This window comes from Myodes glareolus, chromosome 22 (genome assembly GCF_982192425.1).
Source record: "Myodes glareolus chromosome 22, mMyoGla1.1, whole genome shotgun sequence".
NCBI classification, from domain to species: Eukaryota; Metazoa; Chordata; class Mammalia; order Rodentia; family Cricetidae; genus Myodes; species Myodes glareolus.
This window is the reverse complement of record NC_142047.1, coordinates 13,878,587-14,005,255: the sequence shown is the minus strand read 5'-3', so window position 1 is coordinate 14,005,255 and position 126,669 is coordinate 13,878,587. Positions and strand designations below refer to the sequence as shown.

General features: G+C 42.8%; 1 long non-coding RNA gene and 1 pseudogene across 2 annotated transcripts; both read left to right on the top strand.

The window, feature by feature from the left end:
* The first annotated feature begins 8,817 nt into the window (after positions 1-8,817).
* LOC146890265 (carboxylesterase 1D-like) lies at positions 8,818-99,174 on the top strand (annotated as a pseudogene). The gene is made up of 15 exons (XR_015736049.1): positions 8,818-9,095; positions 11,273-11,421; positions 17,454-17,583; positions 77,358-77,514; positions 79,829-79,933; positions 81,223-81,327; positions 84,515-84,553; positions 88,216-88,356; positions 89,172-89,252; positions 90,373-90,520; positions 91,682-91,708; positions 93,468-93,474; positions 96,006-96,106; positions 96,435-96,508; positions 98,806-99,174. The product of XR_015736049.1 is annotated as a carboxylesterase 1D-like (transcript).
* LOC125400574 (uncharacterized) lies at positions 46,389-50,342 on the top strand. Its single transcript, XR_007232000.3, has 3 exons — positions 46,389-46,898; positions 47,416-47,572; positions 49,416-50,342. It is a non-coding gene; the product is annotated as an uncharacterized LOC125400574 (long non-coding RNA).
* Positions 99,175-126,669: the final 27,495 nt, after the last annotated feature.

The window sequence follows — 126,669 nt, the reverse complement described above, 5'->3', positions numbered from 1 at the left end:
GTTTTCACTAGCATCAGGTTTTTTTGTTTTTTTTGTTTTTTTTTTTTTTTGGTTTTGGGTCTTTTTCATCTCCTCAGTGGTACACCTTGAAAGCCAGAGTGAAGACTTCTACGTGTGGAGTCCTTTCTCTAGATGTTTAAGTTTGGACCTAATGTTTGGGAAAATCTGGGAGAAGTAGGTCATAAGTTGTTTTGTGTGGAGTCTGAGGATCCAGGTTTGGAATATTGCAAGAGCGCTTTTGTAAGGCAGTCTAGGAATTGCGCTGGATTTTCATGTTTGTCCTGGAGGACCTCTTGGGTTTTTTTCATAATTTACTATTTGAAGTGTGGCCCTTTGAAGACCTGCGAGAAAGCAAGTTACAAATTGCTCCCTAGCAAGGATGGGCTGTCAGGGAACCACCTCAGCACTGACTGGAAGGGCAGCCTGTAACTGAGAAGGGAGAAAGGGAAACCAGAGAGGCTGGAGAAAAAGAGAAGAAATTGTGGGTTGAGGTGCATGAGGAGGAGGCTGTGAGTGTAGTTGAAAATAGAGGAAAAATCATCTGGTTTGGAGCTCACCGCTAGGAGTTTCAGCTCTGGCTATAGACAGAGGACGCTTGGGGAGAGAGCTGAGAGATGCACCAGTCTGTGAAGATTCAGTGTAGGTTGTGTGCCTGATACAACTGACCCTTTCCTTTGCTTCCTCCCCTTCTTGCTGTGTCTGGCTACTGGGCCCACTTTGCAACAAACTTACAGATCTGTCCTTGGTAAATTGAAAGACCCGACATTCACACGGTGTGTGGTGCAAAGACTAGACAAAAACAAACAGCACTTGGAGCTGAGAAATGAGAAATGGGGAATTTCTTTCCGTTTGCACGGATCACTCACAATATTTGTAAAGGTCCCACAATATTAGGATCTAAGGTGTCATTAGGTGGCCCTTTGGATTGATTATCTAAGGGATACTGAAGCTAAATTTGATTAAAAGAGTAAATAAATTTAGGGCCTTTCAGGTCAGGTGCCAGGTGTAGAGGTTACAGATTTTCTAAGAAGCATCCAAGGGGAAAAGAGAGGGTATGGAAGACACAGTCTTACGGATGAGAGAGAAGGAAAATGTTACTGCAGACTGTAGTTGCGGGTATAGTACTCAGGAATGACCAAGCCTTTCAGTGGGTTGTCCCCACACTTGACGAGGGGTCAGGCGCTTAGCCTTGCTAAGCCAGTGGGGATACTCGGTGCCTGGTACCAGGGCTTTTGTAGAGACTGGAAGGTGAGGACAAAAACTGAGCTCCAGGAGGAGGGGTCTCGTCCACAGCAAAGGGTTGGGAACAGGATCCCAACCAGAGGACATAGATGAGCTGTGGGATTATGGGCAACTCTGAAGGGACAGCTTTCCCAGCTGGCGTGTTAGAGTTTTGTTCCAGGCGGGGAGGCCTCCCCAGCAAAGCGTTAAAAGTTCTGCTCCAGTGAAAGTTACTGCTCTGCTCTGGAAAAAGCCACTGATTGCCCTGCTCCACTCTCCTCCGAAGGGAAGATGGGAGAAGAGGCAGGAAGGGGGCAATAGCCTGACATGTCCTAAGGAAACTGCAGGATCGCAGCTCCAAGGGTGGGGGGGATTGTCAGGTGAAGATGGTCAGCAGGGAACCCCTGCCTCCAGAGTATCAGAGCGGTCCGGAATACTCAACAGTCACTTCCTCTGACAGGGAAACATTTATACCACTGTTTGGGAAATCCTCATGCTCAGAGCTCACCACCGAGGGCACAGGCGTCTTCCCTGTGTGGTCAGCATGTATCCTGCTTCGGATGAGTGGCTCCTACTCCCCTTGGTGACTCTCAGGTGCCCTCGGCACTGTAGAGCTTCTCTATAGGGACAGTTTGAACTGGACTCAGCGCCCATTTTCCATTGTCAGGGGGGCTTGAAATGATATGTTTTAAAAACATAGTGGGCAGCGAGCCTGAAAGTCAGAAGTCAAGCACTTTTATAGCTATGTTTCTTTAAGTCAGTAAAACAAATCAGCTCCAGTTAGAATCTCATTTTGGTGAATTCTCCAAATAACTAATGTGCAAGTCAACTGTATTTATGTGTCTTTCATGTGAATGGACACACAAAACAAAGGTGAATGGTATGAATGTCCCTACTAGAGCCTTCCAGGGCCTAACTTTGGAATTATTCTTAACTAGTAGTATTGTTCATTCAGGACTCACTGAACTTTTACACCCTCAGCTACAATTTAAGGTGTGTGTCCATGTGTATTTTCCTACAGGTGTGTGTGTGTGTGTGTGTGTGTGTGTGTGTGTGTGTGTGTGCTATTTCACTTTGGCCAAGCCTCCATAGCCCTTCCCTACCACTATTACTTTATCACTGCTGGCTCCCCAGTTGTGGTCCTATTGTTGGTGAGTCATAGACTAAGCCCCGTTCAGGACCTAGAGTTTCTGTGATCACAGGAGTCAATTGCTGACTAAGGCCTGAGTCGGGCACAGGACAGAAACAGTTGTTACCTGGGCAGAGTAATCTCATCCACTCCCTTCATCCCTTCCCGTACATAGGAAACGATGGGGTGGTACCGCTGAAGACACCAGAAGAAATCCTGGCTGAGAAGAATTTCATCACTGTCCCCTGCTGCCACATCCACGGCTGTCACGCCGGTGTAGCAGAAATGCTGACTGGACGGGCTGTTGCCGTAGGATCGGGGCCTGAGCTCCACAGAGCTGTGCCCCAGGCTGTCCCTTGGCAATCAGCTGTGGTCATGATGCCACCTGAGTTGCCACCTGCACTGACTCGACCTCGCTGCCCTTGGCGCCGATATGGCTGTCTTTTCCTTGTCTTTCTGTTCTTTGTGATTCTTACATCTTGCCAACAGATCAGACTATTCCAGGAAGTTGCTGATACAAACAAGACTGCTGAGGACATTTTGAGCTCTGCCCCACCATTCTTTAAAGCCTTTAAGGAAGTAGTCAGTTCTGGGAATTGGGGGTCATCGTTAGGACAATTCTTTGATGATGTGGAGCAAAAGGAGTTGCTCTTATCAGGAGAAACCTTAGAAGCCTTCTGTAGGAAAACAGTTGCAGCAGTCCCCACTAGGCACCTGCCTGGGGGATATGTGCAGTTGCAAACAGGAGGCAGATGGTGGTCGCCCCCACGCTGACCCCAGAGTCTGGTAATTACCTTGATCCACTCCCATACACAGGAGGCCTATGAAGCCTTTCTTGTGGGCAGAAAAGACCTAGGCTGATAACAACATCTGAGCCTGAGAATCAGGAAGGGAGGAGAGTTGAGGTCAATGGTATGAGATGAGTTTCAGAGAAGTTTGAGATCATGTCTTTGAGCAATAACCACAACTGACATTTAGAATAGACAATGGATACATAAATTTGCTGATTCTTGTTAAATGAAAATGCTGTTTCTTTTGTTTCTATTTTATGATCTGATGATGTATGCCTTTGTCAAGTTCTTTGATTGTAAAAGAATATAAACCTTGCGCTGATTGAAGTAAAGTTGCAGCAGCATATTCAACCACATTGAATGTGTCTGTCTGTCATTTCCTCGCCAATTCCTGAATTCTCCTGAGCCTTCGCCCTTGTTCTCCCTCGGTCTGTGGTCTCCACGAGAGGCGGTCCGTGGCACCCTGCATCATTGGTATTAACAAACAAGAGTTTGGCTCCTTCCCGTGGTGAGAACATACTGGCCTCTTAGACATACACACCACCAGAGCCTCACTCTCTGCTCCCATAGGTCCATTCTACTCCCAGCCTCCTCTGAGCTCAGGGCAGCTCCATCCATGGTCACAACTAGATAATTCTGTGGAATTACTCTCCAGAACAGCCCAGGTGTTCTCTGAATATCACAGGCCTGGAAGCCCACTCCCACAGCCCTGTCTTTCCTTAAAGAACCCTGACCTTCCTGGGCTGAGAGAACTAGAGACCTAAATATAGGATGGAGCAACCAGAGACATCTAGAAAGGAGAAGGAAGCACAGCTTAGGAAAGACAGGCTGGAGCAAAGCAGCTTCGACTTTGATCTCAGGGGTCCCAGAGACACCCACGTGTGTTCTCAGGAGGCTCACCGAAGAAAAGATTAATTCTGGTTGAGTTGACATTGGGTTCAGAAAGGTAAAGAGAATCTTTTCCTTTATCGAAGATAGAATCCCACATGGAGTGAGACAGTGAGTGGTTTTACTCAGAAGGGTGGCTGCAGAGGGAGAAGGGAAAGCACGGCCTGAGTTCAGGTCCCCACAGCAGGAGCTCCAGAGTTCTGAGGCTCTGGTGAGCTCTGAGAGAAACAGCGAGTAGGCTGAGGTGCGATGAGGGAAGAGTTTGCTTCATGAGGTCACTGAATTTCATGTTCACCTGCTAGAGGAACATATTTTGCATCATGACCGGAGCAAATCTGGAAGTTGAAGATAGCTCTTGACAAATTAGGCCTTATTCCACCACAGGGTCTGGAAAAGAGATTAACAGTCATCTCCCCCAGATGTTCTATTTCCAATAGACATTTAGGTGTTCCAAGAAAACCTTCTCTTAAGTCCTTGATGAAATAATTCGGGTGGGGAATTTGTAATTTGTGGAGAAGTTAGGGGACTAATAATTGCAAGTTCTCTAATGCAGCTTTCTAAGAGAGGACTCAGGGGTCAGTCTGCCCATCACCAGATTAAGCTGAATTCTATTGAATGTCCCAGGCTTTCCCAGACAGCCATGGGCTGGGGACTGGCACCATGCTAAGGTGTGTGTTTGATTGCTGTAAGCTGGCCCAGTGTTAGATGAAGTCTCTGTTCCCTGGGTCTTGGACTGAGCTTGGATTTATAGATTGTTCTGCAGTTCTCTTGACAAAAGAATTCCAGAGACCATCAAAACAGCATGGCCACAATGGTTGAGTTTGGTTTCCTTGGTCACTTGAGACTGGGGGAGGGCATGGGATCTGTGTCCTCTGGGCCTGAACTCTCACTTCTACACCATCCTGTCTGAATGTTGCTTCACTGCCTGGAGACTACTGTGTGTGTGAAATACATTATGGATAGTCTGTATCCAGGGATGAGCTCCAATCCAAAGCAGGATAAGGAAGACTCTTTAATACATATATAATGCATAATACATTTTACTACAAACAATATAAATTATATAAAATATATACTATATATACAATATACATGCATTCTCAATATGTGTACTATGTATTCATATATAGTATCCATTACATTCAATAATTATATGTTATTAATATATACAAATATCCTCTTTACTCCCTAAGTTTCTAGATCTAAGCACATTAATTTTATTGACTATGGTTTTCAAACATTCAGTTTCACACCTGATAGACCCAGTAAAGAAGTTTCCTTCTGCACTGTTTTGGTGGCCTGGCTATTTGTTTCTTGTTATGTCAGCATAATTCACAAATATTTAATGATTTTAACATAATTTTTATTGGTTCTCTGGGAATTTCATATTATGTGCCATAATCACACTCATTTCCCAGCCCCTCCAGAGCTGCTCTTCACCCTTAGAGTGACCCTTCAAAGGAAACTTAAGAAGAAATAATAAAAATAAAATAGCAATAAGAAATAAAAATAAGAATATCAGCTTTAAAACAACTAAAAATATCCACTTCATGCCTTCATCTTTCCCACCTCTCCATTGCCTCTTCATTCATCTTAGCATCACTAGAAGCTGCTGTGTGTCATGCAGTAGACACGTTTGTCCAAACAGCTTTACTTGCGAATGTTCATTGTGTAATGTGTTGTTGGTCAGGTTCAAGGCCTCTGGTCTGATACACCATCAATACTGGATCCTCACTAAAACTCCTCTTGAACAGCCTGTATATCAAGTCAAGTCATGAAGACTTATGGGGGTCACTATCCCAGGGCCTGTGAGTGGCGAGGTCAGCTCTCTGGTGGAGGAGGGGACAACTCTCCTCAGACCCTGGCTATGTGGGACCATGGATCCAGACATTCCCCTGGCCACAGCTCAGACTTGGAGGTCCACAAGGCTCTGGGTGGCAGCACAGGCCACCCAATCTGTATGGCCCTGGTGGCAGTATGACCCTGAGGCACCAACATGGCCTCAGCTGCAAGCCCAGACCCGGGGAATCTGCACAGCCTTTATGGTAACAGGACCCGTGGATATCAACACATATCCTAGCTACAGTGGGGCCACAAACCCAAACATGGCCCTCTGCAGCAGATCGGACATGAACAAAACCATTGCCCTGGGTAGCAACACAGACCACTCAGATTGGCACAGCCCCTGTGGTGGCATGGACCTTGTCCACCACGTGGCCACATCTGGAGGCCCAGACCCCTGACGTCTTCACGGCCCTGAGGGTAACAGAAGCCACAGACATCAACACAGACTGCAGCTACAGCAGGGCCATGGACCTGTACCAGTCCTGGACGACACCATGGCCGCCAGTGACAGTCAGGCCGCTGATGAACTGAATCTCCATCAGCCATACAAAGGTGTAGTTATTGATTGTTACACCAAGTTGCTTTCCAGGCAAAGTGAACCAAGTTCCCTATGCTAATTCATATGTCTCTCTAAAGGAAAGCACCACACGCCCCTGCTTCTTTAGTCCTTACTGTGTACCGTTTGCAGTACACAATAATCCAAGAGCTTCAGGTGTGACCAAAGCCATCTTGGGACCAAAGTCATGCAAAGGTTGTAACGCCCCCTCAGAAAAGCAATTCTACAAACCACAGGGAACAGTCACTGTTTTCCACAATGACTCTTCAAAGTGCTTCTAGAAACCAGCTATTCACTCCGGTGTTTCTCCTAGATACAGTGACTCTGCTAGATTCCTACCTCACTTGTTCCTCCCTGTCTTCTCCCTCCACAGCACATGAACTGCTCTGTCTCTCTCTCTCCCATCCCCCACCACATGTTTGCTCACTGTGCTGGCTCCTGTGGTTTCTTCTGCTCACCAGGGTAGCTGGCCCCAGGCAGGCTTTTAGGTGTCCATCACCCGCCCAGTCCTAATGATTCATGGCAGGCCATGCTAAATACTTTTTAACAGTTGATGGGTTTTCTGTGGCTGGGGGCAAATAGACCAGAAGATGGCTGCTTCCCTCCATTCTTGTGAGAGCTTGAGGGATCACGGGAATTGGTTGAGAAATGAAGGTGAATGTTTCCCCTAAAGCACAAGCTAATATAGTGGTTGAATATGTGCTTAGATGTTGGGCTTGGTCCTAGTTTTCTGCTTTTTATATTTTACAACCATCTTGGAAAAAAACTCACATTTATGTCAAAAATCCCAGTGACAGCAGGACGAGTTGCTGGGAAAAGATTTCTTTGGAAAGCCAGGAACAAAAGAAGACAGCGGCTGTCATCAGCAAAGGCCTGAGCTTAGGGCAGCGGTTCTCAACCTGTGGATCGCAGCCCCCTTGGGGGTCACATGTCAGATATTTTGCATGTTATATTCATAACATTATAATTCATAACAGTAGAAAATATATTATGAAGTAACAATAAAATAATTTTATGGTTGGGAGTCACCAAACATGAGGAACTATATCGAAGGGTCACAGAATTAGGAAGACTGAGAACCAATGATAGGAATTGGAAGCATCTGTAGGTAGCTATTCTGATGCAGACTTATGTAGGTAGCTGTGGCTTATGTAGACTTATGCAGGCAGCTATCCTCATGTAGACTTATGTAGGCAGATATCCTTATGGAGACTTATGTAGGTAGTTTTCCTTATGTAGACTTATGTAGGTAGTTTTCCTTAGTAGACCTTATGTAGGTAGTTTTCCTTATAAAGGCTTATGTAGGATGTTTTCCTTAAGCAGACTTATGTAGGTAGCTATGGCTTATGTAGACTTATGTAGGTAGTTTTCCTTATGAAGGCTTATGTAGGATGTTTTCCTTAAGCAGATTTATATTGGTAACTATGGCTTATGTAGACTTATGCACGTTATTTTCCTTATGCAGACTTATGTAGGTAGCTATGGCTAATGTAGACTTATCAGGGCAGCTATCTTTATGCAGACTTATGTAGGTAGTTTTCCTTATGCAGACTTATGTAGGTACCTAGTGCTTATGTAGACTTATGAAGTAGTTATGAGAAGGCGCTGCAGGTAGGGGGCACTGTGGTGATTATAATTGTGGGTACTTTTCTCTTTGACACATGGGTAACTGATCTGCAGGTCCCTGGGTATTTTGTGCTTTGTGAGGGTAGAGGAAAGTTATTTAACAACCAATCTTAGTACTCCTTTCTTTTTTTTATTGCATTTCCCAGGTTTATTCTGAAGTTAATTATTAAGATTCAAAAAGTATCATTTCACCAGAGAACAGGGAGAAATCATGAAAATTTGCTTTTCTTCAGATTATGAAGCATTAGACCAAGTGTGTCTATGGTCCTTTCCTATAAGGTCAGACTTCTGAGAGGAGAAAATACCTTTTGTCCATCCTCTTGTCCTCCACAAAGCTCAGCCCTGGGCTCTTCTTTTATTACTATGTTTTAAAGACACGATCCGGCTATTCAGCTCTGTCTGTTCTGGAACTCTCTATGTACAACCTGCTATCCTTGATCTCACAGATATCCATCTGCCTCTGCCTCCTGGGTTTATGAATCAAAGATCTGAGCCACCATGCAGGGCCAGCATCAGGTTCTTAACAGATACATGTTTCCAGACACCTTTGAGGTTGACACTGAAGGTCTCAAACTTTTCTGGCAGCCACCGCTCTTTCACATTGATTTCTGTTTAAATTCTCTTCTGTGTACAATTCCATCCAGCATGTCCCTTTATCAGCCCTCTAAGATAAGGACTGTTCTCTTCATTGCTGTCAAAGGTGAGAAGATACTGAGGCAGACAAGGCTGAGGCAATTCATTAAAGACCTCGTGCTTAGCAAATGGGAAAACCCATTAGAAATCCAGGTCCTATCTTTCCCCTCTGGTGTGTCCTCCTGTTCTCTTGTCCAGCAGGACACCCATCCTCACCATCCATTGCGGACACTCTTCATGGCAAAGTCCTGGGTAAATATGTCTCCTTAGAAGGATTAGCACAGCCTGTGTCCATCTTTCTGGGAGTCTCCTTTGCCGAGCTTCCTCTTGGATCCCCGAGGTTTGATCCACCACAGCTTGCAGAGTCCTGGAACTTCATGAAGACTGCCAGTTTCTAGCCTCCTATGTAAGCCACTGGGGTGAGCTTGGGTCTCTTTTGGAGGAAACCTGTCTCAGAGTGACATAGGAGGGGGTCAGCTCAGTACTCTAAAACTCCTTGTTCTGGAATCAAGAACATTGTGGAGGATTTCAGCTTCCTGAGTCTCCACTATTTTACAGAGAGTCTTTTTCTCTGTGTGCCTGCAGTGTGTGTATGTTTCCTCTCCCCTTACAAAAGTCTTTCAACTGCTAAGGAAAACAACAACAACAACAACAAAACAAAACAAGGAACTGTGGAATCTTGAAACATTCAGGACTGCCCAGTTTTCTAGAACCCTTTTTCCGCTGTTTTACCTAACTACTTAACTCCTGCTGATTTGCATTTGGGTGATTTATGCAATGAATACTCAGTACAGTGAAGTTAGGAAACACAAGATGCAAAGCAGAGGAAAGCAAACCCACAGGACTTGCTACTCAGAGACAATGTTACTACCATCTGACATGTTTACAGTCTCTTGTCCACCACAGGGCTCTACAGTTCCAGCAAATGCCTATCTCGCTCATGAGAATGCTGGAAGCCAACCTCTGCTACTGGATAGCACTGTGTTACTATCAGTGTTCTTAATTTTAGCATCACCACTGCATTACACTTACCCAGTCTTTAACTTCTGGGGTCAAAGTGGTATAACTGACATACACATATGACCGTGAAGAAGTGTTGGGACTAAATTATTCCACATATTCATGAGTTCTTTAGAATAAGTTCCAAGAAATAGCATTATTTAAACAAATACTATGAACCTATTCATAAATTTTCTCCAAAAAGTCTCCTAAACAAACTCTGCCTAAACCCTAGTCTTACTGAAATAATTTTACCCTGCTCTTGGGGAAATAAATACTATGTAATAATCACAGCAATGATAAATGTAATCTCAGCCAGGTGCTGGTGGCACATGGCCTTATTTCCAGTACTCAGGAGGCAATGGCAAGTGGATCTCTGTGAGTTCAAGGTCAGCCTAGTCTACAAAGTGAGTTCCAGAACAGCCAGGACAACACAGAAAAATGCTCTCTCAAAACGCCATCATCATCATCATCATCACAGTAATCTTAATCTTTATTTTCTATTGAAATTAACTGTTTCCTTTTTTTGAAATTTGAGTTTCTGCTTTTATGACTATTAAACCCTTACCCTTAATAATGTCGGAAAAGTTCTCAGAATGAAACACAGAATCGTTTTTGTTGATTCACTTCTGCCCCCGACATCTGCCTCATCCTGACATCTGAGGACCTCAGTTGTTGGTCTAAAGCCAGTAGCAGTAGATGCTGGGCTCCTGGGTCCATTGTGATCCGGGACGTGGCTGGTAATGCACTGGGGATATAAGCACTGCACAGCGGGGTCCCCAAGTGGTGAGATGTCTAATTGGTTCTCTGGCTTCCCTGTGTCTTGTTTTCTCATCTCTAAAATGAAGATGAAGGTGGATCCCACCTCTGGAGCTGACCTAAGGCTTTGATGAGTGAGCACATAATGTAAAACAGTCACCAGTAATATTACTAACCCTAATCCTGAGTGGCATGGGAAGACTTTATGAAGGTAAGAGTGATTGTTTCAGTAACTGATGGTAGAACCTTAGCGGGTCAGGGCTGCAAGGATCTTAGACATAGCAGTCTCTTTGTGGAGACCTGGAAGGTTAGAACCCAGATCAAGAAATTGCCCAAGGTGGTCCAGCATATCAGTGGATGAAGCTGACCAGGAAAGCAAGTCTCCTGAGGTCCCTGATAGTTTGGTGGTTTGTATACAGCTCTGCCACTTGAAGGAATTTCTGTGACTGATGGTAGTCACCCCAGGACTAGAGCATATTCACCTGGTAGGAAACTCAGCCAACTTTGCAGCCCACTGAATAGAGCCCAGCAGAGAGTAGGGAGTGTCATCTCTAAGGGCAAGCCAACATATGAGCACCTAGGTCCTTAGCCAGGGCAGAGCTAAGATTCTGTGAAGGGAGACAGTAAATTATCCTTCTGCTGTAGGGCAAGAAGAGTGCATCCCTGGAGTTCCCATGGGATCATGGGGTATCTCCATTCTGGGGTGTCCCCATCAGGTGACAGTAACCCACCTACAGAATTACATCTTTCTGTGCAAGATTGGTGCCAGCGAATGTTTCCAGGTTGCATCTGGTGGAAACTCAGATGTTCACTCTCCCCTCTCAGGTGCTCCCAAGACTCAGTGACAGGGCGGATAGTCAATAATCTCCTAACCAATAGAAAGGAGAGCGTTCCTCTCCAGTTTTCTGAAGACTGTCTCTACCTAAATATTTACACTCCTGCGGACTTGACAAGAAGTCATAGGCTGCCGGTAAGTGGTGGGGCTTCTCTAACCTTCTGAGTTTCCACATCTGGCTCCTCTGTGCAAACAGAAGGACTTTAGGACAGCTAGGGGCAGGGACACCAAAGGCAAGAACTGATCCAGAGGCCCAGAGCTTCTGTCTATCACAGAAGACAACTTCCTTATTTTTTCCCAGGGACATCAGACAACAGTGCTTGCCTCCTGGGTCCACTGGATCTGGGGATGTGGCTTGTGATGTATTCTTCATTGCTTGAGTCTCCAAAACAGTGAAGCACTGAGTAGCTTCTCTACCCTCTGTGTCTTTATTTCCTCATCTAGGGAACTGGTGCTTGGGGAAGATGGCCTTACAGTTAGAATTCTATCTTCCCTGGTTTTCTCACACAGAAGGAGGAAAACTGGTATATAGTAGTAGAGTACAGCTGGGCATCCGGCCACAGTTCCTTTGCCCTGGGAGCCGTGGGTCAGTGAGAAGAGGAACTACTTCTCCACCTCTGTGGCAGTGGTCCACAGCTGGGGCAGCAGGTGGCATCCTGCTCTGTACAGGTGTTGAGAAGTCTTACAGAGCTCTTAGCCCTATGGTGACAAATATGCTACAGTTCTTGGCAGTTATAGAAGTCAAGGGTCTCTTGCCCCTGAGAGTAGCTTCCAGGAGACACTCCTTGCTCTGGGCATGGATTAGCACTGCAATTTCAATTTTTAACTAGATATTAGGATTCCCCAGCATTAGGCTACAATAAGCATTACAGCTGTCAGGCCTGGATATCAGGATTCCCAGCCTCTGATACCAGTCAACTCCAATCAGAAACAAGGGTGGCTGAGATGCTGGGTCCTTAAGAACAGGCAGCTCTCTGGGCTCTGCTGACAACCAAGACCTGCAGTTTTCTTCTTTAGCTTTTGTAGCCCTGTTCCTCTCTGAGTCTCAGCTCTCCACTCTCTCTCCTCTTAGCTTCTGCCGTTCCTCTTGTGTCTGTCCTTGCTACTCTCTTGGACATTTCAGCTCTCTCTCACCGCTATAGCCACTATTGTGACTGCCATTTCTAGGGTGGTAGCAACCACTGCATTTGCTACTACTGATGCTTCTGTTGTCATTGCTAAGGTCATGACCTCTCCTGCTGCTGACTCTGTTACTGCTGTGTTGTTGGCTTCTGATGCTGATGTCAACTCTGCCATTCTGCCGACACAGCTGTGCTGTCCCCAACTGCTATTGTCCCTGCCTCTGCCACTGTAGCAGCTGTGGGATGTTCCACTGTCCACTGTAGCAGCTGTGGGATGTTCCTCTGCCGCTGTAGCAGCTGTGGGATGTTCCTCTGCCACTGTAGCAGCTGTGGGATGTTCCTCTGTCCACTGTAGCAGCTGTGGGATGTTCCTCTGCCACTGTAGCAGCTGTGGGATGTTCCTCTGCCACTGTAGCAGCTTTGGGATGTTCCTCTGCCACTGTAGCAGCTGTGGGATGTTCCTCTGCCACTGTAGCAGCTGTGGGATGTTCCTCTGCCGCTGTAGCAGCTGTGGGATGTTCCTCTGCCACTGTAGCAGCTGTGGGATGTTCCTCTGTCCACTGTAGCAGCTGTGGGATGTTCCTCTGCCACTGTAGCAGCTGTGGGATGTTCCTCTGCCACTGTAGCAGCTGTGGGATGTTCCTCTGCCACTGTAGCAGCTGTGGGATGTTCCTCTGTCCACTGTAGCAGCTGTGGGATGTTCCTCTGCCGCTGTAGCAGCTGTGGGATGTTTCTCTGTCCACTGTAGCAGCTGTGGAATGTTCCTCTGCCGCTGTAGCAGCTGTGGGATGTTTCTCTGCCGCTGTAGCAGCTGTGGGATGTTCCTCTGCCGCTGTAGCAGCTGTGGGATGTTCCTCTGCCGCTGTAGCAGCTGTGGGATGTTCCTCTGCCGCTGTAGCAGCTGTGGGATGTTCCTCTGCCGCTGTAGCAGCTGTGGGATGTTCCTCTGCCACTGTAGCAGCTGTGGGATGTTCCTCTGCCACTGTAGCAGCTGTGGGATGTTCCTCTGTCCACTGTAGCAGCTGTGGGATGTTCCTCTGCCGCTGTAGCAGCTGTGGGATGTTCCTCTGCCGCTGTAGCAGCTGTGGGATGTTTTTCTGCCACTGTAGCAGCTGTGGGATGTTCCTCTGTCACTGTAGCAGCTGTATGATGTTCCTCTGGCTTTGATGCTGTTGTTTCCACTGTCATTGATTCTGCTCCTGTCTTCAGATCACAGCCTCAGCCTGCTGCGCTAATGGTGGATATCAAGATAGACAGCAGGAACCACAGTGTAGCTCAGTGGTAAAGTAGGTGTCTTGATGCTCAAGGCCTTGAGTTTGATCCCCTGCATCAGAAGAAAATCAAAAAGACTAGTCAAGTAAAGTTCACTCAAGAGAAGCCTTTGGTTCACATATGTAATACCAGCACAGAAAAGGCTGAGATAAAAGGATCTGGGCAAGTTTGATGTCAGCCTAGGCTATATAGCAAGTACCAGGTCATCCGTGGTTACACTGTCCTTTAAAAAATTCATACACTTATCTCAAAGGGGGGAGGAAGAGAAGAAGGAAGAGGAAATTAAGAAGAGGACAGGGAAGGGGAGGAAATCAGGAGGAAGGGAAGAGGAGAAAAGAGAGAGACCTTTAACTGGGTCTAAGGTAGAGGCACAGGGTGGGACTGTCACTCATTCATCCTATTGTGGCGCTCAGTGTCACCATATACACAGTCAGACATAGAGTCTGAGAAAGCTAAACACGAGCCATTCACATAAACACTGACATGAAGAGGATGGAGTGTTGTGTGAGCATTACATCACTGGCCTTGGATGTTTCCATGGTGATGATTTCAGTTTAAGGAGCCCTGTAAAGACAGGGCCCATGAGTATTGAAGGATAGGTGAGAAATGAGCAAGATGACTCACCCCAGCTGAGGGAACTGGTGAAGAAAGGCTGCCTACTACAGCCTGGTGTAGGAGCTTCTTCTGTCTATGTGTTGCTCTCATTGATTGAATAAAGAAACTGCCTTGCCCTTTTGTTAGGGCAGGACTTAGGTAGGTGGAATAGACAGAACTGAATGCTGGGATGAAGGGCAGAGAGAGCTGCCATAGAGCTGCTAGGTCAGGCCATTTCTCCTTCAACAATTGGCACTCCAACATGGTAAACTGACTCCACATAAAACCTTAGAGGGCTTTAAAAGGAATTTTAAAGCCTTTAATCTGAATGCTTTGTGTTTTGATTATTATATGGCGAGGGGATTTTTTTCTGATCCAGTCTATTCGGTGTTCTGTATGCTTCTTGAACCTTCATGGGAATACCGTTCTTTAGGTTGGGAAAGTTTTCTTCTATAATTTTGTTGAATATATTTTCTGGACCTTTGATCTGCAATTCTTCTCCTTCTTCTACTCCTATTATTCTTAGATTTGGTTTTTTTTATTAAGTCCCATATTTCCTGAATGTTTTGTGATGAGAATTTGTTGGATTTGCTCTTTTCTTTGGTCAGAGCGTTTATTTTCTCTATGGTGTCTTCATAATCTGAGATTCGTTCTTCTATCTCTTTTATTCTATTGGTTATGCTTGTTCCTGAAGTCTCTGTTTACCTAGATTTTCCATATCCAGCAGGCCCTCAGTTTGTATTTTCTTCATTGCCTCCATTTCAGTTTTCAATTCTTGAACTGATTCCTTTACCTGTTTGATTATTTTTTCTCGGTTTCCCAGGGTTTCATTTACGAATTTACTTATTTCTTCAAACTTTTTGTTATATTTCTCTTCTATTTCTTTAAGTGAGTTATTCATACCCTGTTTAAGAGACTCTATTGCTTTCATAATGACACTGTTTTCCACTTCTTCCGGAATAGGGTGTTCAAGTCCTTCTGTCGTAAGATCGCTGGAATCTGATGTTTTCATGTTGTTTTTCAGATTGTTGGAGGAATTCTTGCCTTGGCGCCTGCCCATCTCTTCCTTCAGATGCTCTCCAATGGCTCTTCCCTCCGCTGGGTCTTCTGCTACCGGATTAGTGCCCCTTGCTATCCAGGAATCACTTTGCCTGCAGTCCTACCTTGCTGCAGGCAGGCTATTAAAACAAAGGAACTCCCTCCCGTTTGCACTCACCGCCCTGTCCTGGCAGCACCCACACAGGCTGAGTTGAAGGATTTTAAGCCCCGAAAAAGGGGGATTGGAAGGGTAGGGATTCCAGGCAGAAAGCCAGGATGGGGTAGGAGGAGAGAGGGTTTAGCTGGAGGAAGCCGCCCCTTTGGAGTAGCCAGGGAGATAAGGATGGCAGGAAGATTGTGTGTTCCCTTACCGGACTTGTGTGGCGGTCAGGAACACACTTACCCCTCCATTGTATCTTCTGTAGCTGTAATTCTTGCTTCACAACTGTTTTGTTATTTGTAATTTTAGTATGTTAAAGTAAAAGCCTTCCTTTTTGTTTAAACAGAAAAGGGGAAATTGTGTAGGAGGTTCTTCTGTCTATGTGTTGCCTTCATTCGTTGAATAAAGAAACTGCCTTGGCCTTTTGACAGGGCAGCACTTAGGTAGGCAGAGTGGACAGAACTGAGTGCTGGGAAGAAGGGCAGAAAGAGAGCCGCCATTCACCTGCCAGGTCAGACATACTGAATCTTTTTCAATAAGCCACGACCTCGTGGTAACATGCAGATTATTAAAAATGGATTAAATCAATATGTGAGAGTTAGTTAATAAGAGGCTAGAGATAATGGGCCAGGCAGTGTTTAAATGAATACAGTTTTTGTGGGGTTTTTTTTGGTGTAAGCTAGCTGGGCAGCCAGGACCAAAGGCAGGCCCTCTATTTTTTTTTACTTTCTTTTTTTTATTAAATTATAAAAGTTTCCATTTACGCCCCTCCTCCCAACACCCTCCCACTCCCCCCACTCCCTCTCCTCCTCCCTCTCCATCCCCTAGAGCAGTCAGGGTTTCCTGCCCTGTGGGGAGTTCAAGTTCCTCCCCCCTCCCTCCAGGTCCAGGGAAGGTAAGAGTCCAAACAGACTGGAGCGCCAAAATCCAGTATATGCAGAGGAAGCAAGTCCCAGTGTCATTGTCAATGGCTTTTCAAAAAGGCTCCGGGCCAGCCACATTCAGAGAATCTGGTTGGATCACGTCCTCGTTCAGTCCCAGTCCAACAGGCCTTGGTGAACTCTCATTATATCAGTCCCGTTGTATCAGTGGGTGCTCGCATCCCTCGCAGTCCTGATTACTTTTTTTATTTTCTTCATCCTTCTGTTCCTCATTTGGACTGTGGAGTGCTCAGTTCGGTGTTCCAATATGGGTCTCCATCTGTATCGCCATCCAACGTCGGATGAAGGTTTCCTGTGCCCTTGCCTTCTTTGCTCACGATCTCTTTCCTTCTGCCTCTCATTTGGACCTAGGGAGCTAGGTCCAGTGTTCCAACGTGGTTCTCCGCCTCCATCTCCATCCATCGCCAGATGAGGGTTCTATGGTGACATGCAAAATATTCATCAGTATGGTTGTGGGCCAAGGCCGGTTCAGGCACCCTCTCCTCTGTCCAGAGAACCATCTGGGGATCTCTCCTTGGACCGGGGATCCCCTTTATAATCAAGTCTCTTGTAAACCCTAAAATGATTCCCTTAGTTGAGGTATATACTTGCCTGATCCCATATCCATCCTTCCTCCCTCCCCCCCATCCCAGTCCCCCGATCTTTCCCCAACCCTCCCCTACTTCCTTCTCTCTAACCCTCTCCCTTTCCAACAACCCTCCCACCCTCCCCATGCACCCAAGGTTACCTGGGACTCTTGTCTATTTCCTACCTCCTGGCGGATAGCTAAATAATCTTCATCAGGTTCATCTTCTTATTTAGCTTCTCTAGGATCACGAATAATAGGCTCAAATACCTTTAATTATGGTTAGAATCCACTTATGAGTGAATACATACCGTGTTCCTCTTTTTGCAGGCCCTCTATTTTTCAACAACAGCCTTGCTAGGTACTTCTGTGGCTTGGGGGATGCTCCATGCGGCCTATATATAGGCAATCAAACTAGACAACTTTTGTGACCTTCCAGAGGAGGCTTCTGATAACCAGTGTTGTTGTGTCCTTTTTCAGGTGATGTTGTGATTCATGGATGTGGATTAGTGTTGGGTGGGGCATCAACATATGATGGACTGGCCCTGTCTACCCATGAAAATGTGGTAGTGGTGGTCCTTTGATACCATCTGGGTATCTGGGGATTCTTCAGATGGAGTTTTGGACTTTTTTCTACACATTAGCCCCCATATTAGTCTGTTTTCTGATTATATATCAGAACACCAGATTATGATATTTATAAGAAAAATATTTATTGAGTTTAGGATTTAAGAGGCTAACAAGCAGGATAGGAGTCTTTCTTCTGTTTGAGGTCTGGTGAGGGCCCTTATTGAGATCAACATGGCAAAGGGACAGAAATAAAATCTGCAACAAGCAGAAGAGATTGCTTGATGAGACACAAAGCTGGAGGGAGGAGTTGGGAAGTCTTGCTGTTTTTATAACTAGTTCACTAGGGAACTAACCCTAGCCCAGTGAGTTCAATACCTCTAAGGGCAGTGGACCCAGCATCTTAATGACATTTCACAGGACCTCACATTTTATAGGATCTGCTACTCCATAATCCTTTCTTTCATATGAGCACATCCAAAATGTAACATCTTCCAGGTCAAAGATGCCAGGACCCAGCTCCAGTAATGGCTTGCATTTTAGAGGACTCTGCTAGGCTCCTTCACAAAGCATCCTGGTCCTTCAGTAATGGGCCTCACCTGTCAGCTAATTCTCCACTCACTACACTTGCTTCTGAGCAGATTTGTGTGTTGTTGTCTATGCTGTCCCAAACTTAGGTAATAGCATGTTTTGGTGAGTGGTCACCGTGCTCTCAGAGGTAGATTGAGTCATGCCAAACTTCTTCTAATCCAGGCAGAAAGAACAGAACAAAACCTTACTCCTTTTCCTGCAACTGTTGAGCAGGTACTGGTCATTCCACCTCCTGTATGCTCAACATAAAAGCTGTGGGAACATTTGGAACTCCTCTTTTTTTGTCACTCAACCTGTCAGTCCATTTGACTCCACCTTCCAAACAAAATCTGTCCTCTTCTCATCTGCTCCCTGCTCCACTCTAACCAGAGTCTTACAGTTTGGACTGGTTTGTTGTTATAATCACTGTTCTACTTTGCTTTTAATAAACCCGTTAATTTTAAGACATGTATTTTCTGCAGAGCAGCCAGAGCGCTGTGAGAGACACAGGCTGAATCACATCTTGTTTCTCTGCAGACAGCTCCCACTCACTTTTAACAATAAAGAACTTACCAAGGCTGGCAGCACCTGCTCTGCCTGTGTCTGCTACTAGCTACCCTCACACTCCTGTTCCCAGAGGTCTTTACACCTGCTGCTTCTTTTAACAGGAATAATATTTTATGATATTCATAAACCTCCATGCTCATTTTGCTTAGGTCTCTAGTAATGCCCCCTTCTTCCAAGAGGGGCATCTCTTGGTCCTGCAATAGGAAAATATCACCTGTGGTCCCCATCCCTGCATCTTTTGTAAGCTGGTTTAGTCTTCAAATTACTTTCATTACTTGATAATAAAATTTCTTCACACCTCTTTCCTATGCGAACTAAATACACCCAGAAGTTGAAGGGTTTGTCTGTCGTGTTTCCTCACGAACTCTTAGGCTACACAGTTTCTGGAAGATGAGCGTAGAGTCCCAGACAGAGCATTTCTGGAGAGATGTGAGGTGGTGAAGACATGTGTCAGGAATTCAGGACTCAGTTTGTTTCACTAAGAGCCCCAGCCTCTCCCTCGCTCTGAGAGTTCAACCAGGATGTATCAACTTCACCCTGTTTCCTTGCAGCACAGGCAATAAACACAGCCTGGAGAATTGGGGTCACTTGGACCAGGTGGCTGCACTGCACTGGGTCCAGGACAACACTGTCAACTTTGGAGGAGACCCAGGCTCTGTGACAATCTTTGGAGAGTCAGCAGGAGGTGAAAGTGTCTCTGTTCTTGTGAGTGTCCCAGCACCAGGCCTTATCCAGGCGTGATAACAGCTGCTAAGGTTCCTTGGAGACCAGTCAATATAGCCATGGGAACTTAACTTTCAGTATCTGGATTCAGGTTGGCTCTTCTATTGTTCAGCATTAGACAGTGGAACACTAAAGCCAAACCCTCCTTGGCCCCTGGGAGGCACTTGTATGCCCCACCATAAAAAGTTCCTGCTATGTATTATCTCTTTTCTCACTTAACTGAATTCTCTTTCTCTTTCACACTAGGGTAGAATCTACTGTTGGCAAGGAGCTTTGGAAGTAAACAGCAGGGGTAAAGGGAAGGGTGTGCATGCAGCAGAGCAGGTTGACTGTTTGGCTCCAGGCTAGACCTACGCAGAGGGAACTGCAGCACTGGGAGCTGTCAGGGGTCTTCTGAGATGGTCTCATGGCTCTGCAAACCCAATAAGGAGGCCAGCAATATCTGGGACTGAGGGTCCAGTTGGGAAACGAGATGGCTGTGAGAAAGGACAGACACACAATGCAACAGAGAGAGGAGGGACAGAGAATGTAGTTCACAGACCCCTCTGATGGCCTGGGGAGTCTTCTTGGTGTGGAGATGAGGAGCAGAAGGCACCAAGGGAATCTATGGAAACTTCTAGGTGTCACGAGTGGTCTTCCAGCTCCCTGAAATTGGTCAGAGTTTCACCTCATCACCATATTTTCAAATTTGTTGGTACAGTAGCTAAATGTTTAGAGGGATTTTTTTTCCCTTAGAGATAAGGAAAAGTGCAGATAAATCCAAGGAGGACATTGGGACCTGTATTTCTGTAGTACTCCAAGGAGGACCCTGGGACCCATATTTCTGTAGTACTCCAAGGAGGACATTGGGACCTGTATTTCTCTAGTATGCCCACATTTTTTTTATTGATCTCTGCACGCATCTATCAGCTGACTTCTGTCTACCAACTATCCAGCATCTCTCCTTCCACCCAGGGTGTGTGTTCTTATTTCTCTTCTGCTTATTATGTGTAATAATAACACTTTTCATCTTTCTAGTTTAGTTTAATTCTACTATGATTTTCCATACATGACAATTATAGATTTATAACTTCTTTCTTCTATTGTCGCCCTACGGCAAGCCTAAAATTGCTTTGGGCTTATACATTCTCTTCTTGAATACTTCTGCACATGGGTCATTTTGTGTAGCATGAGGGGGTCTGCTTGTTTGTGGGATTTTTTGTATGTCCTGCCTGGCCCCCCAGCTGTTTAGTCCCAGAGAAAAATCACACTGAGATCTCTATAAGTTATAATGCTGATTGGCCCATTAGGTCAGGCTTCTTACTGGCTAACTCTCACATCATGATTAACCCATTTTTTCTGATCTATTTTAGCCATGTGGCTCAGTACCTTTTTCAGTGGGGCAGCTCACATCCTGCTGCTTCGGTGATCTGGGCAGGAGTGGGAGGAATCAACTTCCTCCTCCCCAGAATTCTCCTGCTCTCCTTGCATCATTTCCACTTCCTGTCTGGTTTTCTCACCTGCACCTCCTGCCTGGACAATCAGCATTTATTTAAAACATGATTGACAGAATACAGACAATTTTCCCACACCACTTCCCCCTCTTTTTTAAAAAAAACAAACAAAGGAAAATATCCATAGTCCATTTTTTGGGAATGTGGGCGTAGTATTCCAGGCTACTTCCTACTGGTTGGGGGCGCTGATAATCTTATGGGGAACCTAAAGAAAATTTAGAGTTATGATCAAGTCCTGACTGAAGTATCCTGTGAGTCTTGATCATCTCAGGCAGCAGTCTTGAACCTGTTCTGGATGAAGAACTCAGACATCTGGGCCATCTGTTCCTACCAGAGATTGCTCAGGTGGTCTCCCTTGGTCAAAGATGATTTTTCTTAACTCTGAATAAATCCAGAGCCTCTCATTTTCTGTGGAAACAAAAGCAAAATCTCTTCTCCAAAGTAGCATACCTTTTGACTTCAGTTTTGAAGCCAAGGTATTTTCAAAATACCTATCTTGGATTAATTCTGCAGCATTTATAAGCAAATATCTTTTAGCAGCTGTTGCTCCTTCCTCAGCATTTAAACAATTTAAAGAGAGCATAATAGCATACAGTATCAAGATTCTCTATGTATTTTCCATCTTTACGTGGCTTTATTTTAACCTCTATTTCTTTTATTTTTACTCTTAACTTTTGGCTTTTTGAGACAGATTCTCTGCATATCTTTGTCCTGGAATTCCCTCTGTAAACCAGGCTATCTTCGAACTCCCAGAGATCCGTCTGTCTCTGCCTCCCAGGCTACTCGTTCTTTCTTTTTTTCTTTCTTTTTTTTTTTTTACTCTGAGAACTTTATCCTTTAGCCTGTATATATTTTTAACACAATGTAAACCATTTAGAGGTTTTTTTACCCTTTGAATCTCTCTTTACTGTATATCTCTCTTTTTCTGACCACATGGGTCTTTAATTTGCTAAGGAATATGGAGAAAACAACATTCAAAAGCTCCTGTGGCTTTTCAAGGTCCTTGCCAGGAAGCAAGCTGCAACATTGTATCCATCCGAACAGCCTGCTTGAAAGTCAAGAGTTTTCCCTGGCAGGATAGCCTAGAAAGCCGGCATTTTAAAACAGCATAGCATTTTTCCTACCATGGCTAAAAACCAAAATGCTTCACTCTAGTCTTTCTCAAGCTCTCTCAGGCTTTCTGTGGATGCAGTTATCCATTCTGTAACATGAGGGGAGACGGCTTGCTTGTGTTTTTCTGTCCCACCCAGTTGTTTAGTCCCAAAGTAAAATCAACCAAGAGATCTCTATAAGTTATAATGCTGATTGGCCCATTAGGTCAGGCTTCTTACTGGCTAACTCTCACATCATGATTAACCCATTTTTCTGATCTATTTTAGCCATGTGGCTCAGTACCTTTTTCAGTGGGGCAGCTCACATCCTGCTGCTTCGGTGATCTGGGCAGGAGTGGGAGGAATCAACTTCCTCCTCCCCAGAATTCTCCTGCTCTCCTTTCATCATTTCCACTTCCTGTCTGGTTTTCTCACCTGCACCTCCTGCCTGGCCAATCAGCATTTATTTAAAACATGATTGACAGAATACAGACAATTCTCCCGCACCAATTTTGGATATGTTAGTACATAGGGTTTCTTTTTGAATATCTTCACATGGAGTCATTTTGGATACTTTAGCACACAGGATCATTTTTGATACTTCTGTAATTAGGCTCGTTTTGGATACTTCTGCAGGTAGACCTATTTTGTTCACTAACTGAAATGTTTTGCCTCTAAGAAAAGAGCCCAAGGTCTCTTTCATGCTAGCTTCTTGATGAAATAAATAAATATTACAAATAACCTTCTCATTTATACAAAAAGTCATTGCAATTCATTTTCTTCCATTAATTTCTTGATTCCAATGTTTTTCATATGCTACTTTTTTTCATGCCTACATCTAACAACTTCAGTTTCCTCCATATATTAGTTAAAACCTGATAACAAAATGAAATGTGTCTATGAACAAATTTAATTAACTTTACTATATTTGTATGCATATTGATTTTGTAATATTTCTGGGCTCCTTACAATAATAACTTTAAATACTTATCATTGGTTTCTGCTATTATTTCATTGAGATCTCATTAGATCATGGGGATAATTTCAATTTCTTTGTACTTTTAAAGGTTTTATTTGTGTGCTATGGTATGATTGGCTTGAAGAAATTTCCATTTGTAGCTAAGATTGGTTTTGGAGAAGGTTCCAATTGCAGCAAAAAGGCATTTGTTGCTATATTCTGTCTAAATTTGCTAAGTCCATATTGATCCATCCTGAATTTTAGCTCCGAAATTTCTTTGCTTAGGTTTAGTTTGGAAGATATTTCTAAATATGAGAGTTGGGAGTTGAAACCCTCCAGTATTATTGTGTTATGTCCTAGATGGCTTTTTATGCCTTTTAGCAATTGTTCCATGAACTTATGAGGCCCCATGATGACAATTAAGGTAGTCATCACTACTGGTGAAAGAAGGCCAGTTCAGGCACCTTCTTCACTATTGCTTAGAGTTTTAGCTGCGGTCATCCTGGTGGGTTCCTTGGGATTTCTTGGGTGCCAGTTTTCACGGTAGCCCCATGATGGCTCCCACAATGAAGATATTTCTTTCCATGCTATCTTAATTGTCATCATAGAACCTTCATCCAGCATATGATGGAAACAGATGCAGAGATCCATAGCTCAGTACTGGGCTGAGATTCCAGAGACCAGTTCAAGAGAGGGAGGAGTGATAATATGAGCAAAGTGGTAAAGACCATGATGTGGACACCCATAGGAACAGCTGACAGGAGTGAGTGGGAGCTCACTGACTCTGGACGGACAGTGTGGGAACCTGCATAGGAACAAATTGGACCCTCTGAATGTGGGTGACAATCTTTATGGCCATTGGTAGTGGAACCAGGATTTATTCCTATTACCTGAACTGGCTTTTTGGTGTTCATTATTTTTGGAGGGATACCTTGCTCAACCTAAATGTAGATGGGAAGGCTTTTGTCCCGCCTCAAAGTAATGTGTCAGACTTTGTTGACCCCATGAGAAGCCTTACCCTCTCTGAGGAGTAAATGGCAGGTAGAAAGGTGGGAGGATGGAGGGAACAGGAGGAGGGGAGGGAGTGGGTGTAAGATAGGTATGTACAATGAGAAAAGATAGTTTTAAAAATAATTTAATGGATTTAACATAAAAGAGATTATGAGGCTCCAAATGTTTGCTTCATAATTGCAGTATGTACTAGCTGAATTGCTCCGTTTATTAATATGTAGTGTTCTGCTATCTCTTCTAATTAGTTTTAGTTGAAGCATACTCTATCAGCTCTAAGGATAGTTATGCCTTCTTGCTTACAGTTTCCATTTGCTTAGTAGTCTCTTTTCTCTGCTTTGACACCCAGTGTGTGAACACCTGTCTGTTGGAATGGATTTGTCTTTCAGTTTTGCCTTCTTCTGAATATTTGAATGTTTTCTGTAAATCTTTCTAGAGGGATGTCCAAATGAAGTTCAGCTACAGGGCCAGATAAAATTTGGTGCGCTGACTGCCATGTGGGGCCACTAAAGTCATGCCACGTTGGTTAGGAGTCAACAGAACCAAGCTTGAGGCTTCATGTTTGTCATCAGGTGATCATATGAAGTTCAAACCCTGGTCCTACAGAAGTCTATGAGTCACTATGAGTATAAAGTCTCCTCTCCTTTCTTCTATGAGGTGCTGTCTCCCTTGGCCAAGAATCTCTTCCACAGGGCTACTTCTAAAAGTGAAGTGGCCCTCACTGCAGGCCTATTCAAAAAGAATGCCAGGTCATTGGCTGAGGTAAATTCCATGCTGGGCAGTTTCTGTGCCTGTTTGTCTTCTCTCCTCATGGATCTTTCTTGCCATGGGAAGCGGTTGACAAGGTCAATGGATAGAGTTTGTTAGGGGCTCACATCTAGACCAAGCTTTACAAGTTCTGGAGTGATCTTGTGTGAATCGTGTTCCTTAGACACACTGCACTCTTGTGTAAGTTTTGGTGTGAATAAAGAGTCACCTTCCTGAGCACATCACATGCATAACTTCTCCTCATAAGACAGATACAATCCACACGTGGGTGGTAAAGCCACCTGGTCAGAGCATAGGGGAAGCAGCTCTGCACCAGACAGTTAGAATTCTCAGGTTTTTTCTTCACCACATTGCACGTGGCTTCTTTTAACCCACCCACATTCACAATGGTGTGCTCACTTACCAGATGATTTGTTTGTGTTTTTGAAGACAGGGTCTCACTATGTAACCCTGACTGTCCTGCAGCTCACTCCGGAGACCTGATTGGCATAAAACTCACAGAGATCTGCTTGCCTCTGCCTCCCATGTTCTGGGATTAAAGTGTGTGCCACCATGCCCTGCTCCATTTTAAAAATTATAAAGTTAACACAGGCTCCAGTATTTAAATGGTCTGCATCAAATTCCAATCAGACACAGATGCAAAACTCTGAGGGACCTAGAACCCACACCTGCTGGTATTGCATGCTTTGGGCAAACATGTACTATCATTAAAAAGTAGGTATTGGCAGAATTCTGGGCTATATTGACAGAGGTATAAATATTATTTTTGCTTTGCTGTGACTTATGAAGTACTGAAGAAAATTTCTCTTACGGCTGGTTGTAAAAACACATCAGCTGCCATGGTTCACTGCCTTCACCGGAAGACAGAGAAGAGCTCTGGGAAGCTGTACTGAAATCGGCAGGGGCACCTGTCCTAGGGGCACCCAGCCTTTTCCCTAGGTGTCATCTCTTCTGTAGTTTTAAAGAAGCTATCTGGGACATTTTCTTGACTCTTGGAAACAGTATTAGCCTTCTAATATTATTGAGATTGGTTTTATCTCTCTTTTTTATAATAAAAAATATCAAATGTCATAAAACACACAATAAAAGTATAATGAAAGTTGTATAACAATGCCGTAGTTCCTTCCAAATTTAATATGTGATAGTCTTATTTCCAAATGTATTTGAAGAATTTAAAATTCTACATTCCCACATTACCATTCTGAATACTGAGGATGGAGACAGTGTGTACAAAGATTTTTATGAAAGATTTCATAACTCATGTTGTCTTATTACAGGCTATCTAAATTATAACAGTTACAACCTACTTTTCTGTTTTCAGAGACAATTTCTGTGAAGAGTCAAAGATAATTAACTACCTATCCATTTATTGCCTTCCGTCTATTCATCCCTCCATCCAATTCATTGAAACCGTTCTCTTGATCTAATATAGAGCCACCAGAACTTGTCAATAACTTTCAATTTGATCATAATCTATGAGACACTCAGTCAGCATCTGTAACTTTTCACCCAATCATCTAAGTAGTTGTTGGTGAATCTTTACAACTCACAATAGTTCGTATATTGGCCAGCTCCATCCATCCATCCATGATAATTTTGGAAACATGGTATCTGGGAGGAGATGCAGGAATAAACTAAACATTCTCTCTGTTCACCAGGACAATCTAAAGACAAAAACAATCACATAACTCATGGGTTATACGTGTTGGGAGTACAGAAAGGAGACATATTAATGAGCGTCAGCATACTCAACAAATGTATTGAGGTATTTGAGGACCGACTGAGCTTTGAGTAGTTTATTATCACATGGAACCTCCCAGGACATATATTTAAAACTAGAGGATATAGGGATGTGGGAACTACTCCCTTTGTAAGGATAAATACAGATGATGTCTTAGGATTCAGCACATTGTACATTGTACACTAGAGTAACTCCTGGATCCCCATAGACTACCTCTAGCATTCTGTTCTTGTACATCCATGGATTGAGTCCAATTTGACTTTGGGTTTTGGATTATGGTTCATCAGGCTCAAAAGATAATGAAGTTCAAACATTTCAGAGTTAAGAACAGCTGCTTTCTTTTTCTCTTTGGATTTTTGAGATGGCCTCACTATGTGCCTGTCTGACCCCTCAATTCTCCTGTTTCACCATCTTCAGTGGTGGGATTATAGGTTTTCTCCTTTATGTCTGTTTCACAAATGTTTTTGTATGTATACCCAGAATGGAAAAATATTTCTTCCATCCATAGGAATGCCCATCACATACAAGATTATTTTCTATCTTTAGGAAACTCCAGAAAACCTAAGATCATATGACATATTTCTAAGAGTTTCGAAGATGATTCTATGGGAAGAGAGAGAACCTGATTGCCTGAGAAAGAGCCTAAGACCCTTGGATGATAGAGCTCTAACTCATAACGGAGTTGCTTTCCGTACATGGGTCAGATCCATTAGCTAAGTGTCACGTTGTAATTGCTTTGAAGATGATGAACATACAGCACAGGAAAGTACAGAGTAGAATGACTTTCAGTGAGCAGAGGCATCAGAGTTTCCCAACCAAGACTGACTCTTTCACTTTATGAATGTGTTGTGATAGAATCTTCAGGTAACTAAGACCAGAGACACTCAGGAGCAAGGGACTCAGGATGCAGCTGAATCCAGGTGCTGAGAACGTATTTGGTGTCTGCCAGTCTCTATCCCTCTATTTGCCCTCTATCTGGCTGACTTCTCTATGTAGCAGGTTTGTTCCCTGGGAGGTTGAATACAGCAACACTCCAGATGTAAATGGCATCTGTTAGGAAGCCAGCTTTCTCCAAACTTTATCAATATATAGGTGTAAACTCTGTCTTGGAGGTATCTTTGAACTGCTATTTATATTTAGGGGCATGGTAACTCCATGTCACATGTAGTTACCTAAACTCATGACATCCGGATAAGGAAGAAGACGTGAGGGCTGGGACGTGTTTTCTTCGGCCACTCCAGATCGTCTCAGCCCTCCCTCCCTCCCTTCCAGTTACCATATGCACCACTTGCAATCATGCTGTTTTCACTGGTCCTGCCGAGGAACTTGGGGTGTTGTGGCGAGAGAGAACAAGTAGGGGGGAAGATGAAGGGAAGGTCAGGCTTTTCCAGAGCACCAGTGACCCTGACTCTGCTTCCCCCCCACACACATTCATACTCACACTCAGACACCTACACACTTGCACCCAGACACACACACACTCAGACATTCACAGTCACACTCAGATACACACTCACACTCAGACACAATCACACTCAAACACACACTCATACTCAGACACACACACTCATACTCAGACACACACACACACACACACACACAGTGCCCATGCACAGAGGACACTGTAGGAATCAGAAAGGAAAGGTTGATTAAGCACCAAACACAGCTCAGAGACTTGGCTTTGTACAGGGAAGGCTTCTTAACACATTCTCTGTTTTGTCTTCACAGAATGTTTTTAAGATGGGTTTGCACAGAGACTCCAGACAGGTAAGGACCATTGCTTTCTGGGTTAGACTCTTTTGAGTCTTTTTTTTTTCTTTTTTTTTTTTTGAAAGTAATTTTATTAAATTATAAAAGTTTCCATTTACGCCCCTCTTCCCAACACCCTCCCACTCCCCCCCCCTCTCCTCCTCCCTCTTTGCCCCTAAGGGCAGTCAGGGTTTCCAGCCCTGTGGGAAGTTCAAGTTCGTCCCCCCTCCCTCCAGGTCCAGGAAGGTGAGTATCCAAACCGACTGGATCCCAAAAATCCAGTATATGCAGAGGAAACTAGTCCCAGTGTCATTGTCTATGGCTTCTCAGAAAGACTCTGGGCCAGCCACATTCAGAGAATCCGGCCACATTCAGAGAATCTGGTTGGATCACGTGCTCGTTCAGTCGCAGTCCAACTGCCCTTGGTAAACTCTCATTAGATCCGACCCCTTGTATCAGTGAGTGATAGCATCCCTCGCAGTCCTTCGTCATTTTCTTCGTCCTTCTGCTCCTCATTTGGATCTTGGGGGGCTCAGGCCGGTGCTCCAATGTGGATCTCCGTCTGTATCGCCATCCATGTCCAGATGAAGGATCTATGGTGATAAGCAAAATATTCATCAGTATGGTTATGGGCCAGGGCCGGTTCAGGCACCCTCTCCTCTGTCCAGAGAACAATCTGGGGATCTCTCCTTGGACCTGGGATCCCATATATAATCAAGTTTCCTATAAACCCTAAAATGACTCCCTTAGTTGAAATATATTCTTCCCTGATCCCTTATTCATCCTTCCTCCCTTCCCCCCATCCCGGACAACCGAGCTTTCTCCATTCCTCCCCTACTCCCTTCTCTCTAACCCTCTCCCCTTCCAACAACCCTCCCACCCGCCCCCATGCACCCAAGGTTACCTGGGACTCTTGACTATTTCCTACCTCCTGGCGGATAGCTAAATAATCTTCATCAGGATCGTCTTCTTATTTAGCTTCTCTAGGATCACGAAAAATAGGCTCAAAGACCTTTAAATTATGGTTAGAATCCACTTATGAGTGAATACATACCGTGTTCCTCTTTTTGGGTCTGGCTTACCTCACACAGTAAAGCGTTTTCTATGTCCATCCATTTGCATGCAAAATTCAAGATGTCATTATTTTTTACCGCTGAGTAAAACTCTAATGTGTATATGTTCCACACCTTTTTTAACCATTCTTCTATTGAGGGGCACCTCGGCTGTTTCCAGGTTCTGGCTATTACAAAGCAAAGGACACTGTCAGTAAGACAAAAAGGCTGCCTTCTGACTGGGAGAAGATCTTCACCAACCCCTCATCAGACAAAGGTCTGATCTCCAAAATATACAAAGAATTCAAGAAACTAGGCACTAAATCTCTAAATAACCCAATTAAAAAATGGGGTACTGAACTGAACAGAGAATTCACAACAGATGAACTTCGAATGGCCAGAAGACACTTAAGGTCATGCTCAACCTCCTTAGTGATCAGGGAAATGCAAATCAAAACAACTTTGAGATACCATCTTACACCTGTCAGAATAGCTAAAGTCAAAAACACTAAGGATAGCCTATGCTGGAGAGGATGTGGGGTGAGGGGAACACTCATCCATTGTTGGTGGGAATGCAAACTTGTGCAGACACTGTGGAAATCAGTGTGGCAGTTTCTCAGGAAACTGGGAGTCAACCTCCCTCAGGACCCAGCAATTCCACTCTTGGGAATTTACTCTAGAGATTCCCTAGCATACAACAAAAGCATTTGTTCAACTATGTTCATAGCAGCACTATTTGTAATAGCCAGAACCTCTTTTGAGTCTTAACAGCGCTTTTACTTCAAATAACTCTGAGTAATCCTTCTGTTTGTGGAACTCCGGTTATTCCTGTGTTGGCATTGTAGAGACCCAAAGGTGGAAATATTGTCAGTTAGCACAGACAGAGGGATCAGAGGCAGGGATTGAATTTACTCACAACTCCCTGTAGAGTGCTCCTGGTCAGCAACTCAGCGCCCTGGGCTTATTCCTCCCTTCTCATCCATATTCATCACTCTCAGAATGAGCCTGCAGGGAGAGGCTCCACTAGAACTCTCCTCTCCTGGGAGGCAGAGATGCCCAGCTGGAGGTTCCCTGGGAGGAGCAGAGTCGAAGCTGTACAGAAAGGAGCCTAGACTGCTGTTCTCCTCTGACCTAGGAAAGTCCAACATCCCCCTCCATCTCCTCCCTCCCACCTCTCCAATGCCCAGCTATGCCAGCCACAGTCCTGTCCTCTCTGTTTAAACCCTGGGAGATCCCAGAACTTCCTTACAGGGTATTATGGGAGACAAACGAGGTTCTTTCAGTCATCCAGAAATGATTTTCTGAAGATTCGCTTTGTGTCAGCGGCTGACTCAGCAGCTGGGACATAACAGTGAAGTATGTACAATCTCCTGTTTTTTTGGAGGCTTTTGTCCTAGTAGGTGAAGTGCATAGCAGAATAAAAAATAATGTGTATGTATATAAATGTGTGTATGTGTGTGTTTTATCAATTATAGTTAAATTTAAAATTGGGAGGGGTGGCAAGAGTTGGCCAGTAATTTTCTGTAAATAGCACAATCAGAGATGTCTTTTATGTATCTGTGGCTGAAGTTCATGAGTGAAGCTCTGGAGGGAGCAAGGAAGTAAGCTCTCAGGAAACCTGGAGGAAGAATGCCACAGGCAGAGGGAAGAACAGCTGCAAGACTCGAAGAAGGAGGCTTGGGGATTTCAGGTTGGGGTAAGGAGGAAGAAAGAGGTCTGAAGCTGGGCTGGTCAGAGATGAGGGAAGGGAAACCCCACAGACATGATTTGGCTTGTGACCCCACATGAAGCCGTGCGCATGCCCAGAGGTCTCTGGCAGAGCAATGACCTGATGGAGTCGCAAAAGTCCCCTCAGCTGCAGCGTGGAAATACTGCAGTGTGTAGGAAAGAGCCAGGGCAGATGCTGGGCACACTGGGAGGACATGCATAGCAGTTGTACAGGCAGAGGGTCTCGGTGGGTTACACCAGCCTAGAGCAGTGGGGTGGTATTGGGGGTCTGGACCGTTTTGAAGGGGTATTTGGCATGACTTGACAGTGGATATGGTGTTTACGTAGTTCATGCTTCTCTCTTTCAGCAGTATTTTCTCTTAGTTCTCTATAGTTAATTTTTAACTATAACATAGTTTATTGATATCACAACCAGCTAGAGTCTAGTTGTTTTCAAAATTCACTAATTTAGACTATTAATACAGAGATGCAGGTCACTGTCAGTCATAGATATTATCAATTATGAAATTAGTCATTTGCTAAAGTGAACATGGAAGTCCTAGGTCCGCAGGTGTGAAGTTAGTGTGGTCATCCACAATACCTGCACAGAACAATGAGAGGTTTGACAAGCTAACTGTGAGTCACATAGTCCTAGCATCCCATTTGGAATAAAGTTTTATCATCTTGTCTCACCATTCATAATGACACATGTCCAGTTTTGTGGCTGTTTTTGCCCAATTTTTAGTGTTTGCTGCTTTGCTTAGGACGCTTTAGAGCATAGTGATGCTAATATGTCCCGGGCCCCTGCAGAAGACAGGCTGTGAGGATCCTTATGAAGAAAACACTCCTGCCAGGCTTGATGTACAGTGCTTCTCAATCTTGCATCAATGTTGATGAGACAACATGACAAAACACCCAAAACAGGGAGAAAATTGCCTAGATCTTAGGGAAACCATGCTAAAGAATGGTCAAGTGATACCTTTAGTGTGTGACAAAGCCAGGAAGAGATGAAAAATTAGGTAAATTAGTGGATTCAAGAGACAACATATTTATAAATCATAGTAGACTTCATAATTGTGACTCTGAAGCCAAAGAAATTTATTCTTGTGAGACTGGTGCTTGGGGAAATGCTAAGTCCTATCAATCTGGTATTTTATTATAATATTTCTACATACACTAATTCTTCATAATAATTTTTGTTATATGAGGCATCTTTAAACCTGGGACCCACATGTAATACAAGGGTGATGGTAATGTTGTGAACAGAGGTTCCTAGGATCTTAGCTCTGAAATCCCCCAGCAGTATTGGCTGGGGATTCACTAATGTCGCATTTACAGGCCTAACTGTCAGGAATAGTGAGACTCATTCTGGATGATACAATCTACTTAAGATAGAAATACATATTCTACAATGATATATGTTTAATTACAGCTAAGGGACCCTCTGATCCTTCCTTGCCTCCCTCGACTTCTCACTGAGAGATACCCCAAATTAGGCCTTAGTGGCCCATATTCCCTTAATTTCCGTCTTAGGACCCCAAGTTACTTTGTTCCACACCCAAGCCATGGGGTTTATGTTATAGACGCTCCCTTAGAAAGTCATAGAGGGATATGGGTTACTCCTGGCATTATGTGCTCTCTTCCCCTTTTTAATTGATGGAGTGGTGCTGCCAAAGATGCCAGAAGAGATCCTGGCTGAGAAGAACTTCAACACTGTGCCCTACATCATGGGAATCAACAAGCAGGAGTTTGGCTGAATTCTGTCAACTGTGAGCATAAACAGACTTCTTAGTTAAGACACACCCATCACTTGCCCATCATTCTTCCAACATGAGTTCTTTCTTCCCCAACCTCTGCTTGTGTCTAGGGTAACTGTCTCATTTATTATCCATGGATCCTTACATTGAGACATTTTCTTCCCGAGCTAAGGGAAGAAAATAAGTGGATGGTCCACTCCTGGAAAGCCTAACTCAATAACCCCTTTGTTATTCCATTAAATTTTGGTGCTTGATGTGTCTAGGCTGAAGGAGACTACAGAGATAAGGTTCAGGCAATCAAACAAACATGGGGTCTCTCAATGGGAAATGGCTGCAAGTGCAAGAGAGTCAGACTGGGGAACCACAGCTCCCACCATGGACTTGAACACGACCCCCATAAATCTCCACACATGCTCTCATTACACATCATTGAGAGATTCAAGATCACTTCCCCAAGTTAAAATACACTTTTAAAGGGGAAGAAGGGTTTTCCTTTCCTTTTCAAAGATAAAAATAAAATTGAGACATTAGGTTAAAGAGTAGGAGAGTTTACCTTGGCGAAGAGGGTGGTGAAAGGGAGAAGTTCAAACATGACTTGAACTCAAGACCCAGATAGAAACATCTCTAACCCTGTGAGGTTTCAAGGCTACGGAGCTTGGAGAGAAACTGCAGAGTTCCGGTAGAGTCTTTACAGCCAGACATTGGATTCCTTATTCAAAACTCAACTGCGGGAGAAACACATTTCACGGTAGATAGAAGTTCAAGATGAAGTAAAGTCACAACTGTAGTTAGAACGTTGGAGACTGGAAGATAAAAACAAGAATTGCCACCTCCTGTGTTTATATTACAAAAAGGTCACACAGAGATTAATGATACTTATTCTCACATACTTGGGTGTGAAGTTTCCATGGGCAGAGAAGTGAGGATAATCTCTGGGTTTCTGTAGCAAGTTCCCTGAGGCAGATGTCAAGGGCTGTCTATCTACAACCACGTTTTAACTGAAGAACAATTTCTCCTGAATGCAGCAGGCTTTTCCAGCAGTGGTTATCTGGAGACTGGAGCCACCTTGTCATGGGGCTTTCAGTTGCTAGAAGCTATGCTGGAATTAGACCAAGTAACTGAATAGGCCTGATAAAGGCTGAAAATTCCACAGCTCTCACGGCAGAAGGGTTTTGTAGATATCAGGGAATAAAATGGATAATTTTTGATTTTCCTGCTATGTCTGTGAGGTATTGTTTCCTACATGCTTTGAGGATTATTTGACCCTTGGCCTGATCAATACACACATTTAGAGTATCTTATCTTTTTCATGCCTGGATTTCTATACAAGCCTATCTGTTTAATTGGTGTTTTAAAACTTATAAACAACCATGCCCATCGAAGCCCAGCACAATACCTTAATTCTTCTCTGCCCTAATTACTTGGTGTCTTAGTTAGGGTTTCTGTGCCACAACAAAACACCATGACTAAAACGCAAGTTGTGGAGGAAGGGGTTTATTCAGCTCACACTTCCATATTGCTATCCATCTTGGAAGACAATCAGGAGAAGAACCTGGAGGCAGGAGCTGATACAGAGGTGCCGCTTGCTGGCTTGCTTTTCCTGACTTGTTCAGTGTGCTTTCTTTTAGAACCCAGGACCACCAGTCCAAGGATGGCATGGCCCACCATGGTCGCTAATTAAGAAAATGCCTTACAGCTGGATTTCACGGAGGCATTTCCTCAACTTGTGAAGTTGACACAAAACCAGCCAGTACACTTGGCCTATTTGGTTCCTTCTGCTAACTGCTGGGGATTCACCGGTGTTTCACCATGTTTTTAAACAGATGATGAACTATCCGGCCTTTAAAGTGAAACTGGACCAGAAGACAGCTACATCCCTTTTGAAGAAGTCTTCTTTTATTCTTGGGGAATTATGTCAGCTTGTTAATTATATCACATCTTTGAAACAAAGAAAAACTGTGAATTTGTCCCAGAGCACAAACCTACTGAATGTCATGAGATGACTGGGGTCTTCCTTCTGTCCCCATTTTTCTGATCTTCCCACATCACCACCCAGGAGGGATTTGTTCAGGGCTCAAGAGGTTCATAGTCAATGAACTGAAGAAGTCACATAAATCACATAATGGTCCTTTTCCTCATCCATTCTAGAACCTTCCTGAAAGACATCAACATTAATCCGACCACTTTGAACCTGATAGAAGAGAAAGTGGGAAGTAGTCTGCAACACATGGTCACAGGAGACCACTTCCTAAGTAGAACCCCAGGAGCGCAGACAATAAGAGAGACAATGAATAAGTGGGACCTACTGAAACTGAGAAGCTTCTGTAAAGCAAAGGACACTGTCAGTAAGACAAAAAGGCTACCTTCGCACTGGGAGAAGATCTTCACCAACCCCTCATCAGACAAAGGTCTGATCTCCAAAATATACAAAGAACTCAAGAAACTAGACACTAAAACTCTAATTAACCCAATTAAAAATTGGGGTACTGAACTGAACAGAGAATTCACAACAGATGGACTTCGAATGGCCAGAAGACACTTAAGGTCATGCTCAACCTCCTTAGCGATCAGGGAAATGCAAATCAAAACAACTTTGAGATATCATCTTACACCTGTCAGAATAGCCAAACTCAAAAACACCAATGATAGCCTATGCTGGAGAGGATGTGAAATGAGGGGAACACTCATCCTTTGTTGGTGGGAATGCAAACTTGTGCAGCCACTGTGGAAATCAGTGTGGCGGTTTCTCAGGAAACTGGGAGTCAACCTCCCTCAGGGCCCAGCAGTTCCATTCTTGGGAATATACCCAAGAGATTCCCTAACATACTACAAAAGCATTTGTTCAACTATGTTCATAGCAGCACTATTTATAATAGCCAGAACCTGGAAACAACCTAGGTGCCCCTCAATAGAAGAATGGTTTAAAAAGGTGTGGAACATATACACATTAGAGTTTTACTCAGCGATAAAAAACAATGACAACTTGAATTTTGCATGCAAATGGATGGAAATAGAAAACGCTTTACTGAGTGAAGTAAGCCAGACCCAAAAAGAGGAATATGGTATGTATTCACTCATAAGTGGATTCTAACCATAATTAAAAGTCTTTGAGCCTATTATTCGTGATCCTAGAGAAGCTAAATAAGAAGGTGAACCTGATGAAAATCATGTAGCTATCCTCCTGGAGATTGGAAATAGACAAGAGTCCCAGGTAACCTCGGGAGCTTGGGGGGGGGAGGGTTGTTGGAAGGGGAGAGGGTTAGAGAGAAGGGAGTAGGGGAGGAATGGGGAAAGCTCGGTGGACTGGGATGGGGGGAGGGAGGAAGGATGGATATGGGATCAGGGAAGAATATATTTCAACTAAGGGAGTCATTTTAGGGTTTACAGGAGACTTGGTTATAAATGGGATCCCAGGTCCAAGGAGAGATCCCCAGATTGTTCTCTGGACAGAGGAGAGGGTGCCTGAACTGGCCTTGGCCCATAACCATACTGATGAATATTTTGCTTATCACCATAGAACCTTCATCTGGCGATGGATGGAGATAGAGACAGAGACCCAGATTGGAACACTGGACTTAACTCCCTAGGTCCAAACGAGAAGCAGAAGGAAAGAGAACGTGAGCAAAGAAGGCAAGACCAGAGGGAACCTTCATCCGACGATGGATGGCGATACAGACGGAGACCCATATTGGAGCACCGGACTGAGCCCCCCAAGGTCCAGATGAGGAGCAGAAGGAGGAAGAACATGAAAAAGGAAATCAGGACTGCGAGGGATGCGATCACTCACTGATACAAGGGGACGGATCTAATGAGAGTTTACCAAGGCCAGTTGGACTGGGACTGAACGAGGACGCGATCCAACCAGATACTCTGAATGTGACCGAATTCTCTGAATGTGGCTGGCCCGGAGTCTTTCTGAAAAGCCATTGACAATGACACTGGGACTTGTTTCCTCTGCATATACTGGATTTTGGGGATCCAGTCTCTCTGGACACTCACCTTCCTGGACCTGGAGGGAGGGGGGAGGAACTTGAACTTCCCACAGGGCAGGAAACCCTGACTGCTCTTAGGGATGGAGAGGGAGGAGGAGAGGGAGTGGGGGGAGTGGTAGGGTGTTGGGAGGAGGGGCGGAAAAGGAAGCTTTTATAATTTAATAAAATTACTTTCTCATAAAAAAAAATTCCAGTTGCCATTGAGAAGTATTTAAGAGACACAGATGACCAAGTTGGAAGTAAAAACCACCTTCTGGAGCTGATTGGAGATGTGGTGTTTGGTGTCCCATCTGTGTTTTGTCCCATGTGCATAGAAGTGAGTCCCAGAGGCTGGACAGACGATGGCCCTTAATTTAACACTTTCCTCTCTGACTGACTTACCTCTTGGCATATACAAATCTGAAAACTGTGGGCACCAAGCCGCTTGCTTAGCCTTATCTTGGCACTGTCCTCTTTGATTTGTGCCAATGACATTATCTTGGGAAAGAATTGAAATGCAAGGGAGTAAAAGGGTGTTGGTTCCAGAAAACCTGAGTTAGGAGAAGAGAAGACAATGCTGGAAGGAAGTGGAAGCCAATGAATGACAACTACGCATCTATTCACCAGAGGTGGAGCTGGGAAGGGCTGGGAAACAAGCAGAACTTGTATCTCAAGGCAATCTCACCTGAGTAGTAGGGACTCAGGGTATTTATCCATCATTGACCACTTGCCATGAGGCTAATCCTGGTCCAAATGGCTGCTGTTTCTGTTGAGTGTTAGGCTCCTGTGCAGATAGTGTGTAGCAGCCAGACAAAGAGCCCTCAGGTAAAGAGCAACAGAGGTGGAGGCAGACAGGAGTCAGGCTGCAAACAGGAACAAGTGACACGCCACCTGTCACAGGCCTCCTTATCTGAAGTTATGCTGGCACATGTGGTTATAGATCAACTACTAGGTGAAGTTTTAGAAGGGGGTTTGGGGTCAGAGCTAGTTTTACAGTATTAGCAGTGGAACCATGGAAGAATAGGAATGAGGTAAAATACCAGGAAGGCTGTTTGCCACCAAGGAGGCCAACAAGGGAGGAGACCTGGGTAGGATAAGAGTGTAGACACTCTCAGTGTTCTTTGCTGATTTCTGTCCACCTCAGTGTGCCAGTATGTGCAGGCTGAGGTCGGTCACAGAACTTTCCGGTGTGACTCAGTGCTGAGCATGGCTATGAGGCTAAGGGAGATGAGTTCACCCTAGGGATGATGATCTGCACAGTAGCAATTGTGGAGCCCGTCTTCTCTCCCAGCTTTCACCCATGAAATTCAAGCAAGTGAATAATTCTCTCTTCCGGATTACTCTCCCTAACTTTCTTGGAGTTTTTTTTTTAAGTTTTTATTTATGTGCAAGTGTGTTTCTGTGTGTGTGCATTCGTGTATGTGTCTGTGTGTATATGTCATGTTTCTGCTGGTTCCTGCAAAGGCAGGAAGACTGTCATGGGAACCAAACCAGGGTCCTTTAGAAGACAAGCAAGTACCCTTCATCACCGAGACATCTGTACAGTCTTCCAAGAGAGATCTTAAATTCATATTTGCAACCATGATGTAAATTAGCTATAGTAGCCACCTGTTGATAATTCAGTTCCCCTAGTTTCAGGTTAGAAGACAGGGGGTGAACACAGTGCTATATTGAGGAGACAGATACAGAAAGAGGGAGGTTATGTAAGAGTATTGGTGATCTATATACACACCAATACATATTATAGCAAATGTGATGATAATAATAAATATGTAATAATATAAATAAAAACACAAAGTGATATTGCAGTTTATGTGTTCAATGAAAAACAATTACTGCAACTTTGCTAAGATTACTGTAATCTTGCTTGAAAACCTGACATTTCCTCTCAGCATTTTAAAATGCTCTTTATTAACAGTACTTATTATGTTGCACAATGTCACTCAAAATGAAAAATGAAGGGACCATGAGATGATGGCTCAGCAGATAAGACACTTGCTGCCAGGCTTGATGGCCTGAGTTCAATCCTTGGGCTTCATATTGCTGTCCTCTGACCACACATGTGCACTGTGGCCTGCCCATCCAACACAAAAACTGGATTGACCTGTCACATGTCAATTCCATTTTTAACCTGCTTTAAACACTGTCCTACCTAGTGTTTTGTAGCACAAATTGTATGAGTGAGTTTCCTTTTCTCCTCACTCTTGCCAACACTACTTGTTTTTATAAGGTTCTTATAAAATACATTCGGACTTGGAAAGACACTATCTCATTGTGATTTTTATTTGCGGTGATCATTGATGCTATACTTATGGAAGATATGGTGTATCTGCTATTGAATTGTTCTTATTTTAGTTTGGAGGCAATGCTCTCCTGGACTTCTCCCACTTTCTTGATTTCTAAAGAAATTTGGGGAAAATGACAGCTGACACTAGTTCTTCTCTGTGGCGTCATCTGTGAAGTTATCAGAATGTGCACTGTTGATTCATAAATAGGAGGCTTATCTTATCACTGGGAAGTCATCAGAATGTGGACTGTTTTTTCATAGATAGGAGGTTTACATCAACACTGGGAGGTCATCAGAATGTGGACTGTTTAATCATAGATAGGAGGCTTACATCTTCACTAACTGAGTCTATTTGTTGTGTGTGTGTGTGTGTGCGTGTGTGTGCGTGTGTGTGTGTGTGTGCACGCACATATGCACAGGTGCTGTATAAGTCAGAAGCGTGTACTGGATCTCTTGAAGCTGTGGTTACTGGTGGTTGTGAGCTTCCCGATGCTATGAACAAACTCTGGTCCTCAGAAAGAGCATCGTTCTTTCACCTAACCACTGGTCTAATTCTCCAGACCTACGTCATTCTCCGTAGACTACACTGGTTGGAAAACATCTTTTTGTCTCTTAGGTAATCCAGGTTGTGTGTATTAAACAGTCTGAATACTCTGACTTTCCCCTGACCTCTGTGGTGGCGTTTACAACACCAGGGCTTTCATGTCTTTCATGCATATAAGTCTTCTCTTTTTTGTAGTTTCATTAAAGTTTTGTTAGTTTTGGTTTTATTTAAAAAGAAAAAGAAACTCTTTATTTCTCTTATTTTATAGTTTCAGAAATCACTTTTTTAAAATACTCTTATGTAATTAGTTTTATGTTTGTGGGTGTTTTGCCATCATGCATGTCTGTGCACCATGTGTGTGCCTTGTGCCCACAGAAGCTGGAGGAGGTACTGGATCCCCTGGAGCTGTGTATGCTTATTGGGAGCCTCCTCGTCGGAGATGAGAATTGGATGCTAAGGATTGAAGGCAGGTCCTCTAGAAGAGCAGTGATCTGAACTGCTGGGCTGAATGCAGAGAGATCTGGTGCTTAATAAAAGGAATCTCATACTAGCTCAGAACTAAAAAATATACAGGTATTTATTAATAAATAAAACTTACAAATCAGGATTCTCTGTGTGAACGATGGATAAAGAGGAGATCCAAACAAACCGAACCAGCAAAATCGGGGTCCAGGGGGAAAGGCAGAGAGGAGGAGGGCCGGACGCACTTCCACACCCAAGTAAATAGTCTATGAGGCCATGCCCCAGTAGGCGGGTAGTTGTTAACTAAACACCTTCCCGCAGCACCTCCCCTTTTGTTTAAGTAAAAGAGTTCTAAACCTACTACAAAATTATATACAGTAAGAACAAATATTCTATTTTAACTAGCTTAAGTCTTATATAATAAATAACTTGACCAGGTCATGAGAGAAATGTAACTACATTTATCTAGTCTTCAACCCCATCAAAGATCCAAGAAGGGAAATAATGTTACGTGAGTGATTAGGAAGTGCAGTCAGACAACTTCCAAAACATGCAACAAATCACAGAGACAACTGGCTACCTGGGCAATCACCCAAAGTCACGTTTGCAACGTTGAAGCAACCAACTTTGGCTAAGGCCTATAATAACTGACAGATTATTTTTAAAGGCAAGAAAATTTTCAAAACCATCTTACCCTGTCTTGGCAAGATTTGACAGTTCTGATTATCCATTTCCGGATACTATGTATTTTGACAGTGATTGAGGTATGGGCAGTTCCTTGCCCAGAGGCCAGTTTTGTCAAGAAAACAAGCTCCAAGTGGAGTGTCTTTGGTGCTCAACAATCTCTCAGGAATAGATCAGTGTTGCCAGGAGCGATTGTGTCACACTACCACAGAACTCTAAGTTAAATTAAATGCCATTTTCTACAGCTCTTTGAAGAGGTTGAAGATTATCTATTTATACAGAATATAATCTCTATGTATCTAAAGAACCTGATTAGTCTAACTATAAATATGACAAACATAGATGACTGACTATTGAACTATAATTCTCAATACCTATCTAACTTAAAAACTAAGACAATAAACAAGTGTGCAATAAATTAAGACAATGACCTCCAAATGTAAACAATGTATAAGTATCTTGATCAGAGGTATAAATGTACACTGCAATATGGTAAATATATGTATATGTCAATACATAAAAATGTTTTAAACAGAGGTTGAAGCATGCATTCATACAATATTCAAAATAATTTAACTTTGTATCCATATACAAGAATCTATACCAATGTAATTGTCTATAAACAACTCAAAAATACCAATATATTATTCCATCATCCAATTTTCCCTCTTTTTTAATTTTATTTTTCAAAAAGATCCCTGAACTTAAAAAATTTCTCCTCCAACCCTCAATCATATACCAATTATAATCAACCCCTAAATGATGTCCCTAATCCTGAGGACAAACTTTGCTGGGAGAGGGAACGTCATCCTCTAGAATTACTTCCAACTTCATGGGGACAACGTTCTTTCTAGGGGATCCTTTGAAAGTAAAATGATGGTTAAATTTCAAGATTAATGTCTGGTAAGATTGCAAATAGTCTCTGAGTATTTGGTGGAGGTCTGGTCAGAATGTTGTAAAAGATGTGCACCATTTCAACTAACCAAGTTGGAACTGTCTTGTGCAACTGGTACCCAAAACAGGTCTTGTAGTAGCACTAACAGTATCATGACGTCATATCAACCAGGTGGAGTTGTTATGGGGCCCCATCTTCTTCCTGGAAACTTCAAAGATTACTGCAGGAAAATTCATTGTTCATTGTGGAAAACTTATACATTAATTATATAGACATTTACAGACATGTATTTTCAATGAAAGGGATGATAGATATGAAGGAAAGCAAAGATGTTTTCTAAATTCTTTTTATCTTCTGTCCCATATCATGGCTCCTGATATGAGACAGAAACTCTGGGTTTTTCTCTTAAGAACAGGCTTGGAATTAAAGAGGGACTGAGCCAGAGTTTGACTCCAAAACCAGCTCTATATACTTATGAATATAAATATACAAAGGTATATTTTTTTGAACTTTTTTTTATTTACGGAACATATTTTATTTTCTTGTTGATCCTTATTGGGTAGTAATGTTTTCCATCTGTCAGTATTCAAGCATTCAGGGTCCCTTGAATTTTTTGAAGATGAGTGTTTCCTGCATAGATAAGGACAGAACCCTGCCCCCATCCTATGTCTTTCTTACTACCTGTATGAGTATCATCATTGTGGATGAGCTGTCATGTCTGCTTTCCAAGAGGTTTCTCCTCTTCAAACCAAACCTTTTTTAATTTTGATGGTATCCACAATTTTTCTTCTCCTGTGGAAACAAGAGCAAAACCCCTTCCCCAATGCAGCACATCTCCTGGCTTCCATTGTGAGGTCAGCACATTCTTGAAATAAACCGGTTGATTTAGTTCAGCAGATTTTTCCATTCTCCAATGTCTTTCTGAGGTTCTTTCTCATTAGCGTCACAAGGCTAATAAGACATTATATAATCTATTTTGGGGGCATTTTCCATCCCTTTCTGTTTGTTTAACATATCCTTCATAATTCAATTTGATCTTTCTGTAACTGCTTGACCTGTAGGATTGTGTGGTATACCTGTAACATGCTTAATATTATAATAAGCAAAAAACATTTTATTTTCCTAGAGATAAAAGCTGGACCATTATCTGTCTTTATTTGTGCAGGTATACCCACAATGGCCATAAACTCTAATAAATGTGTGATTACTGAATCAGCTTTTTCTGAGCTTAAAGCAGTTGGCCACTGAAAACTTGAATAAGTATCAATGGTGTGATGTACATATTTTAATTTTCCAAATTCTGAAAAGTGGAACACATCCATCTGCCAGATTTCATTCCTTTGAGTATCCTTCAGGTTACTCCCTGCAGGTAGCAGTGTTTGGTTATATAAAGAGCAAGTAGGGCATCTCTTTATAATCTCCTTAGCTTGTTGCCATGTAATAGAAAACTCTTTTTTTATGAAATTCTGAGGCATGCAACATGCTTCCAATCAATAATTGATCAATTTCTTCATTACCTTGTGCTAGAGGACCTGGCAGACCCGTATGGGATCAGATATGTGTTATGTACATTGGAAAAAGCCTATTCCTGATTATGTCTTGCACCTGGATAAACAATGAAGTCAATTCTGTATCATCTGGTATAAAGTCAGCGGTTTCAAAATGCAAAATAACTCTTTCTGCATATTGTGAATCAGTAACTATATTAAGAGGTTCTTTAAAATCCCTTAGCACCATAAGAATGGCATATAATTCTGCCTTCTGGACAGAATTATAAGGACTTTGCTCCACCTTATTCAATTCATCTGATTTGTAAACTGTCTTCCCTGATTTATTAGCATCAGTATAAATGTATGGGTTCCAGTTATTGGAGCATCACATACAATATGGGGAAGAATCCAAGAAGTCCTCTTTAAAAGGTTAAGTCTATCTTTTTGGGATAGTTGCTATTAATTTCTCCCAAAAGAATTAGCACAAGCCCTTTGCCATGGTTCATTGTCTTCCCATAACTTTTTACTTCATCAGTAGTGAAAAGCACTGTAATTTCTGTTGGGTCTATACCTGCTAGTTGACAAAGTCTCAGTTTACCTTTTATAATTAATTCAGAGACCTCTTCCACATAATTTTTTAATTTTTTACTTGGTTTGTGTGGTAAAAAAAAAAGATCCATTAGAAAATAATAATCTTCCCTCTGCATTAAAGTTCCTGAAGGAGAAATTCTGGAAGGAAATATGACTAGAATACAACTAAGATTTGGATTTACCCTATCCACATTTGCCTCCTGTAATTTTCCCTCAAACATTGTCAGTTCCTTTTCTCCTTCAGCTGTTAATTCTCTAGGACTATCCAAATCTTTATCACCATCTAAGATTTAGTTTAAATGAATTATTAAATCAGGTGTTATCCCAACAGCCAGTCATAGACTGGAAATGTCCCCTAACAATCTTTAAAAGTGATTAACAGTCTGTAACTGGTCTCTCCCAATTTGTGCCTTTTGTGTTCTCATTTTCTGTAAGTCTATTCTGTAACCTAGGTAATTAACAGAATCTCTTCTTTGAATCTTTTTTGGGAGCAATTTGTAATCCCCATTTATGCAAGACTTTCTTTACTTCTTCAAACATCCTTTCTAAAGTATCTATATTTTAATCAGATAACAAAATGTCATCCATGTAATGGTAGATTATAGACTTAGGAAATTGCTTATGAATTATTTCCAATGGTTGGCTGACAAAGTATGGCACAGGTTGGGGCTATTGAACATTCCTTGTGAGAAGATAGTCCATTGATATCTCCTAGTAGGCTGAGAATTATTATAAGTAGGCACTGTGAAGGCAAACTTTTCTCTATCCTTTTCTTGTAAAGGTTATGTGAAGATACAATCTTTAAATCAATAACTATGAGAGGCCATCCCTTTGGTAACAGAGAAGGCAGAGGAATTCCAGAGTGTAGAGGGACCATGGATTGAGTAACCTTGTTGATAGCCCTTAGATCTATCACCATTCTCCATTTTCCAGATTTCTTTTTAACAACAAATACAGGAGAATTCCTAGGGCTAGTAGATTCTTCTATATGTCGAGCATCTAATTTCTCTTGTACCAGCTGTTCTAAAGCCTGCAACTTTTCCTCAGCTAGAGGCCACTGCTTAACCTATATTGGTTTCTCAGTTAACTATTTTAAAGGTAGGGCTGTTGGTACCTCTGAATGTTTATCAATTGCTTTGTGTTCTTGTGCAGCCCGAATGGCTGGTGTCTGTTGTCCATAATATCTTCCAATATTTTCCTCAGAAACATAAGTTTTGGGGGCTGCAGGAATGTTAATCTGGGTATTCCATTGTTGCAATAGGTCACAATCCCACAAATCCACTGCAATATTGGTTATATATGGCCTTAGTCTTCCTATTTGCCCTTTAGGCTCTATGCATTCAACCCCTCTTGTGCTTTGTTTTACCCTAGGTAGTGTTCCAATTCCCAGGAACTGAACATCTACCTCTTGAAGAGGCCAATTCAGATTCCAAGATTCTGGAGTAATGATACTTACATCTTCACCCGTGTCTAATAAGCATTCAATAAAAATGCCATTTATACAAACTCTTAGCTTTGGTCTTTGATTATTAGTAGAAGTCTGCCAAAATATACATTTCTCTGTCCTACTGGATTTTTTTACTCATCCTCCACATTTAACCCATCATTCAGACCAGTATTGCTTTCTACAGCAGGCATTGGATTTTTTAATTTCCTTGGTGAAACACGTTCTCCACTGTACCTGGGAATGACTGGTCCACTTTTGGCTTGGGGACCTTCTAGAGGCCCCTCAAGAAGTTTCCTGACGGTATCAGGTTGCCTTGTCTATCTGTTGTTGTCCTGCATTCATTGGTCCAATGTCGGCCTTTACCACACCTTCTACATATACCTGAGTGGTGTGAGACAATTCTGTATTCTGTCAATTATGTTTTAAATAAACACTGATTGGTCAGTAGCCAGTCAAGAATTATGGGCAAGACAACCAGACATAGAGGTGGGGCAATGAGTACAGGAGAATTCTGGGAAGGAGGAAGCCCATTCCTGCCCAGTCCTGTCCAGACACCAAAGAAGGAAGATGTGACCTACCCTACTGTAAAAGGTACCGAGCCATATGGATAACATACTAGAATAATGGGCTGTATTTACATGCAAGGTGGACATCCAAACACTTATTCACACTCTTGTGTGTTGACTGAGGTTTCTGTCCTGCCCAGTTCCCACATACATTACATCCAAAAAAAAATCACACAGAGGTCTACATAAATTATAAACTGATTGGCTCATTAGCTCAGGCTTCTTATTAACTCTTATAACTTATTAGCTAAAAAAGACCAGTGAAAGAAACACAGTTTTGCCATGAAGGCAGAGTCACCTCTGCCTGCTCAACTGCCCAACTGAACCAACCAATCCCAGGGCAGGAAACTGACCAATCACTGAGCACCCTGAGTCTAAACCCAGAGTCAAAGAAACACACCTTATATTTGAGGCCTGAGCCAGGAAAGAAACATCTTTATCCCTGAACCCAGGACTAAAGACATGTGCCCTGGCTCTGAAACTAGTGTCATAGAAACACACTTTGTCCCTAGAATCAGAGCCAGTGAAAGGAATATGCCCTGGTCCTAAGATTAGAGTCAAAAAGCTAAAAAAGACCAGTGAAAGAAACACAGTTTGGCCATGAAGTCAGAGCCATCTCTGCCCCTGAACTGCTATATTGGCCAATCCCTGGGCAGGGGAAAAATTAACCAATCCCCTTTCTCCCTGGGAAAACTCCACCCCTAAGAGGCCCTATATAAGCCTCTCCACTGCTTCAGTTGAGAGCTGCCGTTAATCCCTCCCTGGAAGAGGATCAGCTTTCCTGAACTCCTCCATCCCAAATGAATCTCTTTCTCAAAAGAGTCTTGGGTGAAAACCTTCATTCACCAGCACGCAGCAGAAGAACCTGGCTGGGAAGTCCTTTAGGGGACTGAGCTGAAATGCCTTGCTGAGACGCTCCACAGGGGGCCTCAGCAAGGCAGAGCAGAGCCGAAGAAACTTGCTAGGATGCTCCTTAAAGGGGGCTGAGCAAGGCCAGCTGAGGAAAAGTAACAACTTTTTGTTGGAGCAGGAGGAGATTGCTACATTTCTGCAGGGGGCTTCCCTTTCGCAGAGTACTAGCAGAAGAAACATCTTGGGACAGAGAAGAGGCATATAGCTCTGCTAGGACGCTCTAGTAAGGGAGCAGAGCAGAACTCAGCTGTAGCTGCTCTCCAGGAGAGGAGCAGGATTCCTATATCCTGCAGGAAGACCATCCCCCACTGCACCCCAGCTTCAGGTAGGCTGGCTTCCCGATGGTCAGGACACCTTTCCTCCAGTGCTGAGCAGTCTCATTGCAGCTCCGGCCTACAGAGCTGTACTATTTTGGCTTTACCCCTGCCCTCCCAGCTGTCTTATTGTGGCTCACCTCTCCCCCGCAGAGCTGTCCTACTGTGGCTCTACCCCTTCAGAGCTGTCCTATTTTGGCTTTACCCCCCCCCCTCCGCCAGCTCAAGGCCCTTGAGAGGTTTGGGCTTGGGGATCTCCCTTCCCCAAGCCCAAACCCCTCTCCTTCCCTCCATAGCCCCTGGTTGCACCCTCTGATTGTCTGCTTCAGGCTCAACTTTCCCAGAATCTATATAAAGGAGTAGAGTGGGAAAGCTTCTTCTGGGGTCACAGACATTAGGGTTTGTGTCCTATAAATGGTGCAGCATATCAGTGGCAAAAGCAAAGATCAAATGCACAAGAAGTCCCTGGGTGTGCCTACCTGGTCTCATTGGGACTCCATGTCTCCCTGTCCCTCACCTGGGGACTAGGTCTTCTTCCTTTGGAGTGAGGAGGCAGAGAATCAACAGCAACACAGATGACGGATTTGCTTCCTCACCCTTTTCCAGTGCCTTCTCTGCTTCTTGGAGGATATGGCTGCCTGTAGGGACTGGTCCTCGCCAGTCTACCGATGGCAACTCTTCAAAGGTTATTATCTCGTTGTTTTCATAGTCAGTGTTCTGGTTCATGGACGCATGCCAGTGCCTATGCTGTCTTCATTCTCAACTTTCTGGACGGGGGTGCAGCCATGCTGCTGTCATCGTTAGCCTACTGATCGGAGGACCGTCCACGCTGTTGTCATAGTCAGCGTTCTGGTTCGGGGTAGAGACCACGGTGTTGATAGTGTCATGTGACAGCTCCCTGAACTCCTGAGGAAATTCATTCAGGTCTTTAGGTGTGCTGATGCTCTTGGTGACCTCAGCATCATCCTGTGGATCTGGGATGGGGTTGCAGATGTGTCTTCTAGGACACACATACATCATGGGATGACTCGATGACCATGATGGAGCTGCCCATCTCCTGGACACGGAGCACATGGAGGGATGGCTGGAGGAGCATGATGTTTTTTCCTTAAAACACTTTCATTTGGGCTTGGGCGTTTTGCCTGTATGTGTATCTGTGCACCCGTGGGCATGCCTGGTGCCTGAGCTGGTTAGAACAGGACACTAAATTTCTCAGAACTACAGTTACATGGTTGTGAGCTACCATGTTGGTACTGGAAATCAATCCTGGGTCCTCTGGGAGAGCAACTAGTGTTCTAGTGCTCTTAACCACCGAGTCAACTCTCCAGCCACCGCTCTCGACCACTGAGTTCTCTTAACAACTCTTTCTTAGGCATAGGGTATGTTGTATATGTGTGTTTCTCACTATGTTGCTCAGGCTAATCTTAAACATGGGGCTCAAATGACCCTTCTGCCTTAGCCTCATATGCTGGGATGACAGGGACATGAATCATGGCACCTAGCTTGTATTTCAAATCAGGATGGACCATGTGTCCAACTTTCCTCAGAAGTGGTTTGGCCTTTTTTTTTTTTAAATATTTCTACATGAGTTTTAGGATTGTTCACCTGAATGCCACTAAGATTCTGCTGCCAGTTGTACTGAATCTATATATTCCTATGGGTAATGTGGGCTTTCTGATAAGATTTATTTGGATTCACAGTGTGTCCTTCCATTTTCTCTTCCTTTGACCAGTGATTTGTTTTTATTTTTGGACTAGACCAGGCTGTACTGGAACTTATTAAGTCCTGCCACCTCTGCCTCCTGAGTGCTGGTTATACCATTAAGTTTGGCTCAAAAAAAATTTGGACTTCTAATCAAGAAATTTTTGCTAAAGCTTTAAGAATTTATGTTTAAAGAATAAGACACAGCCAAGTGGTTCAGCATATTTCTAGTTCCAGCACTCAGAAGGCATAGGCAGGCTGTTCTGAGTTCAAGGTCAGCCTGGTCTACAGAAGGAGTTCCAAGACAGCCAGAAATACATAAAGAAACTGTGTCTCAATAAGAAAACAAGAAACAAAACAAAGAAAAAAAGAGAAAAAGGAGTAAAAAAATAAGACATATAAGAGATTCAGAAAACAGTACTAGATTTATTGAAAGACATGTAATTGAAGTATAATTATGTAAACTTAAATGGCACATGATTATGATTATATTAATCTGAATTTAATATTTACATTTTCAGTCCAGAGCATTACATTCATGCAGTGGTAAGAAGCACTGTTTTTTTTTTTTACCTTAAATGTTCATCCTATTGAGAAATACAAGAGCACTCAGCTAAAGTTGTTACCTACTGTTTGAATATATGAAACCCTAACAGTTTAAGAAAGCCAAAGCCTAGGAAATTTAAACCTTATTTGTGATATATAAAACATATATATATTAACATGTATGTATTAGTATTATATGTGTGTATATTATATAGTAGTTATATCTGGCTTTTGCCTATCTTTGAAAGTTTCCAACATTCTGAACTGTGGCATCTCTCTAGGAGTCTGCTGATGTGTCAAGGAGCTTCTTCTGCTCCTCTGGGATGTCATTCATGGCATCTTCAGACATCTGGTCTGCAGAGAGTGTGTCCTGTGAGAAACTGAATCTTCTAACTCTGGATATTGGCCAGGATCATCAAGAGGTCTCTGCTCTTCTGGGATGTCAATAATGATGTCTTCACACAGCTTTGATACTGTAGCCGCATACTGGGCAGTAATCATGTCCAAAGACCTGATACTGGCCCTGGGGTGAGAATGTCTTTGAACCTGAAGAATGCATCACCTGCATCGCGTGGTGATGAGGAAAGCAGACTTTGTGTATTTAGTATGCTCTGGGTCTTCGGGTACAAAGCTTGGCATATTGGTAGTCGCCATGGTAGCAAGGCAGAGATAGGATTCCTGGGGCTCTCTGGTCAGCCAACCATCTGTGAGCCCCAGGACAGCGAGACCCTGTTCCAAAATCCAAGCTGAACATCCTGAGGGACCACACCTGAGGTTCATCTCTGACCCCATGTGCACACACACAAACCTACCTTCCCAATATACACACTTACACTAACAGAAGTTAAACAGCTGTTACTTACCAACACGTCTTACTTGCTCAGAGATATCTTCTTCGATATCTGGCAGTCAAAGCACGAACCTTCCTCTGCCTCTTTCACATAGGTTTTATAGGAAAATGTTCAATGATGGGCAATTGCCGCAAAGCACATTTCTGTGCATATAATGACATCCCTGGGGCTCTCTGGTCAGCCAACCATCTGTGAGCCCCAGGACAGCGAAACTGCCGCGAAGCACATTTCAATGCAGATTATGAAATCCTACAATAGCCACACAAATATCAGACATCTTTGGGCTTCGATGTAATTTTTCAAATTGCAAACTTTTCAATGTTACTTAAAGTGTCAATAAATTTGAAATATAATCCAGATTATTTTCCTTTTTCAACATTTTTCCCCACTTCATAACATGATAAGCAAGATTTGCATCTCTTTTGCTTTCCCTCACTCAAGAATTTCTCAATGTATTACACAAACACTGAAAGGCACCATGCAGACATAAGTGAACCAGGAATAAAATCAGCACCAATCAGTCCCTATGGGCCGTTTCTCTCGGGTTCTCGCTCCTCACTACACAGTAAGCTAACAGTCTTGCCCACTGTTTGCACCTTGGCAGGTTCTGGGCATCACTGCATTAAATAGCTTAAACAGTAAACCCCCTGAGTTCAGAGACAGCCCTACTTACCTGCAGGCCTGTGGCCACAGCTTCAGCACTTTGCCATTCTCACGTGCGCTTTTCTGAAATCACGCCAACCTTAACAAAGCTATAAGCACTGCTTGCCTGGATGTCAAGAAGAGGTAAATGTCAAATCTAAATCAAGAAATGACCAGCTGTTTTATGCAATTAGGAACTAGGGAAGTGGCTCAGTAGGCAAAGTGCTTGTTGTACAACTGTGAGGAAGGTCCTAAGTGAGAAGCCCAGAACCCAGGTATGTCTGGCATGTAGCACACACATGTAAACCAGCGTTCCTGAGGGGAGCTGAGAGGTGGGATAGAGTCCGGGAAGACCGCAGGCCAGCAAGCCTTATGTGTGAACAGTGAACAATTAAGAGACCCAAAGCTCCTCATCTCCACATGCACACATGACATGGGCATGCTCCCATTTGCAATAAACACATAACATATACACAAAAAGATTAAAATATGCAACTACAAACAGTTAAGGCCTCAGTGTATCCTAGAACTCCAAACTGTCCTGCCTTCAGAACATACTCCTAAACAAACTGTGTTTACATTAAATATATGCACCTTGCCTTACAAAAGAGCTTCATAAGATGAATTTCATTATGTATTCTCAGAACTTCATTTGATTTACATATATATATATATTGTTTTGAAACCATGTACAAATAATTAGATTCTGAGCTCTAACAGTGTGTTTACATGTGCCTACTAGGACTTTATTTTATTATTTATTTATTTATTTAGATACAAGGTCTTTCTGTGCAACCCTGGTTGTTCTAGAACTTGCTATGTTGACCAACCTGGCCTTGAACACAAGAGTTCTGGCCACTTTTGACTCCCAAGTGCTGAGATTCAAGGCACGTGCCATCATACCTGGATAATTATTAGAATCAAAAAAAATATTTATTTTCGGCCGTGTATGTGAGATCAGAGGACAACCCGCTGGCATCATTTCCTTCCATCTACCGTGGGCTCTTGGATGGAACGCCCACTGTCAGACTTGGCAATGACAAGCCTCTTTTTCTGTGGACCCATGTCACAGCTCTATTATTCTGTTTTATTCTCCCTCCCTTTATGATTACTGTGGCAGGGTCCCAGAGGGCAGCTGTGTTCTCTACTTCTGTTTTTACAAGAGTGCTGGGGATCAATCTCAGTTCTTTGGTGTGCACAGTAAGGGCCTTTCCCTGCTAAGCTATCCTGCCAGCTTATGGGTTATCTGAATTAGAATACTGTTGAGTCCCAGAAGTTTTTCTAGCATAAATTACGTCTGTAGAGGACTGCACAGGATGTGTGCCCTCAGATGCTAATCATTACTCTGGCAGTGCAATTCCATGAATTTTTTTTTCTCTTTTCCCCTTACTGAACTGCTAAACTAGATAGATTTGTCTATGTAACTCTTATTACCTAGCCTGTTACTAATCTAACACCATGTCTAGGTTTGTTTGTTTGCTTTGTGACTGGAGCCTGTCAATCTTATCATTAAATTCATTGTTGTCTTCAAAACATGCTGAGAAGCTAGAACTTGGTTAACACAAATGCTCATACCTATTTTTTGTTAATTTACCCAGAGATGCTAAAAGTCACTGACCAGCATCATCACTTTCCTTATTTTGCACAAGCTGTCCAACGTTTCATATGGAGTCACCAGACGCATTCCTGCTCACAATTGGTGAATCGGGATAATGGATGGCATTCTTCTTCTTAATTTGTAAAATGTCCTCACCATGGGCTCTCAGTTCTCTCAGCTCCCAGGAGAGGCTTCATTAGCTGTAGCTGTTGACAAATGGGAAAGCCTATTCCAGATACTTGAAAGAGTCACCCTTATCCTTCTGCTGCTCTGGAACCACTTCTGGTGCCAAAATCTGCAGTAGTCAGGGTTCTCCACAGTTACAGAACTTATAGAAGGAATCTCTCTCTCTCTCTCTCTCTCTCTCTCTCTCCTCTCTCTCTCTCTCTCTCTTTCCACGCACACACACAACCACAAATACTCTCTCTTACCCCCACACCCCCACAATAAAGATATGTATAATGTATGGGGATTTATTAGAATGATTTATATGCTGTAGTTCAGCTAATCCAAAAAATTGGTGGCTATGAATGGAAATCCAAGAATCCGCAAGGCTGGATGTCTCACCTTGTCTTTATTATATCCGAGAATCCTGAAGAAGTAGGCCCTAATGCCAGTGAAGGAATGAACTTGCTAACAAGGCCAGAGAGCAGGAAGGCAAAGAAGAAAATCTTCCTTTGTCTGTGCCCTTTTGTAGGCTTCCAGAGGAAGGTGTGGCCCAGATTAGATCAGAATTAAAGATCTGAATTAAAAGTGTGTCTTCTCTTATCTCAAGCGTCAAATAAAGCAGAAATCCCTCACATTTATGCCTTCCATTTTTAGGTTTTAGTTAATGCCAGATGTAGTCTAGTTCAGAACCAAGAATAAACATCATCATTCAATAAGACAATTCACACCAGGAACATTACTACTGTTTTCCCAAATGGGACCGCTCATGTGGAGTCCAGTGACAATGGGGAGAGGAATCCAGCTCCTGGCCCAATTGTGTTCCAGGAAATGTCCTTTGAGCTCCTCAAGGAGAGGAGCTGGAGGCCCAGGCTCGACCTGTCCTGTTCTTCAAAGTCATCCTTGGACACACTGTGTGCAACCCTAGAATTGCAGGAATTTTAAGGAGGGGGAGAATCACAAGTTACAGCTGCAGAGACGGAAAGTTCCAGGGCAAGGCAAGCTCCAGAAGGAAGAAGACAGGGAGGGGGCGGGGAGTGGCTCAGTTCCACTGAGAGGAAACCATTCCCTCCTCCTAAGCCCAGGGTTTGTATAGGTTCCTCTGTTGTCTTGCATTTGGTCTAACTGATCATGTCACCTGATCTCTGCTCTAAAGCCTAGCACCTGACCTGCATCTGTCCCTGCATGCAGACAGGACTGTGACATCTGCAGGAAGATCAAAGGAGTGACAGGTAGAGAGAGGCTTACAGCTTAGCGCTAAGACATGCCAGTGCCCCTCCTGCTAACTTAGCCAGGCAGACACTGGGAGGCTTGGAAGTTTTGATGAGGACCCCTTTCCTCATCAGTGGCATTGTGGGTCAGCTCTGGCTTCACTGGGCCCACTAGCAAAGGCAGCATCACAATTGTCCCCTTGAGATGTAAACTCATGTGACAAGGTAGAGGTATTTTGGCTTTGGTGAGATCTGTGAATCCAAAGCTACTTCCTCCTGTCCAAAGAATGGAAGCTGAGTTCTTCCTCAGGATGGAACCATGAAGTGTGATCTGCATTAAATATTAGATCCTTACATATTATCGTGTCTCCTCCCTTAGGCGTTAATGTAATTGAGCCCATCAATGCCCTCCCCAGAATGCCTCCCCCCAGGAAAGCAGATTCATTTGAAAACACGATAACACATGGGCAGAATAATTGTTCCATTAATGAGACACTGGACTTACCCTTCCTAGGAAGTCCTCCCTCCACACGGCAGATTCTACAGAATGTCACGGCCAAGCCTGCCTGCTTCCTGATCTCCAACTCAAACCAGAAAAATAAGGCACAGCTTTTACTTTTCCCGTTCCTGTTCTTTTATTCTCTCTCTTTTTTTCTTTTTGGCTTTTCGTGACAGGGTTTCTCTGTGTAACAGTACTGGCTGTCCTGGAATTCACTTTGCACACCAGGCTGGTCTCAAATGCACTGAGATCAGCTTGCCTCTGCCTCCACAGTGCTGGGATTAAAGACATGTGCCACCACCACCGGGCTCACCTTCCTATTTTATCTTCAAATGTTGGAGAAAATCTTTTGCAACCTTGGATGCTCTGCTGAGCTGTCTGTTTCTCTGAAATACACACACACATGCGCACACACACACTCATACACACTCATACACACACACTCATACACATACATTCGCACACACACTCACACACACACACTCATACACACACACACACTCACACAAGCACTACAAAATCACTAATACTGGTCTTAGTATCAGGGTTTCCTCATGAGGGAGTGGAGTGTCCTGAGCCTTCCTCTGAAGATGCTGATGGGAAGCTGCAGTTGGTCCCTAGTCTGTGGGAAGGGTTTAGAGAGACACGGAGGACACGGGCAGAGCACAGCACAAAGTCTGTGCAGATGATGTCACGACCTCCGACATGCTGTGATTGTGCACGAGAAGCTTGCTATAAGGATCCACGGCACAGGTGTTGTCATTTGCAGGACTGAGCCAGCCAAGTTCAGGACTCCAGGGACAGCCCCAGGGAGCCTGGGATGGGTGTTGAGTAAAAATCGTGTTATGTGAGATATGACCTCTGTATGCACAGATATGTTCAATTTATTAGGCCATAGTTTAACAAGGCTCTGTTTAATCTGGAATAATCTGTCCACGGTGCGTAGGCTGTGCTTTAAACGGGCATATTATACAATTCCTGCCCTCTCCTCTCAGTGCTCTCAGGGTTGTGGGAACACAGGACTAAGAATGAGTAGTGGACCCTTCCTGAGTCTGGCTCAGAGAAAATGGACACAGGACTCTGTATATTCCACATGCAGAATTGTTCTTTTCCATGTTGAGGCTAGGAGAGTTACTGGATCAACATGTCTACATGAGGATACGTTGTCATTGTTAGGTGATGATGGAGAGTTCTTCATGACAGCCAGTAATGTATGTGCCTCACCTGCCCCAAGCTTGACAGGATACCCCACCATTGTGACATATCTAAACTTGTTCACCCATGGGGGCCATCCTCATTCAAACTAAGCCACGGAATTCATGTTCACAGTCGTCACACATAAGTTCGTCTGTTTGAGTTCCTGAATTTGCTGGTCTAGAATTCTGTCAGCAATCATCTGTTGCCTTAGAAATTAGGAAATGGTAGAACCAATCCACTCTCTGCACTGAGGAAGGGAAAGGATGTGCTCTTGACCCCTGATCTCTTACAGAAAGTGGCTGCTGCTGTTGGCTGTAAAACCACCACCTCAGCCACCATGGTTCACTGCCTGCGCCAGAAGACAGAGGATGAACTCTTGGAGGTGGCTCAGAAAACGGTAGGTGTGTCCATCCTAGAAGCCCCACCCTGTATACCTGAGCCAAGGTTTCATGTGTTCAGCAATGTTCTGGCTTCATATTTTGTTAAACGGTTTCCTGTCTCTCAGAACTGTCAACCTTCTATCTAAATTGAGATATTTTTCATTTCTTTCTTGTTATGAAATATTTCAAATATCAGAAGCTCAATAATAACACGATGAGAAATTACATGACAGACCCCACACACACACACTTTATCAAAACATAGTATTTTGAGAAATGGCATACTCTGTAAGGAGCTCCGCAGTGAGGAAGCCCAGGCTCAAGGAGCCTGGAACTGGGTTCTATGAGGGTTGCAGTTTACAATAAAACCTGTGAGAATTCAGGGCTCTGGAAGGTGGCAATAGTCAAATGATGAGTCTGCTGATGGGGACTGTCTTGAGCCAAGAGCACTTTTTCACTAGAGAATAACTGACTCCTTGCACTAAGTGTGGTCTTCAAGTCTCCCATACATAAGAAAGGAAAGCTTTGGAAGCCCCAATTACCTGGTGATCCTTATTCTTAGCCACAAGTGTAAATGCTAGGAGATAGAGCTGGAGAATTCACTGCAGTTAAACAGAAGCACCATAATCATTTGTTTGTGTGTGGATTTCACACTTAGAAAACCCTACAGTAATTTAATTTAGGATCTTGCTATATAAAGTGTTAGACCTGACATCGTTGTAGATGAAGAATTTGAGTTGTACAATATTTTAACATTATCGTTTTCAAAATTTTAAGACATAAAATGCTCCCTATTGCCACATATAACTGTCAACCTGAGTTTTGGGGGTGAGACACACAGCAGAACACGTTTAAGGAAAGTGTCACAACTTCTGTCAGTTGGTGTAGAAATCAAGTGCACAGCACACTGGTAGCACAGTTTCTTAGATTTTCCAAGATACTCAGTTAAAGTTCTAGGATTGCCATCAGCCTCCCTACCAAATTATCTCTGAACTATCAATTCATCTTCATAACCAAATCCTGTTCATCACCTTTTTCATCAGTCTAATAGAGATGCATCTAAAACTTTGAATTAATCCTTTTCCAGTCTATTCAGTATCCAGAAATCATTCAGTCAATCTCTACCAGCATACCTATGCCAGACCTCCAAAACAATAGTTTGCTAAATATCTACCTCTTACTTTTCATCTGCATTTTCAGTGAATTCACCTAAATAAACAGTACTTGTATTGACCAGATATATACACCAGCCTGATGTCTGTGTGTCCATCCATTTATGATCCAGACAGAGGGGAGCTAAAAGGGAAACAATGAGGTACACTGAATGCTTTCCTGATCACAGCTGAGAAAAGGCCAGGATGCAATGTGTTTCAGTGTGAGTGCAGGATTTGGGATTTTCTCTTCTCAGATGAGAACAACCTTCAAGATTCCTAGAACAGAAAAAGAAGTGTGTTGCAGAGAATTTTCAAATAATCAAAATATCCTGGAACAAACAGCTTAGGATGTGTCTAGATCTAGACCCTTTGAATTTACTGTTGGGAATGCACTTGTCTCCATTCCTTTCCATTCGTAATTGAAGGAGAGTGTGGGAATCTTCTCTCTAAACTAGTGTGCTTTCTTAGCAGGTTAAAGATCTTAGAATCTAGACTAATACTCTACATGCATGGGAGGCAACTATACTAAAAAATTCCGCAGTAATGTTAAGGGTCTACTCAGCTTTCCCAGCAGAGTTTTACCAAGATGTCTGACTTGAGTTAAGAAGACTGTAGAGAGGGAAGACATTAGGACCAGAAAAACCAACTAGAAAGTTCCACCACTGCATTAATCCAGGGAGGTCTCCTGCTGGACACTGAGCTCCGGGTCACATGCAGTTGTCTGCATTCCTGCAGCAGGAGGAAGGAAGGAAAAGGCAAGGGTGTGGTGGAGGGGAAAATGTGGTTCTGTTGCCCATCCCGGCTGTAGACTTATCTTCGCTCTGGATACTGTGCACCCTCTACCACCACCTTGACCTAATAACTCTACTCTCCATGGGAAACATCAGGGTATTGTGCTGGAGAGAGTAGAAGATGGGGAAAGGTGAAAAATAGAGATCACAGGCAGAGGCCCCAGACATCCTCTCCATGCCCTGGAGACCATGAATGGGTCCCCAGGCCCTGTCTCTTTATACCAGATGCCCCTTATCGATCCTGCTGCACTTTATGCCCAGACCCTGAGGACACAGCATAAGGTCCTCTATTTCTGGTCCCACAAAGGAATAATCAGGAGAAAAAACCTAAAAGTTTAGGCTGAAACTCAAAGGATCTACTTTTGTCTAAGGGAAGTTTCTCACCCACTTTCTCTGACGTTTTCTCCACAGAAGTTTGGTTCTCTTGATTTTCTTGGAGATCCCAGAGAGGTAAGGGCCTTTGCTTTCTGTATGTGAGTGTAGAATCTTATGTATTAAATCCAAGGGAAAGGACTCCCCTTTGAAGAATTCTGATGTCCTTTATGTGTTTTCTGCCCAGACCCAGTGAGGGAAAGTCACTAGCTTGGGTAATACAGCCATGGCAACCAGGGGCAGGATAGCCTGTTTCCTGATTCAGTGCTTGTCCTCAGCAACTCTGGCCCCTAGAGTCACCTATCCCCCTCCAGTGGTCATTTCTTGCTTCTAAAATGACACTGTGGAGGAAGGATGATCAGACCTTACCTATGGCTGAGATGACTCGCGAAGAGTCCAGGAGCCCTCACCGAGGAGCACAGTTCTCAAAGGATGACAAAGGGCAGATGTATGAGAGTGGAGCCTGACTGAGATGATGAGGATACTGCCCTCCTCCAGCATCCAGAATACATGAGTGGGGCCTCTCCTCTCCCTGTCCTTCTCCCTCCTAGCTCTGACCAGGATCGGGTGATGTCAGGTATATAGCATCTCCAGTCTTGTCCCTTCTGTTCCCTCCCTGTAGAATCCCTGTTCTTATTATGTGCAAGGAAGGGTTTAGGAGCTGGGACGTGAAACAAACAAGATTTCCTACTTTCTTAGAAACTGATCTTCTGGTGGGACATAGTATCAGGAAAATAAATTGGTAAGTTATGTTGAGTATCTGACATTGGCAGCAGAGAGAGAGCTGCTGAGTGGTTTGTGTGAATAGCGGGTTTAAGTTATGGCTTGAATAGCCAAGTTATGCTAAAGGGAAATGAAGTCAGCTAACTGAAACCTAGCAATATTTCCCTGTAGGTGAAAAGGCTTGTTACAGGGGGAAAGTGTGTTTGAAGTAGAAATAGCCAGGACAGAAACGGGCTTGAGTCTGGGGAGCTGGAAGAGGTTAAGATGGGCTTAGCTATTGAAAGACAAGGATGGTGACACAGGATGAGAGATGGGTATCCAGAAGGGTCTGAATGGAGCAGTGAAGCCTGTTGAGTTTACAAACATCCCTTTGACTGCAGCATGAAAATAGGTTATAGAGAAGGGGCAGGGGCCATGCAGAGACCACTGCGTGACCGCAGCATAGGCAAGGCGTTCTGGTGTAATGTGTCGGGTCATGGCAGGTTGGAAGGAACCACCAGTAGGTGTGGCATCAGGAGCCTGGAGCTGAGCGTTCTTATGTTGACCTTCAAGCACGAAGTAGATAATGGAAACTAGAAGTGATGAACCTCTAAGCTCTCCTGTGGATGACATCCTCCCTACAGGAAGTCCACACCTTTTAAAACTTCCCACAAAGTGTCATCAACAGGGTCAAAATGTTCAAATGGGGCCACTTAAACCACACACACAACTGTATAAAATTTACAAATTATAATATAGCTATGATTTCAAATTATGCACCATTTCATATGCATATGTAAAATTGTATATGATCTGTTACACAGATGTACATACATATCTTACTTTGCTCAAGATCCATTCCCACAATGCCCATTCCCTGCCAGTATTCTTTCTGTCTCCCCTGGCACAGTTCTGTTTTTAGCAACTCATAGACGTTGTCCCATTTAGGACCCCGACTTGCTATGGCCCAGCCGCGTGAGTCCATGTGCTGGCTAAGCACTGAGATGGGCCGAAAGTGGAGTCTGATGGTAGCCGAGGAAGGGCAGTCACAGATGTTGCGTTGTTCTCTTCCCTAGAGCTACTGTTTGCTTCACGCTATAATTGATGGAGTGGTGCTGCCAAAGGCACCAGAAGAGATACTGGCTGAGAAGAACTTCAACACTGTGCTCTACATTGTGGGCATCACCAAGAAAGAGTTTGGCTGGAGCATGCCTATGGTGAGACCATATAGGACTCTTAGTGGTACCCATAGAGGCTCAGTCCACACAACCCACCTTTTGTTTCTCCGTGCTCTCTCTGGTCACAGTCTCCAACCAGACCGGAGAAACTGTCATACTTCCATGGGAAGATTCTTCAGCATGGCCCAACTGCCCTCTGGGAACTACAGCCCTGGAAAACCCTCTCTCTAGACACTGTCTTTCCTCAAGGAGTCTAAATTTCCAGGCTGGGAGAGTCAGTGGAGAGGACAGTGGTGCAGATGGAGTGAAAAGGGGCAGCTAAGGAGTAGGAGTTGGAGTTCTGCATATCTACCTGCAACAGGAGTGCACAGGTCATCAATGAAATTCAGCCCTATGGTTGACTCGACTCTGGCTTCCATAGATACCTGAGCTGTAGGTCAGGACTTGTATCCTCCCTGCACTTCTAACACTGTCCTAACCTAAATACCACGCATTCTCTGAAGGACTAGTGTGTGTTTGTATTATATAAACTATATATAGTATAGATTTCTATCTATAACATCTAATATATGCAATATATGTGGTATGTGCATTCTCCTGTACTGCATATATTTCTAGATATAATCTCAATTTTTTCATAGGTTATTTCTTCAAACATGAAATTTCACACCTAACAAAGCCTGGTAAAGGAATTTCCTTCTGTATTGGTTTGGATAGTCGACCTTTTTGTTTCTTCCTGTTAATTCCACACGATTCACAAATATTAACCATTGTGTTCAACAACTAACAAGGCCTTGTAAAGGAACTTCTTTCTGTATTGGTTTGGATATTCAACCTTGTTGTTTCTTTCTGTTAATTCCACATGATTCACAAATACTAACCATTGTGTTTAACAGATGATAGGCTTTCCACACATGCTAACTCCGTGGCTAAAAGTGCTTATATCTGTGTTTCAGCCCCCGTTTTCTACTCTGCATGCTTTAGTATAATGCAAAAAAAACCTCATTTGTTGTTTGTTGTTTAAAAATTCCAGTATTTCCAGGATATATTATTGAGTAAAAGATTCCTTTGGAAAGCTGGCAAAAGATGGAGGCTATTTTCAGCAAAACCCAGTTATCTAGGGCTTAGAGACCCAAGACTTCTGTAGGTAATTTTGGGGAGGCAAAGCAGACAGGTGGGCACCACAATATTTACTAACATTGAGTGCTTTGCCCTTCTGACACATGGGCCCCTACTATCTGTAGGTCTCCAAATGGTCTCGGCTCTAATAAAGAGAAAGTTTCTGACCATCAAGACTCATGAGCCATGTCTTTTTCATTCCCTTTCTCAGAAATGCTTTTCTGATCAATTTCTGGTCCTTTTAGAACATCTCTGAGAGTCTGATTCCAGCTGTCATTGAGAAGTATATATCAGGGACAGACAACCCCATAAGAAAGAAAGACCTTCTCCAGGACTTAATGGGAGATGTGATGTTTGGTGCCCCATCTGTGATTGTGTCCCGTCATCACAGAGGTGAGTCTCAGTCCCAGGTGTTGCATGGGAGGAGGATACAGGCTCACCAGCTAGGCCTTCAACTCACCCACCTCTTGAAATAGTCAGTTATGAAATCTGCTGACGATCAGGCCTCAAAAGCTGGTTCCCTATGTCCTGCGATCTTTAGTTTCACTTTTGCCAGTAGGAATCTATGAGAAAGTTGGTCACAGGCAGTTTAGTCTAGGAGATGGTCCCACAGCACACTGTAGAGAGGTGAAGTGATACTTAGACAGGATAGGGGCCAACCTAGCGAGCTGCCTAGCATGTGACCACCTTAGATACACACAGCCAGTGTTTTTCTTAGGACTTTTCTCTCTCAGCAGCTAAAGAGTGGTATGTATCCACCTCTCATTGGGTAAGAGCTCTCCCACAGGAATTGTTAGGTCTATGATGCCTTTATCTGCTGCAAACATGAGCACAGATGTTTATAGTGGCCAGAAAATGGCTCAGGCAAATCCTGTTGGTGTTTTATGTGCATATCAGGCTGGCCTGCCCAGAAATAGGCAATTAGTAAGAAGGTGTGGTTGTTACTTCTCTCACTCCCTAACCAAAAAAAAAAAAAAAAATGACATGTCAAAATTTAAGGGGAGGAGGCTTTACTTTAATTCGGGGCCTCAGAATGTTCAGCCTGTGATGTTGAGAAAGTTTGATCAGCTCGCATCATGGGGGCATGTGAGTATTGAAGCTGTATGGAACAGCAACAGGCATAGTCCGGGTCATTTCTGAGTATGGCCCCAGTGACCCGCCTCCTACCAACAGGCCACACTTTCCTAGCCAATAGTGTGTTAGAGCTTGAATGCAACAATAGTTAAAAACGTTAGCCATAGTGATCTAATTGTCTCCGGAAACACTCCCACAAACACAAAAGTGTGATTTGCGAGTTTTCTTAGCATTTTTAAATTTAACTAAGTTGCTGGAACCAACTATCAAAGTTACCAATTACATCTGCCAAAACTGCTCCGTCTGCGAGGCTAAAATGACTTTCCAGCATTCCTTTCTGAAGTTGCAGTTACCTATGAGAAACTGCAGGGATGAAGGAAGAATGGAGAATATAGCACAATGACATATTTTGAAAGAGAGAAACTTTTTAACATTTCTTAAATTGCAAATTGATAAATTTCACCTTCATGCAATGCCTAATAAATATATCTGCTGATTAACACACACATTTCTTCAAATCCTTAAAACATTTTCTACAGTGAGAAGACTTGAAATTTTCTCTCAGCTATTCTTAAATGCATGATTTTATCATTCATATATATGACACTGTGGGTTGGGAAACTAATAAGACAAAGAATTCCTTCCTGCCTGATACTTTTATTCCTCTTTTTGTTCATCTTCCTCATTCATTGACCTCCAACCTCTTTACCCCAAGTTTCGTCTGTATGCTTGCTAGTGATCTAGATTCTACAATAAGCAGCAACACATGTAATTTATCTTTCTATGTTCAGCTATTTAACATGGCATCATGCCCTCTGATTCACCCCACACTGTAAAAGTAACAGTTTCCTTCTTAACATTAAAGGGCACTCCATTGTGGTGATATTTTGTTTGTAATCTAACAAGTAAAGCTTTCCTGAGGATCAGAGTGCAGTGTTAAACCACTAGTCAACCATAGAGACCAGGCCAAGGTGGCACACACCTTTAATCCCAGGACTTAGGAGACAGAGGCAGACAGATATCTGTGAGTTCAAGGCTACCCTGGTCTTCACAAGATCGAGCCAGTCTAAAAGAGAAACAGAGCCAGGAGGTGATGGATCACACATTTAAACCCAGGACTTGGAAGTCACACACCTTTAATCCAAGCACTAGGGAGGTGGAGACAGGAAGGAATACAGCTGGACAGAGAGAGCAATATAAGGCGAGAAGAGACAGGAGCTCAGTTGCATTCTGCAGATTCAGTCTGAGTCTGCAGTCTGAAGATTCATAGAGACAGGATTGTCACTTCAGTCTGAGCACCGGTAGAAGTAAGAACACTATAGGAATGTTGCTCTGATTCTCTGGTGTCTCAGCTTTCACCTCCTAATAGCTGACTTCACAGTTTTAGTATTAAGACCAATCAGAATTCATGCTACACTCCACTATCTACACATCAGCATTTTCCTTCTCCTCTGTTGTCAAAAAAGAGAAATAAAACTCACACAAAGGTGCTCCCTGGTCTCAGGAGTCACATGCCTTTAATCCCAGGACTAGGAAGGTTCAGACAGGAGAGATTGACTGGATGGAGAGAGGTATATAAGGCAGGAGGAGATAAGAGCTCATTGAACTCTTAGGTTTGGTGGAGAGCATTGCAGTCTACAGTCGTGCTGAGGACAGGATCATCCCTTTGTAGAGGTAAAAACTCTCTAGTGGCTTGGTTGTTTGCTTTTCTGATTTTAAGCTTGAAACCCTATATCTGTTCCTTGGTTTTTATTATTTGTGCTACAGTACCACATCACTAATCCTTCATCCCAGCAGTATTTAAAGGATTCTCTTTTCTAAACATATTTACTATAATTTTCTACTTTCACTTCTCAATAAAACCAATTTGGATCATGGGAAAAGACTTTCATTATGATTTTAACTTGGATATTTTCAAATATCCAATAAGATAATAACTTTTCACCTATCCATTTCCCTTTCCTTTAGTATTTTTAATGTTTTAAATTGAAAAAGGTTGTATCACTTTCCCCCTCCCTTTTTTCCCTCCTTCTTCTCCCAGATACTCTGTCTGTAGCCACCTAAGAATCATGAAAGCTACCAGTATTGCATGATATACATAAAGGTGCCCAAGGCACTCACATCAGTGGCAGCCACCAACTGACTGATTGGACTTATGGCCCACTCATCAGGAGTGGTACTGGAAACCTAGCCAGCTTCTAGAGTCTACTGTTATCCTGCACCTTAGCAAAAAAAATCTGCTATCTGTTTTCATATATATATGTGTGTGTGTGTGTGTGTGTGTGTGTGTGTGTGTGTGTGTGTGTGTGTGTATACTACTTCCGGCCTCTGGCCCCTTTTGTTCATTTTGAATTTATTTATTTGTTTATTGCTATTGTGTGTTTGAATTGTTCATATGGTCTTTGAATAGACACATGTCACATAGAAGGATCAAAAACAGCTTTCTCTTCCAATGATTGCTTCTGCATCCTGCTATTGGTTTCTTTCTGTGAAGAATTGCTTGATTTCCTATTAATCCATTTGTCCGTTTCTCTTGTTCATGGTGCTGGTGCTCAGTCTAAGCTACTGTTTTCCGTGGACAGAATTATTGTTTTTTCTTTATGACTTCTACTTGTGATTGGGGGTTTCTGAGGTGATATTTGTCTTCTCTCCATTTTAGTTTCATGAATGTGGAAATCTGGTTTTCTCAACAACATTGACTAAAGAGACTGCTTTATCTTATTTTAGATTCATGATGTCTTTGTAAAACAGCAGCCAGTACCTGCCTGTGTTCCCAATGTTCAATGCAAGCACAAGGGTAAAGCAACTACCACACTAACTGCCACACTGCTGAGTAACTGTGGATACAGAACAGAGTTAAAGTCAGGTCGTGTAACTCCAGCATTGCTCTGACTGCTCACGGTCATCTTGGTGACAATTGGTTTTAGGTAATTTTTCTTTCTATAAGGACAAATGGCGTTGGAATTTGAGGACATACTTAATTAAACCAATAGATCACTGTGAGTACTACGGATATTTCAAAATCGATCCTTTCACTCCTTGATCAGGAGATGTCTTTGTCTTTACTTGTATGTTTATTTTCTTTAACCTATGAACTTGTTTTCAGAATTCAGTGGTAGTACTACCTAGATTAAATTTAGCTTTATATTTCTACTGCCATCATTGTGTAGGTTTCTCAAGGCATCTGTGCAGTGTTCCAGATGTCTGTTGCCAACACAGAGGGAGTCCAGCTGGCTTGACTTCAGGTCAAGGAAGCCAGAGCATTAAGAGAGCATTAAGCATCCAATAACTGCTAAGGATGGGGTAAAATGATCCCACCAATCCCCACCTTTGCAATTTGAAAATTTGCATCAGGGAGAGAGTGTAAAAGGAGCTAAACAAAATGTGCCCTCAGCAAGAACCGTGATATTAAAGATTTCCCTATTTATCACTTTTGCAGTGGCCCAGGGAATACTGGGTCCCCTAACTGCCTCTGTTCCTTCTCGGCTCTCCTACTCTTGTGCATGTACTTGTTCACGGTAGTTTCTTATGACAGCTCTGTTGCTGTGGTCTCTGTTACAGTGTTTCTGGTTGTGAGTCTTTAAATTTATTTAAACTGATAAAAATTATTTTGTGGTTAGTAGGTTTATCAATTTATGGTGTTTCTGCTTGCTTTCTTTCTATCTTTCTTTCTGAGAAAAACAAAACCTCAGTTTTGTTCGCCTTTCTTATATTTTAAATTCTCAAACTTCTGACTTTATCTTTACGATTTCGTTCCTTCTTTGAGTTTTCTTAGAACTTTGGTATGTAACCTTAGGTTGTTGGAAACTTTTCCTCTCTTAAGGAAGGGGTTTATTGCTATAAGCTTCTCGTATAGTTGCCCTCACTTTAACACATACGTGTTGGCAGGCTGCACTGTTTTCCTTATTAAATTGTCCACTTTTCAAACGTGTATGTAATGCATTCTGATCTCTCTGCCACTTTTATCTCCTCCTGCCTCCGGCCACTTCCCCTTAGCTATATTCATTTCTTTCTGTTTGCTTGTGAACTCTGTCACTGGGATCTTTGTTTAATAACCATGACTTTCAGGGTAGCATTATTTAGTCAAGCAGGATATCTCCCTTATAAAGCTAATTTTCTTTTAACTTATATTTCTAAATTGCCTTATGAAATAGTATATGTTTGACTGGAAAAATGGCTTAGCAGGTAAAGGCGCTTGCTGCCAAGCCTGATGACCTGAATTCGATTCCTGGAGCCTACATGGTGGACAGAGAGAACCAATTCCTGTGTTGTCCTTGTCCCTTTACATGTGAACTGTGGTATTTGTGTGTAACAAGAGTGGACAACTTTGCCTTGCTCCTGATTTTAGTGGGATAACTTCAAACTTTTTCTCCATTTAGCCTGGTGTTGACAATGGGCATGTCATTTACAGCATTTGAAGTTATGTTATTTTAAGTCATTAGTTAAAGTTGTCTTTAAAAATGAGGCTACAAATTGTAAAATTATTTTTGTAACAGTTTATAATGCAAGTTAAATCTGGAAAGTAATCATTTGTATAGTCTTTCCTTTTTACATAGTTAAAATTGTGGTATAAAGCCCACAATTTATAGATATAAGCATCTATAATTCAGTATAATTTATAGACATTAACATCAAAATTAGATGGGCTAAAAATCTTAGAACAATGTAATATAGTCATATGTCATTATTGCATTGTCCAAATTTTGATGCTACAAATAATTTCCTTATATATATATATATATATATATATATATATATGTATTCAAGATTATAATATTTAATGCTTGTGATTGTAAGAAATTAAATAGTAGTTATAATTAGTATAGTTAATATCTCCTTGTCTAAGCACAAAAGGTATATGAAAATGAAATTGAGGGGCGAAAGAGATTGGTCAGCAGTTACTGCTCTTCCAGAAGATCTGAATTCAGTTCTCTTCACCCATGGTGGGTGGCTCACAACTGCCTGTAACACCAGCTGCTGAGGATCTAACTGCCCCCTTTCAGACTCTTGGAGTACACACATGTGCCATACAATCACAGAAATACAACACAAACACACACACATATATACATATACATATATATATACACACATATATGTGTGTGTGTGTGTAAATAAAAATAAAATATATAAAAAATAAAATTGAGTGAGATAATGTTCCATTACCAAAATGAAGCTTATAGATAAATGAATTTTGGATAAAGTTTCAGAAGTGTTAATATTGTCATATTTTTAATTGATAAAAGATGTTTGATACTGTGATATGTTACGTTCTAAGTTACATGTTTAGAAATAGCCTTTTTAATTTATAAGATTATGTGTGTTTTCTCAAATATTGTATCTTATTCATTCAAGTTAGACAGAAATGCTACTTTGTAAAGTTTAGAAAAAGTCTCATGGTCTGTATATTAGGATAATCTTAAAGTTTTTGTTAGATTCTAATTTTATAATTTTGGAAAAGTCGTTATTGTTTCTATGAATGCTTTGTTGCTGGAGTTCTTTAAAAATGCAGTTACATAAACAATACGTCGCTACAAATCCAGCCTTACAGAAAGTATTAGAAAGCAAATCACAACCCAAGGAATCCAACATTCCTAACACTGCCTACAATAACTCAGGCATCTAGCGACCCTTCACAAGCAGAACTCAAAGAAGGGAAAAACATACACGCCAATACCCCAAAAAGAAAAAAAAATAACCGGAGTCAACAACCACTGGTCATTAATATCACTTAATATCAATGGACTCAATTCACCTATAAAAAGGCACAGACTTAGAGATTGGATACGAAAACAGGATCCAACATTCTGCTGTTTACAAGACACAAACCTCAACCACAAAGACAGACATCTACTCAGAGTAAAGGGCTGGGAAAAGGTTTTCCAAGCAAACGGACCTAAGAAACAAGCGGGTATGGCCATTCTAATATCTAACAATATTGGCTTCAAACTAAAATCTATTAGAAGAGATAAAGATGGACATTTCATACTCATAACAGGAACAATTCATCAGGAGGAAGTCTCAATCCTGAATATCTATGCCCCTAATATAAAGGCACCCACTAATGTAAAAGAAACTCTTCTAGAACTCAAGGCCGTCATCAAACCACACACACTAATAGTAGGAGACTTCAACACTCCTCTCTCACCAATGGACAGATCAATCAGACAGAAATCCAACAGAGAAATAAGAGAATTATTGGAGGTATTGAATCAAATGGACTTAACAGACATCTATAGAACATTCCACCCAAATAGGAAAGAATATACCTTCTTCTCTGCTGCCCATGGAACCTTATCAAAAATTGACCACATACTTGGTAACAAAGCAAACTTCCACAGATACAAAAAAATATTAGTAACCACCTGTGTCTTGTCAGATCACAATGGATTAAAGTTAGAATTCAACAACAATGCTACACCCAGGAAGCCAACAAACTCATGGAAGTTGAACAGTCAACTATTAAATCACCCCTGGGTCAAGGAAGAAATAAAGAAAGAAATTAAAGTCTTCCTTGAATTTAATGAAAATAAAGACACAACATACTCAAACCTATGGGACACTATGAAAGCAGTGCTAAGAGGAAAGTTCATAGCATTAAGTGCCCAATTAAAGCAAACGGAGAAAGCACACATGGGAGACTTAACAGCACACTTGAAAGCACTAGAAAAAAAAGAAGCTGATTCACCCAGGAGGAGTAGAAGACTGGAAATAATCAAACTGAGGGCTGAAATCAACAAAATAGAAACACAGAAAACAATCCAAAGAATCAATGAAACAAAAAGCTGGTTCTTGGAGAAAATCAACAAGATCGACAAACCCCTATCCAAACTAATCAAACAGCAGAGAGAAAACATGCAAATTAATAGGATCAGAAATGAAAAGGGGGACATAACCACAGACACAGAGGAAATTCAGAGAATCATTAGATCTTACTACGAAAGCTTATATGCCACAAAGTTGGAAAATGTAAAAGAAATGGACATTTTTTTAGATAAGTACCATATACCAAAGTTGAACCAAGACCAGGTGAACAATCTAAATAGACCTGTTAGCCGTGAAGAATTAGAAGCTGTTATCAGAAATCTCCCTACCAAAAAAAGCCCAGGACCAGATGGTTTCAATGCAGAATTCTACCAGAACTTCCAGGAAGAGCTAATACCTATACTCCTTAATGTATTCCACAATATAGAAACAGAAGAATCGTTGCCAAACTCCTTTTATGAAGCCGACACTTACCCTGATACCAAAACCACACAAAGACACAACCAAGAAAGAGAATTACAGGCCAATCTCACTCATGAACATCGACGCGAAAATTCTCAATAAAGTACTGGCAAACCGAATCCAAGAACACATTAGAAAAATTATCCATGGGGACAGGCGGTAAGTGCAAAGGGACGGGAGTCCCTTTGTTCTAATAGCCGGCCTGCAGCAAGCTAAGACTGCAGGCAGGGAGACTTCTGACCAGCGAGGGGCTCTGATCCTGTACCAGAAGATACAACGGAAGGGTAAGTGTGTTGTTCTTGACTGCCATACAAGTCCGGTTAGGGAACACACAATATTCCTGCCATCCTTATCTCCCTGGCTACTCCAAAGGAGCAGCTTCCCCCAGCTAAACTCTCTCTCCTGCTACGCCATCCCAGCTTTCAGCCTGGAACCTCTACCCTTCCCCTCTCCCTTTTTCGGGGCTTAAATTCCTCCATCTCAGCCGGGGTGGGCGCCATGGGCCAAGACAGGCGGTGAGTGCAAAGGGAAGGGAGTCCCTTTGTTCTGATAGCCGGCCTGCAGCAAGCTAAGGCTGCAGGCAAAGTGATTCCTGGATAGTAAGGGGCACTAATCCAGTAGAAGAAGACCCAGCGGAGGGAAGAGCCATTGGAAAGCATTTGAAGGAAGAGATGGGCAGGCGCCAAGGCAAGAATTCCTCCAACAATCTGAAAAACAACATGAAAACACCAGATCCCAGCGATCTTACGACAGAAGGACTTGAGCACCCTATTCCGGAAGAAGTGGAAAACAGTGTCATTATGAAAGCAATAGAGTCTCTTAAACAGGGTATGAATAACTCACTTAAAGAAATAGAAGAGAAATATAACAAAAAGATGGAAGAAATGAGTAAAGAAATGGAAGACAAATATAACAAAAAGTTTGAAGAAATGAGTAAATTTGTAAGTGATACCCTGGGAAACCAAGAAAAAACAATCAATCAGGTAATGGAATCAGTTCAGGAATTGAAAACTGAAATGGAGGCAGTGAAGAAAACACAAACCGAGGGCCGATTGGATATGGAAAATCTAGGTAAACAAACAGAGACTTCAGGAACAAGCATAACCAATAGAATACAAGAGATAGAAGAACGAATCTCAGAGTATAAAGACACCATAGAGAAAATAAACGCCCTGACCAAAGAAAACAGCAAATCCAACAAATTCTCATCACAAAACATTCAGGAAATATGGGACATAATAAAAAAACCAAATATAAGAATAATAGGAGTAGAAGAAGGAGAAGAATTGCAGATCAAAGGTCCAGAAAATATATTCAACAAAATTATAGAAGAAAACTTTCCCATCCTAAAGAGGGATATTCCTATGAAGGTGCAAGAAGCATACAGAACACCGAAAAGACTGGATCAGAAAAAAACATCCCCTCGCCATATAATAATCAAAACACAAAGCATTCACATTAAAGAAAGGATATTAAGAGCTGCAAAGGAAAAAGGTCAAGTAACCTATAAAGGTAAACCTATCAGACTTACACCAGACTTCTCTATGGAAACCATGAAAACCAGAAGGTCCTGGATAGAGGTACTGCAGAAACTAAGGGACCATGGATGCAAGCCCAGACTACTATACCCAGCCAAGCTTTCATTCACTATCAATGGAGAAAACAAAATATTCCAGGATAAAAACAAATTTAAACAATACGTAACTACTAATCCAGCCTTACAGAGAATATTAGAAGGAAAATTACATCCCAAGGAATCCAACATTGCCAACACTGCCTACAATAACTCAGACATCTAGCAACCCTTCACTAGCACAACCCAAAGAAGGAAAACACATACACTCTACTACCCAAAAAAAAAAAAATGACCGGAATCAACAACCACTGGTCATTAATATCTCTTAATATCAATGGACTCAGTTCACCTATAAAGAGGCACAGACTTAGAGATTGGATACGAAAACAGGATCCAGCACTCTGCTGTTTACAAGAAACACACCTCAACCACAAAGACAGACACCTACTCAGAGTAAAGGGTTGGGAAAAGGTTTTCCAAGCAAATGGACCTAAGAAACAAGCGGGTGTGGCCATTCTAATATCTAACAAAATTGACTTCAAACTAAAATCAATCAGAAGAGATGGAGATGGACATTTCATACTCATAACAGGAACAACTCATCAGGAAGAAGTCTCAATCCTGAATATCTATGCCCCTAATATAAAGGCACCCACTAATGAAAAGGAAACTCTTCTAGAACTCAAGGCCGTCATCAAACCACACACGCTAATAGTAGGAGACTTCAACACTCCTCTCTCACCAATGGACAGGTCAATCAGACAGAAACCAAACAGAGAATTAAGAGATTTATTGGAGGTATTGAATCAAATGGACTTAACAGACATTTATAGAACACTCCACCCAAATAGGAAAGAATATACCTTCTTCTCTGCAGTTCATGGAACCTTCTCGAAGATTGACCACATACTTGGTAACAAAGCAAACTTCCACAGATACAAAAAAATATTAGTAACCACCTGTGTCTTGTCAGATCACAATGGATTAAAATTAGAATTCAACAACAATGCTACCCCCAGGAAGTCAACAAACTCATGGAAGTTGAACAGTCAACTATTAAATCACCCCTGGGTCAAGGAAGAAATTAAGAAATAAATTAAAGACTTCCTTGAATTTAATCAAAACAAAGACACAACATACTCAAACCTATGGGACACTATGTAAGCAGTGCTAAGAGGAAAGTTCATAGCAATAGGTGCCCAAATAAAGAAAACAGAGAAAGCACACATGGGAGACTTAACAGCACACTTGAAAGCTCTAGAAAAAAAAGAAGCTGATTCACCCAGGAGGAGTAGAAGACTGGAAATAATCAAACTGAGGGCTGAAATCAACAAAATAGAAACACAGAAAACAATCCAAAGAATCAATGAATCAAAAAGCTGGTTCTTGGAGAAAATCAACAAAATTGACAAACCCCTATCCAAACTAATCAAATGGCAGAGAGAAAACATGCAAATTAATAGGATCAGAAATGAAAAGGGGGACATAACCACAGACACAGAAGAAATTCAGAGAATCATTAGATCTTACTACGAAAGCTTATATGCCACAAAGTTGGAAAATGTAAAAGAAATGGACATTTTTTTAGATAAGTACCATATACCAAAGTTGAACCAAGACCAGGTGAACAATCTAAATAGACCTGTTAGTCGTGAAGAATTAGAAGCTGTTATCAGAAATCTCCCTACCAAAAAAAGCCCAGGACCAGATGGTTTCAATGCAGAATTCTACCAGAACTTCCAGGAAGAGCTAATACCTACACTCCTTAATGTATTCCACAATATAGAAACATTAGAGTCATTGCCAAACTCCTTTTATGAAGCTACAGTTACCCTAATACCAAAACCACACAAAGACACAACCAAGAAAGAGAATTACAGGCCAATCTCACTCATGAACATCGACGCGAAAATTCTCAATAAAATCCTGGCAAACCGAATCCAGGAACACATTAGAAAAATTATCCCTTATGATCAAGTCGGCTTCATCCCAGAGATGCAGGGCTGGTTCAACATACGCAAATCTATCAATGTAATCCATCATATAAATAAACTGAAAGAAAAAAACCATATGATCATTTCATTGGATGCTGAAAAAGCATTTGACAAAATTCAACACCCATTTATGATAAAGGTGTTGGAGAGACTGGGGATACAAGGATCATACCTAAATATAATAAAAGCAATATACAGCAAGCTGACAGCTAACATCAAATTGAATGGAGAGAAACTCAAAGCCTTTCCACTAAAATCAGGAACATGACAAGGCTGTCCACTCTCTCCATACCTCTTCAATATAGTGCTTGAAGTTCTAGCAATAGCAATAAGACAACATAAGGAGATCAAGGGGATTCGAATTGGAAAAGATGAAGTAGAACTTTCGTTATTTGCTGACGATATGATAGTGTACATAAGTGACCCCAAAAACTCTACCAAAGAACTCCTACAGCTGATAAACACCTTTAGTAACGTGGCAGGATACAAGATCAACTCCAAAAAATCAGTGGCCCTCCTATACACAAAGGATAAAGAAGCAGAGAGGGAAATCAGAGAAACATCACCTTTCACGATAGCCACAAATAGCATAAAATATCTTGGGGTTACTCTAACCAAGGAAGTAAAAGACCTATTTGACAAGAACTTTAAGTCTTTGAAGAAAGAAACTGAGAAGGATACCAGAAAATGGAAAGACCTCCCCTGCTCTTGGATTGGGAGAATCAACATAGTAAAAATGGCAATTCTACCCAAAGCAATCTATAGATTCAATGCAATCCCCATCAAAATCCCATCAAACTTCTTCACAGGCCTTGAGAGAACAATAACCAAGTTTATATGGCAAAACAAAAAACCCAGGATAGCCAAAACAAACTTATACAATAAAGGAACTTCTGGAGGCATTACCATCCCTGACTTCAAACTCTATTACAGAGCTACAGTACTGAAAACAGCCTGGTATTGGCATAAGAACAGAGAAATCGACCTATGGAATCGAATAGAAGACCCGGATATTAACCCACAAACCTATGAGCACCTAATTTTCGACAAGGGAGCTAAAGGTATACAATGGAAGAAGGAAAGCATCTTCAACAAATTGTGCTGGCATAACTGGATATCAACCTGTAGAAGAATGAAAGTAGATCCATATCTATCACCATGCACAAAACTCAAGTCCAAATGGATTAAAGACATTGACATTAATCTGTCCACTTTGAACCTGATAGAAGAGAAAGTGGGAAGTAGTCTACAAGATATAGTCACAGGAGGCCACTTCCTAAGTAGGACCCCAGTAGCACAGACAATAAGAGAAACAATGAATAAATGGGACCTACTGAAACTGAGAAGCTTCTGTAATCAAAGGACACTGTCAGTAAGACAAAAAGGCTGCCTTCTGACTGGAAGAAGATCTTCACAAACCCCTCATCAGACAAAGGTCTGATCTCCAAAATATACAAAGAACTCAAGAAACTAGACACTAAAACTCTAATTAACCCAATTAAAAAATGGGGTACTGATCTGAACAGAGAATTCACAACAGATGAACTTCGAATGGCCAGAAGACACTTAAGGTCATGCTCAACCTCCTTAGCGATCAGGGAAATGCAAATCAAAACTACTTTGAGATACCATCTTACACCTGTCAGAATAGCTAAAGTCAAAAACACTAACTATAGCCTACGTGGAGAGGATGTGGAGTGAGGGGAACATTCATCCATTGTTGGTGGGAATGCAAACTTGTGCAGCCACTGTGGAAATCAGTGTGGCGGTTTCTTAGGAAACTGGGAGTCAACCTCCCTCAGGACCCAGCAATTCCACTCTTGGGAATATACCCAAGAGATGCCCTATCATACTACAAAAATATTTGTTCAACTATGTTCATAGCTGCACTATTTGTAATAGCCAGAACATGGAAACAACCTAGGTGCCCCTCAATAGAAGAATGGTTAAAGAAGGTGTGGAACATATATACATTAGAGTTTTACTCAGCGGTAAAAAAACAATGACATCTTGAATTTTGCATGCAAATGGATGGACATAGAAAACGCTTTACTGAGTGAGGTAACCCAGACCCAAAAAGAGGAATATGGTATGTACTCACTCATAAGTGGATTCTAGCCATAGTTAAAGGTCTTTGAGTCTATAATTTGTGATCCTAGAGAAGCTAAATAAGAAGGTGAACCTGAAGAAAATCATATAGTTATCCACCTGGATAGTGGAACTAGGCAAGATTGCCAGGCAAACTCGGGTGCATGGTGGGTGGGGGGGTGAAAGTAAGGGAAGATGTTCAGGGAGAGGGGAGAGGGGGAGGATTGGGGAAGGCTTGGGGGAATGGGAGGGGGAGAAAGGAAGGATGGCTGGGGGAGCAGGGAGGTTTATATCTCAGCTAAGGGAGCCATTTTAGGGTTTGCAAGAGACTTGATTCTGGAGGGGTTCCCAGTAAAAATTAAATAAAAAAATAAAAAAATAAAAAAATTTAAAAAATAATAAAAAAAAGAAAAGAAAACGCTTTACTGAGTCAGGTAAGCCAGACCCAAAAAGAGGAATATGGTATGTATTCACTCATAAATGGATTCTAGCCATAATTTAAAGGTCTTTCAGCCTATTATTCGTGATCCTAGAGAAGCTGGATAGGAGGGTGAACCTGAAGAAAATTCAGGTAGTTTTCCTCCTGGAGATTGGAAATAGACCCAGGTAACCTGGGTCTATTGGAATAATCCCAGGTAACCTCGGGTGCATGGGGGGGGGTAGGAGGGTTGTTGGAAGGGGAGAGGGTTAGAGAGAAGGGAGCAGGAGAGGAAGGGGGAATGCTCAGGGGACTGGGAGGGGGGGAGGGAGGAAGGATAGATATGGGATCAGGGAAGAATATATCTCAACTAAGGGAGTCAGTTTAGGGTTTACTAGAGACTTGATTATAAATGGGATCCCAGGTCCAAGGAGAGATCCCCAGATAGTTCTCTGGACAGAGGAGAGGGTGCCTGAACTGGCCTTGGCCCATAACCATACTGATGAATATTTTGCTTATCACCATAGATCCTTCATCTGGCGATGGATGGAGATGGAGACGGAGACCCACATTGGAACACTGGACTTAACTCCCTAGGTCCAAACGAGAAGCAGAAGGAAAGAGAACGTGAACAAGGAAGGCAAGATCAGAGGGAACCTTCATCGGATGATGGATGGCGATACAGACGGAGACCCACATTGGAGCACCGGACGGAGTCCCCCAAGATCCAAATGAGGAGCAGAAGGAGGAAGAACATGAAAAAGGAAATCAGGACCGCGAGGGGTGTGATCATCCACTGATACAAGGGGACTGATCTATGAGAGTTCACCAAGGCCAGTTGACTGGGACTGAGCGAGCACGTGATCCAACCAGATTCTCTGAATGAAGCCGGATTCTCTGAATGTGGCTGGCCAGGAGTCTTTCTTAAAAGCCATTGACAGTGACACTGGGACTTGTTTCCTCTGCATATACTGGATTTCTGGGATCCAGTCTGTTTGGATGCTCACCTTCCTGGACCTGGAGGGAGTGGAGAGGAGCTTGAACTACCCACAGGGCGGGAGACCCTGACTGCTCTTGGGGATGGAGAGGGAGGAGGGGAGGGAGTGGGGGGAGTGGGAGGGAGTTGGGAGGAGGGGCGGAAATGGAGACTTTTGTATTTTAATAAACTTTGAGAAAAAAAAGTGCCATACCACAGTAGAGACCAGAATCCTAGCAGTGAACTGTTGGTGAACAGCTTTATCCATGCCATAGCAGCCACTGCAAAACTCTCTGGCCACTCTAATCAATGCTCTGGGTCTGTGGCAGGGATAATTATTAGAATAATTTATTATTATATACCTGCCATTTTAATATGACAGTCACTTTGCTTGGAGTGTTCTCTGAGACGCGAAGACCTGTGCTGTCTCTTAGCAGTGTGTCCATGTCCCTTATAATGACACAAAAGCACTTTCCAAGGCCCACAGCAGCCACGTCTACACTGTTGTCCCCCACCCTGGAATCTTTGCTCCTGCTGCTTCTTCTAAGTCTAACTCCACTCCTCGGACAGTCCCAAGGCTGTGTCCTCATTTTATTCAGGTCTCCACTCAAATCAGTGTCTCAAAGAGGGCTTTCCCAGTGAAAAGAAATAAAACATCACCCCACAGGCCACATCTGCCATGGTGTTTGCCTGATTTTCTTTTTCTATCTGGAATCATTGTCTTTTCAGCTGCTGGTTCATGGTCTGCAGTGTGAACTGAATGCAGTCAGAGATTTGAGATTTCTTCCCAGCTGTGCTCTAGCTCAGAGCAGTGCTGAATGCATGCTGGTCCCTTGGTACACAGCTGCTAGAAGATAAGCCTAGAACCCCACATAGAGCATTGTTGTAAAGTGAGATCCAGCTAGACTTCTGTGTCAGGACTGAAGTGTGCAGTATCCAGCCCATTTGAGGTATTGAGATCCTTGCGAGCTTTGCCATGACATCTCTGCCTAAACACTAATCTGTTCTCTTGCAGCACAGGAGATGAACACCGCAAGGGCAACTGGGGTCATTTAGACCAGGTGTCTGCACTACGTTGGGTCCAGGACAACATTGCCAACTTTGGGGGCAACCCAGGCTCTGTAACCATCTTTGGAGGGTCAGCAGGAGCTTTCAGTGTCTCTGTTCTTGTAAGTGTCCCTGGGTTTATGTGTCTGTACCTCCTAAAATCCATCCACAATTCAATCCAGTCATGAACATCTTGTCTTACAAAATTGTACTCACAGCACATCATCAGATGGCAGAGACCTAAGGTCCAATGGCCCTTTACCCAGGGAAGCTCAAGCATAGACTCAAGAACTTTCAGTTTCTACATACACACATACACACACACACACAAACACACACACACACACACACACAAACACACACACACAAACACACATGTACACACATTCACGCATGCACGCACACATGCACGCACACACACACATGCGCACATGCACACACACACGTTGTTGGAGACCACTTGTTTGTTTCCTGGCAGCCCAGACTCCCGAAATAACCACACAGAACCTGTATTAATTAAATCACTGCTTGGCCCATTAGCTCTAGCTTCTTATTAGCGAACTCTTACATCTTAATTTAATCCATTTCTATTAATCTGTGTATCACCACAAGGATGTGGCTTACTGGGGTCTGTTTCCAGTGGGGCTACACAGCTTCTCTTGGACTCCACCTTCTTTCTCCCAGCACGCAGTTTAGTTTTCCCCATAGCTCTGCCCTTCTCTGCTATAAGCTCAAGGAAGTTTCTTTATTAACCAGTGGTATTCACATCATACACAGAGGAATCCCATCTCTCCCTCCCTCCCTCCCTCTCTCTCTCTCTCTCTCTCTCTCTCTCTCTCTCTCTCTCTCTCTCACACACACACACACACACACACACACACACAATTTCTTAGTTTCATATGCAGGAACTCAAGAAATTTCAGGTTCTACACACACACACACACACACACACACACATATAACTTTTTCTGAAATGTAGTGATGGTAAAAAGTACAAACGGGAGTGTGAGTTCCAGAATGAGTTAGGTCAGGTGTCCTTGTTTGGCTTCCAGCCAGAACCACTCACAAAGAAAACCTAAGGTCCAAAGACAGAGTGGAGCTTCCCTTGAGGTCTGACAGCTTCACATGTCCAAGAGGGAGGCAGCCAACTGTGAAGAACCTGGATGTCCTGGGAAAGTAGGTGTGAGAGTGGAGGGAGGGGTAGAATGGGGAAGGATGGAGCAGAGACATGGGTCACAGGTGCAGACGGGGAATGTGAAGTGTCTTGGTGTGTGAGACCGAGCCTGATTAATATTTAGAGAATATACAGAAGGTTCTGTGAGCTGTAAGAAACTGCCTTGGAGCTGAGTAGAAAATTAATATTAATGTATTTTCTCTATTTTTCAAACATATTTTTTTTCATACTCAGAAGGGGAAATGCTTAAGCAAAAAAAAAAAGAGAATACAGATTAATGCAAAGAAAAATGTTGTTGGGGCTGGAGAGATGGCTCAGAGGTTAAGAGCATTGCCTGCTCTTCCAAAGGTCCTGAGTTCAATTCCCAGCAACCATATGGTGGCTTACAACCATCTGTAATGGGGTCTGGTGCCCTCTTCTGGCCAAAAGGCATATATACACACAGACAGAATATTGTTTACATAATAAATAAATAAATATCTTTAAAAAAATTAAAAAAAGAAAAAAAGAAAAATGTTGTTGATCTCCCTACCACCTAGGGATTATTACTGTAATATTTCTATTTTTATTTCTCTAATCTTAACCCAGAATTTTATTTAGCTGTCTATATCATCTATCTGACTTCTTCCATACACCTATAATCTTTCTTTTTCCTATTTCATGTATAATCGCTCCCCTTTTTTCTTTTTCTTCCAAATATATATCTACACTTGGTCTTTCATTATTTTACCCTAAATAAATTTTAATATGTAATACAACATAAATAGTTTCCTACCTGTAAAATGCTTCTTCAGCAATATCTTTTATAATTGCATAGTATTTCATGGTCAGAATAAATCCTTACTGCCAAATATTGCAATATTAGGATCTTGAGTTGTTTCCAAGTTTTACTATGACAAAGAATAAGCCCTTTAAATTTTTTGCAGGCCTCCACGATCTTATTCCCAGGATATATTCTGACAAATGGGAATGATAGGACAGGCTCTGTGGCACAGAATTAACAAATCGTCTTTCCAGTTGCTCTTTTAAGCACCTGACACATGATTCTTGCTCTGTTTCTTACTCTGGTCTCTGTTCCATCCCACTGATGTTCTCTTGGGGATGTCAAACCAAAGAGATCTCTGGGAAGCAGACCAGGAGAAATGACATCTGCCATGTCCACAGAGGAATGGCCAGGGCAGAGGAGCAGCTGGAGGACACCTTAAAGAGTAACTGACCACCTTTGTAAGCATATCTCCTCCTCTTCTTCTCTCCCCTTCCAGGTGCTTTCTCCTCTGGCCAAGAACCTCTTCCACAGGGCCATTTCTGAGAGTGCTGTGGTCCTCACTAATGCTATGTTTACAGAAAATGTCAAGCCTGTTGCTGAGGTACATACACCACTCTGAACAGCATCTGTGCCCTTTGCTCTCCTGGGGTCCTCGGGGATTTTTCTTTCCACGGGGTTCATCTTAAATGCTCAACGGATGCCTGAAGTGAGAATGGGAGGACTGCTATGACTCCATCTGCACCACACTATGCAGAGTCCAAGGCCCCTTTGTATGAATAACATTGTGTAGATGCCCTGAGATCCTGCACGTCTTAGTCACATCATGTACATCAAATCTCCTTAAAAATAGGCACAGTCATCATCCTCACCTGTGTGGAGAAACTGAGGCAAAAAAAGAGATTCTATGACATACCTACTGTCAACTATTTGGGAAGAGAAGGAAGTAATATTTGAAACCTCCATAACAAATGACCTCCTTAGAAGCACTGAAATTCTGGAGGATTGTGCATATTCTGTGGTGTTAGAGATAAATATATTAATAGGGATAATTGACAGTAATGGAGATACTACTTCTGTATTCAAATTTCACTATTCCAGTTAGTATCAGAGGCAATAACACTCTGTAGGATCACCAACCAGACTTGCTGGACTAGAGTACTATCTTGGTAGAGTTTCTATTGCTGTGGAGAGACACCATGCCCATGACAACTCTTATAAAGGAAAACATTTCATTGGGGATGGCTTAGAATTCAGAGGTTTAGTCTATTATCATCATGGCCGGAAGCATGATGACATTCAGGCGGACATGGTGTTGGAAATGTAGCTGAGAGTTCTATATCTTGACCACAAGCAGCAAAAGGAGACTGTGTGTCCCACACCGGGCATAGTTTGAACATCTGAGACCTCAAAGACCCCCAGTGACACATTTCCACAAAAATGGCCTCACTTACTCCAACAAGGCCATGCCTCCTAATAGCGCCACTCTCTATAGACCTATAGGGCACATTTTTATTCAAATCACCACAAGTACATTTTTAAAACTTGTCTTTAGAATTTGTGGAACCTGAGCATAGTGACTCATGCATATAATATCATTACTTTGAGGAGCAGAGGCAGAAGAATTACTGTCACTTTTAGATAAACCTAATCTATATAGCAAACTCAAGACCAACCAGAACTGTATGATGGTCTAGATAGATAGATAGATAGATAGATAGATAGATAGATAGATAGATAGATAGACAGACAGACAGACAGATATAGAGAGAAAGATAGATACAAAGAGGGAGACTTAGATAGAAATGAATATGAGATAGAGTCCATTACGTACATTAGTGGAGGGTATAGTCATTGCCTTTGATTTCTGCTGTTGGCTGTGATCTTTGATAGCTGGTTGCTAATCTTTCTGGATGTAAAACTACCACATCAGCTGTTATGGTTCATTGTTTGCGCCAGAAGACAGAGGAAGAACTCATGGAGACCTCACAAAGAATGGTAAGTATATCCATTCTACAGTCAAGTGGCCATCACTCTATGTGCTTGACTCCAATCTTCATCTGCTTAGCTGTCCTTTGTCCTGGACAAACTGCATATAACAGTTTCTTGTCTTTCAGATCTGTTGTTCTCAGATCCTAGCTGTGAGTTTCATTTTCCCTTTCTTATTATTAAATAACTCGTATGGTAAAGGTATTCCAATAATAACATGATTAAAAATTGTATGACAGCCCTCCAAAAGTAGGGAAGCTCACTTTGTGAACATTTTTGCTCTTGGGTGTATCTTAGGATCTGCAAGTAAACACCCTCCTGAATTCATGGTACTGAAAGTATTCAGCAAGTTTTTTGGAAGTGTGTCATATCACAATATTATTTGATACAGAAACTAAGTTATAATTTTCTAGCCCAATTTTCCAGAATTTCTTATTCTGTCTTAATAGAATATTAAGATAGTCAGCTATCTCCCCATTTGTTCATTGATTTTCAATCAATTCATGCTTTTGCTCATCCTGTATGTTAATATTCTCTCATCAAAAGTTAGTGATATATTTCTAATTTTTCATTAGTCGACTTTTCAATGTTTTTATAATCTATAAACCATCCAGTCAACTTATATCTATATTTTCCTAATCTTTTCCAGTCATACTTGTATCAACTAACCTCACACATCCATCAAACTACCTATCATCTGCCAATCATCATCCAATATATGTGGAAATAATGCAGACAAAAATGGGACGTTGTTCCATCTTACACAGAACTGTTCGTAGAAATTTAAAGATATGTACTAAGTGAGATAAAAGTGACAGTAAAGAGAGATAATAATTATATAGCAATATAATTATATAATTATAGGCAATAGTTCCTGGAGAAGTGACATTTGAGGATTTATGAGCAGTCATGGGAATATTCCATCACAGAACTACCACCTCGATTGGGAGAATGTTAATATAAATAAGCACAGGAATCACCTGAGCTCTTGGCCTCTCTGTCTGGACAATGGACATTCTAGGATACTCCTGGGCAAACCCTGGCAGGTCTCTCCCTCTTTGTCCATGATTTGAATAAATATGGCCTTGGTACTTTGGTCATGAAGTTCATAAAAATAATAAAAGATGTTCAAAAATTTAGATAGCTATATTCTAGTACTAGAAGAAAGAAAACATTTCAAACATTATCTATGTGATATGTGAGAACATATATCTATGTTCTGATATGTGAGAACCAGGCTATTCAGAAATAGCTGGTGACTTAGGAAAATGCAGGGGGCCTAAAATTCAAGGACACCTCAAGATGATCTGAGATCTTAAGGAAGGGCTCCCATGATTATCTATTGCTCCATCATACACACACACACACATGCTCAAACACATACACAGTGTTCCCTTCACTAATAGAGGCATGTCATACAGTGTAGCAGTCTTCCCAGATACTTCTCCATCCAGGTGATACATAATAGCTACAGCATAGTATTCTTACCAGTTGTTGGGATCTGTATGGGTGTGTCCATGTTATTAGACCCTTATTCAAAGAATTGAAATGTGGACCCTCAGAGATTTCATAGTAGTAAGGAAGGGAATTTTTCAAAGGTGAAATAGTAACGTAGATCAGAAAGAACTACTTCGGCAAGAGTGACAATGAACCCCAGCAGTGAGTGTACTTAAGGGTTCCACAGGATGTTTGTGACTTCCTTTCATGAGGACCAAAAGAGGTCAGTTTCTAAGAGACATAGTGTGGGTGCATCCCTGTTTTGATTGGTAGGCTTAGACTATGTACGCCATTTGGTGCAGTGCATGGCCCATACCATGAAGTATTTGATTTTTATTATATGCATACCCAAGAATGTTTAAGCATAAAATGACACACAGAAAGTTTCTACTAAAAGTTAACTCAAAGGGCACAGATTGTCTTATTGCATATGCACCAAAAACTAGTTCAGGCCCAATCAACCCCTACTTTCTATACCTAGATAGGTTCTGAAATATGCTTGAATAAAAGCTGTCTATGAGAGGGCAGATTTTATAGTGGTTAGGGATAGAAAAGATGCATTCTATTGTTTTGAGTGGTATATGTCTGCAGCCAGTTTAATGCAGATGGGGGTCCTAGGCTGCCAATCAATTGCACCTGCAATAAAATATTGTTTGATGAGGAGTGTAGATACAAAGTACATGTAAATAAGAGTCCTAGGTTGCCATGTGCATGTAGTTAGAAGAGACATATATCCGTAGTCCAAGTCAAGCAAACTCACAGGTTGTTAAACTATTTCCTATGCTTCTCTGCCTCAGCATTATAACCACAACAATCTTGGTGACCACAGCAGAGAAAAGGGTGGGCTGGAGGAATGCTATTGAGCTTGTAGGCATGAGGATTTTTTGGTGCAAGATAAATCCACTCATGTCAAGAATTCTAGATCAGAAAAAAAGAACGGTTGTAACAGAATCTTCAGGTAACTGAGATGTTCTGGACAGAGATTTCAAGACATGACTAGATCCAGATGTTACAAAGACATCATTGAGAATCTGCCTGTCTATATGTCTCAGCTCTCCAATCTTTGTTACCTTCTATCCAGATAATCATGTCTCTTAGAGAAGAGAAAGATAATAGAACTCTAACCTTATATTTTATTTGCTTAGAAACAGTCTCTTTCCCAAATGTCAGCAATGGATGTGATGTGTAGGACTCTCTTGGATGAACACCACCCTATAGCCATTCTTGAATGACTCTCTACATTCAGGGACATGATCTTACACACAAATATCCAAAATCTTGAATTTGGAAATGCAGGAGAGAGAAACAACCTGTCATTATCATCATTCTCACATCCAACCCCAGCTCTCTTGAGATTATCCAGTCCCTACCATGACTTCCCATCATTCCACTGTTTTCTTGAGGAAACTTGAGGCATTGTTACCAGAAGGAACAAGTAGGGGAAGACTGTGAAGAGTAACAAAGGCACTGGCAGAAGACATCCTCTCCAGGGCTCCACCAGTCCTGATTCAGGGTCCTATGGCTTTTCCCACTTGCTGCTAATGTCTCTCAACATGTTCCATACTATGCTTATTCCCAGATAGCACAGGCAGGGAAGATCTGCGGGTGAGAGAACCCTGGTACCCTGGAGGCATAGTCCAAATGACCAACTTTTGTGCAAGGAAGGCTTTTAACACATCTTCTGCCTTTATCTTCATAGAAACTTTTAAAACTGGACTTACTTGGAAACCCAAAAGAGGTAAGGAACTTTTCTTCCCTACAATTACAAATGTTGAGTCTTAACAGTGTTTGGCTATGAATACAAAATCTCCATTGTGACATTATAGTCATTCCTTGTGTGTCCTGAGAGGGAAAGTCACCTGTTACAGTAACACAGGGAGGAAGACCAGAGGTCTGGTTGTACTGACTCCCAGTGCAGTCTCCTAGTATCAAGGAAACTCCAGCAGTGTGCTCCCTCTCCTCCCTCCCTCCTACCTCTCAGCAGGGGTTGGCATTTAGTGACTTTAGCTAGGTGGTCTCTACTGTCCTGCTCTGAGTTTTCCCCTGGGATTTCCTGAAAACTCTGTGAAGATCAAATGAGACTTAGCCACCCATCCAAATTTTACCATTTTGGCAAGAGATGATTTACCAGCTGGGGCAAAGCAGTGGCACAGATGACGCTCTGTGCCTTTTTTGGATTCTTTCATTCCAGGATCTGGGAGAGAACAACAGAAGGTCAAATAAAATGCAGGGTGTATCAGATTGTAGTCAGACAAAGAGTTAGAGGATAACTCTGGAGATAGGGACAGGGCTGACTATTAGTTTGATATATCCAGCCAACACAAGATGGCTTGATTAGGAAGAAAGCCAGATGTTAGGAAATTTGGAGACAGTGTTGCAGGCAGCGGGAAGAGCCACTGCAAAACCTGCTGCAGGAAGCCAGAGTGCTTGGAGGGGAGGATGTTGAGGGAAGCACGGGCTTCAGGCTGAGGAAGCGAGGAGAGCACAGCAGCATTTGAAAGGCTCGGATTTTGATTAAGCAAGAGATGGGTGTTTGGTGGGCTTCACAAAGTAAGCTTAGATATTATAGTATTGTCTGAGTTAGGGTTTCTATTGCTGTAAGAGACACCATGATGACGGCAACTCTTACAAAGGAAAATGTTTAAACAGGACTGGCTTACAGCCCCGAGGTTTAGTCCATATTGTCATGACAAGGAGTATGGTGGCATGCGGGCAGACATGGTGCTAGAGAAGGATCTGAGAGTTCTACATCTTGATCTGCAGGCAGCAGGAAGAGACAGTGAGTCACTAGGCCTGGCTTGAGCTTCTGAGACCTCAAAGTGCTCCCCTAGTAACACTTCCTCCAACAAAGTCACACCTACTCCTCAAGACCACACCTCCTAAGAGTGCCACTCCCTATGAGCCTGTGGGGACCATTTTTATTCAAACTACCACAGCTATCTTATTTTTTATTTACTTTGATTTGAATCACAGCCCTACTGTAAAGGCTAGGTTGTCCTTGAACTTGTGATGCTTCTGTCTCAGCTTCTCAGGTCCCGGGATTACAAGTATAGGGCTTCATGTCTAGCTTTGCAGTATCATTTGGGCAGCAGGGTAGAAATTTACTGTATAAGCCAGGGGCAGAGCAGGTTTAGGAGGATCAGGTAGGAAGAGTTTACACTGCAGAGGAGTGGTTAGGTATGATTAAAGTTGAAATATTTTTGAAGGAATTTGAGAGAACTTGCTAAACATCAGTGAGATAATTACTATGTGCTTGTAGTTTCTGATACCCATCTTCCGTGCATTTGCTGTTCCACATGGTCTCTTGCTGTCTGGCTTTTGCACTTTTACTATTTTCTACCTTCATATTCTCTATTCACTCTGATTCCGCATGAGGTTCCCAGACCTGTCCCTGTGAACACATATTAGAATATATCTTCTTCCTTCTGATAAAATCTTGACTTTGCTTAGAGACCCAAAAGAGATAAGGACCTTGGCTTTTTGAATTACAGATGCTGAGTAAAGACAAACACCTTTCCTTCATGGAACTAGTACTTGAAGACATCTCTGAATACCAGAGATGGGCCATATATTAAACAGAAAAAGTTCTCTGCCCTCTGACGTTCTAACCCTGCCCCAGAGCAGGCTCCAGGCCTCTGTGACCACCATGACTTAGCTCAGAGCACTGACTCTGCTCTCTTGGCTTGAGCCCTTCCCTCCTACGGAAATGCTGCCTTTTCTTTACTTATATATAGAGTGTTCTTGTTCAGGTCCTGCTTCAGATGGAAAACGACAAGCTCTGTGTGACCCAGTGTATCTTCCTTCAGATGAGCAGTTCTCCACGGAGCCTTCTGCACCACCCGGCTTTTCTAAGGCAGCAGTCATTATACCCAGGACAGATTCTATTTGGTCAGCCTATTTGATTCTGGCTCCATACTTGTGATTTTTTTTCTTCAAATAGTGAGTGAGGTCTCAGTTTAGACAGCTTGAGAAGGAGCTAATGACTTCTAAAAACTGACTTTGTATCCCATAGCACTCAGGAGTAGATAGAGATAAACACATGCAGTATGCCTTCATTACTCATATGTTCTCTGCTTGTGAAGTCACTTGCTAAAATGTACTTGCAATCCCAATTCAACCCTTTTGACACAGCTGGGCTTTTGTGCCACAAGTACTGGGCAGCAAGAAGCTCAAGTCCCATCTCAAGTCAAATTGAGGCAATAGTTGATCTTCTTTTTTTTATATTTATTATATATACAGTATTCTGTCTGTGTGTATGTCTGCAGGCCAGAAGAGGGCACCAGACCCCATTACAGATGGTTGTGAGCCACCAGGTGGTTGCCAGGAATTGAACTCAGGACTTTTGGAAGTGCAGGCAATGCTCTTAACCTCTGAGCCATCTCTCCAGCCCCCAATACTCAATCTTCTTGACTCCTCTCCCATATTCAGAAGTGACCTCTTCATGAGGTGTGCAATGTTGACATCTTGACGGTAATTTACTACTTGCATTAATTTCTCTGTTTAAGCTGCTCTTCCAGCGTACTGAAGAAGAACTGCCCAGTGTCCCCAAGCACAGGTGGACGTGAGGCACGTTCCAGAGAAAACACACGTGCTAGATGAGCTCCTTTCAGCTTTAGTTTGTGAGGTTTTTAGTCTTGAATTCAGTATTGATGAGGCAACAGCACAGTGCATCCAAAAGAGAAAACAGAGACTTGCATCCTGCCAGGAGATGGGAGGGAAGGGGCGTCCTGCTGGAGAGCAGTCTTGTGTGTGATTCAGATTGGGAAGGATGGGAAAGGAAAAGAAGGGCATAGTAGAAAGCAGGACTGTGAGACAGAAATCAAATCCATACTCAACTGAACTGGGATCAGAAGCATGCTAAGCCTTTCCCCAAACAGTGCTTTGTTATAAATGAATCCAATTTTTACCTAGTAATTGTAAGAAAGCTGTGTTATATAAGGTAACACTAAATAGAAACTAACTCATAAAAGAAGGATGATAAAAAACAGTTGTGACCAGAGGCTCCCAGGAACTAACTCTCAAACTCCTGTTGGAGAAATGGCTCAACATGTGCTAGTTCAATGCTTTCAGCAACTTTATAGACTTATCTATAATAATTAACCCAAGCTAGCATATAAATGGGAATTTTAGATTCAATATATAGCCTGAACTTTGACACACATTTTTGTGCAGTATGTATTCTGCTTTGGATGAAAATTGGCCTTCTTATCTCCCTACCACCATCATCTGGCCAGCGCCAGCCCCTTAGAGAGTCCCAGACTTAAGGACTGTTAAGGCACCGGGTTTCTGTGGCTATAGACACAGGAGTCCTTGTGTTGGACAAGCTGTTAGACAGCCAGAGAGGGCATTGGAGGTAACAGGACAGAAAGACAACAGAGGTTAAATTTCTGTCTTCCCTAGACCTATCCCTTCCTCCCTACTGTGGTTGATGGAGCCTTCCTGCCAAAGACTTCAGAAGAGATCCTGGCTGAGAAGAGCTTCAACACTGTCCCCTACATGGTGGGCATCAACAAGCAAGAGTTTGGCTGGTTCATTCCAATGGTGAGAATGTATAGACCGCTTACATGCTCTCCACAGGGGATCAAGCATTATCCTCCCTGCTCTGATCAAGGATTATGCACTCAGATTAACTATATCTCAAAGAAACCTAGAATTTTCCAAGTAAATTTGCATTGAGAGTCCCTGATGATGCCCTTTAGAGTGCCAATTTACATCATGTGGGGCAGAGAAGCAATTAGTAATTGGAGGCTTTCTAAAGAAACTACTCAAGAGGGGCTCAGGCTCCTGTATGCACACCACCAAACTTTCTATTGGCAGCGCAGAACTCACTCAAGCAGGCTAAAATGGACCCTGGTATCAGCCTGGAATGTGGCTTTCAGTACTAGAAGGCATGCTAAAACCAGACCAAAGCTCTGAGTACAAACTTGGATGGGGAAGCATGTCCCACAGTTCTTCAACTTTTAGAAAGACTTCAGGGGCATCACAGGAATGCAGACACGCAGACATAGTGCTTGGTTTTGTTTCACCTGTTACCCGAGTCTGGGAGCGTGTGGCCTATGCTCTCCATCCCTGAGCCCTTGATTTCTATATGACCACAGTCTGAATGCTCTCTCCCTGCCTAAAGGAACATGATTCCCTGATGTGATCAATACCTTCAAGTGTCCTCTCCATGTTGCCTGTATTTATTCATATGTGCCCATGGGTTTTGTTGAATTTATTCCTCGAACACTTAAACTCCCATGTCTGCCAAGTCCGCCCATATTCCACCTTATTCCATTTTGGTTTGCTTTGTTGGCCTTTTTTTTTGCTTTTGTTACTTCTCCATGATTAATAATGTTTAATCATCTGTTTAACAGATTATGGGCCATCAACTCTCTGAAAGCAAACTGGACCAGAAGACAGCCAATTCCCTCTTGTGGCAGTTCTACCCAATACTTGTAAGGCTCTAGGGAATCAGGGGAATTGGTTGAGAAAGAAAGAAGGTTGGTAACCTTATCTAATCACAGACTAAGTTGATGGTAGAAAACCTAAGTTTAAGCTCCTATGGTTTTGATTTTCCCACTTTATCATCCCAGAGTGAAAATCCCTACTTGTGACTCCCCCATCAAAATCCCATTTAGTTCAGAAGTTTTAGAGGAAAAAGTTTATTTAAAGCTAGCAACATCAAGACCATGGAGATGATCAGAAACAAAGACCAGTGCAGCTCTGGCCTGGAGGCACAGGGCTTCCTCATGGAGTTCTTAGGACACAAATAAGATCAGTGAACACCAAGATAGTTAAAAAAATTTTGGAGGGTTTAGGGCTGGATGTGGCACCCTTAATTTCAGTACTCAGGAGGCAAAGGCAGGTAGATCTCTGTGAGTTCAACTCCAGCCTTATCTCAAAGCAACTTCTTGGACAACCAGAACTGTTATATAGAGAAAACCTGTTTTAAAACACCAAAAAAGAGATTTTTTTTGGTCTTTGTTTTTTATGACACATGGAATGCTGTTGTTTGTAGGTTAATAGATATTGTAGACTCTGTAAATTTAAAGAAAAATTCCTAGCTAGAGAATCATATAACCCATATCGTTTTCCATTTCATTTTTTAAGACATGTTAATTCTGAACGTCATTGTGAGGACATAAAATGTCTTTTCCCCAGAGAACAGGGGAAAACACCAAGAAATTACTTTTCTCTGGAGGACCAGGACCAAGAAAAAGAAGTCACTTTTTTCTGTAGGGACAGCTGAAGATAACCCTCACTGGAGAACAGTTTTTAATCTATGAGGTCTCTTAATGCACATGGGTCTCTTCCACCAAAGCCAGTGGGACAGTAATAATATATGACTTGGATACCTGAACCCAAAGAATAATTAATTAAAAAAATTTTAAAAAGTTTATCAACAAAAATTTCAAAGAGAAAGCGAATCTAGAGAGCTTATTCCAGTCTCTTGTGGGCAACTCGAGGAGGGTTCGATGAGTATTAAAGTAGTTTAGAATCAGAGAAGCCTTCTTAACTGACGGAAGAAGCCCTAATTCTCACCTGGTTGGGTGGTCGCTTTCTGATTCATTTCAGAAAATTCCTGAAAATTTGATTCAAGTGGCTGCTAAGAAGTATTTAGAATGGACAAATGACCCTACCAAAAAGAAAGACATGTTCCTGGACTTGATTGCAGATGTGATATTCGGCGTCCCATCAGTGATGGTGTCTCGTGGTCACAGAGGTGAGTTCCAGGTGTTGGATGGGGATGGATGCAAGTTCACCTGCTAGGTCTCTGGCCTGCCCACCTCTTCATATAGATACCAATGAAACCTGTTGAGACCAAGACTCAAAGTTGATACCATATGACCTGAAAGGTTGTTTTGCTTTTTCTACTAGTAAAGATCTATGAGAGAAAGGGTGCACATGCAGTTTAATTTAGAAAAGAATCCCAGAAAACACCATTAGTTGGTAAGAAAGTGATACAGAGAAAAGATGGGTGCTAATCTGGAGAGCTGCCTAGCATGTGTCCGTCTTAGCTACAACTGCAGAATTCTAGGGAACAAGGAGCACCTTAGGGCTGTCTTTTCTGAGAGGCAAGGGAGCTGTGCATTAACCCACCAGGAACCACATCTCATTGACTGAAGACTTCTCTAAAAGGCTATTAGCTTTGTGGCACCTTTATCTACTGTGAGCATGAACAGAGATGTGTCTCACAACCAGGATGGGAAAGGGGAACAAGAGCTAATGATGCTGCCTGTGGCTGTCAGGCTAGTCTGCTCTAGAGCAAGGGCTACAGGTAAGCAACTCTCAGAGTTACCTTGCTCAGTGCTGTAACCGAGAGTCTGACGCACACCACCTAAGAGACAAAGGTCTGCTTTAGCTTAGAGTCTCAGAGGTTTCAGTCTGTGATGTTAGGAGAGTATAAAGGAGCATGTGACATCATAGGGACAAGAAAGCAATAAAACCACGTAGAGTAGCAACAGAAATTGTCCTGGGTATATAATAGCCACCAGTTCCTTGCCACCTGGAAACTACTTTCAAAAACAGGCTCCACCTTCCATAATTCTATCACCTCCCAGGGTTGTGTTAGAATTTTGAATCTGTCAATTGATTAAATTATTTAGTAGATCAGAGCCCTCATGATATAACTGTTTCTATAAATAACTTCACAAATAAACCCAAAGATGTCCCTGACAAATCAGGGTATATCTTAGTTTAACCGAGCTGACCGTTGAGAATAACCATTAAAAGGCACCAGTAGTTTCTGTTGCAGATGCTCTCTTGCTGAAGGTAAAGTGGCAAGAGGAACTAGAATGCCGCTGTGGGAAGCGGGGTCATTGGGAAATCTTGGGAGGTTGACAGTAGCAGAACAATTGCTAAGGACCAGCAAAGCCATGGAAAGAGGCAGGACTTAGTAGTGTGGGTGTAGGTCCACAGGTGCCATGATGTGCTTATGTAGGCCACAGGACAAAGAGTTGATTCTCTCCTTCCACCTTACGTGGGTTCTAGAGATTGAACTCAGGTCATCGGGTGTGTGCAGTAAGTGCCTCTACCTGCTGAGCTATCAAGACAGCCCCTCTCTGATTTTTTAATGTAGGACCTGAGAGCTAAAGAACTTTTCTCTTAGGACTGTCTTCATTTTATCCAGCATGCACTAGTATATTGTGGTCTCATCTATTCAGTTCTAGGAAGTTTTTAACTCTTTCTGGAGTTCTTCAACATCATTAATTAGTGCAGAGTTTAATTTCTGCAGGTTTGTGCATTCTCTGTAGTTTTTCTTGTTTTTGATTCCTACATTTATTCCACTGTTAGGAGAAATACAGTAAGTTACTTCAACTCTCTTACTTTTATGGATACTTGATTTGCATCTGAATCTATATGCTATTTAGTAAAAATTCCACAAACAGCCAATAATGTTTTCTTCTGAAGTGTTTGGGTAGAATGCCTCTGAGTGCCTTGTTGATCTAGTTCTGATTTCATTTGACTCTAATATGTCTCTGTCTTATATTCCTTTGTCCAAGTGACCTGTCTGTCCACCAGCGAGAGTGGGGTATTGAAGTTGCCTAAGGTAGCTTAGAGCTAATAGAATTTGTTTTAGAAACTGGGTACACTTGTTTTGGACACAAATGCTTAGAAATGAAATGTCCTCCTTGTAGACTGTCCCTGATCAGTATGAATTGTTTTTTTTTTTCTCTCTCTCTCTTTGATTTACTTTGGTTTGAAGTTTATTTGTCTGATAGCAGAATAGCTACACCTTTTGCTTTCCTGGTTCCAGTTGCTTAAAACATTTTTCTCCCCATGCGTTTACCCCAAAGTGCTGTCTATCTTGATATCCTAGAGGCAGCAAAAAGGTAGATCTTACTTTTTTAATTGATTTTATTGAGCTATATATTTTTCTCTGCTCTACTCCCTTCCTCTCCCCTCCCCTTCTACCCTCTCCTATGAGGATCTTGCGTTCTTAAACCAACTGTTAGTGTGGTCTTTTTGTTTTGGTAACAAGGAGCAACAGTGTTACTCTCACAGTGTGTACCACTGCTCACCGCTGGATCTGTGACGGTGCTTTGTTCCACATTTGCTGATTATGCTACTATCATTTTCCCCAGGGGCCTCTGCTATGTGTTTACCTTTCTCTTTGGTCTTAAGCACTCCTTCAGGGTCCTTTGCAGAAGTAGTTCAGTGCTCGTTAATTCCTTTAGTCGGCTTTCATAATAGAAAAGTTCTGGTTCCCCTTTCACAAATGATGGTTGAATTTGCAACTGTGGTCTTTCAGAACTGGACAAACACTTTTCCAAGCCCTTTAAATTGAAAAGATTCTGTTAAATAATCAGCTATAAAACCCCCTGGCCTTCCTTTATGTGTTACCTGGCCTTTCTCTCTTGCATCTTCCACTACACTTTATTTGTTTTTCAGTGCTTTAACTAGACTAGGACATGAAGGGCTCCTTTAGCATTCCCTCCATTTGGTGTCCTCTCGAACTCCTGTACATGGGCAGGCATCTCTTTCTCTGGTTTTGGATATTTCCTTCTATGTTTTTGTCGAAAATATTTTCTGTACTTTGTACATGGAAATCTTCTCCTTATGTGTTCATAATTCATAGATCTTCTCTTCTCTCGAAGCCTCCAAACTCTCAAGATCTCCAACTATCTGTTCATGGAATTTTTGAAAATTTATTATTGATCTTAACTGAGAGTTTCGGTTCCTCTAGCTTGTCTTCAAACCCTGATACTCTGTCTTCCTCTTATTCATGAGGCTTCCCACAAGCTTTAACTTGGGGCATTGAATTGTCATTTCCAAAATCACATCAGCCGAGCTATTGGAGACCCCGATACCTAGCACTTTTATTCCCATTTTGATTCAGAGGCCATGGGCTGGGGACTGGTTGAGAAAAGGTGTGGTTTGCAAATTATGTAAAGGATACCATTATTAACTACTGAATAAAGAAAGAATGCTGAATGGGAAAGGGAGTGAAACATGAGTCCGATGGGGGTATACGAGATAGATATATGGGAGGTGGGGGGAGACTATACTGGCTGTGGAAGTGAAGGGTAGAAGGATTTTGTGGCTATAAACTGAGGGACAGGCAAGAAGACCTATTCTGGTGAGACAGGAGACAGAACATATTGCTTAACTATGAGCATAAAAAATGGCAAGTAGTTAAATGAAGGAACGACCAATGATGAAGAGAAACTAACCCTTCTGAAATGTTATAAAAAGAGAAATAAAACAAATCGAACACAACAAAAAAGTCAGGTAAAAAAACAAGCAAACACACACACACATGGGCTTGCGTGCACAAACACGCACATGCGCACACACACGCGTGCACACACACACACACCATGCACAAATAATCTGAACATTGGTCCAAACACACACACACACACACACACACACACACATACACCATGCACACAGTACCTGAATACTGGTCCAACTTTCTCCCTCACTGGGGGAAGAGAGTGATTCCTCCCGCTTATAGGAATGTGATTTATACCAGCCTTCTCAGGTAGGACAGAAACCTGGTAGGCTTCATAGGCCTGTGTAAACAATCTGTGTCCTCTGTGTGCTGACAAGAGCTCTGAGCCCTGCAGCATTGGGTTCCCTTGTAGCTCAGAGCTGGTCCAGACTATCTCCACCTCACAGGGCTGTTCCACTGACTCACCCCTGAGCTGGTCTATGTGACAGTGTCACGTGTTCCTTGCGCCTTCTTCAATCTGAGCCTGTAAGTCTTCTTTTAACTTCTTGCCCCTTTCTCATCTTATTGATTATTTTGTATTTATTTGTTTGTCTGTTTATCACTAGACAGTGTTTGAGCTCCTTATAGACATTCTTCACTTTTTTTCTACGTGTGCTTGTATAAGTGCACATATGCCGTAGTATGCCTGTGGAGGTCAGAGGACAATTGTGGGAGTGGGTGCTCCCCTATCACCATATGGCTTCTAGGGATTGAATACAGGTCATCAGGCTTGACAGCAACCAGCTTTAACTGCTGAACCATCTTGTCAGTCCTTATGAATGCATTTAAATAGACACTTATCACATGTACAGCTTACATACATTTTCCCAGCCCGTAGATTGTCTGTATGCATTGCTGGTGATTTTCTTGGCATGAAAAACCCTTAGGTTTGCTGACATCCCGTTTGTTTCCTTGTGTTGCTTACAGTATTGGAGCACAGACCAAAGTCACATACTTCTCCCTCTGTGATTTCCACTGCTCAGGTGAACCACCTCTGTGGTTGCAGGCATAAACTCTGCCAGAGGAAATGAGAGAGATTATTCTACATCCTATGCTGTAAATCACTTTAAGACTTTGTAGGAACTCAGTGGGCAAAACAGCTGTTGCACAAATGAGTTTGAATCCTACGGCTCCTGTTAGGGTGAGAGGGGAGAACTGGCCCCGGAAATCATCCACTCTCCTTCACATACGAGGTGGCACATGTACACCCACATACAACCAACACACGTACACATGACAGTATAAATACTGTTTTAACTTGTAATCCGTAACTTTATCTGTGAGACAACGATAGTAGTGTGTGAAATGTACACACAATGATCACAACTGTGTGGGTATGCAAAGGATTGTGCTGTGATACAGAAGACACTTTCTTACAGCTAAGCATTTTTTTCTTTTTTCATATTTTTTTTTCAAATTTCTTGCTATACACATAGAGTCGAGGCTCCAAAATCTCCCACTTTGCTGCTATGGGACCTGGCACTTTGGCCTCTGAGTTACTCTGCTGTAGGAACTCTCTCCCCTCCTCCTTGTGAATACTGCAAAGGGCTGCATTTCCGAGGTTGGGAGCATGGAACAGGACGGACCATAAGAAGCAATAGTTGGCAGCCACAGTGTTCTGTCAGCAAAAGAACTGGTGTCTTGGCACACAGACAGAACATGCTGGTGGTGAGAAAGAAAGCAGAGGAGAGGAGGGTGGGCTGGAGACAAATTCTTTCTCCCTTAACTCACCTCTCTTTGGTACCACCTCACCATCTTAAGAACTTAATACTTTCTGAGCAAGGAGGAAGCAGGGTATGAAACACAAACTTGAAATAAAAGATCTCCCTGTTCATTTCAATGTGTATTTGTGGGTTTTACTGTCTTTATTCCAAGCCGGCTAGTAGTGCAGCCCTGAGCAAGCTCTTCCCTGAACTGTTTCTCCCCTTACAGGGACCTCCATGCAGTTTGAAGCCTTAGCACCACTCTCCATGTATCCATGTCTCCACAGATTCCGGGACTCCCACTTTGTATCAAACATGAGACCCAAGGCAGTGATAGGAGACCATGGTGATGAACTCTTCTCAGTATTTGGATCTCCGTTTTTAAAAGGTAATGTCTCTTTGCTGCCTGTGGCCTTGGCAATCGGAGGCCCGGATTTGGGTCCTGGCTTGACAGCCTTGTGCAGAGTTGTGTTTGGATCAGCCATATGAGCATGGGTGACAAAGGAAGCCAGCGTATGGAAAGCAATTACTAACTTGAAGTGTAGATTATTAACCATCTTATTCCTAAAGGATAGCTTTTTAACTTGGTAAAGGTCAAGACTTTGAATTTCTAATACGTTCCCAAGACAGTGATGGTCAGCGTCACTCCTGTGGAGCAGCCGCTAAACTCAAAAGCCTCTCGGTGAGTAGCTGAAGCTTATTCTTTATCCCCACAGATGGCTCCTCAGAAGAGGAGATCAATCTCAGCAAGGTAGGTGATGAAATTCTGAGCCAACTTTCCTCGAAATGGGTGAGGCTGGTGGCAAAGACGGGACGGATCTGGGTGTGATGTTACTATGTTAGTTGCGAGCAGAGTTTTCTAGTGTTTGTGTGATCAGCCTCCAGTCCCTGTGACCATAGCTCTCTTAACAAAGGCAGCTAGAGTAATCAGATTTGTAGCTGTAAGGGGGCTTCTGAGATGGTTCAGCATAATGGGGGTGGTATACATGTTGACTCACAGATCCAGAGGGTTCAATTGTTGGTCATTTGACCTACTTGTTCTGGTTGGTTGTCAGTCTGGAACATGGTGGGATAAGGTGACAGATAAATCCCTTCCTTTCTCCATCTCGCTGGCGGTCAGGCAGGAAAGAGAGGAAAAAACTAGGTCGCAGAACTCATGGGGCACGTCCCTCAGGATCAACTTCCTCCAACTACTTTCCCTTCTTGAGTTCCCACCATGCCCCAGGGGTACTTTCACCTGTTGATCAAGCACAATAGGCTTAATCCCTATGGCTCCAAGTCAAGCATCCAGAAAGCTGTTGGTTGGTTTGGATTCTGAAAAACCTAGGAAATCCTTTCCCCCAAGGTCTCGCTTCCTTCAGCCCCAAGGGCCTCTCATGTGGGGATTGTGCTCATGTCCTAAACAGATCCTAGGGAAGAGGTCCAGGTTCTGGAGCTTCTAATACTCTCCATGGCAACATCAGCATCACTCTCACAGCTTGAAGCCTCATGCTTTTATCATTGTCAGCATGGGTCCAAACCTTCCACACACACGCTGACCTCCAGCTCTTTCATTTGCAATCTATGTAGAAGCCTCGATGACCCCATTGCTCTTGCATTCTGCATGTCTGCAAAGCCACACCCATGTGGACAACACTAAGATTTAGCTATGGCTTAAGATGTCACCTGACTCTATGAGCCATCAGCTGCAATAGCCTCTGAGTGTCTGAAAAAGGACACAAATGCCAGAGAATTTATTCTTCAGGGCACCCTGTGGGCAGGGGTATCTAGCAATACTTTCTCAAAGCAACATCCTTGGAACAAGCTTATACCTTCACACCCTTCTGCCTATGATGGTTGTGCTCTGGAAACCAAGAAACAGCTCAAGTATGCATGACAAAGAGAAAGGCACGGGCAAAGATGGCTGAAGAGTAAGGACTAGGGTGAAACCAGAGGCTTTTCAGTTATTTCAAGTCTCTGAACTCCATGCTCTTACAGACTCCTGAGATGTGAGCCTCTAGGCAGCTTTCATTTTGATCTGGGGTGTGAACGATGGCTTCTCCTAATGAAGTACTCTCTACCATTCACACTCTCCTCGTACTCAAGCTAAATCACATCCTTTGTCATGGTGCTGAATGGGCTGGTTTTCATGGTTTTAATTTTATTTTTTTGGCAAGATTGAGTCTTTCTAATCCTCATGCTGTAGCTTTTGCTTCTGGATCTCATTGTAAATATGATTTAAAATGAAACAAAACAAAAACCCTCTCTAATACCTGTATACTATGCTACCCATGAATTTCCACGACCAATAAATGTTTTATCATCATTAAACTCGGGACCCCATAAAATATCAGACCAGACAAATATAGGCAAATTTGTTGCCCAGCTGGAGAATGAATGGACTCTAATCCAGACCCTATTAGAGGCTTCCTTCTCATCTGAGCCATCATGAGCTTCGCTTCTCTTGTTCCTAGTGGAACCTGCTGGAACCCCCCATATGCCTCACTCACTGAATTCTGCATTCAGAGCCACGTCATTGAGTTAAGCACAGAAAGCTCCACTTCTTAGTAATATTTATAAGTAATAATTTTGTGTTGTCATCTTTCAATTGCTGAAGCAAAATATCTGAGGTTCATCAACTTAGCAGATGAAGATTTTATTGGGGCTCTTTGAGATTTTCCCTTTGAGCCTGTGAATAAGAGGAATGTGATGGAGAAGGGATATTAAGTGGGAACCAGACCTCATTTCTTGGCAGTCAGGAAGCAGTGAGATGGAGGGGTGGAAGCCCAAGTGGTGCAAAGCAAGCTGTCAGGGACCTGCCTCTTCCAAGTAGGAGCCACCTCTTAAATCCTCCATTAGCCTTAACAGAACCACTAGCTGAGCATCAGCCTTCAGTACATGAGGTCTCAGAGGAGAGTTAAGATCTAAATAATAGGAGGAAATTTCTAAACATGCACAGGCTATATCAGAAGGTGGAAAAGGGCACAGGTGTGGAAGGAGGCTCCTCAGCAGATATAAACCAAGGCATCTTCGCAAATCTTGGGGCATCATGGGGATAGCTCAGTTGCTTTGCTGAATTTCTTTTTTTTTTTCAAATTCTGTTCACAGGAACCCTAATGGGGGAGGGCTGCCCCACTGGCCAGAATATGACCAGAAGGAAGGCTACATGAAGCTCGGCGCCTCAATCCAGGCAGCCCACAGACTGAAAGAGAAGGAAGTGGTTTTTTGGACTGAACTCAGGGCCAAGGAGGCAGCAGAGAGGGCAACACACGGAGAGCATGCTGAGCTCTGATCAGGAGTTCCAGCCGTGTTTGAGAGCCTGGAGCAAGAAACGTGTTTGCCGCGGATGATTCTGCAGAGGAACAAGGCTTCTTATCTTTGAGGCTATACAACTGTATGTTATTTTGTACAAATGCATTAAAGAGGATCCTTGCTGCTTCATCTTGTAAAAATAAAACATTGTTTTGGAAATCAAAATTGGGTCAGTGGCCAACCTGGTTGAGATTGCCTATAGGCAAGTTTATAGCACATTTTCTTTTTTATTATTATTAGATTTTAAAAAAATACCAATCCAAACTCCCACTCCCTCCCCTCCTCCCATTCCCTCCACACACCTTTCCACCCCACACCCTCTAATCCTAAGAGAGGTTAAGGCACTTTGCTTTGTGGAGAGTCCAAGGTCCTCCCTCCTACATCTATGCTGAGCAAGGTATACATCCAAAGAGAATAGGATCCCAAAAAGTCAGTACATGCATTAGAGATAAATCCCAGTGCCATTGTCAGTGGCCCCTCAGTCTGCCCCAGCCATACAACTGTCAGTCCTACAACTTTCAGAGGGACTAGTTTGGTCCTATGCTTGTTCCTTCCCAATCCAGCTGGAGTTGGTGAGCTCCCATTAGCTCAGGTAAACTGTTTCAGTGGATGAACCCTTCATGGTCTTGTCCTCCTTGCTCATATTCTCATTTCTTCTACTCTTCAACTGGAAGCTCAGTCTGGTGGTCTGACGTGGGTCACTGCTGTTTTCATCTGTTGTTGTGTGTTGTGTTTACGCACGTGTGTGTGTGCTGAAGATGTTTTAAAGCATAGTGATGCTGGCATATCCAGTGAACACAGTAGGCTGGGAGGAACCTTATAGAGAAAACATAGATAAAAGATGGCCTTCTGCTGTCTTTAATTATGATGCTCTTGACTATGAAGTCAGTGGTGATGAATCAGCTAGACAGTACAATCAAAGAGAGATTTTTCTAGCTATAAGGGAGACATGCTGGAGAGTATTCTTGTGCTATTTCTAAAGAATGACAAAGTTTTTGGAAAGACAAGAAAGTAAGTAAGTCAGTTAGATTCATGTAATGATGAATTTTAAAAATTACAATTAGCAGCATAATTATACAACTGAGAAAAAAATAAGTGTTTTGTTATCTAAGACTGGGAAATGTCAAGCTATCCCAAATGGTATTCTATTACACTCTTATGACCCAATGGTATAACATATAATAAGTCTGACTCCACTTTTGATACTTGACTGCTTATGGCTTTAATCTCCCTACTCCATCATCCCATTCCCACTTCTCTAGAAAAGTCAGTGACCAAGACAGATTCCTATTTTGGTGCTGGCAAAATATGCAAATTCTCTCTCCTTAACCACATAGAGCACTCTGGCCAGTACCCCTTGCTAAGACATGTTGGACCTGCTTACAAGGGCTGACCCTCACAAACAAAACTCAAGAACACATGTAAGAAAATTGCTTTCCGTACCTGTGGAGCACGAACGTGTGTGCTTTGTGTGCACATCAGTGATGCTTCTAAAGCAATGTAAATACAAGTACACTGAGGTCTAAACAAGTTAAAAGTAAAATAAGGGTACGAGACACAACCGATACTCAAAAGGAAAATCCAGTGTCAACGTTAATGTTGGTAAATTCATACAGTTTAGGAAAAGGTGGGACCATGAGTAATGACTAAAAGGTCAACTCAGCAGGAAAACATGACAACCCTTCATTTGTAGACAGCCAATAACAGAGTCACAGATGCCCACAAGGCATCTTGAGTTTCGTTCCAAGAAAGCAGGCCTTGACACAAGGTTTGGGTGCAGCTTGTGTGGGGTGGTGATATCAGAGAGCACTGGGAATAACTAGGAGCTCGGAGGAAGGGCGTGCTGCCTGAGTGCTGTACCATGTGCCATTTCACCCACAGTATTCTGATTCCTCACGAATTACTCAGAGTTCATCTACTATAGATTTTACTTTTGTGGCTACTTTGAGGTTTATTAATGCATATTTATATTATATCCATATATTTTGAAATAATAAAAACTTGATAGCAAAAATCAAAGAAAAGGAAAGCAGAAATACAGTTATAAAAGTTACTCATTATACTCTATTCATCCCCATACATTGAATTCTTGATTATCAACTTTTATCATGCTTATCATATTAAAGAAGATAATGCTTCAGTCAATTTGCTTTTAGCTCTTATAGTAAATATGTGAATAATTTATATACAAAACTTATACAACTAGAACTTTTGAGTATGTTTGTATAACAATTTCTGAGCCATGTCTTTTATTTCTGCCCATGTATACATTTTCTTCTTACTCCTTAATATATCTTTATTTCAGCTGAAATTTTCCTTAGAAGTTTTATGTCATAATCTTGGTGAAGACATAGCCTCTCACTTGTGGTGTGGGAGAATTGTCTGTATTCTGTCAATCATGTATTTTAATAAAACGCTGATTGGACAGGCAGGAAGTATAGGCGGGTTAACCAGATAGGAAGTAGAGGCGGGGCAATGAGAATAGGAGAAGGCTAGAGAGGAGGAAGCTCCCTCTGCCACTCCTGCCCAGATCACCGAAGAAGCAACATGTGAGCTGACAGCTGAAAAAGGTACCAAGCCATATGCCTAACGTAGATAAGGATAATGGGGTAATATATGTTATAAGAGCTAATAAGTAGCCAGAGCTAAGGGTCAATCAGTTTATAATCTTATGGAGTCTTGTGTGTGATTTTTATTGGAGCTTGCCGGTTGTGGGGCACTGGGCAGGACAGACACCCCAACAAGCTGGCCCTCATGTTACAAATGGCACCCACATGGATAACTGCACCCGCAGAAACCCTGAGAAAGTTTGGGAAAGAAAAGAGTAAAGCATGTTTTCTTGGTAGCAGCAATTTCTTGGGTCTGCTCTGCTTGCTAGATGCAAGCAAATGTTCTCATCTAAGAGAGGCTTCCTGACTCAGCTTTAGCTGCAAAACCTTGTAGTTCTTTTAAAAGGTCCTGCCATGAAACACTTAAACGATGTTGATGAAAAGCTGAACACACGCTTTTCGGTTTTCAGCCATAGCAGGAAAAAAGCTGTGCTATTTTAAAATGCTGGCTTTCTGGGCTGTCCTGCCAGGGCAAACTCTGACTCTTTCAGGCAGGCAGTCTGACTGAGTGTGGTCTGTGAGCAGAATGCTGCAGTTTGCTTGCTGGCAGGGACCTTGAAATGCCACAGAGTTGTGGCAATAAAAATGGCTCCAGCGGTACCTCTTCCATGAGACTGGAAAGTTAAGGAATGGGCTGGATCTAGCTGTCAAAGCCATGGTTCTAACGGAGAGGAATAATCTTCTCCTTAAAGACTCAGGTAGTCAGAAAAGAGAGACATACAGTAAAGAGAGATTCAACGGAAAAAAAACTCTAAATGGTTTACTATGTGTTAAAAATATATACAGGCTAAAAGTTAAAGTTCTTAAAGTTAAAAAGAAAGAGAGTAGTTGGGTGTGGTGGTACACACCTTTAATCCCAATGCCTAGGAGGCAGAAGTAGACTGACCTCTGTGGCTTCAAGGTGTGGTAGCACACACCTTTAATCCCAATGCCTAGGAGGCAGAGACAGACAGATCTCTGAGTTCAAGGTGTGGTAGCAAACACCTTTAATCCCAGTGCTGGGGGAGGCAGAGACAGAAGGATCTCTGTGAGTTCAAGGACAGCCTGGTCTACAGAGTTATTCCAGGACAAAGATATATAGAGAACCTGTCTCAAAAAGTAAAAGTAAAAATAAAAGAAATAGAGGTTAAAATAAAGATGGATAATACACAGAGAATCTTGATACTGTATGCTATTATGCTCTCTTTAAATTGTTTGAATGCTGAGGAAGGAACAACAGCTGCTGAAAGACTTTTGTTTATAAATGCTGCTGAACTAATCCAAGATAGGTATTTTGAAAATACCTTGGCTTCAAAACTGAAGTCAAAAGGTATGTTACTTTGGAGAAGAGATTTTGCTTTTGTTTCCACAGAAAATGAGAAGCTGGGGATTCATTCTGAGTTAAGAAAAATCAGTTTCGATAAAGAAGACCACCTGAGAAATCTCTGGTAGGAACAGATGGCCCAGATGACAGAGTTCTTCATCCAGAATAGACTCAAGATTGCTGCCTGAGATGATCAAGACTCCCAGGATACTCCAGTCAGGACTTGATTATAACTCTCAATTTTCTTTAGGTCTCCATAAGATTATCAGCGCCTCCAATCAGCAGGAAGTAGCCTGAAATACTATGCTCACATTCCCAACAAATGGACTATGGGTATTTTCCTTTGTTTAAAAAAAAAGAGGGAAATGGTGTGGGAGAATTGTCTGTATTTTGTCAATCATGTATTTTAATAAAACGCTGTTTGGACAGGCAGGAAGTATAGGCGGGTCAACCAGATAGAAAGTAGAGGTGGGGCAATGAGAATAGGAGAAGGCTAGGGAGGAGGAAGCTCCCTCTGCCACTCCTGCCCAGATCACCGAAGAAGCAACATGTGAACTGACAGCTGAAAAAGGTACCAAGCCATATGCCTAACGTAGATAAGGATAATGGGGTAATATATGTTATAAGAGCTAATAAGTAGCCAGAGCTAAGGGCCAATCAGTTTATAATCTTATGGAGTCTTGTGTGTGATTTTTATTGGGGCTTGCCGGGTGTGGGGTACTGGGCGGGACAGAAGCCCCAACAAGCCGGCCCTCATGTTACTTGTTTGTCTGAAGATAGCCCCACCCATCCTTCACAGAAGGGTGGTCTAAGTCACTTCCCTCAGGTTTGTAAGGTTTCTGTCTACCCTCTTCCTACATGTCTGCATCTCTGGGTTGGAAAAGCACACTGTTTCAAGCTTAAAGACTAGATTTAGGTGTCTCTCACTTCCTGGGTGGAGGGTGCCTCTCTGGGCTATGGGTGCTTGGGTTTAGTTGCATATCCTCTACCTGCTTCTTCAGAGTGCTTTCTCATATACTAAAAGCAAGCACTCTGCCTGCATGCCCTGGGTTTCCTTAACTCTTGGAAGGACACTTTTGTGCACGAACACCTGAACTACTTGATGTGTCAGAGTGAGAGACTGATGGAGGATCGTGGCCACCATTTTGTTTCATCAACTTTCCTAGAGAGTCAATTATCTCAGGTGTCACCTTACAGTCATTGCTGCTTTGTCGTCATTGTAAAACCTAAAAGGTGTTACCGTGCTCTTCTTATAAAATAAACTACTTGACTTTTTAAACTTTTATTTTTGGCGTGTGTGTGCCCTTGTGTGTGTGTGTGTGTGTGTGTGTGTGTGTGTGTGTGTGTGTGTGTCAGAAAGAAGGTATCAAATTCCCTGGAGCTAGAGTAACATGTAGTTGTGAGTTGACCAACATGGATTCTGGGTGTAGAACTTAGACCCTATATAATAACCACCCTCTCCACCCAAAATTAATTTAATTCTTTTTCCTTTTTAAGTCTTATTTTATTTACTACTCCTGTTCCCACTCCAGATACCACTACTCTCCACCAAAGACTGCCCTTTTCAGTTCCCCAAAATGTGCTTGAGTTGATTCCTTAAGCAGAGTCCTACAAAGTTTTCTAAGCACACAACTCTTCACCACAAAATTTCAAAATGTCCAGCAGAAGGCAGCACTGTAGTAGAGACATAAACTTCTTTCCAAGGTCCTGGGCCCCTGTGGATGAGAACAGAAACAAGGGCATGATATTAAATCCGAAATTAAACTATTAAACTGTACCTATTCTCTCTCTCTCTCTCTCTCTCTCTCTCTCTCTCTCTCTCTCTCTCTCGCATTCCTGTGGCCATCAATGCCAAGCATTTGGGAAATTTTAAAGAATTCATAGAAAAGGACTAGAGAGTTGGCTCATCATTTAAGAGGAGTGACTGCTAGAGGATCCTTGCACAATTTCAGAATCTGCATGTTGATTCCCAAGCCTTAACTCCATTCCCAGGTGATCTGATGCCCTATTCTAGCCTCCGTGACCATTACAGGCATGTGGTGAATAGACATATATGCAAGTAAACATACAAGTTTTATATAAAATAAAAATAGGTAAAATCTTACAGAAAGAAAGAATTCATAAATAAATGCATAGATGGGTGATTAGTGTACAATACTGTGGTCAGTGGAGTTTATTGACTGTAAGAACATTGTAGTGGTTTACATGAAAAATGTTCCCATAGTTTCCGGCATTTGAACACATGATCCCTGGTTTTTAGAGGACACAGCCTTGTTAGGGGAATGTGTCACTCAGGGAGGCTTTGACAACACAGAGACTCTCATCATTTCTCTGCTTCCAGCTTGCATCCCAGCTCATGAACACTCAGCTGCTCCAACTTCCAACCATCCTGCTAGCTACCAGGCTTCTGCTCTGCCATCATGGACTCCTAGCCCCCTGGAAACTGGCTCTTCCTTAAGAGTGAGATTAGATACCTTCCAAATCTGAGAGCATAGCTGCTAGGAAACAGCAGTCCAGAGAAGCTAGGGTTGTGCCAATTCCCCAGCTGAGCAACTCTGGGAAAGTGAAATACTCTCAATTTTCAGGTTTGTAGTGAGAATCCTAAGCCAAGGATGCTCACTGCCTGCAGACATCTGCTGGCTGGTGTTCCGCGCTCGGTCTCGCCAGCAAGAACCATGCGGGACACAGGATTTTTTTGTAGAAAAGCTTTAATGCCTCTTGGGAGCTAGAGCATAAGCCATATGGCGAGACCCAGATATGAAGGAAGCCATCCCTTATATATGAAACAGACCCTGCTTCGGACGTGTCGCTCTTGGATTGGTCAACTGTCCATTATCCCAGACGATGCCTCGGGAGTAGGCAGGGACAGCAGTGGTGGAAAGTTACCAACACGTGTGCGCTTTCTTGCTCACCTGGCGGTGTAGCGCCATCTTGTGATGAAGAATGTGGCTGCGGCCCTCTACATCTCCCCCTAATTTTACTTCTTTGCAGAATGGCAACTCCCTCAGAAGGTAAAGATAGAGGTCGCACTTCCCAAAATGGAAACATTAAAATGGGCTTACATGGAATCTGCCCCTAGGTTCATGACACCTGAAACCTATCCGGCCTGCCCTCTGCCATTTTTCTGGGAAAGGGAAAATACGGCAGGAAACCCTTATGCAGGGCGACTTATCGCTCAGAGAGGGCCATTCTCTGTGTGATGCTCTTCAGCTCCATAACCTTCAGGGCTAGCTAAGCCAAGAACTCCATCCTGTGCCATGGACCACAGTCCTAGGGGTGCAGGAGCTGGTTGGCTTAAATCTTACTGCTACAACATAAATAACCACATATCAGAAGAGGCTCCCTGTTCCAGGGCAGCCAGCGCTGTGCAAAAACCACTTTGTCCCTAAGACTTTGGGATTTGAGTCAGCAGACCATCTAGAGGAGAAACACTATTCCATAGCATAGGACTGTTCCAAAACATTTCCATCCCCACCCATTCTTTGAAGTAGGGGATGAAGGACATGACCCAGGACTGGAATCCTTTGGCCAAGCTTATGTCCACTCGCGTGGAGTTGATTGTCATGATGGACCGTCTCAAGGAGGACAGCAAATCATCAAAATTCTCCTGCAAGATACAAAGACAATTCTCGGGACAAGTTAGCCACTTTTATAAAGTTCTCATATGGTACACTGGTTACACATAAGGCTGGAGTTTTCCAATTCACAGCCCACTTGGGCAAGCTGCCATAAGATATCCACCTGTTCTTGTACTAGGTCAATTATTTGATTAAGAACCATTATTCTTAATCAAATAAACCTCGTTGGACAATGTCCCTTTAGGGAAGCCCCGTCGCCCGCCCCGGGCTCCGTGTATGGGGACGCGGCTTGCCAGCCTCCATTGAGACCGTCCCCCGGGTATGGTGGCCTAGGGTTCCAGAGCCCGCCCCGCCATCCTCCGAGGGCTGCGCGCGACCCTGGGCCTGTTTGCTGCGCGGCTCCGCATGTCCTGGGCCAGGAAGTGGTGGCTCCACCCCCAGGTGCCCCTGCCTTCCCCGCGGCTGTGTTGGTGGAGGAGTGTGGCGGGAGCCGACACCCGGACCAGTAACGGAGGTGGCATAGTCCGGCAACATCTCAAGGTCCGCGCCAGAGCCGCTGCAGCTCAAGGGGCCGATGGGAGAGGTGGCGAACAGGGCCACTTCCTTACTAGCAAACTCTCAACACCTGTGCCACAGCAAAAGCGGCTGTAAACTCTCACAGATCCAGCCAACGACCCAATCACCCCGAAATCCAAGGGCCCTTCGCATCCACCTCCCTGCGGATCCCGAAACACCAGACAAGCCAAGCATATATACAGCAATCTTTCAGGAGGACTTGAGTTCTTAAAATGCTAAGCAGTTCTTAAAAACTTAAGTCGCACTATGTAGATGTAATACGGTAGTGCCTGTTTACTGCGTCTAAACCTTAATTGCGCTTTTATTATGATAATTGCGACCAGTCCTGTCTGAAGTCAGCATAGTTTAGCATAGCCAAGTGGAACCAGAGCCATTTTAACCTCAGAGACCCTCACAGTTTTAGGAACATTGCAAGCCTTCTGACCTGGCTGCTTGTGGCACCGCTCTCATTCTCGGTATTGCTGTGACACCCTCCAGGCCAGGCACCAACTGAGCTGCACCAATTGAGCCGGCGCAACGTGCCCCCCACCATAGCCATCGAGCAAAGCTCCGTTCCAGCCGCCCTCCAGCCGCAGCTGCACCCACTCCGAGCCCAAACCGGTGTACGGAGCAAAGCAGAATTCAGAGAAGCAGGCTTGCTGCTCTGCAATCATTGAAAGGACCTCATTTAATCTTTTAGGGAATTTGGGCGCCGTTAGTCTCTCTGGCTGCTTCCTGCTGTATTGGGACGCTACATTTTAGGGGTAAACATTATAACATTTCAGGAGGTCTCGGTGATTCAAACCATATAAATCCCAAGTACACCCTTAGGCTCCCATCCTCCGTGGAGGCGTAACAGAACCTCTCCTCCAAAACATCATATTCTTAAGCCCATGTTTTAAATTTAAACTATCTTTTTTAGCAGTTCCTAAATTCAAATATCTTTCTCCTGTCCAGTACATAAAAAACAACGCAAACAACATTTTTCCCCCATTCTTTACCGGAGGGTCATTTTTAACTTATCTGGGTGAGCGCATAACCTCCCACTGCTGCTCAGTTTCTGATATGTTATCTGGACTTTATAGCATACCTCTCTGAGCATGTATGCCTGCAGTTCTGAAATCCTCCTGATCTCAGGCGGTGCAGAGTTTGTCTTCTTCCCGGGTTTCGGCACCAGTTGTTCCGCGCTCGGTCTCGCCAGCAAGAACCATGCGGGACACAGGATTCTTCTGCAGAAAAGTTTTAATGCCTCTTGGGAGCTAGAGCATAAGCCATATGGCAGAGACCCAGATATGAAGGAAGCCATCCCTAACATATGAAACAGACCCTGCTTCGGACGTGTCGCTCTTGGATTGGTCAACTGTCCATTATCCCAGACAATGCCTCGGGAGTAGGCGGGGACAGCAGTGGTGGAAAGTTACCAACACGTGTGCGCTTTCTTGCTCACCTGGCGGTGTAGCACCATCTTGTGATGGAAAATGTGACTGCGGCCCTCTACAGGCTGGTGACTGCTCTGGAAAGTTCAAGTTGTCCTGTAGTGGGAGTGTTGGTTAGAAATGCTTACATAAGAAGTTGTTGCCTGAGTTCCTGGCTATCTGTAATCTGAGAGTCCTGGACTGTCTTTCAGGTAAAGAACAGTAAACTCTTTGTGGGTGTGGCTTGGAAGTTCGAACACACACAGGAAGCTCTTCGGAGGAGAGAGAGATTAATGTAATTGTGCTAGTTGGTCAAGAACCGGGTCTACAGAAAAGAGGCAGGAACAATGCTTTTTTATTGAGCAGCAGGCACCTCCCTGCCTCCAGAGTTCTTGTTCTTCAACCATGTGGCTCTGTGCCCTGGTCTGGGCTTCTCTTGCTGTTTGCACAGTTAGGGGTAAGTTCTTCTGGATTATACACATTGAGATGCATGCTGGGAAATCTGTCCTGGACAGAGCAGGTGAACATGTATACAGGGCAAGCAAGAATGTTGCCATAACTGTTTTGCTGTAGTGGCTTAGACTGGATACTTTTATACCTCCAATAAGTTTACTTTTCAATTGACCCTCTTAGACAAAGATATTTTTTTCTTTTTCATGGTATCATGTAAGAAGGAAATGGGACCTTGGATGTTTCAATGACACAGTCTAAAAGTGAGAAAACCAACCATCAATATAGATCCTCTCTTTCCCCTCAGATGTTTCCTCATGTTTTCTTGTCCAGCAGGACACCCATCCTCACCACCTGTGGTGGACACTCTTCATGGCAAAGTCCTGGGGAAGTATGTCAGCTTAGAAGGATTCGTACAGCCTGTGGCCATCTTCCTGGGAGTCCCCTTTGCCAAACCTCCTCTTGGATCCCTGAGGTTTGCTCCATCACAGCCTGCAGAGCCCTGGATCTTCGTGAAGAATTTTACCTCCTACCCTCCTATGTAAGCCTCTGGGGTAGAAACTATTTCAGGGGAATGTCTATCTCGGGGTGCTCTAGGATGGATTCAAGGCAATCCTCTGACTAGCTGTGTTAGCAATAATTACTGGTACCCACAAGAATACTGTGGTCCTCAAAAATGGTCTAGATTTTATGTAACTTTCATAGTTTCCAAGCATTTTATTTGGCACATAACTTGTTCAGAACCTGAGTCAAATGAGGAAGGTTCTGAGTTTTCAGAAACTTGAGGAAAAAAAAATCATACCTTAGAAAACTTTTATCCTAATGGTGGAAAGAGAAAAGAAAAAACTTGTGATATACATCAAGTACATAATATACTAGAATATGCTAAATGGTTTGGAAAACAGTAATCGATCAGGTGAGGGAGCCTAGAAGATGCCATATTCTCCTAATTTGAACCTTGGCATTGCTCAGGAGTGAGGTGGGTGTGGACTCGAGGGTGAGAACAGTGAATGTGGCCACTGCTCTCACACCCAGGTCCACCCATCTGCATACTCACAAGCTAAGCAATCACTAAGGGTGTGTCACATCACCCTTGCACCTGAGTGAACATGCCCAGGAGTTACAGATGGCCTCGCGGCCACCACAGGGAACTTCAGACACCTACAAGTCAGTTCAGACAGCATTTGTGTCCCCAGCAAGGTGCCTCTGGGGATTTCCAGGCTCCCACTCCTGGCTGTCTTCTTAGCATCCTGTGCTTTCCTTCTACAATAGTATTAGGCTATGTTTATATTATGTTTGCAAAACAAGACATAAATATTACAGCAAGTAGGGAGATACACAGAAGTGAAGGAAAGGTAAAGTTGTGCAACTCAACAGCTCAGAGAGAACTTCTGTTAGCAGTTGAGAACATGCTTCCCAGTATTTTGTCTGTGTGTACCCTGCTTTAAACAGAGATCATAATACAGTGAGTGTGGGCGACAGCGTGACCCTTCCATAAACATCTGTACCATTTTAGACCATATATATATATATATATATATATATATATATATATATATAGCAGCTGAATACTTATTAGCTGTGACTAATTTGGTATGGAAGTATTATTTATTTGCCCTAACTTCTGTTTAGGTACTAGCAGTCACAGATAGATGGATGGATAGATAGATAGATAGATAGATAGATAGATAGATAGATAGATGGATGGATGGATGGATGGATGGATGGATGGATGGATGGATGGATGGGTGGGTGGGTGGGTGGGTGGGTGGGTGGGTGGGTGGGTGGATGGGTGGGTGGGTGTCCCACGCTATCGTCTCGCCAGCAAGAACCACGCAGGACACTAGGATTCTTCTGCAGAAAAGCTTTAATGCGTCCTGAGAGAGAGAGCATCAGCTAACGTGGCCAGGGACCACTAAATGAGGGAACCCAACCTTTATATAGAAAACAGTCCTTGCTTCAGACGTGTCACCCTTGGATTGGCCCGCTGCCCATTAGCCCAGGTGAAGCCTCGGGAGTAGGCGGGGACAGCAGTGGAAAGTTACCGAGCACATGTGCGTTCACCTGGCGGTGAAACCGAATGCCAGTGCCATCTTGTAATGGAGCATGTGGATGCAGCCCTTCACATCTCCCCCTTTTTTTACTTCTTTGCAGAAAGGCAACTCCCTCAGAAGGTAAAGATAGAGGTCGCACTTCCCAAAGTGGAAACATTAAAATGGGCTTACACGGAATCTGCCCCTAGGTTCATGACACCTGGAACTTATCCGGCCTGCCCTCTGCCATTTTTCTGGGAAAGGGAATATGCGGCAGGAAACCCTTATGCAGGGCGACATATCTCTCAGAGAGGGCCATTCTCTGTGCGATACTCTTCAGTTCGACAACCTTCAGGGCTAGCTAAGCCAAACACTCCACCCTGTGACATGGACCACTGTCCTAGGGGTGCAGGAGCTGGTTGGCATAAACCTTACTACTTCAACATAGATAACCACACATAAGTAGAGGTTCCCTGTTCCAGGGCAGCCAGCGCTGGTGCAATAACCACTTTGTCCCTACGACTTTGGAATTTGAGTCAGCAGACCATCCAGAGGAGAAACACTATTCCATAGCATAGGGCTGCTCCAAAACATTTCCACCCCCACCCATTCTTTGAAGTAGGGGATGAAGGACACGACCCAGGACTGGAATCCTATGGCCAAGCTTATAAATCATCTCTAGGAAGGTAGGGGAGCCCCAGAGTCTTATTGGTTGTAAAAAACCAAGGAAACACCGCCACTCTATGGCTGACTGGTGTCGGCTTTGGGAAGGCTGAGAGTATCCCCCATCGGTGTTCCATCACAACCGCTGTCATCCATCCACAAAATGGCAGGAGGAACAGCAGCCAAATCCTCAGGCGAGTCCGCGTGTTGTGGGTCACTCTTCACCGTTCAGGTCAGTCTCTCCGGCACCCAGAATGGGCTTTCTTGATCCTGTGGGAAGACACAAACAGCTCCCCTGGATCTCAATAGAATGGGATCCGGGCCTTTCCATTCATTAGAAAACACATCTTTTCATTTAAAAAATTTATAGTGAACAGAGCCATAGCAATAGCCATTCTTGGCATCAGGGGCAATTCCTTTATTATTCCCCCCCTTTTTTCGATTTTAACAAGAACTGGTAAGTTCTCCAGTCCAATTACCTAGACGATAACTAGACTATTGCTTAATCTACCAGAGGCGTGTTGGAAACTATGGGCTTTTTTTTTCTCTAGGCCACACTCAGCAGGCGTAAACCTCATTGGACATTGTCCCTTTAGGGACGCCTCACTGCCCGGCCCACCATCCGAGGGCTGCACACGGCCCTGGGCCTGCTGGCTGGGCGGCTCCAGCTCCGCATGTCCCGGGCCAGGAAGTGGCGGCTCCACCCCCAGGCACCCCCGCCTTCCCCGCAGGGTTAGCCTAGTTCTCCGTGGCTATGTTGGTGGGGGAGTGTGGCGGGAGCCGACACCCGGACCGAGGAGGCATAGGCCGGCAATATCTCAAGGTCCGCGCCAGAGCCGCTGCAGCTCAAGGGGCTGATGGGAGAGGCGGCGAACAGGGCCGCTTCCTTATTAGCAAACTCTCAACACCTTGCCACAGTAAAAGCGGCTGTAACTTCTCACAGATTTAGCCAATGACCCAATCACCTTAAAATCCAAGGGCTTTTCGCATCCACCTCCCTGCGGATCCTGAAACATTAGATAAGCCAAGCGTATATACAGCAATCTTTCAGGAGGACTTGAGTTCTTAAAATGCTAAGCAGTTCTTAAAACTTAAGTCGCACTATGTAGATGTAATACGGTAGTGCCTGTTTACTGCGTCTAAACCTTAATTGTGCTTTTATTATGATAATTACGATCAGTCCTGCCTGAAGTCAGCATAGTTTAGTATAGCCAAGTGGAACCAGAGCCATTTTAGCCTCAGAGACCCTCACAGTTTTAGGTACATTGTAAGCCTTCTGCATGCCTGGCTGCTTGTGGCACCGCTCTCATTCTCGGTACTGCTGTGACACCCTCCAGGCCAGGCATCGACTGAGCCGGCGCAACGTGCCCCCCACCATAACCACCCAGCAAAGCTCTGCTCCAGCCGCCCTTTAGCTGCAGCTGCATTCATTCCGAGTCCAAACTGGTGCATGGAGTAAAGCAGAACTCAGAGAAGCAGGCTTGCTGCTCTGCAACCATTGAAAGGGCCTCATTTAATCTTTCAGGGAATTTGGGCGTCGTTAGTCTCTCTGGCTATTTCCTGCTGAATTGGGACGTTGCCTTTTAGGGGTAAACACTACAACATTTCAGGAGGTCTCAGTGATTCAAACCACATAAATCCCAAGTACACCCTTAGGCTCTCCTTTTCTGTGGAGACGAAAACAGAACCTCTTTTCCAAAACATCATATCCTTAGCAGTTCCTAAATTTAAATATCTTTCTCCTGTCCAGTACACAAGAGACAACATAATCAACATAACATACATCTGTCCTTTTTTCTTATTCTCCCCCATTTTTATTTTCTTAGAACCACCGGGGGGTCCTTTTTCCTTAATTTCTTTTCTTGTGTGCGCGCCTAACCTCTCACTGTACTCAGTTTCTGATATTCTATCCTGGATTTCCTCCGCTTTTGCAACAACCGTTTGGCAAGATTCATCTTTTAAGCAATTTCTGGCAAAAAATAAGAGAACTGCTAAGAAGCACCAAGGCCTCTACGAAACCTTCCCAATGCGGAAACAAGTCAAGCCCAAAACCGAAAAATCCAGGAGTAGTTATACCTCTCTGAGCATGCAGACCCGCAGTTCTGAATCCTTCCTGAATCCAAGGTGAATCCAAGAAGTCCCCGTTGGTGTGAGTGGTGGTCAGGATTTCCCGGCGTCCCGAGGGTTTCAGGCACCAGATGTCGCGTCCACCTTATCAGCAATGAAGACGCAACATCAGCCTCTTCTTTCCCGGGCTTCGGCACCAAATGTCCCACGCTATCGTCTCGCCAGCAAGAACCACGCGGGACACTAGAATTCTTCTGCAGAAAAGCTTTAATGCGTCCTGAGAGAGAGATCATCAGCTAACATGGCCGGGGACCCCTAAATGAGGGAACCCAACCTTTATATAGGAAACAGTCCTTGCTTCGGACGTGTCACCCTTGGATTGGCCCGCTGCCCATTAGCCCAGGTGAAGCCTCAGGAGTAGGCGTGGACAGCAGTGGAAAGTTACCGAGCACATGTGCGTTCACCTGGCGGTGAAACCGGATGCCAGCGCCATCTTGTAATGGAGCATGTGGATGCGGCCCTTCACAGGTGGGTGGGTGGGTGGGTGGATGGATGGATGGATGGATGGATGGATGGATGGATGGATGGATGGATGATGGACGGACGGACAGACAGATATGAAAAATCTCAGCGACACCTATTCTTTACAGCATCTAATTAGTGAGCATCCCAGGAGGCAGCCATATCTGGCCTTTTCATAGGAAAGGGACCCAGGATGTTGCTGATTATCTACTTGGTATAATCTCTGCCTAACATGATCTTCCTAGCTATGTGACTTTGGGCCAGCAGGCAATCTTCTCTCTGCTGTAAATTCCAATTCCTCAACAGTAAAGTATGAGCAGCCATAGATGCCTGAGGTTGATCTGAGCCTGCAATGACTTTGTGCACACTGAGAACTTGCATCTCTGTTCCTGACATTCTGGAAGAGTCAGTAATTGCTATCAATTCCACTAATCCTTGGACCTTTGAGACCCTTTATCAGGAGGCCAGCCACAAGTGTTGGAATAGGAAGTGGTAGAACTTGAGTAGTCCATACAAAAAACTTTCGGAGATTTTCCTTAACCCCATGTGAACCAAAAGATTCAGGTGCCTAAACCGTCAAATAAAGGCAGAGAAAGGAAATGTTTAGGCCATTCCCGCACAACTGTGCTTTCAAGGACCATTCCAACTGCTCTACATAGATACATCATAACCTCTTGGAGACACCACCTTGGACTCAGCCTTCTCTCTTAGATATCCATGATTCCATCTCCCTTGGAGGTTGCAGGGATCCCGTGGGAGGTAATAGGGACTTGAGATCATGATAACAGGAGACACACCAATAGCTGTGATAATAGGTTCCGGAGCCACCAGGTCTGAGTATAAATCCTGGATTTTCCTTTGAAAAGATTAGAGGTCAAAACCTTTTCTGAACCGCAGCCTATTTCCCCACAGGGGAACTGACCTGTGAAAGCTCAATGACTCGGAAGCTGCATCACAGTTCTGAGTGAGTCTGCACAGCTGTGCTGACACACTAGCTAGACCTGCAGGAGGGTCTGCCTCCTGACCCAGCAGCTGGCTCACTGCACTGTGGTCATGGACTGCAGGAATTAGACAGCTCAGCATCTGGTGCTGGAAACTAGCATCAGGACTGAGCCCTCCTGCATCTCCAGTTGTCTAGGGTTTCTCAGGAGAAAAACATGTTTCTCTTCCATTTTTTATCAGTGACAAAGACAGTATTATTCCTTACCATATGAGAGGTTTTTTATAGTACATAGATCAATTCTTGGTTCATAGAACCCATGGGATTTTCTTCTTAATTCGTGGTCCTATCACATTATAATTTTATACCCTCATTTCTTCCTTGATCTACATGCTATGTAAATCAAAGAACATAGATTATGAATGATTGCACTCCTTCTCTTCAAGTTTTATCAGAGTGCCTGGTACACTGTAAGTTCTGAGATAATGTTAGTCAAATGACCAAAGACATCATGAATGAAGTGGATGTGGGGTGGTCTTAGCATGGCGGAAGGAATTTCTAGAAAAGGCATACTAGGAAGGAACAGCATCAGGGCAGTGAGTGTCTCACCAGACATCAGGGCAGTGAATGCCCACCAGACATCAGGGCAGTGAGTGTCCACCAGACATCAGGGCAGTGAGTGTCCCACCAGACATCAGGGCAGTGAGTGTCTCACCGGACATCAGGGCAGTGAGTGACCCACCAAACAATCATGTACCATCATGAGGTTTAGTTCAGCACTGAAGCATTAACTGGGATGAAATTAAGCTGAAATATGAAGTCTGTCCCTGTTCATGTTCAGTTGCCTGAAAGGTCCTGTCATGAATTGATATGACTGTGAGCTGATGACAGCACCCTTGAGCCTTTACGGTTACCAAGATAATCTCAATTGTGTGTCTTAGGAGGATGTGAGACATGAGAAGAAGGGTAGTGGGTACTTGATGTAGGAGGGACTTCTATCTATCTGCTGCTTTCATTAGTTAATTAATAAAGAAAACTGCTTGGCCTGATAGGTCAGAACATAGGTAGGCGGGGAAGACAGAACAGAATTGTGGGAGAAAGAAAGCAGAAGTAGGCAGATGCAATAGCTCTTCTCTCCAAGATGGATGCAGATTAAAATCCTACCCGGTAAACCACCACCTCATGGTGCTACACAGATTACTAAATATGGGTTAAAGAAAGATGTGAGAATTAGCCAATAAGAGGCTGAAACTAATGAGCCAGACAGTGTTTAAAAGAATACAGTTTCCGTGTTATTATTTTGGGTATAGCTAGCCGCATGGCAGGCGGGAATGCATCCCCCCCACCCCGTTCCTTATTACTACAGAGTGGCGACCAACATGGTAACTAAATCCACTTAAAAACCTGAGAGGACTTTAAAGAAAAAAAAAAGGAGAGAGAGTTTAACACAGCTTTTTGCTGTTTGCTAGGACGTGCTGTAGAGAGATTTCCTGTTTCAGCATTAGCGGCAGAAAAAAAAGCTGCGCCATTTTAAAACGTGGCTTCCTAGACCCTGCCGCTGGTGCAAACTCCGGCTATGGAGCATTTCTGGGCCCAGATGTTTGTGTGCCCACTCGGGGTCGGGAACAAAGTAGCTGAGACCATTCCCATAGCTCAGCTCTTTCTGCCTGAGTAGGCAACGGGATCAGGTTTACTAGAATGAGGTGGTTTTGAAATACCAGTTCCTGGGCTGTGTCGCTGGTGCAAACTCTGGCTTTAAAGCATTTCAATGGCTTTTATGGGCCTGGATGTTTGTGTGCCCGCTCAGGATCGGAAAGATAGTACTCTGAGACCATGCCAATGGCTCAGCGCTCCCTGCCTGCACCGGGGCAGATGGCAGAATCAGGCTCGGGCAGGCGGGAGAGCATGGTGGATTCCTGCCGCCATACAGAGAGATGTTTCCAGGCTGCGCAGTGCTCTGCGTCTCAGATTTGGATGTAACTTAGATGAAAAGTGTTTCTGTGCTGCACACTCAGTCTCAGAGTTAAACTGCTGACTGTGGCTCCTACCTAGTCGCCCCAGACCTAACAGAAATGGTACGTTCACCATTTTGAAATTGGAGAAAGTTGGAGCCAACATCCAGAGCAGCCCGTGGCTCTGCAGCTCAGAGGCACAAGCGACTCCGCCATATTGGACTGGGCACAGCAAGTCGGCAGTACCTGTTTTTGACCTAGGAATGTCACAGCTTAGATTCTTAAGTGCTAAGCGATTTTAAAATGCAAAACAAAAATGCTCCTGGATAGTAAAAAAATTACAGATTCACAATAGGACAGATTCAGACATAAAAGACCTCTAAATGGGTCACAGTATTGGATGAGTATACGTAGGCTTGGGAGAGAGAAGAAAGGGAATATAGAGAATAAAGTTAATGCCTTAAAAATATAAGGGGTAAAGTCTTTAAAGATACAAAGTACAGATAGTTATATACTAAAAGAAATAAAGAAAAATAAGTCACATAAAAAATGGAAAATTCACAGAGAGTCTGGATTATGTACATTGTGTTTTCTTTAAAATTTTTGACTGTGAAGGAGCTAAATACAGAGAGACATTTCATTGTGTGATCTGCCAAACTACATATATGTTCTAAAAATATTAAGACTTCAGAATTTGGATCTAAGGATATGATACTTTGGAAAAGAGATTCTTCTTTTGTTTTCACAGAGGATGAGACCCTGTGGATTGCTTCTATCCCAATATGGTATGATAGACCACGCCCTCCTGAAAAGTTGCTGTGAACACCCTCAAAAAATTACTTCACACAGGATACACCATAAAATACCTGATTAACAGCGCCTCGATACAGCAGGAAGAAGTTTGGAGAGAAATAACTACGCCCATATTCCCAAATATTGTTTATAAATGTTCTTTTACATTTCAAGGGGGATATGATATAGATATGAATAATTTACATTGGTATAAATTTTGCCTTATTAATAGAAATTTAAGGTCAATTTTGTTATATGTATATGTATTTCTGATCTTGATTAAGGTATTGTGATTGTGTAGTTCATTTTAAAATGTAATGTATAATTAGGAAATATACGTTGTTAATGGATAATCATCAATAATAGTCAAGTTTGTAGTCATGTTAGTTAGATTTTCTAGATGTGCACAGATATATTTCAGATAGGCATTCTTCATATCTTTCAAAGATGAAAGAATATGGCATCTAATGTTTTAATAACTTGGGGTTTTTCATGACAATGAGACACGTCTGCTCCTGACAGTACCAATCTACTTCAAAAGGAGGATGGGCATCGAAGAGGCTACTTATGTAGTTTGCTAGCCATTTGGGCAAGAAACTACTCTTGCCTGGACTGTTGCATAAACTGGACACAAAGAACCCGCAGAGAGAGGACTGCTGATCTTGTCTAAAGATGAGATGGTCTTTCAGGGTTCCTGATTCATGAAAGAGTCTGCAAGACATTCTGAAGGATATAGAAGAAAGTGACTGAACTGTCTTTGAAATTTCCTGCTGCTTGGAAATGTCTGCTGGATATTATGGGCCTATAGGCTGAAGATGGATGCCCCAATGGTACAAAAGAACTTTGGGTGACTGTAAAGCAGAGAGATGTTTCTGTCATTTCTAGAGTTTTGGAAGTTGCTTACTTCTTGTTTACTTAGGTAATATTATATCCTTCTGGAGTCTTTGATGGAGTTGAAGAATGGAATAGCTATAGTTTTCTTTAGTCATGATAAAAGATAAAATAGATATAGATATTGTAACTGTAATTTTTGCTTTATAACTGTTTTGTTATACGCAATTTTACTATGTTAAAGTTAACGCCTTTTTGTTTAAACAGAAAAAGGGGAAATGATGTAGGAGAGTCTTCTATCTATCTGTTGCTTTCATTGGTTAATTAATAAAGAAAACTGCCTGGCCTGATAGGTCAGAACATAGGTAGGCGGGGAAGACAGAACTGAATTCTGTGAGGAAGAAAGCAGGGTCAGGAGAGCCGCAGCCATGAAGCTGCCAGGTCAGACATGCTGAATCTTTCTCGGTAAGCCACGACCTCATGGTGACTTACAGATTATTAGAAATGGGTTGAGTCAAGATGTGAAAGTTAGCCAATAAGAGGCTACAGATAATGGGCTAGACATTGTTTAAAAGAGTACAGTTTCCACATAATTATTTCGGGGTAAGCTAGCCAGGATCCGGGAGGGAACACAGCCCGCCGCTCCTTTTGCAACAGGTACTGAGTGGCAAAGCATCCTGGACCTCACCTTGGAGCGTTGGAAGCAAGAGAGTCAGCTTTTTGCAGCCTTGCCAGGAGCTGGTGTGGTTTGGGCAATGACCTGGAGTCCCAGCCTAGATACAGGCAACCAATTAAGATGAACTTGGCAGTCTCCTCAAGTCTTCAGTGTAGTGCTTGTGTGGCTGTATTGTTATCCAGGTGATGGTGTGGATCCATGGAGGTGGATTGATGATAGGTGGGACATCAATGTATGATGGACTAGCTCTCTCTGCCCATGAAGACGTGGTGGTGGTAACGATTCAATATCGCCTAGGTGTTTGGGGATTACTCAGGTAAGATACTAGATTTTCCTCTCTACATATTTGTCCTTGCTTTGTTTTTTTCTGTTGATAAACAAATACTGAGGCTGGGTAGATACAAGAAAACTGATTTATTGAAAACAGTTCGGGAAAGTCAAGGTCCAGTATTGGGATGAAGACCTATAATGCAAGACCTTGGTCAGGAAGCAATATAGTAGAACAGATATCAGATTTTTGCATGCAGAAGCAAGCACGTGAAAAGGGAAGTTGTGAGTGATGAGAGACAGTCTGGCTACTTTTCACAACAAAACACCCCTGGGAAAATAAATAAGGTTCTAAGAAGGCTACAGAGATCCCTCTTGGGAGTGGCACACAATGACATAATCACCGTGCACTCATCTTTTCAGATTCTTCCACTGCTCATACTGACTGTCATTGTAGAGATCAGAACCAAGCACTGGACTGTGCAGCCACTGTTACCTTCCACTATTACCATGACCAAAGCCCAATGTCTCTGACGTGTACAGTTTCTATAATCAGTGGTTGTTCTAAATCTGTAGTTTGAACACAATAGCTGCTTCAACCAGTGGCCTGAGTGTTCTGTGAGACAATCATTTAAGCTCCATTAGTTTTTATATGCCTGCTCTTTACTTGCTATCCAGCACAATGAACTTTCATCATTTGTAGAGTTTCATTTTGTGAGCCCTGACACAGTCACAGCACAGAACTACTTCAGCAAAGATTTTTTTTAAGTCACAGCCTCTCCCCAGCCTCAGCTCATGGCAAGAACTCATACCTGTTCTTTATCACTATAATTTTACCACTTTTAAGAGAGCTTAGTTGGCCTACAGAATATCGAGGACATCAACAGCTTGTTTTCTGTTTTGCTACTGAGCTGTTTTTGTATTCTCTTCTTTTGAAGAATTATTTATCTTTTATTTTATGTATATGTATGTGGTTGTATGGGCTCATGTGCCCACAAACATGCAGGATTCTGCAGAACCAGAGAGGGCATTGGATCCCTGGAACTGATGTTATACACAGCTGTGAGCTGCCATGCTGGGAACTGAACCAGGCACTCTGGAAGAACAGCCAGTACTTTTAACTTTTAACCCCTAAATTATCTCTCCAGTCCATTTTGGGTTGTAGTTCATTGGAGGGATGTACCACAGCTGGTTCATTTTCCACTGGAGGATAAATGGGTTGTTTCTAGTTTGGGAACAATTACAAATAAAACTTATGAATAATTATGTATATCTTAATTGTTTTTAAAAAATGACTAATTCCCTTTTATGTGTGAGTGTTCTGCTTGCATGTATGCATGTATACAACACATGTGGTTGGTGCAAAAGGAGGTAATTCCAGGTGTAATTCCTGCACCTGGAATTACAGATGGCTGTGAAAAACTTATATGGGTGCTAGGAAGTGAACCAGGGCTCTCTGCAAGAGCAACCAGGGCTGTTAACTGCTGAGCCATCTCTCCAGCCTACACATAGGTTCTTAACAAGATTTAGGTTTTCATTTCTGTCCGACTTGTGGTGTGAGTGGCTGCTAGGATGCATGATAAAAGCATGTGTAACTCTCTAAGCTGCAGGAACTGCTTTCCCATGGCATTCTTCCTGTACTGTTGCATGATGCAGCCTCTCTGCCTTTCCATTAGTACTCATTGTCTTTGGTTTCTTTTGTCTGCTTCTTAGTATAATAGTAACACAACAATAGTGCTGTGTCCTTCCCACCAGGCGATAGCTGACATCACTGGTAGGCTGACTGCTAGAACTGAGAGGTGTGTGCAGGGTCTCTCCACTTTGCAATGGAAGGCATCTTCTAGAGAAGTATTTCACAAGTATGTAAATATCATCTAGCCAACTTTAGCATCCATTACTCATTGTTACTTGATTAAAAAAAATCATGTTTAATAAAGAATTCCTTAATTAAATTGCTCCTTCTAGAACATTTATTAGGTGGCATTCTATTGTGATATTTTAATTTATCTATCAATGAATATGATTTCATGAATTCTTTTTTCACTCTACTTCATAACTTATCACTCTCATTTAGTTTTTTCTTAATCATTTTTTCTTTTTTTTTTTGAGGGTAGGGTGATGGTGGGACATGTATTGTGTGGGTCTCCCTAGGACAAGTTTTGTCACACAATACCAGGATAGTAGCCTTAAATTCAGAGATCAGCCTGCCTCTGCCTCCTGAGTGTTGGAATTGAAGGTATGTGCTATCTCATTCAGATAGTTTGGTAAATTAAAAGTTTGGTCAATGAAAAAGCCTTCAGGTCTGCTTCTCTGAGTTTTTACACATTCTTCTTATTCTATGAACATTTCCTTACTGAAAGCAGGATATTCTAATTTTGGCCTTGTGTCTGCCACACTCTAGCCCCAGAATTCCCAGGTCTCCCAGGAACTGCAATACCTTCGACGGGTCCTCTCCATCATCATCAGGAAGGTCCGCAATTGAAAGCATCTGTATGCCCTCGGTATGGACAGCTCTCAATAATCCCTAGAAAATAAAGTATCAAAATTATGACTTCAAAGGCTGAAAAATAAGATATGCATAGTCAAATAAGCAGTCTCATCAACTCTAGGCCGTGCAGACAAGAAACTGGCCCACAGCATTTCCAGATGTCTGCTTGCTGTGGAGTGGTGAGCGAATGCTAACAAACCATCTTTTCGTAGTTTCTACTTATTGATACTTTCTCAATTTGTCTAACATACTCATTCTAGAGTTACTTATTAGTCACTGATTTGATCAAAAGAAATAATGTAGAAAATAACTTGCATCTCAAGACTGCTTTCATGATCTTGGCAAACAAAAACGTGGGGAATAAAATTGGGTTTTGAAAACTCTTCATATATGATTGTGTGTGTGTGTGTGTGTGTGTGTGTATAATATATAGAGTCATTGCTGCATGAGAGAATGACTCTTAGTGTCATGTGAACAGCACATCAAGTATGGTATGGAAAGGAATGAGAAACTTGGTCTAAAATCTTTTATAAGGAAAGAAGTTGATTTTCTGACTTTATGGACCCAGAACAAGCAAGTTCACAAACAAATGCATTGGCCCAAGCTCACAGGTTATTTTTGTGGGACATTCATTGCTTTCAACATCCTTGCTTCCATCAGGGACTGAAGACTTAATGACTATGTCTTCCATAGACACACAATGAGTCAGTGTCACAGAGGGGTTTCAAGGGAGAAATAGAGAACACACTTTAAGAGTAGAACTTCATGTTCAGTTTAGCTTGTAAAAGTTGATTACAGGAGAAGTCTAAGGTATAGTGATATCAATTACATGGTTTCTCTTAAAGGGAAGTCACACAAACTGAGTGGTGCCTAGTTTTAAACAATCTCAAAGCATTCAGCTGACTTGGTCACATGGTTAGGAAAAATCTGACTGAAAGCAAACTACAAGGGCATTCCAGAAAAATTATTTTTACAACATTCCACTGTAATATCTATGAAACTTAAGAAATAAAGTGAAATCGATTTCCAGGGATACTTTTAACTACGCAATTCTTTCTTTGTAGAGAACCTTTATGTGTAACTTCCAACTGACTGCCCTGTTCAGTGTGGCGATGACACTGGCTAAGCTGACTCAGGGGTTTTTGTCTCCTGTGCCTCCAGACTCAAAAGAGAATGGGAGATTAAGTGGCAAAGAGTGAATGCAAATGACGATTTATTGTATTCATTTCCTTGTGTGTGTGCTTGTGCATACGGACATGTGTCACCGCGCACATACACACGTCAGAGAACAAGTTGCAGGATTCGGTCCTCTACCTCCACCAACCAGCACTTTATAGCAGCAAGCGCTTTACACTCTATCTTAGGGTTACAATTGCTGTATGAAAATCATGACTAAAATCAAGTTGGGGGGAGGGAAGGGTTTATTTGACTTACACATCAGTGTTGCTGTTCCTCACTGAAGGAAGTCAGAATAGGAACTCAAAAGGGGCAGGTCCAGGAGGTAGGAGCTGATGCAGAGGCCATGAATAGAAGTTGCTTACTTGGGACTCTTGACTATTTCCTACCTCCTGGCGGATAGCTAAATAATCTTCATCAGGTTCGTCTTCTTATTTAGCTTCTCTAGGATCACGAATAATAGGCTCAAAGACCTTTAATTATGGTTAGAATCGGTAGGAAATAGTCAAGAGTCCCAGGTAACCTTGGGTGCATGGGGGGGGGTGGAAGGGTTGTTGGAAGGGGAGAGGGTTAGAGAGAAGGGAGTAGGGGAGGAATGGAGAAAGCTCGGTTGACCGGGATGGGGGGAAGGGAGGAAGGATGAATATGGGATCAGGGAAGAATATATTTCAACTAAGGGAGTCATTTTAGGGTTTACAGTAAACTTGATTATATATGGGATCCCAGGTCCAAGGAGAGATCCCCAGATTGTTCTCTGGACAGAGGAGAGGGTGCCTGAACCGGCCTTGGCCCATAACCATACTGATGAATATTTTGCTTATCACCATAGATCCTTCATCTGGCGATGGATGGCGATACAGACGGAGACCCACATTGGAGCACCGGACTGAGCCCCCCAAGGTTCAAATGAGGAGCAGAAGGACGAAGAAAATGACGAAGGACTGCGAGGGATGCTATCACCCACTGATACAAGGGGTCGGATCTAATGAGAGTTTACCAAGGGCAGTTGGACTGCGACTGAAGGAGCACGTGATCCAACCAGATTCTCTGAATGTGGCTGGCCCGGAGTCTTTCTGAGAAGCCATTGACAATGACACTGGGACTAGTTTCCTCTGCATATACTGGATTTTTGGAATCCAGTCTGTTTGGATACTCACCTTCCTGGACCTGGAGGGAGGGGGGAAGAACTTGAACTTCCCACAGGACTGGAAACCCTGACTGCCCTTAGGGACAAAGAGGGAGGAGGAGAGGGAGGGGGGGAGTGGGAGGGTGTTGGGAAGAGGGGCGTAAATGGAAACTTTTATAATTTAATAAAATTACTTTAAAAAAAAAAGAAGAAGTTGCTTACTGTCTTTCTTTCTCTGCCTTGTAGCCTTCTTCTTTATAGAAACCAGGACCAGCAGTCCCAGGGATGGCACCACCCACAATGGGCCGGGCCCTTCTCTATCAATCATAAGAAAATGTCTTACAATCAGATCTTATGCAGACATTTTTACTCAGTTGAGGTTTCATCCTTTCAAATAACTCTAGCCCTTGTCAAGTTGACATAAAATTAGCCATTATACCCATCGAGTCATCTTGTTGCCCAGCAATAACCTCAAATCATTTTTATTGGGAATGAGAATACAGAAATGAACAAGGAAGTTTATTTAGTTGTGTAATTCACAGAGGGGAGTAATTTCAAATTTCACACTTCTTCCGCCACCCTCATATTGGGGTTTGAACACTGGACTTCAAACACGGTAGGTAAATACCCTGAGACATATCTGCACCCCAGTACAGTACATTTTTATGGTTAACAGGTGCCTTACATTAGACAACACTTTCTTTTGAACTTTTAACATTGACATAAAGAATCCCTTTTTGATTTTTTTCAAAATAACTTGTTATACACTCAAGATACAAATAAGCACAAGGGAGGACACACCATCAGCGAGTTTTTACTTCTCTGGCTTGCTACTCACTGCCAGGTTGAAGCTGAGGCACCATCTTAATTTGCCGCTCCAGCTTCTGTGTTTCCATTTGGAAGACATCTCTTTCATGTTCCCTCTCCACTGCCTGCTCCTGAAATTTAATGACAATGCTAATAGTAACAACAAAGATGATGATGTTGATATTGAATTGGGGATGTTGTCACACGTCTTTAATCCCAGGACTTGAGAGGCAGGAGCAGGTGAATTGTGTGAGTTCGGGGTCACTCTGATCCTATATAGCAATTCTACACTAACCAGGGCTTCATGGTAAGACACTGTCTAAAAAATAAACAAATAACATCAAAAATTATAGAACTTATGATAGTATTATTTATTTAATTAATATTATTGTACCCATTATTTCTTATATCCCTTTAGTTAGAGGTTTAAAGGATACAGACTGATACAAATACCCAAATCCACGAAGGTTTAAGAAGAAAAACATCTTTGGAGGTTATAATACATTGCCTATTTGGGCTCTTTAACAAAAATTGATTATTTAAAATCATTAGTAGTACTATCCTTTTTGTTCACATAAATGTCAAATGTACAATAAGAACAAGATGAACTTGTACAAAGGAGGAATCTACTGTTAATTCAGTCTTATTACAGGTAAGCAATGTAAGTTAGTTTGTTTACTCCTATTCTAGACTTACCCCTAAAAATACAAAATGCATTCAACTGATTCTCTGACAAGTGAAGGTCATTGGCTGCTCTGGACCATCCTGTACACTGTGAAGATGTGTTGCTCTCATTGGTTTAATAAAGAGCTAAATGGCCAATAGCTACACAGGAAGAGGCTAGGCAGGACTTGAGCACAGGGGAGAGAACTCTCTTGGATGAAGGAAGGCAGAGTCACCAAAGACACAGAGAGAACCAAGGTGAGCATGCCATACCGAGGAAAGGTCCTGAGTCACATGGTAGAAGGTAGATAAGAATTGTGGGTTAATTTTAGTTGTAAGAGCTAGTAGCAAGCCTAAGCAGGGCTGAGCGTTTATAATTAATAATAAATCTGTGTGGTTATTTGGGAGTTGGTTGGCAGGACAGAAAGATCAGCCTACACTTGGCTTCTGAAACCCTAAAGATGTTTTGTATGAAAAGTCAAAAGCCATGAGATTCTGGGTGAGAACGGTGGCAGCATGACAGCGGTGCCAGTCCCAGTGCCATGTGCCACACCGGGAGCTGTGCTTACCTGCTGTGCAGGGGCAACTGGAACTCTTGGAATTCTTCTCTGTTTTAACTACCAGCAAAAAGCAAAACTAGAAAAAGCTTAACTTTGAATTTGGAAAACCGACCTGCTCAGGGTTATTCACAAACTAGAAGTGCTTTTAATTTCTTTAAAATAATATTTTTGTATTAAATACTTTTTT